The following is a 144,179-nucleotide window of genomic DNA, read 5'->3' as shown; positions in this document are numbered from 1 at the left end:
CTACCCCCACCACAGGAAAGGCTTCAGGCTGCACGCTTTCATAATGGCACAGTGGCAAGGTGGAGGCGGTGAAGGAGGCGCCGCGCAGGGCGTGGGTGGCAGCGTGTAGCACTGTTCGCCTGGATTGCACGGCTTCAGGCAGCCCTCGGTGGTGCAGCAATTCTGTGCCGTGCTGCAATGGCCTCCGATGCCACAATCAGCGTCGGTGCTGCAGGGGGCGATCGCTTGCTTCAGCGTCAGCACGGCCACCGACAGCAGCAGTGCAAGCTTGGCCGGCATCTTCGCGATGTCACTGGAGTCGCTGTCACTTGATCACTGCGGGGACTGCCTGTGGCGAACGTGTGCCGAGGTTTCGTGTGGGCCGCCGTCTAAAGGTGGACAAGGTCCACCGTTGCACAACACGGTTGATGGAGGCCGTCACAGCACGGACATGCCGACACCTGACAGAGGCGAGCCCAAGAGGCGGGGCAGGGGCGGGAACAAACACTGGGCGAAGGAAATGCCAGAACGTACCACGGTTGATGTCTGCTGGTCTCATGTGCATTGTGCATAAACAGAAGCCACCAAAGCCGCTCTTCCGTCTCTCAGTTTCACGCGCCAGATGGCGAGTTTCCAAGCCCGGCACATTTCCGTGTTACATGCCGCTAATCTAATTCACCATCCTGTCATCTGGGGCAGGGGCGCACCCAGAGCCTTAGCAAGGGGCACAAAGTTGACAAAGGGTCCCCATGATAGTAAAAGGCACCCCAAAAAACGCCAGATATGACCTATTTGTTATTAGAGACATGTTTCTGTTTATATATATATATATATATATATATATATATATATATATATATACACATATATTACACATTTTCACTTCCTATGACTGGAATATATCCCAGACGCTACCGAGAGATCAATTCTGCCTTAAGTTTATAGTAAATAAACTGACAAAGCCACGTGTTAAGTGACGGCATGAAATTAAACGCCTTTCATTTTGGAACAAGCCAGTGGACTCTGTTTAAACCGATAGAACTGCGAAACGTCGTCAGAATTTTTATCTGGGTTGCACAGAAATAGCAAGGATTCCGCGAATGTAGGCTGATGATTGAAACCGATCAAAAATTTGCATTAACATAGCCAGGTCATGCTTGTCTGGATATCTTCCACATTCAGTCAAAATTGGTTAGTGGTACAAATCATACAACATAGTTTTGAGCATACGCGCTCGCATATCTTAGAAACAAAAGACTCGCCGCCATGCGTGCAGGCTCCGTACACTCATCAGAAGTTCTTGTTTCCTTCAATTGTCAGAGGGCCCGACCAATGCAAGACACCCTCTGCAATTCAGGCTCCCGTCCCCGTCCCTGTCGAACAAGTCTCTCCTGACCAATGCGATGCCCGTTCTTGGCAAAGAATGCCCTGCTATACACCGTGAGCTCCTGAACGATACAGGAGCCCGACTAATGTAAATCGCGGGACTGGCCTTGTCCCTGCTTGGGATATGGGTCCCTAGAGCCCATAGCAAAACGAAGCTGATCGTTCTTTCTTCGTGATCTCTGGCCGAAATAGAGGAACGCTCTGTCTCAGAGGCCCCTATCCGTGCAAGAGATCATCCTACTGACACTTGAGATCACAGCCCTGGACGGAGGTCCTTAATGGGACCTACAGCTATTTTGGGACCCTTTGGACCCTTCAGCCATTCTATCAGTTCCTTGATCTTTGGTCTCGAGATACCCTTCGGCCCCTCTTCGGGCCCTCTCAAACGCCGCTCCGACTCGCGCTACTTGACGCCACAGGACCCCTGCTCGGTACTGTTACCCCTAACCGAGAAAGGAGTCCCTCGTTGTGTCAGGGATCCCGAACGTTGCAAATCGCTGGTCCCGGCCTCGTTTCTGCTTAGGAAATGGGTTTCGAGGGCTCAGACCGGCGTAGACCCGACTGTTCGGTGTTCGTGGTCTCTGAACGACTTAGACACCCGCATTGTCTCGGGGGTTCCTAAAACGGTGCAAGAAGACCTCTGACTGATGTTTCAGGTCTCGACTCTACGGGCCGCGACGCTTTGTGTGACCTACAGCCAGTCCTTCGGCCCTTATGCTGCCCAGCTGGGCTTTTAATAGTCGATTCCGATGACCTCCCGGGGCCACCAGAACCGACTTCGAGCCTCATCAAGCACTTCCTTGGTCGGCTCTGGACCATTGGGAGAGCAAAGCCCTCTGTTAGGTGCTGTGGGCCCCTGACAGAAACAAGGCCCCCGACCGATGTAAATCACTGGCCCCAGCTTTATAGATGATTGGGAAGTGGTCCTCAGGCTCATACTGACACGAAGCCAACTATGTGGTACGGTGGTATCTGACCGACATATAGGCCCACATCGACCCAGGGGGTCTCCGATCGGCGGAAAGGGCCCTCTGACCGTTATTTGAGCGTTCATCTTCCCAGGTCTGGGGCCCTGAATAAGGCTCCGACCAGCCCTTTATGTCCTTAAACCCTTCAATCAGGCCCTTGGTCGTCGGAACAATTGCGCCCTCTATGCTCTTCGGGCCTACTCAAACACCGCCTCTGGTCAACTCCGGGCCCCTTGATAACACAAGGCCCCTGTTTGGCGCTGTGGGGCCCCAAACAATGTAAATCGCTGGCTCCGGCTTTGTCCCTGCTTGGGAAATGGGCACCTTGGCCCCACATCGTCACGGAACCGACTGTACGTTACTGGTGGCGTCTGACCCAAATTTAGGCCCTTGTTGACTCAGTAGGCCCATGATCAGCGTGCAGGGCCCTCTGGGTGGCATTGGCGTGTCCGGCCCTGCTGGCCGGGGGCCCTGAATGAGACATCTAGCTGGCTTTTCGGGCCCTTCGGACACTCAAATCGGGCCCTTAAACCTAGGCTCCCGAGGGACCCAAAGGGCCCCTTGGAACCCAATGGGGCACGTGCCCCCTGTACCCTGCCTGCACTACTGACCTGGGGCACGCCACGCACGTGCTACTGTGCAAACCGCCAGCCTCGGCCCGCCAAAATTTAACCGTAACTGTCGAAAAAAGCTCAATCAAATTAAACTTGCGCAAACGTGACAAACTAAATCAAAACAAACACCACAAGTTCCCGGATGCTACCTAAAACACTCCCAGACCTAAGAAACCCGATTACTAAATAAAAAAAACCTCAAAATGCTCACTGGCGACCTCTTAGCAAGGCTCTGTATTCGGTTGGACGATGTGTTAGCTGTTCAGTTTTAGCACGACCCTGTTGGGTACGCCACTGAGACTGAAGGATGACGCCCTGAAGCCTGGAAATGATCAGGGGTACGGCGTGTTGCTGGGAATGTCGGCAGCCGGGCTTCAATGATGACAGCTGGACGCACACAGATCGTTACACAGGCATTGTTTGTGAAGTGCACAAGATATAAAATAAATGCAGCTGTTCGAGAAGCAATACTTTCTAGGAAGTGATTCCACTCATAGCTATAATTGCGACCCTTCTCTAGAGGATCTGTAACACTTGCAATAGATGTGAAATGCTGATCTATGTCTGAAAGTTGACATTGGATGTAACCACTGCGGAGCATGGCACACACGCCTCTTTGACGTTTGCATTGCCGCCCACTGCGACTTAGAAGCAATGAATGCATAGGATTGCGGAAGAGGACGGTAGTCCGAACAATCGTTCAATCCATGACACTTGTGCCTCGTCTTAATCTTTCCGCATAAATATAACCTCACGTCTGTTGCACATTTTCTTACGCAGCCAAAGACGTCTTACTGATTGATATTTCTTGAGACTTTTTCTTTGCGCTGTTGTGTTTCAAGTCATCCACTCATCCACACAATTAGGAGAATCCGGTAATCCAAACTCGCAGAAAAAGATTGTCGTTCCTCGAAGGTTGCATGTCGCTCTACATCCTTTATCATACGTATCGAGCTCAACCTGAACAACTCAGCTTCGACCAGTCGTAAGATTCATACTTTACAATGTACCTCCACGGACAACTGCGCGTCGCGACACCGAACATACGCATCGGTCATCGGCCATCGTCTTGTAACCGCCCTCCAACCTCCGTCCATCACCCCCAAGGCTCGTGATTGCAGGCTTTCGTGGTGGGGCAGTAGCAGGGCGGAGGTGTTGGGGGAGACGCCGCGCAGGATCTGGGCAATTCCGTGAAGCACCACTCGCCCCAACTGCACGGCGTCAGGCAGCCCTCGGTGGTGCAGCAATTCTGCGTCGTGTCGCAGCGGCCTCCGGAACCGCAGTCGGTGTCGCCTCCGCAGGTGATAAAGGCGGTCGCCGACTGCAGCGTCAGCAGGACCGCCGACACCAGCAGCACGAGCTTGACCAGCATCTTTGCGATGTCACTGGATTCACTGTCACTTGATCGCTGCGGGAGACTGACTGTGCCGGAGGTGTGCCAAGGGTTCGTGTCCGCCGCCAACTGGGGGCGGACAGGGCCGGCCGCTTACACAAAACGGCTGACAGCAGTACGAACAAGCCGATACCTGACAGGGGCGGTGCAAGGGTCGGACAGGGGAGGGCTCAGGCGCTGAACGGACGGGCGCAGAGCGCTGGGCAGAGGCGGCTCAGGCGCCGGGTAATACATGGTCGAGAACATTGAGCGCAGATCAATTCAGAACGTAGCCATGACCACTGACTGCCTTGCTTATGGTCTGCTCTAAAAACGGTTATAATTTTAGGAAATGTCCAGCCTGGACAGGGGGATCGGAGGTCCTTAATGGGACCTACAGCTACTTTGGGACCCTTTGGACCCTTCAGCCATTCCATCGGTTCCTTGATCTTTGGTCTCGAGATACCCTTCGGCCCCTCTGCGGGCCCTATCAAACGCCGCTCCGACTCGGGCCACTTGACGCTACAGGACTCCTGCTCGGCACTGTGGCCCCTAACAGATACAGGAGCCCCTCATTGCGTCAGGGACGCCAAACATTCCAAATCGCGGGTCCCGGCCACGTTTCTGCTTGGGAAATGGGTCTCAAGGGCACAGACCGGCGTGGAACCGACTGTTCGGTGTTCGTGGTCTCTGACCGACTTAGACACCCACATTGTCTCGGGGTTCCTAAAACGGCGCAAGAAGACCTCTGACTTGTATTTCAGGTCGCGACCCTACGGGCCGCGATTCTTTGTGTGACCTACAGCCAGTCCCTTGGGCCCTTATGCCCTCCAGCTGGGCTTTTAATAGTCTGTTTCGATGGCCTCACAGGGCGTCCAGAACCGACTTCGAGCCTCATCAAGACTTTCCTTGGTCGGCTCGGGGCCATTGGGAGAACAGGGCCCTCTATGCTAAATGCTATGGGCCCCTGACAAATAAAATGCCCCCGACCGGTGCAGATCACTGGCCAAGGCTTTATACCTGATTGGGAAGTTGGTCTTCAGGCCCATACCGTCACGAAGCTATGTTGTACGGTGGTACCTGATCGACATATACGCCCATATCGACTCAGGGGGTCTCCGATCGGCGGAAAAGGCCCTCTGGCCGTTATTTGAGTGTCCGCCTTCGCAGGTCTGTGGTCTTGAATACGACCACGACCAGCCCTTTATGTCCTTAAACCCTTCAATCAGGCCTTTGATCGTCAGACCAGCTGGGCCCTCTAGGCTCTTCGGGCCTACTGGAACACTGCCTCTGGTCAACTTCAGAGCCTGTTGACAACACAAGGCCCCTGTTTGGCGCTGTGGGGTCCAGAACAATGTAAATCGCTGGCTCCGGCTTTGTCCCTGCTTGGGAAATGGGCCCTTAGGCCCACATCGCCACGGAACCGACTGTACGTTACTGGTGGCATCTGACCAAAATATAGGCCCTTATTGACTCAGTGGACTCCTGATCATCGCGCAGGGGCCCTTTGGGCGGCTTTGGAGTGTCCGGCGCTGCCGGCCGGGGACCTTGAATGAGACCTCTGGCTGGCTTTTCGGGCCCTTCAGACACTCAAATCGGGCCCTTAAACCTAGGTTCCCGAGGGACCCGAAGGGCCCCTCGGAGCCTAAGGACGGCACGTGCCCCCTGCACCCCTCCCCCTGCCTGCGCTACTGACCCGGGGACACGGCCGCGCACGCGCTGCTATGCAAGCCGCCCGCCTCGGCTTGCCAAATTTAACCGTAACTCTTAGAAAAACTCAGTTAAATGAAACTTGCGCACACGAGACAAACTAAATCAAAACAATCGCCAAAGTTCCCCGATACTACCTAAAACACTGCCAAACATAAACCTGGACCTGGTTACTAAATAAAACCCCAACAATACTCACTGGCGACCTCTTAGCAAGGCTCGGTATTCGGTTGGATGATGTTGTAGCTGTTCAGTTCTAGCACGACCCTGCTGGGTACGCCACTGAGATTGAAGGATGACGCCCTGAAGCCTGAAAATGGTCAGGGGTACGGCGTGTTGCTGGGAATATCGACAGCCGGTCTTCAGTGATGATGGTTGGTCGCGCACAGATCGTTGCACAGGTATTATTTGTGAAGTACACAAGAAATAAAATAAATGCAGCTGCTCGAGAAGCAATATTTTCTAGGAAGTGATTCCACTCACAGCTATAATTTTGACCCCTCTTTAGAGGATCTGTAACACTTGCAATAGATGTAAAATGCTGATCTATGTCTGAAAATTGACATTGGATGTAACCACTGCGGAGCATGGCACACACGCCTCTTTGATGTTTGCATTGCTGCCCACTGCGACTTAGAAGCAGTGAATGCATAAGATTGCGGAAGAGGACGGTAGTCCGAACAATCGTTCAATCCATGACACTTATGCCTCGTCTTATTTTTTCCGTAAAAATATAACCTCGCGTCTGCTACACTTTTCTTTTCTTACGCAGCCAAAAGACTGGTACTGACTGATATTTCTTGAGACTTTTTCTTTGCGGTGTTGTATTTCAAGTCATCCACTCATCCACACAATTATGACAATCCAGTAATTCAAACTCGCAGAAAAAGATTGTCGTTCCTCGAAAGTTGTATGTCGCTCTACATCCTTTATCATACATATCGAGCTCAACCTGAACAACTCAGCTTCGACCAGTCGTAAGATTCATACTTTACAATGTACCTCCACGGACAACTGCGCGTCGCGACACCGAACATACGCATCGGTCATCGGCCATCGTCTTGTAACCGCCCTCCAACCTCCGTCCATCACCCCAAAGGCCTGTGATTGCAGGCTTTCGTGGTGGGACAGTAGCAAGGCGGAGGCATCAAGGGAGGCGCCGCGCAGAACGTGGGTGGCAGCGTGTAGCACTGTTCGCCTGGACTGCACTGCTTCAGCCAGCCCTCGGTGGTGCAGCACTTCTGCGTCGTGTCACAGCGGCCTCCGAAGCCACAGTCAGCGTCGCCTCTGCAGGGGATATAAGCAATCGCTGGCAGCAGCGTCAGCAGGACTGCCGACACCAGCAGTACGAGCCTGACCAGCATCTTCGCGATGTCACTGGATTCACTGTCACTTGATCACTGCGGGAGACTGACTGTGCCGGAGGTGTGCCAAGGGTTCGTGGCCGCCGCCAACTGGGGGCGGACAGGGCCGGCCGCTTACACAAAACGGCTGACAGCAGTACGAACAAGCCGTAGACGGTCGAGAACATTGAGCGCAGACCAATGCAGAACGTAGCCATGGCCGCTGGCTGCCTTGTTTATGGTCTGCTCTGAAACCGGCTATAATTCTACGAAATGCCCAGCCCGACTACTGTCCGTCATCTCTCAGCAAATATCCGTTTTGATTGCTGGCAACTGATTTCGTGGGAAGACTTTCTGTGTCCTTTCAGGTGGTATCCTAGCTGCGCAGTTCTGGGTGGACCCTGCTGCCAGCGGCCAGCGGAGCCTGCACTTTGTTCCTCAGCTCGCAGTCGCTGAGATCTCGCAGTGGAGGCTGTGTGCCTGATCCGTGCCAGGGGATCAGTCGGTGTATCCCACGGCCTCGAAGTTTATCGCTGGGATGGCGAAGACCCTGCGCTGAAGAAGGCCCTCGGTTTGATGTTCACGAGCCGCGCGACGATCGGAGCCACCTGTTTGCGGACCATGAGATTCTCATCCCACGCCAAGTCCAGCAGCAGCTGTTCCGGACGAACCTTGTACCGGTGCGCTGGAGGACTGGCTGCGCCGTGACCTGTGTGTGCTGCGGCAGCTTGCGGAGCAGCGCGATGCTCCGGAACAAGTTGCGTAAGCCAAAGTCGCAGCTGCTGTTCTGCCGAATGGCAGACTATACCGGCCCGTAGTGGCCGACCACGCACTGGACGAGATCCTTGAGAGCGCTGCTGGAGGTCTCGGTGGATACGTAAGCCAGGCGCAGGCGAGCGGCAAGTGCTATTCATTTGAAAACAAAGACGAATGTATCAGAACAATTCGCTGCAAACTGAGGATTAGGTCAACAGCGATGATGTCGTTTTTACGTCCCTCCTGGTGCTTCTTTTTTTGCAAGAACAAATCAAACATTTTAAAAAATAGCATAGTGTCACTGACACGTAAATCTAGCCAAAATGAAGATGTCTACAGGCACCCGCCACCGCTTGTACAGGCATCCGCTACTGCCGCTGCCAACCACCGCCGACCATGCCATTATGTGCTACGAATGCGTACAATCAAGTGATGCTACGTGCGGTGTGTCCCTATTTTGGGGTTCGCTGTGTGGCGCCAGAAATAGCGAAATGTGCTGTAGTACCCAGATTTTGGCCATTGACAGCGCGCACACTCGCCGGTTCGGTCCAAGGATACAGGAACATAAGGTGCGTTATCATGGGAACAAAGGAACATAAGGTGCATTATCATGGGAGCAAAGGAACATAAGGTGCATTATCATGGGAACAAAGGAACATAAGGTGCATTATCATGGGAACAAAGGAACATAAGGTGCATTATCATGGGAGCAAAGGAACATAGGGTACGTTATGATGGGAGCAAAACTTCAGTTCGCAACATCGCTTTTTATGATGTGGTTGCACGATGGTCACTATTGCGACGCAGTTGCGCGATGGTTATCATTACGGTGCGCAATAATAACAGCGAATGTGGCGCGCAAAAAAAAGAGTGAAATATGCTGCACCGCATCCCGTACAGCTATGAATAATAGTATTCATAGCTGTATGGGGTGCGGTGCGGTGCGAGATGCTAGAGATGAAGGTAATGCTTTAAGATGAAGATTATTTTTGACTCGTGTATTCAAGAACACCGCAATCTATATGCAAGGATCGTATGAATGAGGCAGGAAATACAGTCCGAAAGCTTGATTTGCACTCACTGAGCGTATCTAGGCAATTAACAATGCAACGGCTAAGGTCATGAACGTTAATATTCTGTGGTGTACAACCAGCAATGTATTAGAGAAAACCTGCTCCCGAAATACTCTAATACTCTAATATATATATATATATATATATATATATATATATATATATATACGCCGCCGAGCTACCATACACTCATACCGGCCGAGCTGCCCGTGGCCGCGCGCCGATTCCCCGACCACCGCGGCCAAGGAGGGGCGCGGCAATGTCACCCAGCTCCTGGCCGGCCCGTGACCACCGTACCGCGTCTGCGCCTCCGCCCTCGACCTGCGCTTGGCAACCTTGTCCGAGCTGACCGCAACCATCGGCCGTCTGAGCTCGTTCAGAGCTCTCGACGCCGATGGTCTCATGTACTTTTCCCGATGTTTGGAAATTTGTTCGTGTCACTCCCGTGATCAAATCAGATGACCTGGCAGATTTCAACAGCTTTCAGTGAATCGCCATCCTCTGTGTGCTATCAAGAATTACCGAAAAAGTCGTATGTGCTCAACTTACCTCATATCTGCTCAAATATCACTTGGTTTCTTCGTCGCCGTACGTGTACAAGACGTGTTATTCTACGGGGGAGGCCGTGCTCGACGCTGTCATATGGTCCACAGAGGCCGTAGACAACGGTCGTGTCGCGTCGCTCGCGACGATCGACCTCAGAAAGGCCTTCGACAGTGTCCTGATCAAGCTGGAATGGTGTGACATGACCTCCGGATGGTCCCGGATTTATTTGCACGATCGGGGGCAGGTGGCTAGCGACTCTGAGCCGTCACCGCTGTCACACGGTGTGCTTCAGGGATCCCAGGTCGGGCCAATCCTGTTCCTGATCTTTATTAACGACTTCTCGAGCTTCCTCCCTAAGGCCGCTGCCTATTTTACGCTGATGAAACCCAGCTCCTCGATAGTTCCACACCCGACGTCATCGGCCTGTCCCACCTCAAATCCCGCGTCGATGAGTCCATGCAGTGCTTCTAAGTTTGGTTTCAATGTAGCTGTCTGAAACTGAACCCCGAGAAGACCAACTTCACTCTGATCGGCACACAATTTTGCATTCAAAAGAGCGGCAACTTTAACGTAAGCATTTCTGGTCGACCTATCCGGCCCTTAACAGCAGTAAAGAAAATTGGGTGTACTTCTTGGCCAACACCTGACCTGGCAGAAACACATCGCCGCGGTCGTTCGGCGTTGCAACGCCATACTTGCATCGTCAAGATTCGGCAACACCTCACTCGATGTTCTGACGCTTTTCATAGGTGCGCATGTTTTCTCACACATGCAGCACTGTCTGTCCGTGTGGGTAGGCGCTGCAGACTGCCATCTGAGCTGGGCCCAAATGTTATTTGCTTACCGCTAGCATTGCTGATCCGCGATTTTGAAAAGTGGGCCAGGAGACGTGACCCCCTGGTCCCTTTTTCCAACACCCATGCATCATCGTCAGCCTGCTTGCCTCACTTCAGCTGTCGGAAGTCTGAGAGCCTCCCCTGCTGGCGCTGGGTGGCGCCGCTCACACGGCGGCCGCCTTGCTATTAGTATTATTGCGAACCTTGGCGAAATCCAGCGACTGGCTATTCTAACGCTGCGTCAGTACATGCTACATAGATAAACACAGAACAAGCAATACATGCAAATGAGACGCAACGCCAGCGATACACATACGATGTTATAAAACATAAGTGACTTATGATACAATCAGCGCCTGCACGTCATGGCCAGTTGGTCAAATAAGGTAAGCTCTTTGATGAAATGCATTGCTTTGCCCTTGAACTCATTAAAGTTTCGTTCTGGCGCGTGGCAGCAGGGAGGCGATTCCATGCCGCTACGGCTCGATGTGCCATTTTCACGCACTCTACGCGTGGGTGTTTTTTAGCGCTCGTCTGCAGTACACTTTCGTCATCGGTGGTCCTAGTGTGCCGCTGAGATACTTTAGATCGGCGCCTGATCAGATTACTGAAAGCCTGTGGCCCGTCAGGCACGTTAATGGCGCGATGCAAACGTAAGCAGTCGCGGTGGGTGACAGCCTCGTCACCTGTTCACTGTTCGGACACCGGCGGTGGCTGGCGCGGTCCGCCGTGACATTTCGGCGCGTGAGTGTGCGGGCACGAGCTGGTGATGGGTGCCAGTGGGTGACACGGCACGGATATATCGACGCCCGGTGGGGCTGGTGACGGGCGCTCGCACGGATATATCGACGCCCGGTGGGGCTGGTGACGGGTGACACGGCACGGATATATCGACGCCCGGTGGGGCTGGTGACGGGCGACACGGCACGGATATATCGACGCCCGGCGGGGCTGGTGACGGGCGCTCGCACGGATATATCGACGCCCGGTGGGGCTGGTGACGGGCGCTCGCACGGATATATCGACGCCCGGTGGGGCTGGTGACGGGCGCTCGCACGGATATATCGACGCCCGGTGGGGCTGGTGACGGGCGACACGGCACGGATATATCGACGCCCGGTGGGGCTGGTGACGGGCGCTCGCACGGATATATCGACGCCCGGTGGGGCTGGTGACGGGCGCTCGCACGGATATATCGACGCCCGGCGGGGCTGGTGACGGGCGCTCGCACGGATATATCGACGCCCGGCGGGGCTGGTGACGGGCGCTCGCACGGATATATCGACGCCCGGCGGGGCTGGTGACGGGCGCTCGCACGGATATATCGACGCCCGGCGGGGCTGGTGACGGGCGACACGGCACGGATGTATCGACGCCCGGTGGGGCTGGTGACGGGCGACACGGCACGGATATATCGACGCCCGGTGGGGCTGGTGACGGGCGCTCGCACGGATATATCGACGCCCGGTGGGGCTGGTGACGGGCGCTCGCACGGATATATCGACGCCCGGCGGGGCTGGTGACGGGCGCTCGCACGGATATATCGACGCCCGGTGGGGCTGGTGACGGGCGCTCGCACGGATATATCGACGCCCGGTGGGGCTGGTGACGGGCGACACGGCACGGATATATCGACGCCCGGTGGGGCTGGTGACGGGCGACACGGCACGGATGTATCGACGCCCGGTGGGGCTGGTGACGGGCGACACGGCACGGATGTATCGACGCCCGGCGGGGCTGGTGACGGGTGACACGGCACGGATATATCGACGCCCGGTGGGGCTGGTGACGGGCGCTCGCCAGGCGAGCCGACGCCGAGTCAAATGTCAAATGTGAGTCGAGGCGGCAACCAGAGCTGGGCTTGGACACCGCTTAGAGATGAGTCAATACACCTAGGAGAGGTGAACCGAGACACCTGGGAGAGTTGAGGCGATGTTCTTATTAGAGGCGCGCCAAGGCACATATTAGAGGTGGGCCGGGACACCTGGGAGAGGTGGACCGAGACACCTGGGAGAAGTGGGCCGAGGCACCTGGGAGAGGTGGACGAGACACCTGGGAGAGGTGGGCTGGGGCACCTGAGAAGGGTTGACAGACGCGCCCGAGAGAGGTGGGCCGGGGCACCTGCGATATGTGAGTCCATCTACCTGTTAGACGCGAGCCAATGCACCTATTAGAGACGAGCCCGAGCCACATGGGAGGGAGGAGCCAAGGCTACTATTAGATGTGAAACAAGGTACCTGTTTCAGATGAGTACAGTGACATGTCAGAGGCGAGCTGAGGTTTGTATCGTCGCATTCTCGGTGTCGGGCGATGTGTCAGCCGCGCGCCTGTGCGGCCGGCGAGCTGTATCTCGCTGGGTGCGCCACTGTAAGCCCGACAGCTCAGCTTGCAGGCGGTAGCGACTTCAGCGAACAGCTGAGAGGCCCTGCAGCGCGTTTCGGGTGAAGCCGTGCAGGTCCGGCTCTGGCGCAGTCAGCGGAGGCAGTGGCCGGGAAAAACCTGTCCACAACAGGCCCAGACTGTCGCACAACCACAGTCCATCGCACCGTCCCAACGTAGGAGCATCTTGCAACAGTTTTCGACATCTGTGTGCTCCTGAAGTATGCTCCTGATACTTTCAGAAGCTTGTGGCTAAAGCATCGAATTCTTTCGTCTTCTGGAACAAATATAACTGCATTATTTGGCACAGGATGCAAGCTACGAAAACGCTACTAGTGCTGTTCATTGTTACCAACATCTTCTCAGATTACATTGTCTTTCCCGGTGACACCTCAGATACAAACGCTAAGAGATTAAAAGTGATCAGCGTGCATCAACGCATTTGTCACGCCTAGCCAGACCAATGACCGCCAGCTCTCAAACAATATGACCTGGGAATCAGCGCACGAACGGGGTGCTATCTCCGTGAATCCCCTTGCCTGGGTTACTAGTTGACGTTGACAGACAAAACGTGGCGTGGCAAAAGTTTGCATCGCATTAATTCGTAACGCATTTCTTCGTACGCAAAACTTAGTACGCTAGGTATTTGTATCACGTTTCCTTTTGTGCAAATATTCGTGACAGAGCCCTCGTGCACCAATCTTCGTATGTAAATCTTCGGATCCGAAAAGCATGCATCCGCAACTTTGGTGTCCGCGAAGCTTCCATGTGCAATTCGTAGCATGACATTTCTCCGTACGCGCGGTTGTTCCGATTGCATTCCTCCTGATTGCTTTTTTTTGTCGCGCCCGCGGCTCTATCCACATCGCATTTGTTTCGCGTGAGAGTCGTTGGTTTGAAACATGGAATAGCGACAGTAGAAACAGCTGTAGGTGACACCAGTTACTTTGTTTACATTGAAGTTGAAGCTGAAGTTGATCAACGAGTTTACGCACGTGCCGTCGCGTTGTACACGCGCGCAATATTATTAAAAGGACTCATCGGCCTCTTGAAAAAGAAAACACGCGTCATGTTGGTACATGCATATCTACCTACGTCTTCCCCTCCACGGTGCGTAGAGGACGATAGCTTCTTAATTTTATTATCAATGTCTTTATTTCAAAGAGCTGATAAAACATCGGGGCAAGGCTTCACAATGTATAAACCCAGTCCAATAATACGAAGGCCCGGCCACTATTGCGGGCCCCATCCCAACATTGGGGTGGGTTAGGGTGGGGTGTGTGGGTGAGAACTCAGCACTAAAAGGCCTGCCCCCCTCCCGAAGAAATGAAAAGTCCCAGCCCTGTTTGAAGATCTTTAGTTCCCTTAAAAGCGTGTTTTAAACTTCAATGATATTTATCACACAAACACTTTTACAAATGAATATTTAATTACAGCAAAGAACGCAAAGGTTGGAAAAAGTGAGACAATTGAAAAGTGCTGCTTTCATGATGGTGAGCAGGGAGCCCAATAATCTCTGTCTCCCGTAGGACCGGTTACTTCAATCGAAATCATGAGCTATTCAGAATTTGGAGAAAACTGGCATTACCGATGGGATTGTACGCGTCTGATCTAACAATAAATCGAAAGTACTAAAATCTGGGATACTCCCTTTAAACAATACGATACGAAGCATTACTGATGCGAAGAATGCGATACGAGGAATTATGTGTGCTAAAAATGCAATGCAAACAATTGCATACTTGAAGGAATGCGAAAACGAACTAATGCAATACCATGGGTTGCGCGTTCAAAGAGAAGCGATCCGAATGATTCCGCGTGCGTAGTTTGGTGGATGGTAAGTTTTGTGTGTAGGAATATTTCTCCCGGCAAAATTTAACGTGTACGAAAATGTTATGTTGCAAAAATTTGCGCGCGAAGATTCGCAAAGAAGAAGAATGAGATTCTCGAACTATCTACGCGTTATCGTTACCTGCGCACAACTTACACTTCCTAACATGATCCTAATCGTTTAGAGCAAAGCCCATGCAATATTGGCATCAATGTGTGCAAACGACATTTTTGGACATCTCTACCAGCTTCACTCAGCTTTATATGCAAGGTGATAGAAATTAAAAGCGTTTTATCTCACGTCTGTCAACCGATGAGCAAGCTAAGCCAGAGGTGTAACGGGCAATGTGAGAGGCCTACAACGGTGACGCTCAGTCTCTCAGCCTCAAAGCCGCTATTCCTCTCAGCAGCAAAGAGCCCCGGATGAATCTTTGACATGTGTCGCTCCAACGTCCTCCGTTTACCTCTGGAGCCACAGCTTAGGTATCCACAAACATCGATCCTCCCAGATCGGCACGGCTTTTTATCGTTATTAAATTGAAAAGCTGACGATTAGCTACGTTCTTCTAGCCAGTCAGCTTCTCACGACATGAACACAACTAACTGCACCCCAGAGCCTTGCGCTGAAACCAAAGCACCACCGCGCGGCGAGCGTTCGAGCCCATCTGTCTCAAATGACACGACGCTTTAAAACGCCCCGCGTAGCACACTGATCACGTTCGTCGCAAGATGCTGCGGCCAGCCACGATGCTTACGGCTAGTAATAAACCTAGTTATTTGATATTTCATACTGTTCAGTATGTGAAGTGAACCTTGGCTAAAAAGCAATGATGTAGCATAGTTTTTAGTATATTCCTGGCACCTGCTAAGAACTGTCCTGATTAAAGCTTCTATGTTTGGCAGCATCTCATGGCTCAATTTGCACATACAGCGAAACGTCCACATTTCGACATGTGTTCCACACCTGCCCTTGCTGCAAGTATTAACGAGCACAGACCAATACTAAGTTTTGAGTATCGTTTAGCTGGAATAGTAAGTTATGATATGGTCGCCTATTACAATTTGTTTGCATTTTCACCATTCTGTGACCAATCGATTCCCAAAAGTGTAAGTTCTTGTCACCGATCATACCCGGTAAATCAGAAGTTTTGTTCTCCCCTGGCTCTTGCGTCCGCTTCAATCCGTCTTCCAACGATGTAAAATGCATCTTTCAAGCTGATATTTTTGAAGATTTTCATATCATGTACTCGATGACGACAATTTAGTGGTCCATGCTGTCGACAGCCGATAGCCGTTTCTTGAAAGAGAGGTCAACCACATTACTTTTTCAACTTAATGCATTTATCCTATCCATCTATCCTATCTATCTTTCGTATTTACCTCGGTACGGAGAAGGACAAAGTAGTGATCACTGTTTATTCGTGCAGTGGACCCCACCATGCAAATGATAATCAAACAAGTCTGATCATCACTGGTCGACTGCCTACTGGGCTGTTTACCACCACCACCCGAAAGGCTTCTGGCTGCAGGTTTTCTTAGTGGGACAGTAGCAAGGCGGAGGCGGTGAAGGAGGTGCCGCGCAGGGCGTGGGTGGCAGCGTGTAGCACTGTTCGCCTGGATTGCACGGCTTCAGGCAGCCCTCGGTGGTGCAGCAATTCTGTGCCGTGCTGCAATGGCCTCCGATGCCACAGTCAGCGTCGGTGCTGCAGGGGATAGTCGCGATCACTTGCTGCAGCGTCAGCACGGCCACCGACAGCAGCAGTGCAAGCTTGGCCGGCATCTTCGCGATGTCACTGGAGTCGCTGTCACTTGATCACTGCGGGGACTGCCTGTGGCGAACGTGTGCCGAGGTTTCGTGTGGGCCGCCGTCTAAAGGTGGACAAGGTCGACCGTTGCACAACACGGTTGATGGAGGCCGTCACAGCACGGACATGCCGACACCTGACAGAGGCGAACCCAGGAGGCGGGGCAGGGGCGGGGACAAACACCGGGCGGAGGAAATGCCAGAACGTACCACGGTTGCTGTCTGCTGGTCAAATGTGCATTGTGCATAAACAGAAGCCACCAAAACCGCTCTTCCGTCTCTCAGTTCCACGCGCCAGATGGCGAGTTTCCAAGTCCGACACATCTCCGTGTTACATGCCGCTAATCTAATTCACCATCCTGTCATCTGGGGCAGGGGCGCAGCCAGAACATTAGCAAGGGGCACAGAGTTGACAAAGGGCCCCCATGATAGTAAAAACGATCCCTCAAAATCGCCGGATATGGCGTATTTGTTATTAAATACATGTTTCTATTCACATATGTATATATATATATATATATATATATATATATATATATATATATATATATATATGTGTGTGTGTATTCGTATAAATATGCATATTTATATAAATATATACATATAAATGTCTGTAAATATATATTACACATTTTTACCTTCTATAGCTGGAATATAGCCCAGACGCTCCCCCGAGATCAATTCTGCCTTAAGTTCATAGTAAACAAACTGATAAAACCACGTGTTAAATGACGGCATGAAATAAAACGCCTTTCATTTTGCGACAGTCTAGTGCATAGGCGTAGGAACGTTTCAAAAAGTGTGTTTGTGGGGGGGGGGGGGGCAGCTCAGGGTGCACTTCAGGAACTCTTTTTGGAAAACGAGCCCGAAGACCGGGGGGGGGGGGGTGTAGGGGGGGCGAGTGTTATCGCTCTTTATTGAAATGTCATGGCTGCTATGCTAGCTCTGCATCTAAAGCTGTTTATCACTGGTGCACAATCTTGCTTATTCGACTACGTGGCAAATAAGGCTATACAGCTTCCCTAGATTATTCTTCCATTTTAACATTGCCTTTCCGGGGAACACAAAATTCCACGAGCGGGTAGGTATTTTGGGTAATTAAGGAAGTAATTGCCTCCACAGTGTAGATGCCAAAGTGCGGCATGGATATAGGCTGGTGAGAATTTTGAAAGTGGATCGATGACTCGCAGTGCGCCAGGTTTTTCATGCGCCTTCATTTCGCTGGCTGCTTTTCAAGAAATAAGACTTGTCGCAACATTTTAGGCGGAAACCAATTCGGGAGCTTGAAACTGCTAGAAACAATGTGACAAAATCCGGAAAACTGAAGATTCTCTTTTAAGAATCAAGCCACATAATAAGGCCCATCTTTCATATACTCCTTATCTGGGCCCTGTTCCTGTCCGCCGTCGGTGGTCACCGCCCTGGCCTGGATGTCTCCCGCATGACTGACTGCGAGCTGATCTTTTGGCTATTTTGTTGCATACTTTTGGATCAGCGATACTTCTACATGGTGTACGAAACACGTGTTGGACACCTGCAACAGTATTTTTCCCGAATTATCTTCCCTTATACCACACCATCGCAGAAAAATAGCCTCCGGGAAGCTGTTTACCTTAGGTATGGATTGGCCCAACGGACACTTCATCGCCCATCATGCAACGTAATGCGACTTGATCTGCTTTTGTGTGCAGGCAGGGGCGTAGCCAGAGCCTTGTCAAGGGGGAACACTGTGTTGACAAAACCCCATCTTGTGGTGACCCCCAAAAATCACTGGATATGGCTTACTTGTTAACAAGTTACACGGTTTTCTTCGTTTTATTGTTATTTTCACCTTGTAACAAGAACAGAAACCAGGGGCCACCGTGAGCTCAATTCTGTTTGCATTTCGAGGTCAATAAGCTGCAGTAATCAGGCGTTGAACGACTGCATGGAAGAAATCACCGGTGCTCTTAATGTACAATGGTTAGCTGACTCTTCCTAAGCCGATGGAATTCAGAAGCTTTGTCAACTTTTTTCATCTGGGTTCTATAGACATTGAGGACATCGCGAAGGTAGATTGTAGATCGATATGTTTGATCCAAATTTGAAGACGAAAATTTGATTCCAAATCGAGTGGTCAATAATGTGCATTAACATGGCCAAGTCATGCTAGTTTGAAAATGTCCACCATTCAGTCATAATCGATTGGTGATACAATTCATGTAACGTATTTTTTAACCTGCTCGCTAGCAAATCTTAGCAACAAAAACATCAACACCAGGCGTTGTAGTCTCCATAGTCGGCGAAGCACATTTAGCCGTGGCCCACCGGTGGACGAAAATGGATGACGCTTCTGAAATGATTACCTTTAAACACTTCAATCAACTAGTTATAAAAGTTATGTGGCGTAATTTTGAGCATGCGTACTCGAAAATTTTAGAAACACAAGCCCGCCCCCAGGCGTTGCAGTCTCCGTGGCTTCACAACGTCGGCCTAGCAGTTAACATCAAGTTGTGGCCAACGGGTGGACGAAAATGACGACGCTTCTGAGAAAGCATCCTTGGACGCTTCATGACATCAGATTTTGTATTTAAAAGGCCGTCTGAGGGCATCTTTCATGCGTGCAATTTTTAGATTGATGAAAAGAACGGATTGGCCCCTAAAGCACCGCGAAGTGGGGCTGGAATCTGTTGGTTGAATTAGAAGAGTGAAGGTAAAATCTCTAGTTTTCGTGTTTCCGCAGCTATTTATCTGTCCAGAAGACAGATTAACACGGCGCCCGCCGTCTGGTCGCACTTGCAGTGGCCGAAACTTATCGGTTTTACGGAAGTTGCAACCCAGACCATCCTTGTCCTTGCTCTCGAGGTTGCGGACGGACATATTCGAGCATTTTGATGTAACTTGTTTCAATAATACATTCTGAAAGGAATGAACGTGCTCAGGCAAACATGGCACGACTTTGCCCGTTTTTAAATTCATTTCGACCCGTGCTTTTCAACAATAATGAGAGCCCCATTCTGCTCAACAATAATGACACCCCTTATTCCTTTCCGCGAAAGGAGCATCTTGAGTAGAACACCAGGGGTACATTACCGTTTCCGGTCAAGGGGTGAGGACCCATTCCGTCCCATCGCGAAGTGCCTTCTGGCTATCATTCTGGTGGCACGGGGCAGGATCTCCTGGTCGATCCGGAGGTCACTAGAAAGATACATATATATATATAGTCAAATTGTTCCCATCCCTGACACGGGAGGCCTTCTGATCCGTGCAGTTAGCCCCGGATCAGCACAGGGACCCTCATTGACGACACCATCCCTGATCACTGCAGGCAGTCCGATAGTTTTCACATAGACTCCAGTTCCATGTTTTTCTGTGCTCTCTAGAGATATTGAGTTCTCCATGACTGTAGATTGGAGATGAAATGGGGTTCATAATTTGTATTAACATGGCTAGCTCATGTTCGTCTTATAAATCTCAAGATCCTGTCAGAGCTGATTACTGATGAGAAAACTACGTAATATGGTGCTGAACATGCGTGCTCGCAAGTCATTGCAAAAACAGCCTCGACGCCCGGCGTTGCAGTCTCCAGGCCGTGCGGCGTCGGCCTTGCGGCTGTAACACTAAGTGATGGCCAATGAGCAAACGAAAAAGATGACACACCTCAGGGGAGATGGCTGGTGAACTAGGTAAATCGGCATGCATGTTTAGTGCTGTGCAAAGGAAAGCCAAATGCAACATTAATCTGAAAGGTGTGGGTGTGGGTGGGGTGGGGGGGGGGGCAGTTAACATTGCTGGCGCCTCACCTTGAAAAGTGGGGGGGGGGGCATGGCCCCCCTGGCCCCCCCCCCCTGTTCCTACGCCCATGGTCCAGTGGACTCTGTTTAAACCGACAGAACTGCCAAACGTGGCCAGAATTTGTATCTGGATTGTATAGAAATAGCAAGGATTCCGCGAATGAAGACTGACGATCGAAACCGATCAAAAATTTGCATTAACATAGCCAGGTCATGCTTGTCTGGATATCTTCCACATTCAGTCAAAATTGGTTAGTGGTACAAGTCATGACATAGTTTTGAGCATACATGCTCGCATATCTTAGAAACAAACAAAAAACTCGCCGCCAGGCGTTGCATTCTCCTTAGGCCGCGCAGCATCAGCCCAAGGCTTATATTAGACCGTGGCCAACAGGTGGACGAAAGTGGTGATGTGTTTAAGATAAGGATCTTTCAACGTATTTGGATACCAAATCGTACATTTAGAGATATTCCGGGCGTGCATTCCACCTGTGCGGTTTTTAGATTGATGACAATAACGTATTGGTCTTTACAGCAGCGCAAAATGGTGCTGGAGTCTGATTGTTTAATGGGAAGCGGAAAGGTAACATTTCTGTTGGTCGTGCCGCTGAAGAAATTTTAAAAGACATGCAGAAACATGATTTTACTATGGTCATTGTTGCACGCTCGGCGCCCGCCCCTTCGCGTTACTTGCGGTGGCCAACACCGTTCGGTTGTACTAAAACTACGACGCAAGCCATCGGTATCCATCCTCCCCGAGATTACGGCCGTGTCATTGGGGATTTATGACGCACTCAGCTCCTGGGGCTAGATGGCGCCGCCAGCCTCTCACCCTGGCGGGAAAGGTGGGCACCGCGGGAATAGATGGGATGACCTTGTACGTTTTGAAGTCATTTCTATACACTCCGTTCCGGTAAAGGGCCCCTGAGTATAACGGTATGGGGCACATTGTTGCTCCCGGTCAAAAGCTGAAGGACCGCTGTGTGTTCTCCGGCCGTCATTCCGGCAACGCGAGCGGCATTCCCTGGCCGATCCGGAGGCTCTTAGAGGGATATATCATATCACATTGGTCAGCTCCCTGACGCGGGAGGCCATCTGACCCTCGCAGTCGACACCGGACCGACGCATAGACCGTCATTAGCGCAACAACATCCTTGCTCACCGCAGGTGGCCAAATACTTGGCACATAGACTCAAGTTGGTCTCAACGGGCCCACGCGGGAAAAGGATTGTAGAGCCCACCGTTCGGTGCTGGGGGCCTTGGCTGGTTCAGGATTCTTCTATTACTTCAATGTGAACACTCATTATGAGCTCTCGTTTCCTTCAATTGCCAGAGGGCCCCGACCAATGTACAAGACCCTCTGCCATTCAGGCTCCCGTCCCCGTCCCTGCTGAACAAATCTTTCCCTGACCAGTTCGATGTCCCTTGTTGACACAGAGTCCCGCTAGGCACTGTGAGCTCCTGAACGATACAGGAGCCCGACCAATGTAAATCGTGGGACTGGCCTTGTCTCTGCTTGGGATATAGGTCCCCAGAGCCCACACCAAAGACGAGCTGATTGTTCTTTGTTCGTGATCTCTGGCTGAAATAGAGGAACGCTCTGCCTCAGAGGCCCCTATCGGTGCAAGAGATCATCCTACTGACATTTGAGATCACATCCCTATGGACGGAGGTCCTTAATGGGACCTACAGCTACTTTGGGACCCTTTGGACCCTTCAGCCATTCCATCGGTTCCTTGATCTTTGGTCTCGAGATACCCTTCGGCCCCTCTGCGGGCCATATCAAACGCCGCTCCGACTCGGGCCACTTGACGCTACAGGACTCCTGCTCGGCACTGTGGCCCCTAACAGATACAGGAGCCCCTCATTGCGTCAGGGACGCCAAACATTCCAAATCGCGGGTCCCGGACACGTTTCTGCTTAGGAAATGGGTCTCAAGGGCACAGACCGGCGTGGAACCAACTGTTCGGTGTTCGTGGTCTCTGACCGACTTAGACACCCACATTGTCTCGGGGTTCCTAAAACGGCGCAAGAAGACCTCTGACTTGTATTTCAGGTCGCGACCCTACGGGCCGCGATTCTTTGTGTGACCTACAGCCAGTCCCTTGGGCCCTTATGCCCTCCAGCTGGGCTTTTAATAGTCTGTTTCGATGGCCTCACAGGGCGTCCAGAACCGACTTCGAGCCTCATCAAGACTTTCCTTGGTCGGCTCGGGGCCATTGGGAGAACAGGGCCCTCTATGCTAAATGCTATGGGCCCCTGACAAATAAAATGCCCCCGACCGGTGCAAATCACTGGCCAAGGCTTTATACCTGATTGGGAAGTTGGTCTTCAGGCCCATACCGTCACGAAGCTATGTGGTACGGTGGTACCTGATCGACATACACGCCCATATCGACTCAGGGGGTCTCCGATCGGCGGAAAAGTTATTTGAGTGTCTGCCTTCACAGGTCTGTGGCCTTGAATACAACCACGACCAGCCCTTTATGTCCTTAAACCCTTCAATCAGGCCTTTCATCGTCGGACCAGCTGGGCCCTCTAGGCTCTTCGGGCCTACTGGAACACTGCCTCTGGTCAACTTCAGAGCCTGTTGACAACACAAGGCCCCTGTTTGGCGCTGTGGGGTCCAGAACAATGTAAATCGCTGGCTCCGGCTTTGTCCCTGCTTGGGAAATGGGCCCTTAGGCCCACATCGCCACGGAACCGACTGTACGTTACTGGTGGCATCTGACCAAAATATAGGCCCTTATTGACTCAGTGGGCTCCTGATCATCGCGCAGGGGCCCTTTGGGCGGCTTTGGAGTGTCCGGCGCTGCCGGCCGGGGACCTTGAATGAGACCTCTGGCTGGCTTTTCGGGCCCTTCAGACACTCAAATCGGGCCCTTAAACCCTAGGTTCCCGAGGGACCCGAAGGGCCCCTCGGAGCCTAAGGACGGCACGTGCCCCCTGCACCCCTCCCCCTGCCTGCGCTACTGACCCGGGGACACGGCCGCGCACGCGCTGCTATGCAAGCCGCCCGCCTCCGCTTGCCAAATTTAGCCTTAACTCTTAGAAAAACTCAGTTAAATGAAACTTGCGCACACGAGACAAACTAAATCAAAACAATCGCCAAAGTTCCCGGATGCTACCTAAAACACTGCCAAACATAAGGACCTGGTTACTAAATAAGACCACAACAATACTCACTGGCGACCTCTTAGCAAGGCTCGATATTCGGTTGGATGATGTTGTAGCTGTTCAGTTCAAGCACGACCCTGCTGGGTACGCCACTGAGACTGAAGGATGACGTCCTGAAGCCTGGAAATGGTCAGGGGTACGGCGTGTTGTTGGGAATGTCGACAGCCGGTCTTCAATGATGATGGTTGGTTGCGCACAGATCGTTGCGCAGGTATTATTTGTGAAGGTACACAAGATATAAAATAAGTGCAGCTGTTCGAGAAGCAATATTTTCTAGGAAGTGATTCCACTCACTAGCTATAATTGTGACCCTTCTCTAGAGGATCTGTAACATTTGCAATAGATGTAAAATGCTGATCTATGTCTGAAAATTGACATTGGATGTAACCACTGCGGAGCATGGCACACACGCCTCTTTGATGTCTGCATTGCTGCCCACTGCGACTTAGAAGCAATGAATGTATAGGATTGCGGAAGAGGACGGTAGTCCGAACAATCGTTCAATCCATGACACTTATGCATCGCCTTAATCTTTCCGCATAAATGTAACCTCACGTCCGTTGCGCCTTTTCTTACGCAGCCAAAGACGTCTTACTGATTGATATTTCTTGAGACTTTTTCTTTGCGGTGTTGTATTGCAAGTCATGCACTCATCCACACAATTAGGACAATCCAATAATCAAAACTCATAGAAAAGATTGTCGTTCCTCGAAAGTTGCACGTCGCTCTACATCCTTTATCATGCATATCGAGCTCAACCTGAACAACTCAGCTTCGACCAGTCGTAAGAGGCATACTTTACAATGTACCTCCACGGACAACTACGCGTCGCGACACCGAGCATACGCATCGGTCATCGGCCATCGTCTTGTAACCGCCCTCCATCTTCCGTCCATCACCCCCAAGGCTCGTGATTGCAGGCTTTCGTGGTGGGACAGTAGCAGGGCGGAGGTGTTGGGGGAGGCGCCGCGCAGGGTCTGGGCAATTCCGTGAAGCACCACTTGCCCCAACTGCACGGCGTCAGGCAGCCCTCGGTGGTGCAGCACTTCTGCGTCGTGTCGCAGCGGCCTCCGGAACCGCAGTCGGCGTCGCCTCTGCAGGGGATAAAGGCAGTCGCCGACTGCAGCGTCAGCAGGACCGCCGACACCAGCAGCACTAGCTTGACCAGCATCTTCGCGATGTCACTGGATTCACTGTCACTTGATCGCTGCGGGAGACTGACTGTGCCGGAGGTGTGCCGAGGGTTCGTGTCCGCCACCAACTGGGGGCGGACAGGGCCGGCCGCTTACACAAAACGGCTGACAGCAGTACGAACAAGCCGATACCTGACAGGGGCGGTGCAAGGGTCGGACAGGGGAGGGCTCAGGCGCTGAACAGGCAGGCTGCAGAGCGCTGGGCAGAGGCGGCTCAGGCGCCGGGTAATACATGGTCGAGAACATTGAGCGCAGACCGATTCCGAACGTAGCCCGCTGACTGCCCTGGCTTATGCCTTGCCTGCTCTGAAACCGGCTGTAATTCTAGGAAATGGCCAGCCTGACCGCCGCCCGTCAGCTCCCAGCAAATACCGGTTTTGATCGCTGGCAACTGATTTCGTGGGAAGACTTTATGTATCCTTTCAGGTGGTGTTCTAGCTGCGCAGTTCTGGGTGGACCCTGCTGGATTCGCTACTGAGACTGAGCGGAGGTGTGATATGAATGCAGGTGTTCTGAAGTCTGCTCGGAAACGGTCAAGCATGCCGCGTGCGCTGGTTATTTCAACAGCCTCAATAGTAGTTTAAATACCCACCGGTTACCCTCCAACCATAAGGGAGATCACAGGCGTAGTTTTGAAGAAAAAAAACGAATTGCGAGAGGGCGGGGCTCAATAGTTAAATGACGAAACCTATCCCCAAATTATACCAGCCAACTGGCTTATCCCCGAATTTGGCCTACTTTCTTATCAAAGTTGAGGGAGGAGGGGAGGGCGAGGGGCAGGCCTGAACCCAAGCTGGAGTTCAGGAAGAAGGAAGTTCAGGAAGACAAAATCAGGAAATGTGACCGGGAGGCATTTATTTTGTCCAAGGTACAGAATGCCCAAACGTGCAGCATGTTCAAAGTACAGAATGTCCAATGCACAGACTGTCTAAAGCCTATGATGTCCAACGTAGAAAATGTCCAAAACGAGGAATAGCTTCCGAAATGGCTCAGTGTGGAGGTGTTCGTAATGTGCAAAGTGCACAATGTTTGAAGTTCAGAATGCCCAGTGTACAGAATGTCCCAAGTACTGAATGTCCAATGCACGTATTGTCCAAGTTACAGAATGTCCAAAGTAAAATGTCCGAAATAGTTTATTGAGTACCCGCCAGCGTGTGGCTCATCGTCCTTACTGACAGGCAGCGGCGTCCTTCCCGCGCCGGCAGCGCGCGTACAGTCGACGCCAGTGTGAACACGGCGCGCACGTGGTCGGCGGGCCGCGTAGCAACGGATTTACTTCCAACGCCGGGGCAAACCGGAGTTAGGAGGGAAATGAGCTTGCAATTACTGAAGCTCACTTTGCAATGAAGCAATCTGGGGCCGGTTCCATGCATCGCTGGTTCGCATTTCCCGTCGCCCCTTCCATCGGTTTTGGCCACGTTTGCAAAGGCCAATGTGAGTGTAAGGTTTTGTGAAGTCTATTTCTCGTTGCCCTCATTTTATTTTACGAATTTATATCAAACATTTTTGAGACGAATAGATATTGTGTTCCCGCGCCGTATGTTTTACTTTTCCACTGATACCCGCGTTGGGTGAAATGCCAGAGATCGCGTATAAATGATCCGTTAAATTTCTTTTAGTTTTTGAACAGTTTGAAGTCCTCCCCAGGGGCGGCTGCAGGGAGGGGAGGGCAACTAGACCATGCCACTCAAAATGGCGTGTAATATGATACGAAATGACACATTGTTGGATTTTGCACGCAATTTGATTAACTTTGACGTAGAAAAGGTTGTCTCGGATGCTCCTTGACGTTCATGTGTGTCAGAAACTGCACCTGCACGTGCACGCGGTGCTCGTGCGTTGCCGGCGGCGTGCCTTCGATTTGGCAGGAGTGCGGTTCGCGTCAACGTGGTGGCGTGGTGCGTTTGCTGAGTGTTTCGAACGTTCAATTACCCGGCCGTGGAAACCTGTGCGGGGAAGAGATGCTGCCGGCTGCTGGTGGCTGGCGAGGACGCGTCCGGCCCGGATGATCGATCCGGTAGCTGGTGTGCGGGGACCGTCTCTCGCGTCCGACGGGTTGCGATTCGGTCGGGGACAGTGTGGAAGGTGTGTTGCAGAGCTCGTGCACTGAATTGTCGCGCCACGGGACGGTGACTGGCCTGGTGACGCGCGAAGTTGTTAAGGTGGACGGTGTACCGTAACGTGCTAGAAATGCCTCGGCATGCAATGAGCAACCACGACCTCAACAGAGACGGTGGAGCAGACTAGCCGCTGCCGTTGTATGTTGAGTGTTGACCGGCCGGGGGAGAGGGAAGTGGTGTCGCGGCCGAGCGAGCCGAGGAGGCCCCGCTGGGCAGTAGCACTCGCACACGAAAAATGCCAACTGTTTTTGATGTGTTGCTCAACTTGATCGATTCATAAGAATGAGAGGGTGGTTTGTATCACAGACTTACGTGCTCGTGCCTTGCCGGCGTCGGTGCGAAGGCGTTTCTGTGGAAGTGCAGATTGCGTGCGCATAGTGGAAAAGCTCAATTACATTCAGACTGAACGAAGTTCAAATATACTTTTCTAAAATGACATCTTTTTTGGAATTTAGTTCTCAAAGGCAGCCCTTTGCACCCTCCACATTCTAAATTATATGCTGCAAAATTAGTATACAACGGCTATTTGGTTTCCCCGTCGGGGTGTAAGAGAGAAATGGATCCGAGCGAATGAAAATGTGAGGATGCATTGCGGACAGGGGGATCTCATGCCTTCATCTGGTGTATATCGTAGATAATGCCAGCGTGCTCGTTGTATCGGCCGCATTGTCTACAGCTGCATGGCGATTCGTGAGAAAGCTCCTTTTTCTATACGTAGGGTGGGTGGTTTTGGAGATGACTGCTTGGTCTGTCAGGCAATAATATGCTTGCAATGCCAATTTTTTAAATTCATTGTCAAATTTGGATATTCCTGTTAATTTGGTTGATCTGCTCCCCCTTTGATCGTAACTTAAGTCTTCATCGTGTGATTTTTTGTCAGTGTACGAAGACAACCAGGTGCAAAAAGGTATGTCGAACATTATGTGCGCATGACGGCCTTAGTGGCGTAGCCAAAGGGGCGGGGGGGGGGGATTCTCTGGAGGCAGTAAGGACCACCCTAGGATCGAATGCCCCAGTAATGTTTGGCAGCATAAAACGTCCGTGTGACTTATAAAACAAAATTTCGATGTTCGAGGCATCAGAATGGGACACTGAGCCCAAAAAAACCGGGATCCAGTAACAGAGCCCTTGATGTGACAGCTGTTCTTATCATGCCGATGACATCATGGCTTTTCACGTTGCCAATGACCTCTTTAAGTTACCGATGCTTTGAGGGTTTTTTTTTCTCTTGACTCGCTATTTTAGGACCTCCATAGATAAGCATTAAGGGTGGTCGGACCCAGAGAGTAACCTGGACCCAAGTTGTCCGGCTTTCAGCTGATGACGCGCTCTCCAAAGAGGTCTTCCAGCTCTCGGTGGATACAGGCTTCCTTCCAAATGCGTACAAATTGGTTCCAAAAAACGCTCGAAAGCTCCACTTTCCAATACGTGATTGTTTTCGCCCGCCCGTTGACCACCATCAGGTGTTAGGTGCAAGACCGACCCCGCGCGGCCTGTGGAAACTGCAGCGCAGCTGTCGGTGTTCTTTCTTCTTGACTGGAAGCGCATGTGTTTGAAATTAGCGTATTTATACTTTCGCTTTTGGATTCTAAAAAAGACAAATTCCCGAAGACTGATGAAAAGCGCTTGGACACATCAGAACAAATTCTTTATCGCGCTTCGATTGACGCTGGCGTCCAATCCATGGGTCTCTCAATACCCTTGTAAAATCTAGAAAAAAAAACTCTAGCAAAGCCTCTGTCTGTTGCGGTTTCAGTCAAAGGGCTGAGTGAACTATTGTGACACGAATAGTGTCCACGACTTATTTGATTCACTTCATTCAAGGCCATGACAATTCAAAGTTTGTGTACAAGCTATTGCATTTCGCCTATTCATTTATTGCAATATCATTGACCTACAAACTGCAACCCACTTTTTGCTGATTTTGTTGCACAGAATTAACGATAAATGAGTTGCGTTGTCGTGCCTGACTTGGATCGCATTAAGAATTACTTAAACTTGTTTCGCCACATCTTCTCCGAAATACTTAGCCCAGAATGGTGGGACACACCAGCCTCTGGAAAAAATGAGCACACGCCATGTACGCATCTACGTACTATGCCCAGCCCTCCACAATGTGCCGAGGAAGATAGCTGCCTGATAAAAAGAATCTGAAAATAAAAAAGCCGAAATCCGGGCACATTTTTGCGACGGGAGGGGGGAGGGGGGAAGGAGAGGCACCAGTTTCCAGTGGGCACTACAATGAAGTAGGGCCCCTCCCTTGACGAAATTTCAGATCCGCCACTTGGAAGGTACCCGCAAGTTTGATGACTATGTGTGGGGCAGTTTGTATGGGGGGGGGGGTTAAGTGTGGAGAGCTGGACAACGGTTGAAAAGATGGTGTGGAAAACCCCTGCCAACCTCTAGATGCAAGTTGTATTTATTTTAAAAGACATCTGCTATGTTTTCACTACAATTAGCTCATAATATCCAACGGAGCAAAAGTTGCAAGAAGGGTGAAAGTACAAGTATCAATAACTTTTTTCACCCCATCGGGCAACTAGCCTGTTCTATAACAGATACCCTTAACACCGGATGCCGGGTGCCGCTATTCATATCCTGACGACCACTCTGAAAGCTATTTTAAATGATCTGGTCATTCGACATTCTGTACCTTGGACAATGCGCACATTGGATATCCTGTGTTTAAGTCATTCTGTCCCGTGGACATTCTGCACATTGGGCATTATGGCACGGACCCCTTCCATTCTACACGACTTTGGAGGTGTTGCGCGTCCTCGATGTAATTCCCCTTCACGTCCAAAACAAGCCGTAGAAAAATGAACCACATTCTGCATATGTGGAATACGCTGAAATCGCTGCACGAAACCGTCGACTTTGTGCGAGGCGAAAGAGGGGTGTTTTCATGTAAAGTACTTCTTGAAATGACGCTTTATTCATCGCCTTAAACATTGATGCTCTTTGAATAATCCTCTTTATCTAATACTTGAAACCGGTCATAAATGACGTCAAATCTAACAGTCTGCGTTTCGGTCAGCTCTGTTGGGTATGGGGGTGTTTATTTCATACTAATTGAAAAATAATCAATTCATTCATTCAACTTTACTGGTGACCACAAACCATTTCTGAAGTTACCTTGGCATTGCCGAAAATCATCCAATCGTAACCAGGATGCTGGTGTATGATACCGGAATGTGTTAATTAACATTCCCCTAACTTATAGCTGTATGGGGCTGACAATCAACAGTTAGGATCAGCGGCTTAAGTTGCTCAATGCCACTATCGACTTCGACGATACTTTCGGACGTGACGGGGTTATCATTCCATTCCGTATTCCGCCTACTCTCAATGTTCGTTAGTCGCGCAAATACAGGGACCCGATACCGGGCTCAACTGTAACAAATAATGACTAGTGCTCGGCGCGGCACTCCCAACCAGCTCTATTGTCTCGAGGAGCAGCATATAAGTTTGTTCCTATACTAGCAATCCGGCCGACCAGCCTCACGCGATCAGTCTTTGTAATGGTGTCGACTGTATGCGCGCGGCCGCTGTGCATGCGGGCGGGGCAACATTGCCTGCCACGGGGCGATTATTCATACCCTGACGACCACTCTAAAACCTATTTTAAATGACCTGGTCATTCGACATTCTGTACCTTGGACAATACGTCCATTGGACATTCTGTGCTTTAGTCATTTTGTACTGTGGACATTCTGCACATTGGGCATTATGGCACGGACCCCTTCCGCTCTATACCACTTTGGAAGATAATTCTCATTTGGAATAGTATGTACTTCGGACATGATAAACAGCTCCACTCTGGGCTTTTTTGGAATTCATTTTTCATCTTGGACGTTCCGTGATTTGGATATCACGAGCTTTGGACACTCTGTACATCGGACATTCTATACTTTGAACATTCTGTACGTCTCGACGTTCTGTACTTGGGATAATATGATAGGGGGGCAATGGTCTACCTTCCAAAATTTGTTTTCTAGATTTCAACCGCCGCTGAAGCATTGTTGCGTATTCCAAAAGGAATTGCACCTGCTGCTACTGCAAATGCCAGATCTCCCTAATTTCACCATTGCCATTAGCCAATGCGACTACGATGCTTCTGTGTTATCAGACTCTCTAGTGACTCCAAATAACCGCGAAGACAGTGATAGTGCAGTTTAACCGTAACAGTGAGCTTCAGTGAAAATATCGCCGCAACGAATGAAGGAATATACCAGTAAATCAATCAATCAATGATGGCAGATGAACGCCGGCAACACACAGCGAGTGCACGTTTTGCCGGTTAATTTGAAATGCCCGCCACCAGTGACTGAGCAATCAGCCCGTGGCATTTTGGCGACGCGAAAATGGGAAACTGCAATCCTTTAGACCAAGCTGATGTATGAACGGGACAACGACAGCACGGCGAATAAATGGGTGGTTAATAGAGGCAATGAATCGACAGCAATCGATGATTCAGTTGATACGTGGATGGGACGGCGCACAGCACGATGCATAAATGAGTGGCAAATTCGGGGAATCAATCGGTGCGCACATATCGTACTATGATGAAATCAGCTCCCTTATGACTATTGGCATGCTTACAGGAGGGAAGGGCCGCACTGGGACAACACAGTTTTCTATTTAGTAAATATGCTCCCCAATGCGTTATTATTTGATTGTGCCATCGCATCTTCTACAAAATTGACTAAGGGCCAATCGACGGTCGTTATATCTGGAAACCGTCTTCACGAACGCCAAATATGAACGGCCGTACAATAATATTTTTGGGCTCGGTCGCCGCATGATCAACGGAATAACAAGATGTAAATGGCGTTATCATAGCGTCATGGATGCCTGAGTGACCTTGACATTGTCTCCCCGAAATAATCCGCACATCTTCACAGGCATTTAGCTAATGCTAAAGCTTAGGTCTTGAGAAAGGCACAAAATAATCAAGATAGCTATTTCAGTTCAAATCAAACGCAAATGTGAAACACTCTTTTCAGAAAATAACACAAGAACGCGTTGGATCTGATTTTCTTTTACCTATACCAGCGTTTTAAGCCAAACTTTTTTTAGTATGTGCTGACATTGTCCTCAGAGTTCAGAAATGTGTTGTGTCGCTGGAAAATGTTCATGCCCGACTCCGCCCATCTTGGAAGAGACATGAGCCGCTGTCCCCTCCCCTCCTGGCTGCCTAAATCCGCCTTCGCGCTTCTGTACCTGATAAATTGCAAAAACATAAACATAGACAAAGAAGGGTCAAAAGTGAATAGACGGAGACAACCGGTACTGGTATGTATCTGAATCTATCCTGCACCTTGCTTAGACATTTTCGGTGATCCGGATATGGGCCGGGCACAAGGTACATTACGCATGGAGGGGGTGAAGGTTTTTGGTGGAGCGTAGCTGAAACGGGAGATGGCCTTGCACAGTGCCAATTTGCGCCTTGGTTTGGTTGAAGCCCACAAATTCAAAAATGCTAAAACTATTCAAACCTTGAAGCCGGATACCGTTGGTATCCTTTCACGCCAAGGAGCACCCCGTTATGTCTTGCAGCTCTAGGTCGACGAGGTGTGAAACGAACGTTTTGGGGGACGCTACGCTTTACACGGTGTAGCCAGTGGTTGGGCCTGGCAGAGCAAAAGGGGAATCAAGGCGGGGTTAAATATTTCCAAAAATACATAAGGTTATCTATGAGCGGCCCGTTATATCACACTGGACATCGTTTGTTTAGCTTTCGCTTGGTGATCCTGTCGAGCGAATTTTAGCACCACCTACAATAATTGGCTTCTAGTACCAGCCTCTGCACACAGATGTCAGGAGCTTCCGCCAATGCGGATTGCCTCGTCCGGTCGTGGCTGTGATGGCGACTGATCATGTGCGTAGGAACTGGGGGGCCAGAGGGGCCATGACCCCCCACTTTTCAAGGTAGGGGCACCAGCAATGTTAATGCCCCCCCCCCCCCACTTTTCAGATTAATGTTGCATTTGGCTTACTTCTGCACAGCATTAAACATCCATGCCGATTTACCTAGTTCACCAGACATCTCTCTTGAGGTGCGTCATCTTTTTCGTTTGCTCATTGGCCATCACTTAGTGTTACAACCTCGAGGCCGACGCTGCACGGCCTGAAGACTGTAACGCCAGGTGTCGAGGCTGTTATGCTATGACTTGCGAGCACGCATGTTCAGCACCATATTACGTAGTTTTCTCATCAGTTATCAGCTCTGACAGGATCTTGAGCATTGTAAGACGAACATGGGCTAGCCATGTTAATACAAATTATGAACCCCATTTCATCTCCAATCTACAGTCATGGAGAACTCCATATCTCTAGAGAACACAGAAAAACATGGAACTGGAGTCTATGTGAAAACTATCGGACTGCCTGCAGTGATCAGGGATGGTGTTGTGTCAATGAGGGTCCCTGTGCTGATCCGGGGCCAACTGCACGGATCAGAAGGCCTCCCGTGTCAGGGATGGGAACAATTTGACATTATATATATCCTTCTAGTGACCTCCAGATCGACCAGGAGATCCCGCCCCGTGCCACTAGAATGATAGCCAGAAGGCACTTCGCGATGGAACGGAACGGCCCTTCGGCCCTTGACCGGAAACGGCAATGAACCCCTGGTGTTCTACTCAAGAGGCCCATTGCCCGGAATAAAATAAGAGGTCTCATTATTGTTGAGCAGAGTGGGGCTCTCATTGTCGTTGACAAGCACGGGTCGAAATGAATTAAGAAAACGGGCAAGGTCATGCTGTTTTCCTGAGAGCGTTCATTGCTTTCAGAATGTATTATTGAAACAAATTACATCAAAAGGCTTGAATATGCCCGTCCCGCAACCTCGAGAGCAAGGACAGGGGATGGTCTGGGTTGCAACTTCCGTAAAACCGATAAGTTTCGGCCACTGCAAGTGCGACCAGACGGCGGGCGCCGTATTAATCTGTCTTCTGGACAGATGAATAGCTGCGGAAACACGAAAAATAGAGATTTTACCTTCACTCTTCTAGTTCGACCACCAGATTCTAGCCCCACTTCGCGTTGCTTTAGGGGCCAATCCGTTCTGTTCATCAATCTAAAAATTGCACGCTTGAAATATGCCCTCAGATTGCCTTCTAAATACGAGATCTGATGTCATGAAGCGTCCAAGGATGCTTTCTCAGAAGCGTCGTCATTTTCGTCCACCCGTTAGCCAAAGCTTGATATTGACTGCTGGGCCGACGTTGTGCGGCCACGAAGACTGCAACGCCTGGGGCGGGCTTGTATTTCTAAAATTTTCGAGTACGCATGCTCAAAATTACGCCACAAAACTTTTATAACTAGTTGATTGAAGTGTTTAAAGGTAATAATTTCAGAAGCGTCATCATTGTCGTCCACCGACGGGCCACGGCTAAATATCAGCGATTGGGGTAACGCTCCGCGGACTATGGAGACTGCAACGCCTGGTGTTGAGTTTTTTTTTGCTAAAATTTACTAGCGAGCATGTTAAAACCACGTCATATGAATTGTATCACTAATCGATTCTGACTGAATGGTGAACTTTTTTAGACAAACATGGCTTGGCCATGTTAATACACATTGTTGACCATTCGATTTGCAATCAAATTTTCGTCTTCAGATTTGGATCAAACATATCGATCTACAATCTACCTTCGCGATGTCCTCAATGTGTGTAGAAACCAGATAACATTTTGACAAAGTTTCTGGATTCTATCGGCTTAGAAAGAGTCAGCTAACCATTGTAAATTAAGAGCACCGGTGATTTCTTCCATGCAATCGTTCAACGCCTGATTTCTGCAGCTTATTGACCCCGAAATGCAAACGGAATTGAGCCCACGGTAGCCTCTGGTTTCTGTTCTGGTTACAAGGTAAAAATAACAATAAAACGAAGAAAAGTGTGTAACTTGTTAACAAGTAAGCCATATCCAGTGATTTTTCGGGGGGTAACCATAAGATGGGCTTTTGTCCACCCTGCGTTCCCTCTTGGCAAGGCTCTGGCTACGCCCCTGCCTGCACACAAAAGCAAGTCAAGTCGCGTACGTTGCAAGATGGGCAATAAAGTGTCCGTTGAGCCAATCCGTACCTAAGGCAGACAGCTTCCCGGAGGCTATTTTTCTGCGATGGAGTGGTATAAGGGAAGATAATTCGGGAAAAATACTGTTGCAGGTGTCCAGCGCACGCTTCATACACCACGTAGAAGAAACGCTGATCCAAAAGTGTGCAACACAGTAGCCACACCATCAGCTCGCGGTCAGACATGCGGAAGACATCCTGGCCAGGGCAGTGACCACCGACGGCAGACTGGAACAGGGCCCGGATAAGGAACATATGACAGATGGGCCTTATCATGTGGCTTGATTCTTAAAAGAGAATCTTCAGTTTTCCGGATTTTGTCATATTGTTTCTAGCAGTTTCAAGCTCCCGAATTGGTTTCCGCCTAAAATGTTGCGACAAGTCTTATTTCTCGAAAAGCAGCCAGCGAAATGAAGGCGCATGAAAAACCTGGCGCACCATGAGCCAGCGATCCACTTTCAAAACTCTCACCGGCCTATATCCATGCCGCACTTTGGCATCTACACGGTGGAGGCAAATGCTTCCTTAATGACCCAAAATACCTACTCGCTCCTGGAATTTCGTCTCCCTAGGAAAGGCAATGTTAAAATGAACGAATAATCTAGGGAAGCTGAATAGCCTTATTTGCCAAATAACAGATGAGTCGAATTGGCAAGATTGTGCGCCAGTGATAAACAGCTCTAGATACATAACTAGCATAGCAGCCATGACATTTGAATAAAGAGCGATAACAATCTCCATCCCTACCCCCCGGCCCCCGGTCACCGGGCTCGCTTTCCAGAAAAAGTTCCTGAAGTACACCCTGAGTTTGGCCCCCCACTTTTTGAAACGTTCCCATGTCTATGCGGGTGGTTGCTGAAAATTGTCCTTTCCGCTAGGTACGAAGGACGGCGAAAGTTTGCTGGCGAAATTTTGTGGCCATCAACTACTGAACATGGAACACGGGAACACGGGATTTACCTTCGGGAACACGCATGGACAGGGACTTGAGGCTACGCGTGACCGTGTTGTCATACCATTCCTTATATTGTACTGCTGGTTTAACGTATGACACCAGCATGGGTTATGATGCAGAGGGGAGAGGAATCCCCACCCCCGACCACTGTCCTTGACGCTTTTTCTCTATGCTTGCTGCACTCATCTAAGTTCGTGGCAGTGCATGAATGCAATGACACGCGAAATTAGTTTTCCAAATAGTTGTGACGCACGACTTACACGTTGGTTTTAAGTGACCATGGCTAGTCAGTGCTAGGGGCAGACACCTAAAAGTATGCAAATTTGCATCTGCTTCTTTGCGAAAGTTTCTCACACAATTTAGATTATTGAATTTATGGTTACGACTTATTTCACTGACGTTTGGCCAGAACGAGGTCAAAACCAAGCTGCTGTTTTCAGTGGACAAGTTACGCTATTACTTGCGCGCTTGGGCAGTTTTTGACACTCGTTTCGGATTTCTCGATCATAGGTACGTCAAAAGGCACATTATTTGGGCATCATGAAGGCCACCTAAAATATTTCAATCAAATTTTTTAAAGAGTATACCACTTTGCGTAACCCTTGATGCTCATTCAAGATGAACAGTCGAACAAGCCCGAAGGTTTTGATCGCGGTGACCTTCTGAATCTCAAATGATGCCTTTAATATGAAATATACACCAGTTACCTTTTGCCAAGAACAGACCTCTATGTTAAACATGACGGCACGAGGAGATCTGAGGAGACTTTGGGAACCCGTCAAGAGTTTGGCCTTGTTTGACCTTATTTTATCCAAATGTCATCACCTAGGGACCTCAAAATCTCACACAGGTGATTACATACATGGTTACCTACCCAGTGAATTTGGTGTCTCGAACTCTCTTAGTTTTTTAGAGATTTTGGAAAGAGTTAAACTCTCCCCCTCCCCCCACCCACCCACCTGAGCGCGTCGCAATCAACCGGTCACCCGGGCGCGTATTAAGTGGGTGCCTCAAGTGCATAGAGCCACCCAAACAACTTATCAATCAACTGCTAAAGTAGAGCAACATTTCGAATTGCGCATGTAAGGTCGAAGGGTGTCTAACTGGGTTCTACGACATGAGTGCTACAACAAAAATTTCTAACCACAGGTCTCTTGCGACATTGCTTCTACTGCCAATACTTCTACACAACGTCAGTGCTACGTGGCAAATTTATGATACAAAAACTTATACTCATCATTACTTCTACTCGGAACACTTCTACAGCCATTTCTTACAGATGACATTCCTTCTATTACCAAAAATTATTTGCGACATTGGTTCTACACGACAAAACGCATATTTTAAAATCTTGAAGTATGAAATATGCTCGTCATTACTTCTGCTGCAATAACATGAACAGTCATTGCTCATACACGACTTTACTACTACTGCAAATACTTATGCGCGATATTAGTGCCAGGCGACAAAATTTTAACCTAAAAATTATGCCCGTCATTACCTGTACTGCAAAAACTTATAGTGCAACTAGGGTCTCAGAAAAGGCTGATCAAGTCTTGAATTTTGTTGAATTTTTGGTGGTCAAGTATGAATTTTGTTATACAGCACGTATGCTGTGCTTAAGTCTTTGCAGTAGAAGTAATGTCGCGCATAACTACACTTGGTGTAAGATTTTTGCAGTACAATCAATGTCGCGTATAACCAATGTAGCACTCCTGTCGGTGGGAATTTTTGCCGTAGGACTAATGTAATTATAACATTTAGTTGTGAGAAGCTTCGATTTCGGGAACAAGCTTCATATACAGGAAAGTCTGCCGGTTTGCTAGCAACGGTAAAGGTACGCGTGCTTCTCCCATGATCAACATAGACGGACTGAATGCATAACTTTATGCAGTGCCACTGCTTGCAGTACGTGGATTTACTGAGCGAGGAGCGGTGCCTCAGAAAGTGCATCTGTAGACAGCCCTGAACCGGCTAGCGTGGTTTTTCTGCCACGGTCGTTAATTATGCGTTCCTTAGTGTGATCCGCGCGCGGCGCCTTATATCAGCATGCGGTGGGGATGTTTTGCGTATGTTTCGTTTTAACGTAATCGCTGTGCTTCTGCTGAACATCACCAACGCCGCCTTAGCGACAGCGACTGCACAGATGTCTGCAATTCCTCCATCTTGCGTCTCCTATCTAAGAGTTTGGTCTCTTTTTCCATCCCGCAGGCTCAGGCGCACCTTCAGGAGTTCGGTCCATCTGCCAGCCGGCAGACTCAGACCAATCTCCAAGAGTTCGGTCCATCTTCCAGTCCGCAGGCTCAGGAGCATCTCTCTAGAACCCATTGCAGCCGATATCGCCTGGCAGGCCAGTCAGCGTCAATTTACCGTTTATCTTCCGTGAAGTCAGCATTCCTAACGTGCGCGGCACGATTTTAGGCTTTGCGGCAGGAAAGAAACAGCCCCAATCAGTGTGCTCGGCTGTATCTTCTGAAACATAATTAATCCGTGTTTGACCGATTTAAACAGCTGTCTTGATCTAATTAACCCTTCTGGATTGTAAACCACATTTCCTTTGCATGGCGCAGATGCCAAACCGTTCTTCTCTCTCACTGCCCACATCCAGAGCATCACCAGCCTTTCATAACGAGCAACCATCCTCTCTGGCCTGCTGTAGATCAGGCTGGCGTCTTTTGGTATCATCTGGGGTGGTACAGCGGGTTTTCTAGGCACGGCTGCCGCTAGGTCGTCTAGTTCCATGCAACCTCGCTTCTGTAGTTTCACCTTTTTTCGACTTTGAGAGGCTCGGATGTCGCATTACGTCAGCGTTAGATTTGGGCACAAACGAACTGGTCTTCCATCACCTATGTTGATGTTCGAATCGGAGATTGTCCCGCACATCACGAAATCAGCAAGTGCAAAATTTCAACCAGCACAGAAACCTGCGCAAAGAAGTGCTCCTGCTTTCAAAGGAAACCCGACGACAGGTCGGGGCGTTGGAGTCCCAAAAGGACTTCACCGGTCATCGCCAGCGTCTAACGCCAACCTCGCGCTGGTCACGTTTCCAAAGTCAGAAAGTGTTCGTCACTCACCAGCCATGGTCCGTGATCGGTGACCCCCTCGGCCGGTCACGGCTTAGCCGCCGACGTGTTCTCAGTCGGCTCTGCAGCATGCCGACCCTGACCCTGATCCTGACCTACGCCATGGTGGCTGGCGGCCCGACCGAACGGCTGAACAACACGGTCGCCATTTTGCTATCCGCACATTGTTTTTGACCGTGTCCGTGACACGAGGGCGCACCCGTGTGTTTCTGTGTTCGTTTCAGCTGTGATTATCTCATTGAGTTTACATCACGCGAGAAGAGATAGGCGTGCTTGATATCACTAGCAATTGCAGTGGTAAGCATGACAAGCATGACATTAACATTCGAGGGTGTCTGGAATGATTATGAATAAAAAACAACTGCATTCTGCATGGCGAACATGGCCTGGAATCCAGTATATATATATATATATATATATATATATATATATATATATATATATATATATATATATATATATATACTCGTGTACTTAGACAGTGTGTTTTCAGCAGTGCAAATTTTGTTACATGCCATGGCAAATGTTCACTCTTGCTTCATTCTTGCTTGTTAACTTGATTATTCGAATTACATGCTTCATTGTTTTCGTTGTCATAAATCAGTTCGCCTATCTTCATTCATATTAGTTAAGGATAGCTAACGGTCAAGGGCATTTGTCCCCCATTCTCAAAGCGAGGTAAAATAATCGGACGGAAAACATTCGAATATACGAAATACGTGCCACGCTCTACGAGACATGATCAAAAGTGAACTATCATTTAGCAGATGACGCATCCAAATATCGGTTCGAATTACAAAACGCATAGCAGCACAATCATATCACTCTTCCAGCCAGCTTGACACCATGGCAAGTTTAAGACATTAAATTAGCCAGCTGTCATTGGGTGACCGAACAGGTCCAAAGTGATGCATGGCCTAAGCTGTTTGCTCGAGTCAGGCATTCTTTTTGCTGATGAGGGTAGCTTCGAAAGCTCGGAACGGTGCTTGTTTGGACATGATTTAAGAATCAGCGTGTTTCTAGCAAGGCCAGAGCGTAGATGATTTTGATTGTGGGTTTTGCGCATATACTGATCTAGCGCTTCCTTCTGCAGGTGCACTTCATGCGTCACGGTAGATATGCCGTAGTCATTCTAATATAGGATGAACTGCGGAGCCGGCAGTCCTCCTTACGGGCGTTTAGATTCATACACTTTTTGGAGCACTTAAATTGTAACGCACGCGCAACGAATGATCCAGAGGTTACTGAGAATTTGGGTGCAATTACACGAAACACCAGTGAAATATCCCCAGAAACCCTTGCACAGTCGTATTCACCGCCCCCATCCGTACAAAGGGTAAATCATGCAATTATCTTTTTGAGTTGTGGAACCGAGAGACTAATCCCTCTGTCATGACGAACACGCTTTGATGGGACCCACAGAAGGCGACCGAAATAACACTGTTTTGGCTGAGTATGACAAAATGATGCATCATATTCATAATAATACCGAAAACAAAGCATGTACGTGCTAAGAACTCTGGAGCAGCGGTGACAAAACAAGGATTTCAATACAGTGACCAATCCGGTCTAAGCGCCCTTGAAGTCTTGGCGCGCTGACCTGACCTTGGGTGACCCCGTGCTATCCCTTTGCCTAATTGCTGAAACACACCATCGAAAAGAAGTATCGAAGTGAGGAACATGGAAACAAGTGATTGCAATTTTTCAGGCAACCATAAAATTAAAGCAGTTTAATTTGTGCGGTTCTGCGCTGTTTTAATGGCACTTGACTGTGCAAATGGTCTAACATGGTTTCGCTCCAACATAAATTTAACATAACTCCAACATAAATCCAACAACACAACCCCGCAGAAATTCTTCCTGCCGTTCCACGTGAGCAGGCTGTCAGGGTCGACTGACGTGAGCAGGCTGTCAGTGTGAGCTTACGTGACCAGGCTGTCAGTGTGAGCTTACGTGACCAGGCTGTCAGTGTGAGCTTACGTGAGCAGGCTGTCAGTGTGAGCTTACGTGAGCAGGCTGTCAGTGTGAGCTTACGTGAGCAGGCTGTCAGTGTGAGCTTACGTGAGCAGGCTGTCAGTGTGAGCTTACGTGACCAGGCTGTCAGGGTCAACTACGTGAGCAGGCTGTCAGTGTGAGCTTACGTGAGCAGGCTGTCAGTTTGAGCTTACGTGAGCAGGCTGTCAGTGTGAGCTTACGTGACCAGGCTGTCAGGGTCATCTGACGTGAGCAGGCTGTCAGTGTGAGCTTACGTGAGCAGGCTGTCAGGGTCAACTGACGTGAGCAGGCTGTCAGTGTGAGCTTACGTGAGCAGGCTGTCAGTGTGAGCTTACGTGAGCAGGCTGTCAGTGTGAGCTTACGTGAGCAGGCTGTCAGTGTGAGCTTACGTGAGCAGGCTGTCAGTGTGAGCTTACGTGAGCAGGCTGTCAGGGTCATCTGACGTGAGCAGGCTGTCAGTGTGAGCTTACGTGAGCAGGCTGTCAGTGTGAGCTTACGTGACCAGGCTGTCAGGGTCATCTGACGTGAGCAGGCTGTCAGTGTGAGCTTACGTGAGCAGGCTGTCAGTGTGAGCTTACGTGAGCAGGCTGTCAGTGTGAGCTTACGTGAGCAGGCTGTCAGTGTGAGCTTACGTGAGCAGGCTGTCAGTGTGAGCTTACGTGAGCAGGCTGTCAGGGTCAACTGACGTGAGCAGGCTGTCAGTGTGAGCTTACGTGACCAGGCTGTCAGGGTCAACTGACGTGAGCAGGCTGTCAGTGTGAGCTTACGTGAGCAGGCTGTCAGTGTGAGCTTACGTGACCAGGCTGTCAGGGTCAACTGACGTGAGCAGGCTGTCAGTGTGAGCTTACGTGAGCAGGCTGTCAGGGTCAACTGACGTGAGCAGGCTGTCAGGGTCGACTGACGTGAGCAGGCTGTCAGTGTGAGCTTACGTGAGCAGGCTGTCAGGGTCGACTGACGTGAGCAGGCTGTCAGTGTGAGCTTACGTGAGCAGGCTGTCAGGGTCAACTGACGTGAGCAGGCTGTCAGGGTCGACTGACGTGAGCAGGCTGTCAGTGTGAGCTTACGTGAGCAGGCTGTCAGTGTGAGCTTACGTGAGCAGGCTGTCAGTGTGAGCTTACGTGACCAGGCTGTCAGTGTGAGCTTACGTGAGCAGGCTGTCAGGGTCAACTGACGTGAGCAGGCTGTCAGGGTCAACTGACGTGAGCAGGCTGTCAGTGTGAGCTTACGTGAGCAGGCTGTCAGTGTGAGCTTACGTGAGCAGGCTGTCAGTGTGAGCTTACGTGAGCAGGCTGTCAGGGTCAACTGACGTGAGCAGGCTGTCAGGGTCGACTGACGTGAGCAGGCTGTCAGTGTGAGCTTACGTGACCAGGCTGTCAGGGTCAACTGACGTGAGCAGGCTGTCAGGGTCGACTGACGTGAGCAGGCTGTCAGTGTGAGCTTACGTGAGCAGGCTGTCAGGTCGACTGACGTGAGCAGGCTGTCAGTGTGAGCTTACGTGAGCAGGCTGTCAGGGTCAACTGACGTGAGCAGGCTGTCAGGGTCGACTGACGTGAGCAGGCTGTCAGTGTGAGCTTACGTGAGCAGGCTGTCAGTGTGAGCTTACGTGAGCAGGCTGTCAGTGTGAGCTTACGTGACCAGGCTGTCAGTGTGAGCTTACGTGAGCAGGCTGTCAGTGTGAGCTTACGTGAGCAGGCTGTCAGTGTGAGCTTACGTGAGCAGGCTGTCAGTGTGAGCTTACGTGAGCAGGCTGTCAGTGTGAGCTTACGTGAGCAGGCTGTCAGTGTGAGCTTACGTGAGCAGGCTGTCAGTGTGAGCTTACGTGAGCAGGCTGTCAGTGTGAGCTTGATCAGCAGCCGGTAAGCGCCCCTAACACGTCAGACAACGCCGTTGATATGGCCAGGGCCTCTGTCATGCCTGAGTTGTGTCCTCTCATCCATTGCAACGGGGCTACAAGTGCAACGCGTGGTGTTTAATGCTTGCAAAAGCACCAACAAATACTCGTCCCGTTCTCGACTGGTTTGCGTGTGCGTTGCTGTAACATCTTACATAACTTGTTTTCTGGCTCTTTGATGTATGCAGCGGTCCGGTTGTGGCATGCACCCACTGAAGTAAGCGGATTTAAGGGCTGATTCAAACACTTTCAACACTATTGACACCTTTCATGTTTTTTTTTCATTTTTGGCAATCGCTTCTGCGAATCAAGGAAGATTACCTGGAACATGTCATTGTCGAACAGCAAGAATGGCCTAAACGTGTCATTATTTTTTCGAAGTCATCATAAGGCATTTTGATGGTCATTCATCTGTTATGTTCGTGTTGATGGTTGCGTTCGCATCGCATCGTTGAGATGCTCATAATTTACTCGTGTTTAAATATCCGCACGCTGGAGTGGGGCCGCCGCGAATATCACATCGCCCTCCAGCTTGGAAGCGCTGGCTTATCATGCGTATGGGCATAAACAGCAGCGATCCGCAACACAGCGCTCGGAAACGGAGTTGTCGGGAATTGTCCTGTCCTATCCCATGAACAGAGAACACCATCGAGGACGAAAACTTTCTTTGATTTGGCCACTGAAGAGCCTGCCGGCAGAGTGCCAGTCTGCAACAAAATATTTCACACCAGACACAGGCGAGAGCAATCTTTAACTCCTTTGTTTTCGGTACTGTGAGTTTGCGTTCGTATTCTGGCAATAATGGACATTCAATGTACCACAATATACTGGTTAAACCATGTTTCCAAGCGAGCAATGGTTATGTTGAAAAATCTACGCTTTAAGCTGCGCCCGTGGTCACGAGGTAAGGCATCTCACATGCACTTCCACACGTGATACGAGGTTGCATTCGCGATCCATGCTGATCCCGCAACTTGACAAATACCCGGCAATGCTGCCGATCGTTACGAATGCGCACATAGACAGCGGCTGGTTCGTCCCAGACAGGGACGTGCACCTGTAAAGCCGCCTGTATGCACCCCTGCCGGACCCCAGCACGTGTGCGTGACGGCCGCTGTCAGGCCGGAGAGGCGCGGGGGGAGCAGCGCTGCCGGCCGCCCCCGGACACCTTCTGAGGAGCGGCCTCCGCTCTGACCGCAGCCGCTGTACCGGCGCGCCCTCTCAGGATGACTAGGCGTTAGTGCGCTGCGGGCCGGGCTCTCCGTGCCACAGACGCGTGAGGTGACCGCATGACGAGGCGGGATTCGGCCGGTGCGCCCGAGCCGCGCCCTCGCTCGGGGCCCCCTGCATGGTCAGCGGTAGCCCCCTGACTTCGGCTGACTTTGTGCCCATGCAAGCACGATGAATGGTCTGTAAACGAGGGACGTTGCCGGCATAAGTGACGGAAGCTAAGGAAGGGGTCAACAAGTGGGAAAAGTCAGGCTCTTTTGGCTGTAATTGGTTAATTTCCATGCACGAACAAAGCGGTTAATGTTTAATTTACACAAAGAGTGAGAAGGCCATGCTCTCGCTTGCTCCCACATTCCCACATATATGGTGACTGGCATTGCGAATGTAGGTGAACAGGAAACAACCCGGTAATGTTGTTTTTTGGTTTGAGTTCCTCGGGTGGCGTGGCTATTAGTGCAGCCGCATGGTTCGACTACACCATAGCACTGCACATCACGAAGCTACAGCAACGCTTCACTGTGAAAAGGTCAGGCAGATCTGTCGTCATTTTCATTGCTTACCTCTTAAACCTCTTATCAAAATCAATCAGGGACCAGAAGCGAGATGTAATGAAGAAGTGCGCACCACATGGCCTTCTGTTATGCCGCGAGGTCCTGGGATCTTTACAATTGCTGGTCTTGCATATGAAAAGAAACCGACGGGTTTTGAACCACTGTGCAGTTCAGGCCGCGCAGTATGCAGCGAATTTTTTTCTGAAGTCCTGTGAGGTTAAGTTTGTGAGGTTGTGAGGTAAGTGTTTCAATAAATTCGCCACTCGACAGCGAACTTGCAGCGCAGGAAGCCTGATGAAGGATAGTATTGCGCAAATCAGGCTGAGATCTGCATTCTTACATGCGTGGTTCATTACGAAACTTGCAATTCAACTGCAGCAAAAACGCTTTAATTGATTATGCTCCTAATACCAAAGCGCACGCCTAATGAGAACAAATATCTAAACTTTCTCTTCAAGCAAAACTGGGCGGGTAAGAAATCGGCTCATAAAGCTTCGGAGATTCGAACGCTGAAAGAGGCTGGCCGCGTTTGATATTTTGACTTTTGGACGCTCCATGCCTTGAGTAAGCTCGTTATAATGCATTACAAAGTGCCGTAGGGTGCAGTGACTGGCGCAAAACGTCACATGCTGTTAAGTGTATCCCCGGGGCAAATCACTACGCTTTCATTTGGCTAATTTGTCTTGAGCGATGGAAATAAACACAACGAACAGCGAATGCAACTCAGAGAACGTGATGAAATATGCTGCGTCTGAGTTCTAATTTCTAGAGCCCCAACTTGATCGTTGTGTTCGTTTAACGAAGGTGCATTGGGCATGCTTCCTAGGATGAGACACAAAGCAAAGGCGAGATAAGTTATAACTCCTGAGGTTTCCTTACACGGACACAACACAAAGGCAAGAGAACTTTTAACTCCTGATGTTGAATAATTACACGCACAGTACAACGGGCTTCAATTTATGCAAATACCGTCAGCTTTGTTTAAAGCTCGTGATTAAGCGTGCACGCCACCTGAACGTGATTAGTAGGCATAAAACACCGTATAAGCCATGAGGAAACCGTGGATGGATCAGAAGGTACTTTCCTGTTCAGTTGTTTGGGTCTGAGGCCACTCAGCACGCGGCCGAATGCGTGAGAGCGGAAGCACTAGGCGGGGCGAGGCCCACCTTCCTTTCGCGGAGGCGAAAAGATTGACGTTATGACGACGAATGAAAGCCATTCACTTGGAAAAGTACTTGGTCGACATAATTTTTTGGTCATCCCCACTACCCACTGCTCAGCTCTCCAGCTGACAAGCTTTTGCGGGCTGTTCGCACTGCGTGGTTAGTTTATTTCAATAAACGCCTGAACCCATCTCACACGAGCCTTTATACATAAACACACTTATATCTAAGCTTCTCTCTCTCCCTTTCTCTCTCTCTCGCTCTCTCTCTATCTCTCTCTCTCTCCTTTTCTCTCTCCCTCTCTTTCCCTTCCTCCCTTTCTCCCCCTCTCTCTCCCTCTCTTCCTCTCTCTCTCTCTCTCCCTCTCTCTCTCTCTCTCTTTCAGGACCTAGCATGTGCCTTTGTGTGCGTGCGTGTGTGTGTCTGTGTGGGCAGATTCGTCTGCAGTCAGCGTCACAATCCCATACTAATGTTTAATCCTTATTGTATTTGGGGATATCAAGCCCTAACTATGATATAATACCCATGTGTGCCCACTTCTCGTGAAGTTTGCTTCAAGTTTTAAGGCGTTCGAGAAGCGCCCAACTGTTTGCCTGCAGTTGTTAAGCCTTGCGTTGCGGGTGGTCGGTCTGGATATTGTGATCCCCAGTATTTTGGAACGTTCTTAAGTTGTGAAAACTATGTTTCCCTCTTAGTCTCACATGCTACACTGAGAAAGGAGGTTGCGTTTTCTGTTACTTTCGTTACAACATGTTGCGCAAATAGGAAGTCTCGAAACATTGTTTCGGTTGAGAGAAGTTTCGTTGAAAACAGTTTAGGTTTAAGAGAACAGGAAGAGCACATTCAGCCTTCTAATCAATCACTGATGTCAAAGAATATATTGTTGAGGCAATATTGAGACTATTTATTCAACAAAACATGACAACTTTGAATGCATGTGATTATGATGTCAGGTAAATGCATGCATTCTCGTAACATGAGATACCCCTACGTCGCGAATCAGTCTGTGCTCTAGCTTAAGCTGTGTTCCTTCATATTGTTCTCTGAAAGACAATGCTGCTCCTCTATATGCCGTTCGTGGCAGTATTCTGCTTGCATTTGAAGGATTGGTCTTACGAGGCAGCAATGGAAATGTAACTGGCGATTTATAAGTTGATCTCTTATTGCGTTACGTAGATTTCTGGTAGAAAACTTTCACCGACATCAAGTCCTACCTACGCCACATTCGTTGTTGCCTCTACCCGATTACACAAAATCTCCATGAAGTCCAAATAATCCCCTCCAGAAGTTATTCGGCACGTAATTCGTGACAGTTTTGTGTCATTGGTCTATACGTTAACCGGTCTTTAATAGGAGGGAGGTAAAATTTTGTCAGCCCCGACCAACCGCAGTTCCGCCAGTCTAATCTTGAACACCATGATGTCTTCATACTTTGAAGAATTCCATTTATATCATTCCTTTCCAACCCATGAATCCTGTCTTGTTCCAACCGACGCACTTGATAGCGAGCTTTACCAGCTCTGAATATGCTGGAGATCAGGGCCATAAAGTCTCCAACTTTTGCCTCCTTGCTGGGGGGCGTGGGAAGGGGGAGAGGGGTTGCTCCATCGCGAACAGCAATCTCGGGCGGTTAAGTGAAGCCACACCCCTGCAATCCGGGATATCTACATGTCTGGACTACTACGTTATTGTTGTAGTTGGCCAGGTGGAATGAAGGACACGTGGCGACTGATGCGATCTTACGAGGCCCCACAGGCGTCGCCCTGAGCTACCTCATGGAAGCGGCCTCCCAGCGAGCGGCCTCCGACTGCCCCACAGGCGTCGCCCTGAGCTACCTCATGGAAGCGGCCTCCCAGCGAGCGGCCCCCGACTGTCAATCGTATAAATGCCACCTGTGCAAGGTTCGTAACTGTGATCAGTGGTACGCCAGTGGGCTGTGCAAGGAGAAAGGGAGGAGTGGCGAGACGCCAGGAAGCGTGGAGCCCAGCAGTGGTCTGATGCATTTACTTTAAACCGGTCTTTCCATTGATGGTACTGAAAAGAAGGTCAGATCCAAACAGACCCAATGAGCTACGATGGAGTGCTTGGTGCTCACATCTCCCGGTCAACACGTCAATCAGACATCGCAATCAAACCCGCTTTAAATAAGCGATATTTACGAACTGCGAGGGCTACGCCGATCTCCGAGCGAGCAGCGAGCACTGAGAACGCCACGGCGTCCGTCCTCCCTCCGAAGTTCACACTGAAGGTCTTGGCGAGGGCGAATGCTGGGAGCATGACACGGCCTCTTGCAGGGCCAACTGATTGGCTGATTATGCTCGAGACTTGCGGTACTGGGTCGGAGTTGGAACCATGGCGGTACGGACGTGACTGGCGTGTCGCGTTTGAGGCCTCCAGTCGGCGCGACACACTGAGCTTATCTGCTGGATCTGCTCGGTGCAGAATAGTAGACTTTGAAGTTGAACGCATTGTTATCACAAAGGCGCTTTGCAGTAACTCCTTGAACAAACACAGGCATTGTCGCCATATGCTGCGTTGGATTAAAGAGGTCCTACGTATTTAATTCCAAAATAGGCGTGAATCGGAACAGGAAAATGTGTTATGTAATTCCCAGCTTCCCTGCATGGCATGGCTATGCATTTCTTGCAGGATAGCAATGACTCAACTCTCCAACACGGCTACGTCATATTCTAAAATCGGCATGGCGTGCGACAGACCCGGCTGAAAGAGTGCGGTGGGAGGTCGGACCCTCGCTTCCGTCCCCCTGGACCCACGCCGCGCCACGTACGCAGCGCCAACGCGGAGCACGCCACCACCCACGGGCGTGGCGTGTGCGACGCAAGACGGCGAGCGGCGGACGCACGCCAGGACTCGTGAGTCTTGAGTCTGAGTCAACAGACTGACCCTCACGAGCCATGGTTACGCCCGGCCGCCCCTCACAGGCAAGGGGTACTCCCGGCCGCCGCTCACAGGCAAGGGGTACTCCCGGCCGCCCCTCACAGGCAAGGGGTACGCCCGGCCGCCCCTCACAGGCAAGGGATACTCCCGGCCGCCCCTCACAGGCAAGGGGTACGCCCGGCCGCCCCTCACTCCCGGCCGCCGCTCACTAGTCCCGCGTACGGCCGGACGACCCCATAAGATACCGGCGCGGCCAGATGACCCTCAGCACACCGAACGGGTACACAAGCGCACGCGTCAACGGTGCACCCAGCCGATCCCAAGCGTCATGGACACGTCCGCCACCGCCTTTTGAATCCCCAGGCCTCGCTTGTCACGTGTGTCGTGACCTCTCCTGCCCACAAATCACGAGACACGTCCGACCTACACCAAAAGTCACGGCCACGCCTGGGATTACAGCCGGAATGGATGTGTGACCTAGTTCAGCTAAGCAACAAGACGAGGTCTCGGCACGGCACGCCCCTCCCCAATGTAAAGCCCTTCCCTCCCACCCACCCCCGGCCCCGGCGCTGCCGTGGCACACCGCCTACCCCTCACTCCACGTCCGCCCGTGGCCTCCTCGTCGCCGCCGGTTCCCGGCTCATTGGGGGTGGGGGCGCCGTCGGAGTTCATGGGCTGCTTCCCCGTTCTGCCACCGACCGGGGCGCTTTGCCGCATGAGGTGGCACGAGTGAAGGCTGGCGCACCGTTGGACCCCGTCTGTTTGGACAACACGACATGGGCGAGGCCGGTTGGGGTTTGTGAGAGATTGCTGACAAGGAAGTGTAGAGGCGGCACTCCATCTCATAAATGAGCTGAGAGAATATGGGGCGCTTAGGATATGGGGCGCTACCTCGCCCTCGTCATTTTTCGCACAACTTACAGCTGCTTCTCTCCATTTCTTATGACAAGCGCTGGCATCTTCGCCGCAGCTTTCAAAGGCACGCAATTTGCTTGATTTAGTGGTATGCGAACAACAATTCTGCGTGAGTTGCGCATTAGCATGCCGAGTTATCTGCCACAGCCGGCTTGTAACTCGATTTTCTGTGCCGGTATGTGGGCCGCGCGCTGCCGGCCGACATCGCTGACATACCCACGTGCCACGTCCGCCAGAATCATACATCAGCGCTGACTCGTCGAGCGGACCGGCCGCCTGCATTCGGCGGGAGCAAGGTAACGGAAACACAGTCACGAGCCCGGGGAGGTGGACGGCTGGCGATCTTCGCCGGTTTGGGAGCGGGTCTGGAGCGAGTCGGGGTGGCGCCGCCCTGGCGCAGCCGCGGCGGAACCTGACGGTGTCGGTTGCTGGGTGCCGTCCATTCCTGCAGGCCGACGATACAAAGATCAACATGAGGTAACCTTTGTATGGGCGTTGTGCGAAATCCTGGCCGTTTGCAGGATTTCGCAAGGAAAGGTGGGCACAAATCAAAATTGTTAACTGAAGACCTCATTTTGGCTCACTGCAAGTGCTTCTTAAGTTTATAAAACGGGGACACGTGCGTCCGGTGGGCTATTTGAATACATTCATCGATGGGGTCAAGCGATCAAAGGCTAGACAGAGAGGCAATGGCGGCGTATGACACTGCCCATTCTCGCAAGCCAGTAATATGACCGTCCTCTTGTGACCAGTATACGGTGGAGAGGGCTATGTATAAGGTGTTTATGGACTCAATGCAGCGAAGTCACACTCAAGCATGACAATACCATGGGTGAGTAGGATTTTACTCGACCTGTGTGCTGCAGTCAGAGGCGCAGGCCCTTGTCTGTGTGCTGCAGTCAGAGGCGCAGGCCGTTGCCTGTGTCCGGCAGCCAGAGGTGCAGGGGGCCTGCCTGTGTGCTGTAGTCAGAGTTGAAGACCCCTGCATGTGTGCTGCAGGTCACAGGTTAACAGGTGTAGTTCAAATGTGGAACAATACTTTTGAAAGGGGTGCTCCACATTTATATGGGGTTTTAAACTGAAAGAACGACCTTGAAAATCATTCGGCACAGTTAACAGCCATGACCTTCGCAACACCTAAGCCCCGCTATCTGAGCTGGAAGTCCTCAAAGATAGAAGAGAAGTCCGCAGACTATTTCATGCAGACTATTTCAAGGTCACTCAAGCATTCACGACGCAATAGTAGCATCATTCAAATTGCGGCATCCCACTGGCCAAGCAACGATCAAGGTCAAGAAATAAAATTATCGAGTCGAGTCATTACTGGCGTTCGTGAGAACGATTTCCGGATACACAGGGCGGCTTTCAACAAAAGTGCAAAACTCGATGACGTGATCAAATACGTATTAAGAAACAGTTTGGTTTCGTCCGGAATAGTTTTTTTTAACTTAAAAAGGTTCCATTAGCTATAAATCAGCTAATTCATGATGCTTGTTTTAATATTTCATACGTGGGCATTCTCTTGAGCGTGACAGTGTTGGCCCGCCGCACACGGTCCGGAGACCAGTCAGTTGCCGCCCGCCGCTCGCCCAGCTGTGAATTTTCATGCAGTGTTCCTAGAAAGCGTCGTTTCTCGGCAAGCAAAAATGCTAGAAACAATTTATGTGTGAAAGACATGCAGTGAATGCCCTATAGGATACCGAAAATCTGGCCGCAATTGCACGACATGCTTAGGACATAGCCTCAGAAAATCTAGAGAAGAGGGGTTAGGGGGCGTATCGACTCCTCTTTATCAGAGCGAGACTTACCAGGCGAGTCTGAAAAGCAAGATCATTTTTCAGCTGGAGCTGTCTTGGTCGGCCGATTGTTGATCTGAGGCCACCCATTGGGATCTCAGCACCATCTCCAATGTCGTATACGGCACTTCCACGTATATTTTGACAGTCATCTCTTGAATGCACAAGCAGATGTGTCTGCCACTCACACATAACATAACTCGTTTTTCGAACCACACGGAAGTCAATCTCGGCTCTCCCCAACAACGCATGCGCCGGGCGAATAATTGTGTATGCGAGTTGCCTACATGTATTCGACCTTGAAATATTCGGCTGTTACATGTCTGCATGGTTTTCGAACTTGTCGCACAAGTTCCAGTTGACCCACATCATTTCCTTCAATGACGCAATTCGCCAGCGACCGTCTATCAACATAGACCGGCGGCTGACCTTGTAACAGCTTGATTCGATATCAAGGTTGCAGACCGCCCAGACCACTGACTGAGCGGCATTACGCATTCTACAGCGCTTCGACTCCGATGTTTTCGGCGGGACTGTTTCCGGAGAAGAGGCGGCTTGGAAAAACCCGGATCCTTACTCAGTTGCGATACTTGTAGTTCTAAGGCCAAGCTCTCTAGACGCGATAAGATTGCGCAAAGTCATCAGTAAACGCCATAACAGTGCCTGTAATCCTTTAAGCCTGGGATAATTAGATTTATTGGACACTGAATACAAAGCCACTAAGGGCCTTCCAAAGTTTGTCTTTCCTATGTATCACTTACAGGGAGTGTTCCATATTTGAATGGGGTTTTGAACCGAAGCAGCCATTTTGAAGATTATTTGATGCAGTTCACAGCCAAGCCCTTCTGACAGCCCAAAACCCTTTGGTTTCTGAGCTATACGTCTGCGAAGATGTGCAGATTGTTTCCTACAGACTATTTCAAAGCTACTCAGTCATACACGACAACATAGCAAATTCATTGAAACACTTCCACTCCATCGGGCATAAGACGTTCGAGGCCAGTAAGAGTATAATCATCAAGACGTCCAGATCTGGCGTACGTAAGCGCGATTTCCATTTATAGTGAACGTCCATTCGCTCTCAATCAGTATTGAACAAGCTGTGCAAGTCTCAGTCGCGAATCATGCTGTACGCCACATAAGATAAAAAGTTCGACAAAATTACTTCTTTCTACGGAAACATGACTTGTAATAGAAAACATTAAGAAAGCTCACGAAAAATATCCCAAAAACACCACGTGAAAGGGCCAAAATACCAGCATCTCAGAATTATTGGCTGACCAAACGCTTCCAACTCCAACTCTGCTATCTTCAGCGAGTTTGAGGTATTGAGAGTGCTATGATGGAAATTTCGCACGGCTAGTTTGGCAGCATCTCAACATCATGCAAACGTGCCAGGATGCAATCAAACAATGACGTATGAAGGAGAATGTTTACTAGATAGAATTTTTTTTACTACAGCAGTCTTTTCCACTTAAGAGTATACTGATAGTTAAAAGTTTGCCTTTTCTTTTTATTTAATTTTTTAATAAGTTTATTTTTTCCTTATTTTTTGTATTTTCTACAAATAATTATCTCTTTCTTTTTTACTTTTTGTGCTTTTTTATCCTTTTATTTAAAATATAGTAAAAAAGTCGTTAATCATATCTAATGCTCGCTTACGTCCGTCAAGTTGGCACCACATTCACATTCAGATTCAGGTCCATATTCGGGATTCATTGGACTCCTCAAATTGTCCTCAAACTTTGCACACAGATGCAGTTTAGCCTCCTGAACACAATGAGCACACAACATCGGACCGGTACGCCCTTATACCGGAGATATATCAACATCAAAGATTGAGTCAAGGATGAAGAAAATGTGATACATGCCCCATATACGCCATACCTAAGCAGCTTCGGCATTTGAAAAGCTACAACTTTTTTAATACAGCGTACCGGTCCAAAATTTTGTGTTTATCGTTATCAGAGGGCTAATATCGGAAATGATTGAAGGAGTCAACATTTTTTATCGTGATCTTTCATATTGTGATATCTCCGGTAATAGGGCGCACCGGTCCGATATTTTGTGCTCACTGCGCTCAAGAGATCCAACTGCATCTGTGTGCAAGGTTTCAGGCCGATTTGAGGAGTCCGCTGAATTTCGAATATGAAACTGAGTTAAGCATGATCAAATGCAGTACGTGCTGCATTCGCGACCTTGACATTATAGCAGCTACAGCTTTTTTGATACAGCGTACAGGTCCAATATTTTGTATTTATCGTAATCAGAAGGTCAATATCTACCAGCACGCGAAGTTTAGAAAGAATTGAAGGGGTCCGCCTTTTTCATTGTGATCTTTGATATTGATATATCACCGGTGATATGGCGTACCGGTCCCATATTTTGTGCTCATTGTGTTCAGGAGGCTAAACTGCATCTGTGCGCAAAGTTTTAGGGCAATTTGAGGAGTCCGCTAAATCCCGAATATGGACCTGAATCCGAACGTGAATGTGGTGCCAACTTGACGGACGTTGCTCGCTTCATTATCTTCAAATGTGAAACATTTCCTTTACATGGATTGCGTTCACGGGAACTAATCTGCGAGTGAAATGTATAGAGTTCCGTGATCTTCTACCAGGAGAAATCTACCAATATCCCGTCCTGACTGATTCGCATAGAAATTAATCAGTTGGTTCTTATGAACATTTTTTTGTGAGGTGCTTACTCTTTACGCTGTACCAATTCTGTAATGTTCTTGCTGTGCCCCGGAACGCTATATAAAAATGGTGGTGTTTCCAAATATGGCGACACGCATAGCGGCACTACAGTGCTGACAGTGTAGTGGTTAACGCGCCTGCATTAACCGCTGCCCTTTGGGAAGCCAGAGGCACGGGCCTCGACCCGCCGTCGTGCTCGCCCTTGCCGCCTGGGCAAGACGCGGCGACGCTATACAGGCCCAGCAGCTGAATGGGTTTTAAGACCCACTGATGCCGCTAAGCGGTGATCCAAGTATGATATGACCATTGCACGTAGCGCAATAGATACGACAACCGGACAAAATACTGCAAGTGGCAGCACTGCTTGGGTATGAAACCATAATTCTTAGAACCAGCCTGTCGTTTCTGTCCATGACAAGTATATTCCAGAAACACTTTTTCTGAGATCAAGACTTAAAACCGCTTTAAGACGCTGCCCAGGAAATATAGACCTGTACGCCATCACAATCCTGTCTTTACCGTTATCGCCCGAAACCCACTTCATGAATATGTATCGCAAAGTTGTTTTTATCTCATTTGGTTCTACATATCCTGGTACGTTGCGAGGCAGGTAACGTTCTGCCTGCAGATGCTTACTTTCACTGCCTGGACTGCACTGCGCATGCCCGCGTTGGCTGACCAGTGCAACAGCACAAATATGTATCGAAGCAACCAAAAGCCAACGAACCGAAACACGACTGCTTGCCTCAGGTTGTATAACATCTTCATTTTGCTTTTTCCGCATGAGCTCGTTATCAAAGCTATTTTATAAAGCAAATAAATGACGGAATAGATCACAAGTTGGGTCAGATACCGTCGTTATTTGATGTGCATTGGCACGTGCTCTCTCTTCCTGTTGCTAAGATGCTGTCATGGATGCATGCATTTTTGCTTGATGCTTTGCATTTGCTAAGATGCATTTTTCAATTTCCCGAGAGATGACAGCACGGGCTGGAGGTGTTCGCTGAGCTAAATAGCGTTATGTGTCTGTGCTTTGGTACTTTCTCATTGTGTTCTTTGATATTCATCCACGCGTTTGCGCTGTTTAATTATATTGACGTACTCGGCTATGGCGTTATTCATAAGTTTTTCGATTGCAAATATCATTTCCGCAAAACTTCTTGTACTATGTAGCGCACAAGGTAAGTCGGTTTAAAACGCTTGCAAAGCCTGCGCAACATTTGTTGAGAAGTCATTGACGGACGTTGTATCTGGAAATTGCGCCCTCGAACGTCAGCAATTCCAACGTCAACGATTCGACACCTTAGACCTTCACCGTCTCATGGCCAGTAGAGTGGGACGATTTAGATGACATTGCTATGGGGTCATGGATGTCTTCGTCACATTGAAAAAGTCGGACGAAATAGTCCGTTCATCTCCGCAGGGTTTAGCTAAAAAACTAGAGGGTTTTGGGTCTTGAACGGAATGTTCCACATTTGAAGACACTGAAGCAATCATGAGATATGATAACTAAGCTCAATTATAGCTGTTGGGACACTTTTAAGCGGAAAAGATTGCTGTAGAAAACATGAAGTCTCTATTAAGTGCATATGCTCCTTAAAACGTCATAGTTTGGTTGTGTCATCGTGCCTTGCACAACATTGATTGAGAGGCAATTGACGGCCGTTTTATCGGGAAATCGTGCTCACGAACGCCAGATATGCACGGCTCAACGATAATATTGTTCTTGGCCATCATCGCCGCATGGCCAATGAAATGGCACGAGTTGAATGACGTTATTGTGGCGTCATGGACGCCTCCGTGATCTCGAAAGAGTTTGCACGAAAAAGTCTGGACATATTCGCGGGCGTGCAGCCCACAAACTAGAGGGCTTTAGGTCTTAAAAAGTGTAGGGCTGTGAACTGCACCGAATGATCTTCAAGATGGCTATTTCACTTCAAAACTCCATACCAATGTGGAACGCTCCCTTTAATACACCTTGTTTCCATTCATTTGTACAAACTTTAAGGAACACCAGAGCTCAGGTTTCATATGGTTGGATCCCATCAAGCTTCCCAGGTCTAAGACCAAAAAGTGGGATTTGTTTGGTCATTTTCCCTGCTCAGACTCTCAACGCATTCTGAGAGACTGTGCCCCTGGGTAATACCTTCCTGAATACCAAAATTTAAGGCTGACAAGGGTCTCGGATAATATTCTGGTTCTTACTGCCTACATTGGCATCACGCAACACTAGAGATTGGTTCCTGCTGAAACTCAGCTTAATCCTGATCTGTATCTTAATTTTGCTGGATCTCTGCATGTTCCATGCTGGATCTCAGTTCTTACTGGATCTTTCGGATCATTGTCAGGATGAATCTCGGTTTTTGCTAGATATTTTGAGCTGATATGAGACTGGCTCCTGGTTCATGCTGGATCTTTCAACTCAACATGAGTCTGGATCTTGGTTCCTGCTGGACCCCTCGACCTATGTCAGGCCGGCTCCTATCTTCTTCCTTGTTCCGGAACCAGGACTAGGGAACCGGTTCCCGGCAAGAAATCTCGTGAACTAGGCACGTGTCCAGTTGGAATATACATGTACATATATACATCCAGTCAAAATAAATGTACACAGTGATCAGTGCTCCAGGACCATTATTGTGAGCAGTGTGCACTGCGCTATGCACAGTTCGTATGACACGACCATTTGATGACCAGTCTTCATTCAGACATTGCTTAAAAGAGGAAGGTCTCCATTTGTACCCCACTTTACACTGCAGTGCAGCATGCGAGACTTATATAACCAGCTGCAACGGAAAGCCGGCACGCACGAATTTGATCACGCAAGGCACGCTCGCCAACTGTGCATATCAGCCTACTGCGCGGATGTTGGTTTACTCTGTCGTACCAGGCAGAAAGCCAGTGGGGTTGCGCTTGATAGCTCATAAGAGCGCCAGTGCCGCCAATTGTGCATATCAGCCTACTGCGTGGATGCTGGTTTATTCTGTCGCACCAGGCAGAACGCCAGTGTGGTGCTCGAAGCAACCACACCTGAATCGCGTGACACACAACTGGGCGGCTATTTACAATGGCATTATGCACATGTGAGATGCCATTGGAGCGCGCCATAATGAAGGCTTTGAAACAGTGACTTGCATTTTGCAACGCGAGCTCGAGGTGGGCTTGGTAGCAGGCACTAGTCGAAAAGACATTGAACTGAGCATGGCGTATGCGAGGGTGGGCGGGAAGGGGGACCGTAGGTGGGAGAGGTGAAGGTGCGGTTATGAGTAGGTTGGGGAGGGTACAGTGAAATAACAGCGTCTGTCAAGCACAGACACTCCCATGCCAGACCTCTGTCTCGGCCGGCGCAGCACGCGAGCTTTCGTGACCTGACGTGACCACGGGCGTGCGAAGACTGTGTTTCCGGCCGGCGCGAACAAACCAATCTCATGAGCTATCAAGCGCGTACTTGGGTGTGGAAGTACGGCCTGCACGGCTCCCACCCTCTTGTTTTCCGCATGGCGCAAACGTGAGCAGTGCGGTGCGTCGCACCTGATAGCAGACCAGGGCTCTGCACGTGACGGGTCACGATGTGAATGACGGTGTCTCCGGTCACGAAAATTCGCAAGTTGTGCCGCGGTTATTTTCCCTGGCCTTGAATGCTCGCCATTATGTTTATCCGGGGATCTTTCGTTAGAATGCTCACACGACGCTCCTGACTGCAAACGAGCCCAATCTGAGCGGGGCGTGGCCCCGTTTGCTGCCCGCGCTGGAATGTTTGGCAAAGTCAGCAGCGAGGACCGGCCACGGGACACAAGCGAAGCGCTCACGTCTGCCGGCGCTGGGCGGGTGAAGCCAGTTCTCAGGCGTTTCTGTCCCTGCGTAAAACAGAATTGATCCGATATTGCATCATTGCGGAATTTCCGCCCACAGCAAACTGGTTTCTGCGTGGTGCTCTCGATTATTACCGATCACAAGCTGCGACACCAGTTGTGTGGCAACTGTGACCGGTTCATGAAGAAAGATTTGCTTTAAGAACGTTACAGTACAGCCGTCCGTGAAATTGGTCCGGTGATAGATCGATGAGTTAATGCAAGACCGTCGAAATGGAGTCTGTCCAGTGATCGTTTAGATACCCTTACACTCATTTTGTTTTCAGTAAGCGTATCACTTCAAAGTCATGAGCTTCAGTTAAATCCCGGGGCGTCCAACAGGTATAGATGGCGACACTGGCATAGCTGGCTGTCCCTGCGGCATTTGCGTGCTATTCATAACTCATATCGTTCAACGCGTCGTTTAAATTAAACATGGGTACGTAAATTAAGCTAAGCATAAGCTTAAGGCGAACTTGTGGTTTCATCGGTGGGATAATTTGATTACCACCCTAATGAAAAACATAATTTTTGCGCGCGGGGTATCTTTTATTTTCAAAGTGCGTGTCTATCTCCGCAACTTACATTAACTTCAGCTAACTGGCCTTTAACTTTCGACTTTAAATTTCATCTGAAGCTTAAAATTTCAACTTCAACTTTACCTTTAACTTTATAATAACTCTTAGCTATAAGTAATGTGTTTAGGGGAAAATACAAGTATGGACATTTAAGCATACGAATTTGCCCCTTACTGCGCATTTATTTTCCATTCATTAGAATACACGTGTGCCTTGCCAGGCTCGTGCTCCACGCCAACTTTCAGTCAAAGCCAGTTTCAGTTTTCAGAGTACTACAAACCCCGGATTTGGATAGGTAAATAAGGATTCTATTTTACTAAAACTTCTAGATCAGAGTCAGGCTTCAGTCAACTATGGCACCCCGAGTCAGAGTGGAGTGGACCTTCATTGTGAAACATATGGTCAACGTTTCAGCAGTCAACAAAGAGTTTCACTGTGACTCAACAGGGAGCGCGTGGCTATCGTTACGCCTACATCAATTGCAATAATGACTATGATCGCGCTGGGACGGTTATGTACCCTTCAATGCTTTCCCGACCTACGTATCACCGGATTTCCGAATGATTAACGGCTAGTTGACAGTTTGTAGCAATCAGTTGATGTGCCGTGCTTTTCACGTGTGTTGTAGACAGAAGTGACAGCAGGCAGAGCTCTGATGCGCGACGTCAGTTCAGTAACCACACAGGTATGGTGGTCGCCGCGCAGTTTTCATCAACAAAAACTCTGAAAGTATAGGCTAGACATGCTAATGGTGATGATGTGCTTATTCCTATTGATTACTGGTGGCCAGGTGTTTGATTTATATCAGGGATGTGGCCAGGGAAGAGGGCTGGGTGGGGGCACGGGGGTACGGGCACTGGGTGCCCCCCCCCCCCCCTCCCCTGAGCCAAGTAGTTTACACTAGATACTGGGCGATTTCGCAGGAATTCCTGTTTCCACAATGTAGCACGGATCCATGTACGAAGACCCTCTCTACGTTAGGATGTGGGTTATTGTGGTGGGGTGCGTGCGCGGGCGGCTGTCGCCGGTGTTTTACCCGCAGGCTGCCACTGTCACGCCTCCCGCAAGAGCAAACTTATAATAAGGCGCTCATTGGTGAGTGCACGGGGCGAACGATGTTACGCGTGTGACTCGGCACGTATAGACTGCGATACATCTGACATCAACACACGCATATGAGTCACAGGGCTGGGATGAAGCGGGTGACCGGGGTATTGGCGGTGCGGTAGGTCAGGTCATGCACTATGAACGACTGCCTCCCGTGGATGGTTGTACGCCCTTAACTGCGGTATCCTACCTCACTGTTTGGCTGGTCATAATAGTCAAACGGGGCAAAACGAAACTAGATGTGTTGATACAACTTAACCGCATCTAACCGCATAACCGCTGTACGGCATCGTACGCCCAAATTGGCAGGGATCCCACGCAGCCGGTGACTTGCATTGGCAGGTGTTTGCATTGGCAACCCTAGGATCTCCCTCATTCTTAACTAATCCACGCAGACTTAATGCAGTCGGCGCCCCACCACACTCACTCCCAGTATACACATCCGCTGGCGTCCAGGTCATCCCACTCAGTCTTGACTCATACAGCGGTATGACGCCCCGTCCCCCCCCCCCCTTTCCAGCGCGTTGACATTATGATTGTTACGTCTGCGCGAACTCTCGTTAGGCTAAATCGAATTTTATTTAATGCGCTGCAGTCATTAATTGAAGTGACGTTTATGCCCTATTGAAAACATATCAGGTCAATTCGTGATCAGCCTGGAACCGACCCAGCTATTGGGCCGGCCTAAGGTGCACCACAGCTGTACGACGAACTCTTCCTCGCCTGAACTCCTGGGTGACGGCTCCCTATTTGGGTGACGCTCCCTTGCGACTCGTCCACGATGGGCCGGCCCACCGCTCCTCCGGCCACGCCCTGCACTCGCAGCTTCCTACTGTTGCGCACACGCCTTCGGTGACACCCCTTGCTGTACGGAGACGTCGCCTCCGGCGCTTCTGCACCATCCTCTCCGTCCGCAGGAGTGAACTTTGCAAGGCACCGCCCTATGGCGCGTCCCTCAGAGTCATGGGGGTAGACAACACACCTGATGAGACGGTGGAGCCCCTCGGCAGACAGCGAACGTCCGGCGTAACCTGCGTTTACGCCTTACGGTCTCTACGGTCGGACGCCCTCTAGAGACTCGGCCTGGCAGGTCCGTCCAACGACTTAGTCCCTTCTCGCCCTTCATATAAATGTCCGTGACGCGATCTCTATCTGTCCCGAACAACGCGCCAGCAAGGGCTCATGAGGCTTGGCGTACATTACGTGGGGAAAGAGCGGGCGGTGTCCCAGACTCTCCCGAGGCGATGAACACCAACGGATACACCAAGTTACTGCCGTGCATAACCCCGCATCAAGGGCGGTCTGAAGTGATCCGGGCCATGTCATATGACCTACGCCTCCTCATGCCGTCAAGCCTAAGGTCAAGCGAGGAACAAACGGAGTGAGTCAACCGTCTCCTAGTTCAGAGTGAACAAGACTGTGCTTTCGCTTCGCGCTCCCGTCAAGCATTTATTCGAGTAAGAGCAGGATTGCCGTTGCCGGTCTCTTCCTCACCCGTGACCATAGACGAGTACCAAGTACATTAAAGCAAGCCTGAGTTAAGGTTCGGTCATTGCCATCATTGGCCTTGAAAATTATCCGGCCGATCTGTGGTCCACGGTCCTTGATCACTGCAGCGCCAAACGCGTCTCCTTGCGGTGGCCTAATTGCTCATTGATTTAGTGCTAAGCAATTAAATCGCGCCTCTCCTGCGTTTCCATCGATTCAGAGATACTGACATACCATGCTGTTTGTCAGACTTCGTTCTTGGACCTATCCACGCCCACGCGTAACATATCACGCTCTCCGTCCTTAACTATGGGATCATATCACCACGCCTCTCGCCCCGACGCGCAATGCCAAGCCGGGGGTGTCGCACGGCTAGTGCCCCCCCCCCCCCCTCTCTCCCACCACCTTTCCCCAATTATAGAGGAGGAAACGAGCTGTTGAGGTCCGTGCCCGCCACGTGAAGAGGGGTCAACGGACATATGACATATATGGTCAACGGACTGATGACTGCAAAGCGGACCGTATGAGTCCTCCATCATCTTCCGTTCTGTTCCACTGTGGTATTCTCGCTCCGTTCCTTTACCAGTGACCGCCTTTTGGTCCTTTCACCATGTTTTATTTTTTCGTTGCTTTTTTGCAACTGGCTGGGCCCCCCTCGTTTTCCGCACGATCCAGTCGTGTGCACGGAATGTCCCTTGACTCAGTGCATTACCGGGCCAGCCTGCCACAATCCCATGGATCGGCTTTCGACATGTCCCGGGGCCAGAGCTCGGGCGTCACGTCGCCGCTGGTGTAAGGCCCGCCCGCCCTCTTCCTTCTTCGCGTCGGTTCGACACTTCCCCATCTGATTCTGTGGCACGGTGCTCCTAGCACCTTCATCTCGTCAATCCGGTGAACAGCAGGGGCCTTTCCATTGTCGCGGTTCGATGGGCTGTACGTTGCGGCGGCTCCGCATCCCCTGCCTGGGCACAAGTCGGCCTCATAGTTTTGTTTAGTACGGGGGGGGGGGGGGGGTCCTTGACCACTGCCGGCTTGTATGATGTTCGATGCCCCGCCTGGAAGCTTCACCGATCCCGGACGGGCATTGTTCAAAATGAAAAGTATCGGAATCTATGCCCACACAAGGTAAGCGATATTCAGGCTTCGAGCCATTCTCAGATTGGCTGGTAATAGTCTGATAGCCAGGGGCGTAGGTATAGTGCGGTAGTGCAGTATAGTGCAGATATAGTGCACTATACGTACCTATATATAGTGCACTATATATATATATATATATATATATATATATATATATATATATATATATATATATAGTACACTATATATAGTGCACTATACGTACCCTATAGTGCAGAAAGAAAACGCGGAGTAGGGGGGGGAGGTCATATCTGCGCCCCTGTTTTAGCGATGCTTTCCTACTTTTGATGTGGTTTTGAGTGTTCACGTAAGAACATGCAGGTCCAATGCGATTCTTTTCCTGGATATCAGCGGTGGTTGACAACGCGGCCACAACCTTTGTTACGCGAACCACGTTGCTATCCATTGCATCAGCTGTGCATGATTATCTGCATGTGGTATGAACAGCTGCTGTTCTAATCGGACTCAAACTTTTTTTGTTATTAAAAGAATGGTGCATCGAATCACGAAGATTTAATATGATTTAATGAACTGATACATGCTAAGAAGTATGCATGATGAATTATGGAGCATCCAGGTGGAAATTATGCTACCCATAAAACGAGTTTTCAGGCTCAGCAACCTTCAGACATGATGAATAGGCCCACTTGTAGGTATTAGTTTGCTTATCAGTGTAAAAGTCTGCTCCAGAAACGACATTTCACCATTTAGAAAATCTGCTCCTCACTACGTCGTTATAGTTCATTCATACACACCTCTATGACGTCAGAGTCCCTACCATACCGATCATGTCAGGATGGGTACTCATCGGACAGGGTGACTAACCTGTGGCACATCAACTTCAGGAGAGGTGGGGGTGTTTTCTGGTGCGTGTTCGCTGACCGATGATGTTCTCGCGTTTTGGCTCTTTGTCGTGGTGTTCTACAGATTTTTTCGTGATTTCTGTGTTTTACTGACATTCACATGCTCGGTTACGGCACTGTCTCAGCGTAATTGATTTCCAGTCTGCGCGTATTCGCGTGTGTAAAGTTCAGAAATGGGAGTGCTTGAAGATTTAAGAAGGGCATGGCTGTGAATTGCGCTGAATGATCTTCAGAATGACTATCTCACTTAGAAACACCAAGCTAATGTGGAGCGCTAGCTTTCACTGATTCAACAGGACCTTGCATTGGGCGTTGGTTACATGTTTGGCTGTATGTGGCTTAGCTAAATCATCTCCTTTTGGGCATCTTCGTGCTCTTTCAATGTTGCGGCATTAGGACGGCCTATCGCGTCAGCTTTATGACATTTACAACGCGTGCATTTGTTGTGAATACTGCAAAGTAACGGGACATTGACGACTGATGCCGCGTGCTGCATTCTCCTGGCGGGCTACTCTTTCAGCAACCTTCGGCACGTGATCTTTCAGTTCCACGCACAGCTTGTCTCGCAAGTTGATGCCAGGTAAGTGGGCTCCAATAGGGACAGGACGCTGGGAAATGGGGGAGGGGTAGGAGATAGGATCAACTCTGGATTCTTGCTAACTTCAAAATAAAAGCCGAAGTGAATGGTCAGACGCCATCAAGTCCAACTAGAGAAGCATGTCACAGCAGTAATTTTAAGTGCGACGCCTCCTGCATGGCCGATACTGGCCGTGCATTACTAGACGATGTAAAGAACACGACCCACTATTGAAGGATCGTCTGAGAACACGGATCTAACGTGTCGCAAACACCTGTCACAACATCTGGTGAGATGCATTCAAAAACATCCTATGGGAAGGCAATCACCGAAAAAGAGGGCCACAAGGAGTGCGCATCACACAAAGAAGAAACGCCGCTGATTACAGGTCAGGGGCCTGGATTCGTCGGCGTTTCACAGCTGTCTAAATTAAAAGCAGACAAATATGCGTTCCACATTTGTATGTGGTTTCAAAATAAGCTAGCTCCCATGAAGATAATTTGGTGCAGTTCAGCAGCCCTGCTGCTTTGAAGACCCAAACCCCCATAGTTTCTGAGCTGCACACCCGCGAAGATGCGCAGACTTTTGCTGTAGGACTATTTCAAGATCACCCAGACATCCATGACACTATAATAACACCATTGAATTCCTGCTTCTTCATTGGCCCTGCAGCAATCAACGCCAAGACAATGTAATTGCCGAGTGGTTCATATCCAACGTTCGTGGACATAATTTCCAGATTTAACGGCCGCCTTGTGCAGGCTACGATGACGCAATCAAATAATGACGTACTGAGGAACATATTTGTCCGCCCTGGACAACACAATTTCCTTATTTAGTTAATATGCTCTTCAATGCGTCATCATTTGATTGCGTCATTGTACCCTGCACAACATTGATTGTAAGGCATCTGATGGCCATTATAGCTGGTAGTAGCGCTCACGAACGCTAGATATGAACGACGTGACAATGATGTTTTCTGGACGCATGGGCTATGGTTATAGCGTCATGGATTGCTGGGTGACCTTGAAAAAGTATGATGCTCGTCCGTCTGTCTGTTAGCTGTCGGATGGTCTGATTATCTGCTAATGATAATAATAGTCTGACAGTCTGAAAGGCTTACAATAGTCTGATCATATCTGGTGCTTGCTTCAATATCTTCAAACCCGAAACATTGTTTTTTTAAAGATCGCTTCTGCAAGCACTCAAATTCGACTCGAATAACATAGCCCTATCCATTCAATGCTGCACTCCGATAACGTTTTGAAAATTCGTTTTCTGTAATTGCTTGGAAGTGTGAATCCGTGCGTGTCGATCATTTGTCTGTTATATGGTGCTCAAATGCATGACAACATGTTCATTTCACTGATGACCGTGAGCGCAGTTTGAAACGTCAAATTTTAACAATATAAGCAGTATTTGCTTGATATCGTTTGACTAACAGCTCCTGGTACATTCGAAGTTAACTGCTGTCACCATAAGAACTCTGAACTCATAATGTCGAAAACAGGAGCTCAAGACCCTTCCTGTCTTTATGAGATAGTTCGATTGACTGCAAAATTGACTGCACAGGGAAGCATTTTAACAATCCTTTCTCTGTGTCATTGAAATCTGAAATGCTCGTTCGTCCTTCTTGTGTGCGATAACTACCTTTATCTGTCTCGCCTTCATAAATTAGCACCGCGGGGGATTCATGCTCTGAGTGTTGAATCCACAAATTGACTTAATTTGTTAAGGTAGCACCGAGATGCTCCAACATCCAAATATCACGAACTTCGAGCATGGCCCATGGCGCTCAAGCTAATCATTAAGCAAACAGCTGTCCGCGCTAGTCCGGTGCGTGATATATTTGTGATAACTAAAGTGACAACTTTGTGAGGACTTGAAAACTTAAGGTAATGCTGTCTGTTGCAGTCTCAGTGCGGATTAGACCAGTTCAAACGTGACGAGAGGAGAAAATCAGGTAAGCGCGTGCAGGCACAAAGATAGAAAAATTCCACTCCGTTTTATCATACAAAGGTAGGCTGCCTGTGATGTGTGTACCTGGTTTGACTGGTGATCTCGCGACTACCGCCGGTGCTACACGCAACATGTCACATGCCTCCTTCGCAGCCTTCAAGCCGACGGGCCGCTTGCTCCACTGCGTGACAAAGGCCGCTGCTCCGTTTTTCAACAGCCCTTCTCATCATACAAATGTAATCCTTGATCCCGGTCTCGCCACATTGCTATTGAAACGGCGAACTCGTGTGACTCTGTCGAATGGTCGTGCCTTGCCGCTGGTGCGGCCCGGACCACATCGCGTGACGCCACTCAAAGGGCGACACCCCATGCGTGACGCGAAGGCATGTGTCGGCGGCGTGCAGGCTGCTCTAGGCACTCACGGGAAAACGGCCTCGCTCATTACATAAGCACAGTAATGATGCAGGCGAGCTACCAATTACAAGCGGGAGATTATGATTCTTGGGTGTGCTTTCCTTCCTTGCAGTTCAATCCTTGAGTGTTGCAAAGTGGCCAGGGACATTTCCACATCAACATCAACAAACCTTGCTTATGCAGCAGAGTTTTGTGGAAAGAACCTGTTGATGCAGGGAAAGCGACGAGCAAGCTCACCAAGACTGTCCTAATCAGCGGGTGAACTCAAGCCCACACCAGTGACGCGGCGTACTTCCCTTGGCGGGGTGAGATGCAAATGATAGTGTCCGCGCGGCTGTGATGTGATCGCCATTCGGATGCTTTTTGCTCGAGTTGGTATAACAAGTGGGCTCAACAATGCCGCTTATGACCACGTGTTGATATATGTGTGTGCATACCAAGGGCATGCGCTGACAAACTGCACCCAACTGCCCGGCGAAAACTGGGCAAGGGCGTTTGTACAGGGGTATACAACCTACGTAGCAGGTTTGTGCACCGACAGAGGAAGAAGATCCATCCTCGATAATGCTGACCAGCAAAAATTAGCAGGGAAACCAGAAGGAAGGGCGGCGGTTCTGGGGTGGGGTGCGCGAGCACTGCGCTGCTGGCGGGCTGTCGCTGATTTTCGCGCGCCCCCGATTGCCGCTGTCACGCCTCGCCAAAGGAGCGAATTCATAATAAGGAGCCCATTGGTTAGCATGCGAGCCAAGTGATGTTACTCCGCTCCGTCAATGACTGTCCGGCTCCGTCAATGACTGTCTTCCCGTACATGGTTATGCGCGCTCACATCGGTAACTCACGGTACTCTCTCATCGGTAACTCACGGTACTCACGGTACTCACGGTACTCACGGTAACTCGGTAACTACGGTAACTCACATCCACCGTATGAGTAGCGGTAATATTAAAAAGGGCAAAAACGGAGCCAGATGTCTTGGAAGCATTGCTGGTCTTGCTACGCCAAAATTGGCAGCGATTCCACACAACCGGCGAATTGCATTGACAAAAGGTCGCTGGGTATCACCATATCACCATAGCTCGTCTTTAACTCAGTCACACAGACTTCATGCCATCGGCGCCCACCACATTCATTCCAAGTATAAACATCCGTTGGCTCCCACGTCACACTACTCATTCTTCCATTCGCACATGGATAAGACCCCCTTTCATTTGCCCACCTTCCCTTACCCAGCGTCTTGTGATTTTAATTAGCACGTTTGCGCGAGTCGTCGTTAAGCTAAATCGAATTTTGTTAGCGCATTTTAAGCCTCCAGTAACGCCACGTGTATGCCCTATTTAAACCATACCAGATAAATTTGTTATCAGCTTGGCCCCTGGTCCAGCTCCTGGTCCGGCATCAGATGTTCTAAAGCTTGACGACGGCTCGTTCCCTCACCTGACCTCCAGGGCGAAGGCTCTCTATTCGGACGCGTTCTTTGCGTCTCGTCAACGATGGGACGGCCCACCGCTTCTTCGACCACGCCCACCGCCCGCAGGTTCCCAATGCTGCGCACGCGCCTCAGGGAACACCTCATCCATTACGAAGACATCGCCTCTGGCGCTTCTGCGCCCTCGTCTCCACCCGCCGAAGTGAACTTTGCAAAATGCCGCCCTGCCGCACGTCCCTCAGAGGCTTGGGGGTGGACAGCGCACCTGATGAGACGGTGGAGCCCATCGGCAGATAGCGAGCGCTCGGCATGGCCTGCGTTTACATCGGAAGGCCTCCACGGCTGGCGTACTCTGGAGACCAGGCCTGACTGGCCCGTCCGACGACTTGTTCCCGTGTCGCCCTCCCTACAAGCGTCGATGACGCGATCTCTATCCGTCCCGAACAACCCGCCATCAAGGACGGGTTCATAAGGCCTGGCGTACACCACGTCGGAAGAGAACGGGCTGTGTCTTGGACTCTCCGAGGCGATGTACGCCAACGGAAACGCCGAGTTACCACCATGCGTAACCCTGTTTCAAAGGCGGTCCGAACTGGTCATGTCCACATCATATGACCTATGCCTCCTCATGCCGTCAAGCCTAAGGTCAAGTGAGGAACAAACGGAATGAGTCAACCGCCTTCTAGTCCAAAATAAACAAAACTGTGCTTTCGTTTCAAGCTGCCCATCAAACATTAATCTGCATGAGAAAAGGACTGCAGTCTCCTGGCTCCTCCCGACTTGTGACCATAGACAAGTACTATGTGAATTACGGCAAGACTAACGTTCGGCTTTTGCCATCACTGGCCTTGGAAATTATCTGGCCATCTGGGCCCACGATAATCGATCAGTGCAACGCCAAACATTTCACTTTGCCACGGCCTAATCACTCATCGTTTCAGTGCTTAACAGCTAAATCAGCAAGCCCTCCTAGTGCCGAGCCGCGAGGGTCGCATGGCTAGTGTCCCCTCCCTCTTTCCCCAATTACACAGGAGGAAACAGACTGTTGTAGCCCGTGCCCGCCCGTTCGGGAGTGGTCAACGGACAGCTTCGGAGTGTTCGGCCGCCCACGGCCCGGTTAGGGAAGGGGACGACAGCCTGTGCACTCACATCGTGCGTATTGTCGCCAGAGGTACTCGCCGCCACCCTCTTCCTCTGCCTCAGAGACCCTCAAGAGACTCCCTGGAGGCTATCATGCAAGAGTTCCCCTGGCTACTCCGCCGAGACACCTTTAGACTTGAATTGAGACCTCTTTCTCGATGTGTATTCGAGAGAGAGAGAGGATAGAGGAGAAAGAGAGAGGGGGAGAGAGGGAGAGAGAGAGCGAGACAGAGAGAGAAAGAGAAAGAGAAAGAGAGAGAGAGAGAGAGAGAGAGAGAGAGAGAGAGAGAGAGAGAGAGAGAGAGAGAGAGAGAGAGAGAGAGAGAGAGAGAGAGAGAGAGAGAGAGAGAGAGAGAGAGAGAGAGAGAGAGAGAGAGGAGAGAGAGAGAGAGAGAGAGAGAGAGAGAGAGAAGAGAGAAGAGAGAGAGAGAGAGAGAGATGAGAGAGAGAGAGAGAGAGAGAGAGAGAGAGAGAGAGAGAGAGAGTAGAGAGAGAGAGAGAGAGAAGAGAGATAGAAGGAGGGAGAGAGAGAGAAGGAGAGTCAGGCGACGAGCGAGAGACATGTTACAGAAACTCTCGCTCTTGACTTGTTCTCTCTGTCTGCCCTATGGTAATAGTGAGATCTAGCTCGCAGTCTATATAGAGGAAAGGATCGATTTCTTATTTTACTTCCTCTAGAAGGGCTGTGGTGAAAAGGAGAGAGAGAGAGCGAGACGGCTGCAGCCAAACTGCGACGCGGGCTCATGGCTGACGGTCGTATCTTGCCCGGTGGGACGGGGCGTTGCGAGGCTGTATTTCCAAGGCCAAGGTGATGTGAACGCCAGACCGGCTCGGGACGCAGCACACCATGGTATCTTAACTCTGCAAGCGTTGTCTTCTCAGGCTAGTATCAGCAGAGAGAGCAAGAGGTCGGAATGAAGTAGGATGTGCGCAAACCTGTAATTTGAATAAGATTATGGCTAAAACATAATTATCGTTTTCAGTAGGTTTGATCCTCATTATGACTTGGGTGTGCGTGGCCTCGGGGAACGTGACTGCCACACCCAGTTTAAGCGGCAATTACTTACGTATTCAGCCAGCACTTAAGGTGAGGTAAACCGCCACTTTGCGTGCGTTTTTCAACCTCTACCCGACGAAGGCGTCACAGTAGACCCCACAGCGAGCTAAAGGATCGTTAAACACTGCGTTGGAAGCCTCTCATGGAGTGAAATCACAGACATACGACAGAACAATGGAGGAATTCTGTCTTTTACAGGTCAAATCAGATCGTATGGGTCAAGTTAGCTCGTTCAAGCCGCCCCTGTTATCTAAAAATTACGTTTGCTATGGCTATGCAAAACACGGCATTGAACAGTACTCGAAAACTTATCCAATGATGGATATTGACACGTGTGACCAGAGCTATGTCATGTCATGTCAAAGATGTTGTCAGTAATTTGTGCTATGCCAGGCGTTGTTGTATCGGGCCGTCCTGTTACATCAATACAAGTCGGATGGGCTTAAAAAAATCAGATGGGGTCACGAACAGGTCTGAGTCTGACCCAGCTTGACCCCGGATGACACTATTAGACTGTCAGCAATGCATTTCAGAGCGAGGTGCACAAGGAAAGCCGCCTAGAGAGCATTTTGTGTACATTTCTTGCGAGAAATAAGCGTTATGACGTTTGAGCAGCACGTCGCCGACGTGACCCAGAGAAACAAGTATGTCATGAAATACGATGGTCAGAAACTTCAAGTTGTCACAAGGCACCACAACTTTCAAGTAACTCCGCCTCTCAAAGTTTACATGGTTACGTGGTTACTCGTTTAAAAAACTTGGTTAACGCATTTGAGGAGTAATTCCAGCAAACCATCGGTGGCGTTTGATAGCCCCTGAAGGGCGACGGATAAGAGGGCCTTGACATTACAGTTCTTCACCACCTGTCAGCATCAAATGATAAAATGCTTGATCTTCAACATGTCATAAGGAGGTAACTCAGTTGAAATAAAAAGCTTTTCATTTATTTCAATTTCTACTGGACATCTATAAGATACGCGAAGCTTTATACATAGACTGCTTTGCCTGAGGCCTCCAGGCTTATTGAAAGTTAAGGGCCTTTTCTACCCTACGCGCTACTCGTTACATACTTGCTATATGCACATGGTATACCTTAAAAATCATATATGCATATATATATATATATATATATATATATATATATATATATATATATATGCATGTGTATAACGTTTACTACGGTCTAGCTGTCGTACTGTGCCTTGGCACGAGCTATTAGCACATGAGTGAGCTGTACAGCGCACAGACTGCTATCATGGCGATCGTGACTGGACTGTCGCCGGCACTGAATGCCGCGTCTGGCTGGCGGTCGCATACGCTGCACGAAAGCCAGCAAATCGTCACGAAATCAGTGGACGGCTGCATTATGTGGGTGCGACAAATGGTGTTGCATCGGTCGGGATGTTGGATCTTCATCCGTCGCCAGCGCGCCGTTGACGCACGCAATTCACGTGTTGGGGCGATGGCAGATAACTGGTGGACAATGCTGAGAACCGAGTGTGTCATAACTCAAACTCCGTTTCCAGGCGTTTTCTGGTGAATGTAAGGCGCCACGCTGCTGAATACTGACGGAAGTCTGCTCCATGAAATGGAAAATCCACCGTGCCGAATATTTCCTTGAAAAACTGCACTTGATTAGGATGCATTTGCTCCATCGCCATACCTATTGTCCTCTCAACTTGCTGCCGCAAAACACCCAAGAAACCATCATAAAAATTCACGACTGTCCGCAACACGCACTCCACTGCATTGCAACGTCTCCACTGCCGTGATTGCGGGTGTAATCTGACAAACCATCTCGGCTGACTGGAGCCGGCGGCCGGCGCGCGCCAGCTCAGACCGCCGAAAAGCCCCGGACTCACGCGGCTTCTCCGCAGTGCCGGCAGTTTACCTGGTCTGCTGTGCGGCTCCCGGCCCGTAACGCCACAGCGCGCAGCGCTGCATAGCTTTGATGGGGGGTCAATGGCTGTCCAGACATTTTCCGTCGCGACTCATGGCCCAATGATTATGGTCATGGCGACTCATGCCGTGATTTCTACCGCTCTTATATAATAATATTCGCATGACAGGCATCATGTGCAACACATTTGTGCCTTTGGCTCAAAGACAGCCCACGACATTGTTCTCCTAAAGCCTCAACGCCCATTAGGAAGCACTTTGGTTGGCACGGCTCTACCCGCTGACCCAGGTTGATACGGTTCACGGCTGTCAGCCCAGTATTCCGTGCAGAGTTGGCAGCCTTGTTGATCACGCGGCAGTCCCGCGCAAGGCCAACTCGCGTGCCGAGCGACAGAGCCTTGGTATGGTAGCACTGCCCTGAGCGATAGAGCGCTGGGTCCTCCTAGGTTTTGCCTGGTAGGTATCAAAACATACTACAAGTATACCAGGATAGTGGTTAAGACCAAATTTGGAACGTTGTACCGAAAGTTGGCAGTGCTGAGCTAGCGGCACCTTTTGCGTGGTTGTGGCGGGCGGGTTTATCAATTTATCAGATAATCACGTTTATCAGTCGTCGGAAGCTTAAAGTTCGATACAGTAGTAGGACTAGGGCTGTGGGATCATATTGTTAAAAAATTCACATGTACCTCGGTTAAACTGATATGTCTTGGCCCGCATCCACTTAAATTATGGATCAGTTCATGTCTCTCAATGGCAGTGCAAGATAACGGAGACATCTCCTATGTTATGTTTTTCCACGCACCTATTACGAAATTTAACTAACGGAATCTATCAGCCCGCACTGCTTAGAGAAGGTCATCTGGTATCACAACTTGGCTGAGTCTTCTGACATACTTCACCCTACTTGAAACTGTGAAGTTCTGTTTTTAAATGTCAAATCGGTATTATTAGTTTGTGTAAATAACTGGTGTGCCGCGCTGGGAGCCCGCTCACCGAATGCCCCCTCCAGCGTCCAGTGTTTCTCACCTGGGTCTGGAACCTTAGCTTTTGAAGGACCTTTTACATTAGTTTTTGTAATCCAGCAACGACATTGAAAGGACAAGCTGACGTTTACTGGCACATATCAACATTGCGGGTGGGGGGGGGGGGGGAGGCAAAAAACATCATAAATGCAATTGCTTCATACAATTGCCTGCAATCCAAATCGTGTATTGCACAATGCCTTGTGTTTGATAACTGTACCCAATGTCAGCAGCAAAGGTTAAAGTTGCTGGGAGCAATGGTTCGTGTTGTTCTCGTCGACTGTAATTTATCGTTGGAAAGCAGGATAAAACGGGTTTGTGATTTATGCTTGATATTATGCTTAAACAATCAAAACGCTTATAACAAAGTGCTGACAGTTTCATACTGGTGGTACTGGAATGTTGATTATCCCAGGTGTGATTTCACCATGGAAACATTGGTAGAATTTACAGCTTGGGTCAATTAATGCAAGGTTCTGTTTCTGAATGTTCACCTATGACCCGTATCATCAGCATTATCTTCTTACACATCATACTATAGTTTTATAACAAAACAATCTCCCAGCAATTGCGGTGAATGCGTAGTGAAAAATAGTGATGTTTAAATGGTGTATCAAAAATTCATGCTTCATTTTTATTAACAATGCGCATAGTTGGGGAATGGTCCAGGGCAGTCAAAGGTCTAGTCAGCATTCCCACTGTCTCGGAGAGCCAATACTGCATATGTTTCTGGCAATGATGTGCCCTTTAAATCTACCTTAGCTGCCCATTCCACCCCTGCTGCTTTGGTCTTTCTTTCCTACCGTGGAACCAATGGATGGAACTGTGGGTTATATATTACAAGGCTTGGCGAAGAAAAGGAAAATATGTCTCGTTATGTTTAGCTCATCATTATCCATTGTCCAGATTTTCTTATTTAAAAGGTAGCTTTTGGGGCTCAGTTATTTAGCGTGTCCCATTTTAAAACACATGTATTCTCCTGATGTCAAGAACGATTCTTGAAGTGTTGTTGGGGGGCAGTCACATGGGCGACAATTCTTTCAGGTGTTTCAGGTGTTTCAGGTCACTCAGATAAGTCTTTCAAATCTTTGCATCTTCGGGCAACTATGCAGTACCAGCCCGCCGTCATTGCACTTATCGTTATAATGTCAATCGTCCTGCCTTCAAGCAGAACTGCTTCCCAAGCAGGGGTGCAATTTACTATTCACCAGTGATGAAGTGGATCTATTCGGAGAGCCGAAGAACCATGTGCACTTATTAAGCACATTTTGCCATTTTTCTTGTTAAGCCCCAACCCCGTCCCCCGAACTTATTTTCAGGAGCTACGCCTGTGAACTAGGCCTGTGAAAGTGGACCGTGAACCTTTTGATGCTGGCAAATGTATGAACACAGCTATGGCTATATAGTACGGAACACAGCTATACAACGCATTAGGCGGATGCCCAACGCGTTACTGCACGGCCGCCATCCGTTCCTTTGCACGACGTGCTCAAAAATATTGCCCCAGCTGGTCCACCACGCACTAGGAACTTGAACGGTCAATACAAATGCGCGTTAACGACGGCTGTTCCAACGGTACAATTGCCCAAGCGATTGGGTCCACCTTGAACCGACGAAATCTTAAACCACTCCACAAGACACTGGCCCATCAACTTTTTAATCGAACATGTCTCTGCCATATAAGGATGATAAAACAGTTTTGCAGAACACCATCGGAAAAAATATCACGACTAAAGAAGGCACTGAAATGAGACTTATCCTTTAGTTCAATAGCAGGACAACTAGAAGTCATACGGTGAAAAAACCTGACAGCAAACCAGAACCAAGTGAAGGGTATCAATATAGTGTGTGCATTGTGATTAAATGCATGTGATGTGATGAAAGATAGTGTGTGCACACTTGTGAGTGCCCGCAATGCGATTACCGGCTCTGTGACCCGACCTATGGTGTAATGACCACATCTCTAGCACGACGCATGACAATGCATTTGCAAGCGCCAGACCAGCACATGCACAAAACCCACAAACAAAAGCTTCCACGCTCTGAACTAGCTGAAAACACAGTGCAGTTGAAATCATGTCCGAGTACAAGCCGTTTACAAGCTCTGGAAGTCATCTTCACCAGGGAATGAACGTTTCACCTAAACAGGTAGCTTAAAATAAATATCCTCCTTTTTGTACTTTTCACTTATTGCTATATCAGTCGCGTATGATTTGATCGGCAATGCCAGTTTTCCAGAAGTCCTTCTGAATAGCTCAAAATTTCTGTTTGAAGTAGCCGACCCGGAGTTGTCCCGGAGTTGAGAAAACTCATTTGATTCCCTGCTCACCACTACAGAAGTAAAGCATTTGCCTTGCTTTTCCAACGAGTACATTCTGTAATGTTTACAACACACTAATGTATCAATATGTTAGTTTAGCAAATGCTACGAGGGCTTGAAACGCCCTGTTTGGACAAAAACATATGCGAACATTAATCAATTATCCCGCGAACTCAACGAAACGCTATACCGTGATTTTGATTTTTCCCTTATGATGTATACCACAGTAACTTTTTCCTCTGCGCACTTTGGCTTTGGGAACGGGCAGCACACGATCCACTCGACGCACCGGTTCCTACTTTAGCCAATTTGTTCCTCGGTAACTGGTCATGGTCCACCTGACCAATCGCAGCCGTTCTTTTATATGTATAAGTAGAGATGCGCGCGGTGCTAGTCATGACGACTGTGGTCACTGCTGCAGGGAAAAGTGTAGTGCTGTTACGAAGCGTTGGCAGCATAAATTGGATTTGAAAACAATTAAGTGAATGCCCTTAGTATACATTGTGAATGCTGCAGTGGCACTATTATTATATGTAACTAGTCCTGAGGTTTCCCTAGAGCATATCTTTAAAATATAAATCCAAAGGTGGAACACTCCCTTCAACTTCATGCATAACTTTGGACCTGTTCAATGTATTCAATTCAATGTCTTGAATTACCCAGTGACAGTATGGTGATTCAATGCATTGAATTTGTTATGGTGCCAGATAATCTGGAAAGGTGATATCCGTGTGCAGTTATGCGTTTTGTAATTCAACCTGATATTCGGATCAATGATGTTAACTGATGGCTCACCTTTAATTTTGTTTGTTAGAGCATGCCTCGTACCCTCGCCATCTTCGAATATTTTCTGTATGACTGTGTTGCATTGCTTTGAGAATGACGAACGAATGTTCCTGAAACGATAGCAAGCTCTAACTAATATAAACGACTACAGGTGAATTGATTTACGACTCACCTTGAAATACCGAACGATTTATGTCGAGCGATCGAGCAAACGCACAATAATTTGATAAAATAGATATTTACTACTGCATATGACTAAGCTTTATATATATATATATATATATATATATATATATATATATATATATATGCATGATTTACTATAAGGTCTTTCAAAATCAATGTTTCAAGCGCCGTAAGTAACCACATTCACTCTGTTTCCCTTCTTAATCTGCTGAAAAGAGATGGAGACCACAGGATTCCAACTCTTGCCTGGACATCACGGCGTTTACATGGGTCTACGGTTTGCTTGCTAGTCCAACAGGGAGTGCCACGGTGCACACTCCCGGATCCCGGCTACTGGAAGACAATTGTTCAAGCTTCACTCCCATGTACGTGTCATGCACACGTATATCCAAGACTTGCCACGAAAGACATTCGATGAATTAAAAGAAAATTTTTTACAACACATCAAAGAACCTTCAACTTTTTTAGGAGCAACAACCTATTTTTACTGCTGTTTATCAGCAGTCAACTAATTGGCTGTGTCAGTGATGTAACCGTCTTCGGGCTCGCTCCGAGTCACTTGCGCGAGGCAGCCCCATCAGCTTTGCATTGGCTTACAAGACAGATGCGCAGGCAGCGTGAAGGAAGCCACGTAGCGAATTTTGCTGACGTGTTTCAAACGCAGCGCACAAAACGTTTAAAAACCTAATCAGCCGGCCTGGCAAAAAGGCTTTGAGCCTTGCCACGCTGTCAGCTTGCCATGAGGTGTTAGGGTCGTATTGTACTGTATATTGCATTGCTTCAGCTTTATCGATAGCAAAACAAGTTTGGAGTCTGCAACCGCGTGGATGGTTTTTCCATTATGGTATGCATGCAGGCCTGCAGGCATGCAGAATGTGGCTATACAGGTTGCAAGTTTCGAGGTGTACTTCGGAACTATAAACGGCATCAGATATCTGTACATGGTGGTGGAACCGTGGCCTTACTGAATGTTGCTTTTGGAGTTGGTGGCAGGTGGCGCACTTGAGTGCGATCAACTAATACTGAGTCATGAATTATTAATCCTTTTATTTACGCTGACATTAATTCAGAAAGCGGCGCCGGTCTGTGTGATCTGTCGTTGCTGAGCGGCGTGGTTGGACATTTCATGTTGCCTTGTTTGCTAAGAGTACATAAACAGATATTTCAACACCGAATATCTTGTGCTTCAATGAACGTGGCGTGTGGGCCTAACCAGCATCGTTATATTTCGTATGTTATACTTCAACAGAGCCAGTCAGCATTTTCAACAAATGCTATGATTTGGAACATAACATAGGTTTAGAAGATATCATATATTTATAATGTATCGAATTATTCCGCTGCGCTGGCACCATCGCGTCATTCAAGATCTCAGATAAAATTCAGACAAGCTGAAGTGATGAATGCGTACACATATAAATGTGTTTATGGTAGTATCGATATCAATGGTTCGAAGAAAATGTGCCACTATTTTGAGTAGTTCGTATCTATCTGTGCTGCATTCGTCCTTTGCATTGAGATCATCAGATCGCTAAAATATACGCCCGCGTTGTTGACTGTTCTCAGAAATGAGAAAAGAGACACGAAACGCACGAAAACAAGCGGTGATTAGCATTTAACAATGACTTTGAATGACACAAATGGTGACGAGACAGATGGCTTCAGGTGGGTATCTCGTAGGAGACAGTTCGGGGAGTTTGTGCACCTCTGCTCTGGACCCGCGGCACCGCTCCAGGCGCCGGCCACTCCGCGGGCACAACGGCAGACGGTCGCCAGCCGCGCGAAACTCCGGAGCTTCCGAGCCCCATCCTTACTTAGGTTGAAGTTTCAGGTTCCTTGGTCATGACCTTTGGGTTAAATAAGGTCATAAAATGTCAAATCCCAGGTTGGTTTCCAAAGTCCCCCCAGAACCTAGGTAACAATTTGTAGGCAAAAGGCCACATGCTCATTTAACGTCAGTGACCTCGTTTGACTTTTTGAAGGTAATGGCGATCAAAGTAATTCAAGATTGCTCTGAGTTTTGCATTTAAATAAGCAACAAAGAATACGATAGGCAGTATGTCCCTAGCAACAAAGCGTTGACCTGGGGCATTCGAGGCCAATGACTTATTCTGACCCCTAAAAAGTTCATGGAAGATGTATAATGCGGTTCTTGCCATCAATAAATTCGAAATGAGCACCAGAAACTTTCCCATACAGCGAGCCCTAGAGCAACAAAACAGGATGGTTTTGACCTTGGTCTGACATTCCTACCTGACCTTAGGCCAATGTATATTTGCTCATGAAACTGTTGTGTTGCCTAAAAAAGCATCTCAGAGATGCATGGCTTCGTCTAACACTCCGTTGTTGGATCAGATTGAAGGATTCCCTAGAAATTGCCTTCGCTGAAACTGGCCTGACTTTGACCTGCCATAGGTCAACAACCTTACCGAGTACAACTAAATTTTTCATGCCGAACGATCTGCTATTCAATTGTCTACAGCTAGGCAAAATTTGGGCCGGTTACGCCGCGCCGTTCGGAAACCATTCTGGAAAAACATTCAGGGAGGGTCAATTTGACCCCACCCGAGCGCGTGTTAAACGCCATTACGATGCGGTGTTAAGATGCTGTGCCATTACAGTTGAAAACGAAATTGTCACGCCAAAATTTTGAAGCGGGTTGCGGGGGGATCGTCTTAACTGAGCACCAGGTACACCGATGGCTTCTGTGTATCCGAGTGCTTTGTCACGCATTACTCAGCCCATGGCCGGCATTGTTACGTCAGTCTTGGTCGAACCAGACGTTTAGTCGGCAAGCATGGGCCCAGACAGCAACAATGTATGATCATGTAAGTGAGAAGCGAACAGACTTTGCCAAGATCGCTGGCCCCGTCTACTCCAGCAGTGAGTGCGATTTGTCGTTGCGGAGGCAGGTAATGATGGATAGTCTGATATTAATAGGGGGGGGGGGGGGGGGGGGGCACGACTTCAGTTTGGAGTGAGGGGAAGGGGCGCGGCTGCCGCCTCTTCCGGTGCCTCTGCATGGAAACACGCTGCCAGCAGTGTCGGTGTTGATGTGCCTACACGCCCGCGCTGTTGCTATCCAGACGTGCAAACTGCGCCGTAGCACGTCATTCCCTCGCCTGAGCGCTGCCTCCTCCCCCTGCCGCCGGCGCGGCGGCCCCCTCCGGCTGGGCAGTGGTGCGGCGCAATCTCCCACCATAACTCTCCACCCTCTCCGTGGACCATGTGAGCAGCTGCCGACCACCCCCGGCCGCTGGTGCAGGACCACACCCACCCGCCCCTCGGACCAAACTGGCGGCTAATGGTATCTGAGGCGGTCGGCCTCCGCCTCCACACGGCAGATGCCCTGGGTGCAGGGAAGGGGGGGCACTTCACGGATTGAATCAATCCGCGTGCCGGATTGGACCGGATCAGAAATTGGCAACACACGGATAAGGTCCATACCGGATTTCTGCACTCTCCTGGTTACACAGATTAAACGAATTTAGAATTCAAAAGATATTACCGGAATTAAGAACACCTATTCCAACATTCCCATGAAAGATGATTTAATCTGATAAGGATGTTAATTACAATTATCAGGTAATGAAAGGTAACTGAAAATATTGAAGTCAATATGCTACTGATTGGAGCATTTTATCAAGCGTGGCGACAAACAAAAAATAACAGCAGTTTGAGAGGTGGCTTCTAAGTCATCGCACGTGTCAATTTCCATGTGGCGTGTCAGACTATGGCTCATTCTTGGCAACAGTGTTAAAACATTGTTAACATCACATAAAGCTATATATTTACCAATTTTCTAAATGAGAATTAAGTACTCTTGCATACTCTACATTTCCAGTAGTCACCCAGTGTTGCAAAAAAGAAAGCATTGGGGGCCTGCACCCATTCTAGTAATTTGCTGTCGGTGCTTTTAAATAAATGTCAGGGAATCTTGCATGATAATTCAAGATGAATACTACAATTGATGACATCTTCGCAAGCTGGCCGGCTTTCTGTACCACGTTCAGGTGCATTTTCAGTGGTCGGCTCATATTTAGCTGCTAAGTGTGGCCCGCTGAACTTGCTTGGGTGGATTAAAGCAAATGTTGCGTATTTGAAGACATCCAAGCACGCATCAGGAAGATGAAAAGAACTCACTTGTAACCATTGGCATACTTTTGCCATATTGGAAAAACTGTTCCAGACAACACAATTTCTTAATCTTGTTAATATGGTCCCCAATATGTCGTTGACTGTGTCATAGTACCTTGCACAACATTGATTAGGAGCCAGTTGATAGCTGTTATATCTGGAGGTCTCATTCACGAACGCCAGACATGAACGACTCCACAATGATTCCTATGTGGGCCCTGATGGTCTCATGGGCAATGGCATGACATGATTTGAAGTGGCGCTATTATTGCTTCATTGATGCCTGGGTGACCGTGAAATGGTCTTCCCGACATTGTCTACCATCTTCACGGGCGTGTAGTTCAGAAAGTAGAAGAGTTTAGTTTTAAGAGGGGTAGGGCTGTAAACTGCACCGAATGATCCCCAAGATGGCTAGTTCCGTTCAGAGCCCCATACAAATGTGGACTACCCGCTTTAAGAATAATCGGACTGTGCGCTTGGTTTGCATTTGCGGAAATCGGCAAGTTCGGCGGCTGTCCTTCGCTGGCTCAGGTTCTGTGCCGTGCAATGTAGTTTTCGCGTATCAGCGCTCTTCTCAAGCTCATATTCACAAAGCAAATCACATATATCAAAAAGGAAAATCCGTCGTTTGGTCTGTAATAAGTGGAAATCGTCGTTCTTACACCTTCAATACCCTAGTATGTGCTGAATCGGAATGGAGCAAGGAAGGTTGGTTCACACTGCAGTTTAGATGGGATTACCGTGGTTGGTGCGGCGAGAGTAAGCCTAACGCGTAAGTATTGCTGGTATTACACAGGATCAATATCTCACAGGATTAGACCGCTATTGGTGACGGTCGGCCGCACACCATTTGTAACTTATCAGAGCAACGAAGAATATGAGCTGCCGTGTGCTGTTGGATTTCGTACTTGCTGGCTGCGAGGAGACGAACAGGGACATCAGAATAAAACGACTAATAGAACCCACAAATACGAGTGACGGTTCGGAAATGATCCGCCTGCGTGGCCGTTTACTCATGGCATGGCATGAAATACAGCGCGGCAAATAGCACGTGACGACTGGAGCGTTACTGAGCATCTCATCGCCGCCGTATGCCCACTTGTCCGGCGGCAAACAGCAGAGGGGCTCGCCAACCATCTCCTAGCAGTTGGTCACGGCCAGAACCGGAACCAAGACGGCCGAATCAAGCCTCCCTCGGTGAACGCGAATGATTTGCCGATGTCCTCTTGGCTAAGGTCTTCCTGAGGCTGCGAATTACCCATTGGAGCTTCTCAGCACCCTGTGGCAGTCAGGACTGCCGTGACAAAATTTGGTGTTCAAGCCAAGCACGCCCGTCATGCTCCTATGAAAACTGGATCTCCGAAGCTCTGCAGTGGCGACCGCCATGACAGGCACGATCAAGTGAGCGAACGTTTTCATCCTAAGAATCCGCTCATCCCATCTGGCATGCACTTCGGGAGTTCCTCGAAGAAGCGCATTACTCCACCGACTGGTCGTGACTCACTGACTTCGCTGACTGGTCGTTGATGAAACAACGATTAAGCAGGACGGGACGGTCTGTTTCGTGTCAAAGACACTTTGGGTCAATGACCCTTGGTTTCCGTGAAGTTGAGCGTCTGGTGGTGTGGTAGATTTGAGATTGTAATGACTGTTTTGCTCCAGTAAATGAGTTGTAACCGGCAATTTTTTTCGAAAATGTCCCACAATTAAATACAAGTACCAATATGAATAATACCCACGACACAAGCCAGATCAATTTTCGATAATAAAATGCCACTATCTCAAATCCTTTCATCGCAGGATACCTTCTTCATTACCCAGGCATCGCCGGGCATCTCAGCAAGAGATAAGTAACTATAAAACTGGAAGCGAACTTAGAAAAGTTCGACCAGCTTACCAACACAATGATAAGCTCAATCAACTACCGTGTGCTTAAAGTTTATTATATATTTTAACGCGGTTTTTATGAAAATCATTCTAGAAATACCCAACGCAGAATGCTGAATTTTTTAATAAAGTTGCTGCTCTACTAAAAATTTACTCCATATTCTTTTAAAATCTACGTATACTCAGAAGTTAACGGCCGGACCCATTGCCGTGTCCATTGCTACGTACCCTGGATAACGACTGGTGACCATTTTGTCCGGCCTAAGTGAGTATTTTGCGCCTTTTCAGTGCTTTGGGCAGCGGGGCTATATCAACCTTCAACCTACAAGAGTTTGTTTCTTATCCGCCTGGGAGAGCGAGCCTCAGAGTGTCCATGAGGTCTCTAAAACCAAGCGAGCTGGAGCCAACGCGGAGAACAGCAATGTAACGCTGTGATCAAACTGCGTCTGATAAGCGTGCCTGAACAATTTTGAATGTGGCCTTTGAAAGCTTGAGCGAAGTCCAATATCTAAAATCAACACTTCATAATAGTCGAGTTGTCATCCCTCTGCTTCCTAGATGAGACCCCGCAATGTCGACTACTGCGAACGTTTTCACGGAAATATGTTTATGCAGGTAGTAGATCCACACTTACTTGGTAGCTATTTGCGGAACTTTGGGCATTTCTCAGAAAAGGGTCAAATTCAAATTCAAGGTCAAATCGAGGTTAAAGACCAAAGAAGATAAAGGGCAAGGAAATGACCTCTTGATCGATGCATGTCGTTCACTAGTCTTCTTGTGCTCATTGCAAGATGCCACTCACAGAATCACTTGATTGGGTACGTGTAGCCCAGTCGCCATCCTTACACTTCTTATTTGAGACCTTGCAGTTTTAGCTACCGCAAAGTTCTGACGGAGATGTTCTAAAGAGAGCCAACCTAGTTTGTTTCGCCACTTGCGCAGCTTTGTACATTTCTCAGAATCCAGGACGGCGGCCGTTGCCATCTTAAATGGCGGCGGCCGACACCCAGCTTCAAAATCTTGGCTCGACGACTTGGAGGGTCGTTTGATACCGCTTATATGTACATGTGACTCAGGGATTACGACGGCACAGAGCCCATTTATACAATTATTTTTAACTGTATGAGGTCAGCATTAGGGTCAAATCGAAAGTCAACGGTCAAACTTTATTACACACCACGAAAACCTCTCCCGGTGGTCGATATATGCCGTTTGTTTTATTCATTGTGCCCTTTGTAAGGACACATCTCGCAGCGGCTGGATGCGTTATATATCATAAGAACATGAACAATGCGTTAAATACAAGACGCATGCCTAAAGGAAAACATAATACATACACTTCCATGCACTTTTGGATGTACTCCGGTGTTCGTCTAGAAACCCGTCACTGCGAAGCGACACCCTACGAGTGGCATACAACTCTACCAGGACGCTGATACCTTCGCTCACAAAACAGTGATGCCGTAGCCATCGAGGAGCAGAAGCAATTAACCTAAAACTTGCTTAAGTTCCATTACAGTAATTTTGATATGAAACGAGACTGTCTGCTGTCCGGGAGGTGGTGTAAGCCTGAAGACAGTCAGGCCCACGCAGCTGGGTACAGGTCAGACGGTGTAAAACCGTAAATAAACGTAGTACAACCACGTTCAAGTAATACTTGGAGAACCTCTGAGGCTAGAATGACAGCGGTTATGCTCAGCGGGTTGACTGATCCACCTCCTGCTGACGCTCAATGTCATGCCCCTTGGTACAACCGTCTGTGGACTGTTCCCGTGCACCGCCTCGCACCGCCAAGGAGCCTGCCCACATCTTCCTGTTCGAGTGCCCTCGGACTGGCTCCAGGCAGACGCTCAGCTCCTGGTATGAGTTGTTGCCATTGAGCAGAATAAGTGCAGCAGCACGGCGATTATGAGGCGGCATGCCCTCAGGGCGTTATTCCAGGCCCTCCCGTTTACCCTGCTGGTGATGCACATAGTTACGCCCACGACGGATCGCCTCATCAGTATCCTTTCATAGCTCAGGACCCTCATGGGTGTGTGCATCATGTCTGCGCGAAGTTTGTCCGTGCATCATGCTCGTGCGAGTAAAGCATGAGTTAGGTTCAGCGCTGGGGGTCGTTGAATTCGACCAGGCATGCAGTCTGATACAAGTGGAGGTCGGCTGTCATCTGGGTTAGCTGCACTCCGAGAGCACCTTTCGAGACACGCAAGTGTAGACAGAAGGGCGTCTGGCTATCAGGCGACGAGTAAACACGCGCCCGGGTGGTCGGCTAGATACCCTTCGCTCGGGATGGGGGTCAATTTGACCCCTCTAAGATCTCGGGAACTAAGAGAGCTAGAGACACCAAATTTACAGTGTCTTGACCTGTACGTGAACCCATTTAGGTCAAATTTGGAGCTTCCTAGATCATAACCTTCAGGTCAGAACTTAACACAATGTCAAATTCCATGTTGGTCTCTTAAGTGCCCCCAGAACCTAGGCAACTGTTTCTAAGCAAAAGGATCACAATACTATTTTAGGCTAGTGACCTTGTTCGACCTTTTAAAGATCATGGTGACCAAAATAACACCAGATTGCTCTGAGTTTTGCATTTGAATAAGCGACAAAGACTACGCTAGACAGTATGTTCCTAAAATGAAATGTCGACCTGGGTCATCTTAGGTCAATAACCTGTTCTGACCTCTAAGAAGTCAATGGAAGATGTAAAATGCGATTCGTGCTGTCAATAAATTCGAAATGAGCACCACAAACTATCCCATACAGCAAGTCCTAGAGAAATAAATCAGGTTGGCTTTGACCTTGGTCTGACCTTTATGCCTGGACCTTAGGTCAACACAATTTGCTCATTCAATATTTTTGGTGCCTTAGAAAGCATCGCCGTCAAACACACTTCATCTCGTCAAACATGAAGGCTTCGTCAAACACTGTTATTGTATCAGATTGGACGATTCCCTAGAAATTGCCTTCGCTGAAACCATGGCCTGAATTTGACCTGCCATAGGTCAGCGACCTTACAAGGTACACCTAGATTTTTGATCTCAAACGATGCGCTATTCAATTGTTTATAGCTGTGCAAAATTTGGCGCGGCTATGCCGCGCTGTCCGGAAACCAATCAGGAAAAATCTTCGGGGGTCCCTGTGACCCCCACCCCAGCGCTTGTTAACCATCGGGCCAGAACACCACGAGTGTCGCGGACTTCATGGCAGAGCCGGCCACCAGCCGGTCTTGCTGTGCTTTATTAAAACCCGCCCACTCGGCCGGCTTTTCTGTCTTCTGGACTTCCGTGAGTCATGCCGCGTTACACTACTGACTGAACTGGACGGCAGGGCACTGAATTCCTTATTCCTAAGCGGACAGAGTCTTTGTCGGGAGCGAAGGTGCGTTCAGATTGAAAGGCCCCTCGCAGCGCTGCAACTGAATAGCCTGGCTGGCGAGTCGCAAAGAGGACACTTAACTTTCGTCGCTCTAGGTTGCAGAGGTTGCACACGAAAGGACCAAGGCATACCAGGGGCTGAGGGACTGCCTGGAAACAGCCAAAGAACACTTGACCAGAAACATATCAGTGAAATGCCTCTTCAAGCCTGCACTTCTGGTGCTCATAATCATGCGCGGAGGGCGGTACGATAACTTCCTCTTCCAGCAGTACTGCCTCAAGGCAATGTGACCGTATTTCTTCGTGGAAGGTCACCTCATTTATGCTTGCTAACTGAGCTGATACATGAGACAGGTGAAACACCTCCCTCAGCGTGTCAGAGAGGAGCTACTGGCGGGCATGCACGCCTAGTGACACTCGGACAGCAAGACTGCAGTGCGAGCAGACCAGATTTTAGTTGACCTCGGTCGGCTTCGTGTTTGGTAAGCCGAGGTTGCTTTAGATGTCGTGACACTGTGGGTCAAAGGTGTTCCCTGAGTTTTATTTGAGCTCTGATTTTCCGTTCAATTCGGCCGCGTGACCCAAAAAGAAGCCCAGAAATGGACTCGCCACCCATGATTAGTCTTACTAGGAGATAGTACATGACCACATATGCCATCCAAATCAACATAAGAGAACTGGTGAACACCCGAAATGGCGGCAGCCGCCATCTTTATTTCTGAGAAATGCTTAAGGTTGCACAGATAGTAGCTAAGCTAGCCTGACTTTCCTTATTATATCGAACATATTTCCGTGAAAAGTTTGCGTTAGTCAACAATGCAGGGGCAAAATTTCAGCATCCTTACGATAAACTGCTCCTGTTATCTCCATCTTTAAACATACCATGAAAATGCCGTCGAAGGCACTGAGCAGCTGTTGTAAACCTCCATCAGAGAGACACTCAGGGACCGCGCAGCAAGGGGGAGGGGAAGGGCAGGAAGGATACGTTTTTGCTCCTCAAATTTTTGGAAGACCTCTTTTTCGACATCAAAAGCTTTGTAGCTACCTGTGGAACAACCAAGTTCAGATCAAGGAGGCTCCATGACTTGGCTAGAAATGATAAATCGCATTCAGAAGATCCTCTTCTGAAGCGGCCCGTTTTCTCGATCACAAGATCACCTTTATGCATTGCGTAGCCCATGATCTTGATAAGAAGGCCCACTTCTGCGTGAAGGAAACCCGTATTCTGGCTAGGGAGGCCCGTCACCAATTAAGAGGCCCTGTTCTGGGTTCGGAAGCAAGCTCATATTTTGGAGGCCTCTTTTCTGGAACAGGCAATCCCTTTCATGCATGAGATGGATGCAGTTCCGGAACAGGGTGTCCTAGATTAGGATAGTGGGGCCTTTTACTAGCTTTCGAGGCCTTCTTTGTGGATCGGAAGGGTCATATTCTAAATTAGGAGAAATTGTGTATATGTGTGTGTGTGTATGTGTGTGTGTGTGTGTGTGTGTGTGTGTGTGTGTGTGTGTGTGCGTGTGCGTGTGCGTGTGCGTGTGCGTGTGCGTGTTGCGTGTCTGTGTCTGTGTGTCTGTGTGTCTGTGCGTGAGTACGTGCGTGATAAATGGTAATTTTACAGACGTTGCATGAAATTCCGGTAACACTTGGAACGTCAAATTTTGTCCCAGAGTACCGGCTTACAATAACCGCCTTCAACAGATGGGGGTGCGCAGCCTGCTTAAAAGGGGGTGTATCAGCTTTTGGACAAGTCATTATCTTAGAATGTATCAGGGTCGTGCAATGAAGAACTGCGCGGCCATTGGCTGTGTGATTACATTTTTCGCCAGCTCTTAAAGCCAGCGACTTGCAAAGAAATCGCAATAAGTTTGCTATGCCATTCTGATGACTTAGCACAAAGCATGTGCAAGTTCTCGCGAAGCTGCTGGAGTGTCGACGTCACCACGCCGATGCACCCGTGGATCTCTGAATCGTGCGGCGTAAAGTCATGACCTTTAGACATGCCGTCCGAGTACGAGACGCAATGCTGCAAAATATATTGGCTAACCTTGCCGATGAGACTCCCTACCGTACGAGCCCGGCACACTCGTGCTCCCTCGTGGAACACTAACGGGCTGACAACGACCGCTGTCGCCGTCGGTAACCCCTCACTGCAGGAGGGTTGCTTGCTATCTCCACGAACCAGACTACGGCTCCTGGCGCCCCTGCGCTGTGTCTCTGCGCGCCGCGGATCCCGCGGACACTGGTAGAAGTTCGCGGTCTGCGCGGGGATCCCCGTCCGCTCGCGATCAACACCAGCGCTGGGTCGTGCGCGTCATCGGGCGCCGATCGCATCGTTCCCTGTTCCCCGGGACTGGGACCATCACCGGGCCCCCGGTCGGCTGAACGCCAGGATTTGCCCGCGGCAACTGTGACCGGATCATGCACGGCTCAGCGGGCATTCGCCGGCACCGCGCCATCCCAGCAGGATGTATGTCCTGTGGGTGCGGTGCACAGTTTCGTAACGAGAGGCATTATCATAGCGTGGAATCAACTCCCGGACATGCTGGCGGGTTTTTAGGGCGCTATGTTAAACTTATCCATCAACCTTAAACTTACGGGTAAGTGTTGACACGCGCCCGTATGGCATATTGATTACCCTGCGCTCGCGCGGGCGTTGATTTGACCCCTACGATCTGAAATAATAAGAGAGCTGCACCAATGTACAGGGTGAGTTGGTCTGTATATAAACTCACTTGTGTCGGAATTTGAGGTCTACAGGTTCGACAGTACGGTCGAATTAAGTCGAACAAGGTCAAACTCAAGATTTATATCGAAAGTGCTCCCAAACCTCTTGATGCAACCGCCTTCGCCCTAGATCCCTGTTCTAGGCAAAGTTTACTGGTGTCCATTTTTGGTCAGCGATCTTATTTGACCTTAAAAAGGTCGTGATAACCAACATAATTGCGGAATTGTTTTGATTTCTTAAATTTGAATAAAGACTAAGGATTCCGCTAGGTGGTACGTTTCTAAAATCAAAGGGCTGATCTAGGTCATTTAGGCCGGTGGCCTATTCTGACCTCCAAGAAGTCTATAGCAGATGTCAGCCGCGGTCCCTGTTACCAAGAAATTCGAAGTGGGCACAAGAAACTGCCTAGACAACAAGCTCTCAAGTAAAAACGCCGGTTCGTTTTGGCCTCGGTCTGACTTCCATGCCTGACGCTAGAGGTCAACGAAATTAAATGCAATTCTAAATCAAACTTTTGCATTGCCTAAAAAACTATGTCACAAATGTGTGGCTTCATCTAACACTCCGTTGTTGCATTCGATTGAGCGATTCCCTAGAAAATGAACCACTAGCAGCCACGGCTGGACTTTGACCTGCGAAAGGTCATTTACCTTACAAGGTACATCCAATTTTCACATCAAAAGATCTGATATTCAATTGCCTGCAGCTACGCAAAGTGTGGCGCGGCCAGGCCGTGATGTTCGAAAACTATGTTGCAAAAACCTTCCGGGAGGAGTCAAATTGACCATGTTATTGGGCGTGTTTAAGAGAATGTTCCACATTTGAAGATATTGAAGCTCGCATCAGATATGATGGAATAATTTCGCTTATAAGTATTGGTATATGCCAAGTCAGGGGCAGTCAATTTTTATTCTTTTGTGAGGGCCTTGGCCCCCCCAATATGGAAGTCGGCCCCCCCCAATGTTGGGTTGGGCCCCCCAATTATTTTTCTGGCATTTTAAATAAATACACAGCAAATTACCTGTAATGCAACCCCAACTTTAACCTGTGCATATCTCTATTGGGATTATACAATGAACAAACTACCATTTCATTCAAATAAAGCATGCTAGCATAATAACCATCCCCAAAGCAACTCTGGTTTGAGTATTGGCAACCATGTTCTCATTGAAATCAGATTAAACATGCACACACACACACACACACATGCAAGCACACCAAAACAAAACAAAAAACTACCTCCATCTCAGTCCACAACCAATGCAATTCATTCCTTCTCACATGGTGTCAGGGCAATGACCAGTTATGGTCATTTCTTTCTTGCCAAAGTCTTCAGTACCAATGATAAATTGCTAAAAAAAAACTCAGAAAACAGATGATCAGCCTTGCCTGGCTCTCCTGGCTACCACTAAGTATTCTGCAAGCTCCACTCAGGCCCAAATATTTCAGCATTGTGCCACATACAGCCTTTATTTTGACACATGACCACATCACTGATGACTCCAGCTACTGCAAGCTTCGGTAAGGATTGCATCAATCAGTGCTCTGTCCTCCATTACCATTGATATTATTCACCACTTACCAGCTACTCCTGCTTCTTAATCCGACAAGTGTAAACGCGGGCAGCCATAAACATGCCTGTTTTTTTTGAAGCATCCCAGTAGACCGTTCAAGAGCGGAACGCTCAGCGTGCAAAACACGTGAAGGACCATCTACCACTGTTCCTTTGCTTTCAAAAACATCAAACGCCCGTGACCAAGGTCAAAATCGGTCACAACACAACGGGCGAAACCAAAACAGGGCAGAAGAACCTTGACTACCGCATGCCATGCCGCAGTGCTACGGGCGGTGCGTCCGTCTGACACTGATGCGTCATGAATTGTTACGGTTAAGTCGGAAAATACACTGCAATATTTGTATTTGCTCTCGATATCTATGATTGGCAAGGACGGAAAGCACTTTGTTAGCCTTTCTAGTGACAAAATCCCTATGAGATGCAAAAATGTACAGAAAAACAGCTTTGAAATTGCAAAGTCCCAGAATTACATTAAATCATGACACAGCCCCTGGTGTGTAAGGCATAATATTCTCTACCAACGCAGGAAAAAGGATGCCAATCGTGAGCCACGGAAAGAGGCGTGGGTGTTTCACCGCGCCGGGAGGCCCAGGCGATAGCCTTGGCCCAGGGCGGATCGTGGCATGTGTTGGTAGGAGAGGTCAGCCAGTCCAACTGGATAAGTGGGCTAGCTTGGAGTTAAGCATAATTCATGAGCCTCATGCTGAGTTGTAAAAGAAATACTCACAACCACATATGCTGCATATTTACACACACAAAGCGTCGTCGAACTGGGAAGGGGGAAGAGGAGCAGGGATATATAAGATCATGTGGGCAAATGGTGGTTTCCGTCTAAGCCATAGTCCGATGTGCCCTCACCTTTTGTACCAAAATATCATGAATGGATAGACTATTGCCTGGGCCTCTTTGCCATGTGCATACAAGTGTAGATAAGTACAAGTCAATTTTCTACTAGTTTAGCTTTATAGTTAAAGAAAACATGCTTGTCATGCCCAATGGTGCCCAATGTTGCAGTCATTCCAGAGCATTCTTGATGCATGAAATTTTATTTTAATACATATCTCAGAGATTGTCAATGGGAGTGAAAGGATGAAGAGATCAAAACAGTCCAGCATCAGCTTGTTCTTTGACAAATGGTAAGTAAGATTGCCAAAGAAGTACATATCCCTATATAGTTAAAGCCTACAGCCTTTATTTCTCACATCACTGTAGCATGCTCACTGCAGGTCATGTGCAGATCACACATGCATCATATGTGCATTTGGCATGTCTATAGTCATTGTAGGCATAAACCCCAATGTGGATGGATGAAATTACCTCTTGATTTCATGTTCCCCATATCTTTGTCTTATGCCTATGATGTGCTCCCTATGCTCTCCTATGATAATCAGTTCAAGAGGTTCAAGTTCAAGAGATTTATGACATGTTTGGACAATGACTGGTGCATTATGGGATAAAGGTATCCATTGCTATTTTCTGGAAGGTGTCCTTGGCTCTGGCCATTGCCATGCACCCAACCTCTTTACAGTCCTACTGCCTCCGTTCCGGATCCTGACCAATGTGGAGATCCATCTACTTCCAGTGAGTGTAGCTGATAGTGTCGTTTTTAAAGGTATGTATCTTGTGCCATAGTGCATCATTTGTGCAGAAGTATTGTTATGTTTCAGGGAAACCAACGGAACAGGGTTTGATCCCCTGTGCTCCCGGCCCATTCTGTGAAGGGGAGAGCCAGGCGAATGCCATAAAGTCTCAGTAGCTGAGTAGTGTCATGTGGCTCTAATCACACTCCCTGCCATGGAGTTCATCATTCCTCACCAGTGATGTTCTTGGTAGGATACGGATAGTGAAGGGTAAGCTGCATGCCACCTGCCGGTAGGCATATGAAACTGGCCAGATAGAGAGTGGCTCGTGTTTGAGGTGGCGACTCCTTTGGATTTTTCATTTTTTACCATCTTGGTATCTTTCACTACAATCCACACAGGTTTTAATGATAGCAGGAAGCCTTCTCAACATTGCTGGCGTGGCAAGTATATACATTATAGTTTGTATGATGTTGGCCTCCGTCTTGTGGAAAAAGCACGGTCCAGAGGCTTAAACTATTGGTCTAAGGGTTTAGAGCTGTCCCAATGATGGATGAAATGTGTCAAATCCGGTTTGTTACATGTAACAAAAAAGCAAGCTGTCGTGACGCCGTCGGGCGCACTGGTACTCCGTCGTTCGCAAACAGCATGTTTAGTATACAGTCGAGGCTTCCCCTTGAATTATCTTCATTTTTTATCTTTCGGTGGAGGCAAAATGTTGGAAGCCTCTTCACAGCATGCTGGCACCAGTGGCTTCACCCGCCAAATAGTCAGAGAACTACTTGGTATCAAGATATACACTCATTAGGTTGTAAGCGAAAAGCCTTGGCGATGCGCGGCATCTAGACATTTTCAAAGACCCCAGAAAAGTAAAGTCAAAATATCACCGTTGCCCTTGGCATGGATGACGAGATCAGAGATGGCGCTGAAGACTGTCTCGGTGGAGCGATGTTTTTGAGATCCATCTTGCGTAGAAGTCAATGGTTAGTGTGTCTCCAAGGTGGGGATCAGCTTTGTCTACGTGTCGCTCAACAATATTCACGTTAAGTAAAATGGAGATGGTGCGCGCATCGGTAGGGCTGCTGTTGGCTGCCTTTCTCACTAGCGTGGATATGATAAGGGCGCGCTGTTACGCAGCTCGGACAAATCCAGTGGTCAGCCTATAATTTGCCTTGTTAAGAAGTGCGAGACCGAAGCCCGATAAGAATGCTTTGTCACATTGTCACACTCGCGCCATCTTCTCCGGATGATTTCGACGGCTTTATGCTAAGCAGCTTCCCAGGTTGTAAATGTCTGCCGGCTGGATCTTAGGAGCACTAGCAGTCGCTCGAGGCAAGTCCATCAGATTTTATTGAGTATGAATCAGACACTCGGGTTGCGTCTCGTGCTGCTCGAATTAATTGGCTCGAAAGATTTCGCCGCGTCGTTCGTCGCTGTTTTGTGACTGACGCCGTGCTTTATCAAAAGACACTCATGCCCGAATAAAAAAAAAAATAGGAAGGTAAGTCCGTCGACGTCTGAAAACGTCAGAAAGCCCGTTTTCTGTGCGACATCAGACTCCACAGGCCTACACAGTTTTGTGGATTGCTGTATCACATATACATATTCACTTTGGTATATGTAAAGCTGAACCATCTGGAATCAGCTGTACAGTGCATCTCTGGTTTTAATCGGAGCATCGTATCCTTCCAAAGATCCATTTGATCCTGCCACCGACCGAGCCGAGTCACCTGATTCCTCCGTTGACCGCGCAGAGACGTCTGCCGATGCCACAGCACTGTCCCGACACCGGCGCACCTTCCAACCCGAGTGGCGGCGTCGTTACCCCTGGCTGGAGTACAGCACACATTTGGAGGGCGTCCTTCGCCGAAAATGCGTCGCAGCCGAGAGTCAGGGGCTTCTGGGGAGCGCCACAAAGCGTGATGCCGCCTTCACGGCTCGAGGATTTAGTGCGTGGAAGCGGGCGCTGGAACGCTTTCGAGCCCACGAAGCCAGCGCCTGCCACCAACTGGCTGTACAAAGCCTGGTCACCGCCAGCGAACCAAGTAGCGTGGCAGCGCTCGCCGGCAGTCGGCAAGGCGAGGGAGCAGGAGGCGCGGCACGCTCTGCGGCAGATATTTGACGCTGTCATTTACTGCTCAAAGCAGGGCTTGGCCCTCCGCCGCAAGGACGAGGAGGCCGGAAATGTCATTCGGTTTTTGACGACCGTGGCGCAGCACGATCCCGTACTGAAGCGGTGGCTCGCCCGGCGCAAGGAGAAGCCGGATGCACTTCACCAGCCCAGAGGCACTGGCGGAGGTGCAGGGGCAGCTGGCTCATGCCGTGATCAGGAGGGTGGTGGACGAAGTGGGTGCGGCAGAATCCTTCGCCGTCGTGGTGGACGAGACGGCAGACGTTGCAGGGCGCGAGCACATGGCCATCTGCCTGCGCTTTGTCACAGAGGCGCTGACCGTCAGGGAGACGTTCATTGGATTGTATCAGGCTGACTCCACCACGGCCTGCAGCACTGTTTGGTCTCATCCAGGATGCCCTCACTCGTCTTCAGCTCCCGATGGACCGAATTCGTGGTCAGTGCTGCGACGGTGCTGCCAACATGGCCGGCGCTTTCCGAGGCGTGCAGGCCAGAGTGAAGGCGGTAGGGCCGCGCGCAGTGTTCGTCCACTGCACGGCCCACCGCCTGAACCTGGTCTGTCAGGAGGCACTGAACGGCGTGCGAGAGGTCCAGGACGCCATCCAGGAGGTCGGTCGACTGGTATCTTTTTACCGCGACTCGCCGAAGAGGATGGTTGCGCTAGAGCACGCTGGAGCCCAGATGTCCCTGCGTCCGCTGTGCCCCACCCGATGGACCTGCAGCGAGGCGTGCCTGACCTCCGTGGTCAAGCAGTACGGGCCCCCGGTGACCAGCCTTGATGAGCTCGCGGACGATGCTAAGGTGCGTCCGGAAGTGTCAGCCACTGCTAGCGGCTTTGGCAAAACCCTCAGAGACTTTGAGTTTTTCTTTGGCCTGCGCGCTGCTCTGCTCCTGCTCCAGGCGACCACACCCGCCATGCGCACTATGCAGGGACAGTCTCAGCCGGTGTCTGCCAACCTGGGGGTTGCACGTGCTGCCAGGGATGTCGTCCTGTCCCAGCGTGACCGCTTCGAACGCCTTTGGGCGGAGCTGACGTCCGACGCGGAGTGCCGGGGAGTGGGGTGTCCCAGGCTGCGACGCCCGTTTTGACCACCTCGGCGACTGGACGGGGGCTCCGAGCCGCACCAGCATGCCTGTCCCAAAGGCCGCTACCGCCAGGTGTACTGCGAAGCCGTCGACTGGTTGGCCGGCTCCATCACCGGTCGGTTCGACTCAGATGAGCCCACTCTAGCCATGGCCGAAAAAGCGCTCCTTACGGCGGAAGAGGACGCGCTGGTGGCAACCGCCACCTTCTACAACCTGGACCTGGAGCGACTCCGCCTCCATTGCCAGATGTTGGTGGATGTGGCGTCAAGCCAGAGAAAGGCACCACTGACCTCCCTCGACGACGTGGTGGCCCTACTGAGCGATGAGGGCCTGCGGCAGGTGCCGCCAGCCGCTACCTCGCTGCTGCGTTTGGTCTTGACCGCCCCAGCAACATCGTGCGCGGCAGAGCGGGCGTTCAGTCTTCTTCGTCGGCTGAGGGGATGGCTGCGCTCTACCCTAGGCCAAGAACGGCTAAATCACGCCGCAGTGCTGGCCACATACCCAGACATGGTGGACGCCCTGGATCTACAGGCCGAACTGAAGCAGTTCGCCTCAGCGTCAAGTCAGCGGTGCAACACTTTCGGCCGCTGGTAGGTCATAAAGTGCTTGCACCTACCGCCGCTGTCCAGCGCCTAGCAGCCGCCGTCCAGTGGTATGTCGTCGCCGCTACGACTGCCCAGTGTTGTGCTGTCACCTTCGTAGCTATATGCCACTGTTGAGCCGCCGCCGCCGTTGCCTCTACAGTGCTGCACCAACGCTTACGACAGGTCAAGCGAGGCTGCTTTTAAGTTTGTGAGAGCGCGATGGATATCCTTCCCTGAAGGCAGGAAGAGAGGCTCCATTTTCTTTTATGGGGATTGAAATGTGTTGCTCGAGACTGAAAATATACACCCAAAATCGAAGGAATTTTGTGATTGTAATTAGGAGCTCTGTGATCCCACTCTGTCCATTGGCTGCTTTGGGAGACCGGGGGAAGTGGTATGGTGGTAATGACCTCCCACAACGCGATTTGGAGGTATAAACCTGTTTTTTTTTTCTCGAAAAATGGCAGGTTCTGTCAAATGTGGAGTGCGCCCAACTCGCTAGCATTTCTGACTTTAGTTCATAAGAACTGAAATCTTCTCTATAAAACGGAAAGGATCAAAACGAAAACTAAGTGACCGGAATGCGATTAGTTTTTTGTGGGGGGGGGGGGGGGGAGTGGAGGCTAACCCATGAATCGGGCATTTGTTTTCGCCTATGCCTGGCGGCTGAATCGACCACTGGGTTGGGCCCCCCCAAAGTTTTCAAGAAATCGACACCCCTGCGCCAAGTGAAAAATACTTCTCTAGACATCCCAATTCACCTGTTCAAAGAATCTGTTTCTCAATACCACATTGTTTGATAACGTTGTGCCTTGCACAACATTGATTGTGAGCCACTTGACGGCGGTTATGTTTGGATATTGTGCTCACGAACGCTAGACATGAGCGATTCGACAAATATATTCTTCTCGGCCTTGATCGCCAGCAGAAGCCTATCAACGGAGGGTTGTGTTTACGGGCGTGATTGCACGCACTGTTGTTTTAGGAAAATGCCAAGAAGAAGTCTGCACCATTATGATTTAAATTCTTTCTGTGCCCCGAGAATGTACTATTTCTTGCCGGAGTTCATTAAAAAATTGAATAGTATCACGATAAAGGCCACACAACTTTGCCAACAAAAGCTCTCGTTTGCTTTCTATTCTTACTTTAGTGATAATGTAATAATATATCTCCACTCTCGCTGTCAGTTTTACTGTTCAGAAAATCAAATTGTATTGTATTGGTCAGAATCATTATCCATTTACACACCTCAAAAAATCAACTCCTAATGTACCCTTCCCCCAGGCGTGCCTGAACATGCTCTTCTTCCCTTTCTTACAATACACATCTTGAGGACAATAAATGTGAAGTTAGATTTGCGCAGAAAGCGAAACACTTCTCGTCTCATTTTGTGATCGGCCAATCCGCGGATACTTATCACACAGATCCGTGCGCCACTGATTTGAATGATCAAACACCAGTGCTGTAATATAATTCATCTCGCCCGCTTGCTGCCAAAAGCGACTCCCAGTTACACTCTTGACAGCGAGCGACCAGTAGGCGATTCCAGGCCATTACAACGCTGTCTCCTAAACTGACGAAACAGCTGCCGAGAACAACGTACTGCTGATAAGACATACATAAACACTCCGTGTGTGATAATGAACACGCAAGTCATTCATAGACTCAATAACACATACGCAGAGCCCGCGGCTAAGCACGTCCTTTATCTACTAAACGTCAATGGGTCCGAGACTGCTGAAAGAACCAAGCGCACTATAACACCTGGCAAAAAATCCCTACTTTATCTACTAAACGTCAATGGGTCCGAGGCTGCTGAAAGAACCAAGCACACTATAACACCTGGCAAAAAATCCCTACTTTATCTACTAAACAGTCAATGGGTCCGAGGCTGCTGAAAGAACGAAGCACACCATAACACCTGGCAAAAAATCCCTACTTTATCTACTAAACGTCAATGGGTCCGAGGCTGCTGAAAGAACCAAGCACACTATAACACCTGGCAAAAAATCCCTACTTGGTGACCAAAGCAAAAATATAGTCTCTCCGCAACCTACGGCAAACGCGAATACCGAGAGAATACATATTTTTAAACATCTGACAGGCAATCCGAGAGCGCGCCCCGGGCATGACTTTGCCACTCCTACCCTAAAGCTTCCAAACAACGGTTCACTTCTCCAACCACAAACACGATACAAAATAGCCGATCAATTGGGAGACAACTCCCACGTATGGCATGAGAGGGGAAGAACGGAAATAATTTACACGCGGCGCAAAAGGAATATAATCTGAAAAACCCAACAGGTACCAAACTTCCTCCCGTACAAACACCCACCCCTTGGCAGTCTGCCGCGGAACAAGCTGGATGCCGGGTTCACAACTTCTCGATCGTATTTACACATCTGCCGACACTGTGCTATTCCTTTTCGAAGAACACCTGTCCATTTCGCGTGAAGGTGATTTGAATCATGTTCGATTTCTTCGCGGCCAGAAGACCACGGTAAATCTTCTCGCGCAAGACTGTCAAGCTTTCAGGGGGAGGCGAGAGCGAGGGCTGCGTGAAAATGCAGTATGTGTTTTTGGGTGCCAACATTTTTCTTCGACTGCTCTTGCTTTTTTAAATCATATTGCCCAATGAATAGAACAGCCAGCATGTTTTTGTTCACTCAGGTCATGTCCACTCGTCACGTTTTCCGTGTTCAGCATGGATTCAACTCATAAGAAAAAGCTATGCCCTGCGCGGCCACAGGGCTTTGCCTTTTCCCGACGTTTTCACATATGGCCTTCCTGTTCAAGAGCGTGGGGTTTGCACTGAACAATGCCGTGCTCAGTGACGGTCTTTTCCATAGCTTGCCGGGAGCACGCACCGCCTCATGCGTCATGGTTATTTCCCAGCGAGGTGAGATGAATAAAGGCCAAGCTTGCAACAAGGCCCGTATAAAAACCGGCCGTAACTAAGAGCCGGCGTCCACTCGTTGTGTCTCTCCCAACCCGCACACTTCACAAGACGCAGAGATGAACGTTATGCTGGTGGTAGGTTTTGTATGCTTGTGATGCATTACACTTTTACCCACAAGCATAACGTGGGCTTGGAGCGTATGTAGGTTGCCTGTTCGGAATTGCTTATCAGCTGCTCTTTCTGGATTTGAGATACCGTGATCAATATTAGGTGGAAACTGTGCTTTATACCACAGTGTAAGGACCTTTTTTTCTACGCGAAGTTGGAAGGCACAAGGAGGCGATATCAAATCTCTGACACTGTAATCAGTTATTCGAGGCCTCGATACGAAAGCGCTAGAGCATTTCTGTCTTTAGATTTACCGGGACTTAGACTTACCAGGCTTTGTGGGATCCTGCTTCTACACACTGCCGCACATTCCATGGTAACATATATCAATGGTTCTCTTTTTTTCAGCTTCTGCTCGTCGCCGCAGTTGTGGCTGTCACCTCTGCCAGCTACCGTGGGTACTCTGGCGGCTACGGTGGCTACTCTGGTGGATACGGCGGCTACGGTCGCCGATACGGTGGATACGGCGGCGGATACGGTGGCTACGGCGGTGGATACGGTGGCGGCTATGGTGGTTACAACCGCGGCTACGGTGGTTACAACGGCGGCTACCACGGTTACAATCGTGGCTACGGCCACTAAAGATGTTTTCTGGGTGGCTACGTCAGATGGTACTAGTCACGCAGCAAGGCATGCGGATATGCACCGACCAGATACCGATTCACCTACTACTCAAGCAGCAAGTGACACAGTGAGCACCGCACCAGTCACGTTCGATCCCCTGTCTGAATGAAGGTCTTTGCGTGGTGTGTTCCTTGATTTGTCAGTTGATGGTCGAAGAACATAAATTATACTCCTATATCATTGTACAACCGCACTCGATTTGTGCATTGTAAGGCAGTTAGAAAGAAGTGAAGGTTTCATTGGATTCGGCTGAATGTGTTTGCGCACAAATGGCTGTACGGCGAAGATTGAGCCCGATATATTGGCTTAAAACCCGGAGGCCTTGTTCCATTTAGCACGTTACGTACCTCTTCCTCTGGGAGTACCGACGAACGTATTATTTTAACAACGACAACGCTCAAAAGACAAAAATGCCTTTAAGAAATGATAACGCTGAGTCGGATATCATACTGAAGGTATGAGAACAGGCCAGAGATAATGACATGACAGTTTCTACGGTGCCCAGGCACTGCAGCCACAAGTTGCAACCTCTTGACGCTGGCGTCTTGCCAGCATTGAACTCAATCTGTCATGCTGCTTTGGAAGACTGTGTGGTTTCCAAATCTGGCAAGAAGTGTACACTATGAGGCTGCATAATTGTTTTGGGGGCAAGCGTGCAGCCGACAGACCCCGATTTAAAAGACGGGAGATGCATTCATGGAGTGAACCATATGGCCCCATGCCGAGACCTGTAGAGGAAATATGATATTACTCTTTCAAAGGCTATCATGCTTCAATAGAAGGTGCAGGACAGCCTCTGTACAGAACACGGAACAGGGTGACGATGCGCCGTCTGGCCACCAAGTGAAGCCTGTCGCCAGTCGTCGTCTCGGAGTCGCTGTCAGCGGCTACGAGCTGAGCCAATAGACGCCTGATATCTGCATGAACCCTGCCAGGGACGCGTCAAACCAACAGCCACCCGGCACCTGCACGTACGACGCTAGCAGGTCCACGCCGAACCAGCAGCCGCAAGTCATCTACACGCGCCCCACCAGCAGCACAACGCTGGGCCAAAAGTACAACGCCGCATTCATGACAACAAGACACTATGCCATAGCCAGGTGGCTCTAGCCGAAGAGCCAGATCACCCCGAGAAGAATGCAAAGCCGGGATGATTGGTGGTGTTATGAGATCAGCTTGTTCCCCGTTGCGAACGGAACAGGCTGGCGCGCTGCCAGTCTTAACGCATCATGTCTGAACGTTTGGCTGAGCTCAGGGCATAACCCATAACCCATAAGGTCACCATAACCGGTGGTGGTGCAACGTCCAAAGAGTATGTTAACTGCGATCCTCGAGCGGCATGCAATTAGAATATTTCGATCATTACTGTCACAAATGACGGCATTAACTCAATGCTTTTATTTTTCCCTAAGTGAACAATAAGTTTGGAAATCAGACATCCATACGATAGAGTAATTCATCCGCAAAGATGTCTTAAATATCTCACTGTCAAATTTTCTAGCGCACATAGGCACATCTTAAATTTGGATGGTCGTTGATGTAGGCGATACCTTGCCCAGTGTTGAGAAGAAGCTACAAAACCGCGTTAACTTTTTCTGACGGCTTGGCGCAGCGGGCGGACAAGGTGCAACGGGTTCCTTCTACGTTTATTGGAAGAAGGTGCGGAGGCCAATTGAATGATTTGTTGTAAGTTAACGCAAGCATGGCTAAGGTAAGACTTCCAGAACGTTGTGGGTCTCAGCTCCCGCCTCCATCTCCGGTTCAATTGCTCACGTACATGACAATGGTGTAACGTCAAACACATAAGAAATATGCATACAATTGATAATTTTGACGCTACCTGTAGCCAGTTTCTTAAAACAGAAATTCGTAGATTTTTGGCGCAAATCGTGTATGTTTGGCGCACAATCGTAAAATGCAGTTTCTCAAAGCAAAAATGTACAACTTACAACTACGGTTCACGGCACTCAAAAATGCACAGAAAATGTACAATATACGACACAAATATACGCAAACAATCTTTCATTAGTTTCTCGTAGCCATACACAAATTACGTCACAACGTACATTCGGATGGAGGAAGGCCATATTTGGCAACATAATCAACGACACCCAAGCTTGCGTGTTTCTAACATTCTGTCAGTTCCTTATACAGTACTCAAGAGTTCCTCATTTCCCTGTACATTTCAAGAAGCAGTAAGTAAGTTAAAGTTGAAGTTAAAGCATAAACTAAGTGAAGAATGGAAGAGCAACATCGTGAACCCAGGGGAAGAAGACAAAGGATGTATAGACCAAAGATAAACCTTAGGTGGCAAGTAGCTGAGAGCTTTAGGTAAGTTATGTGTCCTCTATGGTATTTGCAACAAAGACTCAAATCATGTGAAATGACAATGATTGTGAAACAGTCTACTTCATTGGCATGTTGAGCATACGTTACAGAAACCTGAGTTTCTAATTCATTGGCATGTTGAACATTATGTTACAGAAACCTAAGTTATACACTGACACTTGCTACACATGCCTACTTGCATCCAATAGTTTCAAGATATCTGTTTTCCAGGATGAGATTCAGGATATCAGCTAACACGGCTGAAACTATTATTGGTCACATAGGACCACAACTGGCACATTCTACTGGAATGGGCCGAGCTTTGCTCCCTCACCAACAGTTTCTTCTGGCATTGAGGTAAATATGTGGCATATTGGCACTGCATTACGATTCATGAGCACCAAATTCTACCTACCTCCAAGCATTGCTGCCTGAAATCACTATCCTTTGATGCACTTAGTGTTGCGCAATATTTAGATACAAACTGGTTTCAATTTGCTCTTTTAGGTAATAATATCTTGCATCATCCAACAGCTTTGCTATTACCTTGTCGTAAAATGGATCATATTGCTATGCCAACTACACTGCTGTCTTGATTTCCAGATTATTTGCTACAGGAGGCTTCTGTCTACTGATTGGAGATGGGCATGGGCCTTCAAAGGCTACTGTGTGCCGCTGCATTCAAAGTGTAGCATTTGCCTTAGTACATGCATTTGGCAAATCAATTGCCTGGCCGCAGCAGCCCCATCTTCAGATCATGACAGAGAAGTTCTTTCGGACGCATAGGCTGCCCGACGTGATCAGTGAGTAATTCAACGTTTCGAATGTCTGGAATGCACTTTGCTTGGTTCCTTCCCCACAACCCCGGCGGCTGCTTGTGATCATGTGTCGTAAATGGTTCACTGCAGACCGGTTCTCCTTGCCACTGATATCTACGAGCTAAGGTTGGGCGCCAAATAACCTCATTTAGCTGGCACGCCCAAGACCACCACATAGTCGGCACGAAAATGAACTTATTTACGGTTATCTACTCCTCTACACCTTAGACACTTCCTGCAATGTTGTCCTCACCACCCGCCCGACACACCACCGCTGCCATAACTGCTCGGAATTCACAGTAATGGCGTCAGTCTGTTCCCGCTCGTCGATTGGCGTGTCTTTTTATGGTAACGCTAATTGTCCACCTTTCAGTACTTATCAATTGAAAACGCCATGTACTTATCATCCCAATTTATTGCATCACTATCAATTAAATCTAGAGTTAACAATTCAGACATATTTACTATTCTCACCACAACATAGTACTGCCCATTTGCAGGTTTCATCTCAACTATTTTAAAAGGTTGATTAGTTATGGCGGCGTGGGTTCTTTCCGCCACCTCCCTGCTAAAGCGTGGTTGGCGGTGCGCTATATTTGACCTAACTAGCAATAAACTAACAATCATAGCGAATCCGTGATTGTTGTGTAGTGCCATAAGCACAGTATTTATGAACACGCAAATGAAATGGCTCAGCCTGGCGCCCCGATTGCAGCAATTTCAGGCCACAGCCGACAAATGCGCTCTCACAGGCTGCCAGGCGGCCGCGCCGCTGCGAGCAGACGACAGCCGCCGCGGAAGGCAATAAAGTGGGCAAAGTGGCGAAACAGACGAGTGGTGCGAGTGGTGCGGGTCACTCTGCCAGAGGAGCTACCCCACGCTCGGGCGCGGAGCCCTTATTTCAGTGATAGTGTCAGAGCAGTCTTGGCCATGTAGTGAAATCAAGCAATCAGGGCCCAGCTGAACTAATGACCAGATGCAGTTGTCACTTGTATGTGCTAATCAAGGCAAGAGTGACGCGCACATATCCCATGGTAGTTTTTTTTAATTTACGCAGCAAGCAGTTTGTACAGGCCTTACCTCCCTTCGGACCGCAACTGGTTGGCATAGAGCCCGTGGCGGAAGCCACGGGCGTCCATGCTGCCCTTCACTAGGCCTACTTGCTTGGCCAGATCCAGCACGGCATCCCAGCCGGTCTGCCACCTGGCCTGGCCACTGCAGGACTGGAATCGTCCAACAAGTGTCTGCAAGGTATGGGGACACCACGCATTTTTTTAGCAATCCGGGCTAGTAAAACAAATAAAATGGAAAATTAAAGCAGTTAAAACGGGAAATGGCCAAAGCGTAACGTAATTCACGGCCATCACCTTTGGAGTGTGTCATGATGAAAACAGGTTTTTGTTCGATCCTCCCCACCCAGAATTAAAAAGCAATGTTGGATAGCTACAATGCCGATAAAAGTTTGCTTCGGAAGATTTCTGAATGCGCATGCCAATTCGTCCTTGAAAAATGTTCAATGAGAAAGCTACATAACGCACGCATTTCCAGGATATCTATTACTACATGTTTAGAAATACTTATGCGACGAATGCATTTAAGCTAGAATGGCACGGATGCATGTAAGCCTGATTATCTGAAAAAGATACTTACGTCCTTCCTGTCCCGAATTTCTCTAAAAAGCTGGGCCTTCTCCTTGCGTAGAATCACCCGCGAACTCATCTTTAACACACTATACGCTCGGAAGGACTGCGTCGAAAATGGATGAGTCACTATCAAACACCTGGCATTTCATTCATCGCCCGGCGCCGGCGTTGCCATGGCAACAGACATCGTACCCATGGCAACGAACCTCGATATGCAAGGAGGAAAACTACGTCAACTGACAACTTACAAACTACGACAAAGGTCACGTGACAGCTTTGAGAAACTGGCTTAATGTGTAGTTTGTGAATTCGGAAGTACACATTAATACTTGGCGTAAGATTGTACTTTTGCTTTGAGAAACTGGCTACAGCAGGTAACGGACACATAGTTTCTCAAGCATTTTAATGCAATGAAATATTCTTGTCAGGCCTTTTTCCCACTCCCCTATGACAAATGTGTGGCACCGCCTCCGTTTACAAGTCTTTACTATCATAAGTTTCACCACCTTTACAGGTGAAAAGGCTTCTGATTTACCGGATATGATCGGTGACAAAAACTGACACCTTTGCGAACCGATTGGTGAAAAATGCGAAGATGAAAACAAATTTCAACAGACCAGACAACATTACAACAGACCATATCGACTGGGCGAAACTCAAAGGGGAGTATTGGTCTATATTCGCGCACATGTTTAGTAACGTGAGCATGTTTAGAACACGTGTCGAAACGTTGACGTTTTGCTGTATGAGCAAGTTGAGCCATGACATGCCACCAAACATAGAAGCTTTAACGCGCGTCCGGGTGGCCGCTCATATACAAATCTTTCGGATGGGGGGGGGGGGCAATGTGATCCTCTGAGATCTCAGGAACTAAGAGAGCTAGAGACACCAAATTCACAGATGCTGAACTGTACATGAACCCACGTAGGTCAAATTTTGACGTTCATTGGTCTTGACCTTCTGGTCAAACAAGGTCGAGCAAGTCAAATTTTAGGTTCGTCTCCAAAGAGACCTTGGAACATAGTTAAATCTTCTAGGCAAAAAGCCGCACGCTCATTTAAAGTCAGTGACCTTGTTTTACCCTTTTAAGGTCGTGGTGACCAAAATAACGTGACTGCTTTGGGTTTTGCATTTGAATAAGCGACACTTATTACGCTAGGCACTATGTTCCTAAAAACAAAACGGTGACCTGGTCATTTTAAATCAGTGATCTGTTCTGACATTTATGGGTCTATGGAAGCTATATAATGCGGTTCCTGCTATCAATAAATCCAAATAAGCCCTACAAACTGCCCCCCCACAGCCCTACGTAATACAACAGACTTGTTTTGACCGTGGCCTGACTTTTCCATGTGACCCTAGGTCAATGTAATTTTTTCATTCAACTGTTTTGTTGCCTAAGAAAGTATTCCAGAGAAGCATGCCTTCGTCAAACACTCCGTTGTTTGACCACATTGAATGATTCAGTAGAAATTGCCTTCGCTGAAATCATGGCCTGATTTTGACCTGCCATAGGTCAGCAACCTTACAAGATATATCAATTTTTATACCAAATGATTTGCTATCCAATTGTCTACAGCTATGCAAAAGTTGACGCGGCTACGCCGTACCGTTTAAAAACCATTCCGGAAAAACATCCCGGTGGCCAATTTGACCACCACCCAAGCGCGTGTCGATCTGATGGTTTTTAGTATGTGCCAGAAAAATGCAACAAACTATGCTTTATCAGTGGTGACGTCACAGATCAATGGCGACATAGTGCTTTCCAATGCCCCTCAGATCAGGGCTTTTCAGGGACTTTTCACTTCACATACTTGACCAAGATTCCAAGGTACCGAGATTCTAGACTATGCAAAGATTCACTTCACATACTTAACAACACAAAATACCAAATAACTAGGTTCATCGCTAGTCGTGAAAAGCGTGGCTGGTCACAGTATCTCGCGACGAGCGTGATCAGGTCGCTACGCAGCGTCTTAAAGCGTCGTGCCATTTGAGAGAGATGGGCTCGAATGCTCGCCGCGCGGCAGTGCGTTGGGTTCAGTGCAAAGCAATGGGCTGCTGTTAGTTTTGGTCATGTCGTGAGAAGCTGACTGGCTAGAAGAACGCAGCTATCGCCAGCTTTTTATGAAATGGCGTTAAAGAACCCTGCCGATCTAACGAGACCGCTGTTTGAGCAAAACTGAGCTGTAGCTTCAGGGGTAAACAGAGGACGTTGGGGCGACGCATGTCAAACCTTCATCCATGGCTTGCTGCTGCTGTGAGAAACAGTAGCTTTGAGGTAAGAGGGCAGGCATCGCTGCTGTAGGCGTCCCACATCGCCCGTCACACCTCTGACTTAACGTACTGAGCGGTGGACAGGCGTAAAATGCAGCGTTTTTATTGTCATCATATTGCACATAAAACTAAATGAAGGTGCTAGAGGTGTTACGAAACATCGTTTGCATCTGTTGATACGAATATTACATGGGTTCTTCTCTAAATATTTGGGACAATGATAGCAAATGCGAGTTTTGCGCCGGTAATGACTACGCGAGACAGTGAAGGTCGCCAACGATTCCAACTTAATGTACGATAACGTCACAAAGCCAAAAGCGACACTGTTGTTAGGTGTCTCTAGAACCATGTTATCGGTACATGTCGGGCTACAAGTATGAAGTCATGCGCCGAGCCGTCTGGCCTTTGCGAAGGTCTCAATGGATCTCATGCAGTTTCATCGACTTGGACATACACCAGCGAATTAGTGGTGTTGGCGTGCAGCCCGTATTTTCGTTGCAATGAATGGCACGAACAGCATGTTCTGGTTCCGTCGTGCCACATCCATTCATCACGCTTTCCATGCGTTCAGCATGGATGCAACTCAATTACAAATTTACGTCCCGTATGGCCACCAGGTTTGACCTTCTCATGACCTATGTACACATGATCCTCCTGCGCAAGAAAGTGGGGTCTGCACTGTTCAATGCCGTGCTCGGTGTCGGCCTTCTCCACAGTTTGCCGGGAGCATGCACCACCTCATGCGTCATAGCCATTTCCCAGCGGGGTGAGGTGAATGAAGGCCAACCTTCAGGGCCTGCCCGTATAAAAGCGGGCCGTAACTAAGGGCCGGCATCCACTCATTGTGTTTCGCCCAAGCCGCACACTTCACAGGACGCAGAGATGAACGCTAAGCTGGTGGTAGGTTTTTGTGTGCTTGTGAGGCAGTACTCTTACCCGTACGCATAACCTAAGTTTAGAACGCTAAAGTTGCATATTCGAAATTGCATGATCAGCTACTCTTTCTGGGTTTGAAAGATTGTGCCCAACGTCACGTGGAGAACTTTGCTATATACCACAGCGCTAGGTCATCTTCGTACTCAGCTGTGGAGGGTACAAGAAAGGCGAAATCAGATCTCTGCGGCTGTGATCAGTTAGTCGAAACCTCGCTACAAGTTGTTAGAATAGTCCTGTTTTTAGATTAAGCGGGACTTTATCTGATCAGGCTTTGTGGGATCCTGCCTTCACACACTGTACCACAGTCCATACGAACAGATATCAATGGTCCTTTGTTTTTTTTTTTCAGCTTCTGCTCATCGCCGCCGTTGTGGCTCTCGCCTCTGCCGGCTACCGTGGGTACTCTGGCAGTTACGGTGGCCGCTCTGGTGGATACGGCGGCTACGGCCGCCAATACGGTGGCTACGGCGGAGGATACGGTGGCTACGGTGGCGGATACGGTGGCTACGGCGGTGGATACGGTGGCGGCTATGGTGGTTACAGCCGCGGCTATGGTGGTTACAGCGGAGGCTATAATGGTTACAACCGCGGCTACGGCCACTGAAGACGGTGTCTGGGCGACTACGTCAGATCGTTCTAATCACGCAGCAAGGCATACGGATATGCTTTTAGGAGCTACCGATCCACCTATTACTCCAACAGAAAGTGGCACAGTGAGCACCACCCCAGTCACGTTCAGACCCCTGTCTGAATAGAGGTTTTTGCGTGATGTGTTTTCTATTTGTCCGTTGATGGTCGACTATATATTATACTCTTATACCATTTTGCAACCGCACTCATTTTGTGCATTGTGAATCGGTTGGAAAGAAATGAGGGTTTCATCCTTCCTCTGGAAGTATCGATGACCGTACGTTTTCTGCAGGGACAAAGCTCCAAGGACAAAATTACTTTAAGTAGAGATAACGCTGAGTCGAATATCATGCTGGAAGTATGAGAATGAGCTTGAGATAGTGGCGTGACAGTTTCCACACTGCCCAGGCACTGCAGCCACAAGTTGCAGCCTCTTTACGCTGGTGTCCTGCCGTTAGTGACCTCAACCTGTCTTGTTGCTTTGGAAGACTGCGTGGTCTCCAACTCTGGCAAGAAGTGCACACTATGGGGCTGCATAATTTTTGGGGCAAGCGTGCAACCGACAGGCTACGATTTCAAAGGTAGAAAATGCATTCATGTATACAGGCCCCACCAGCATCTCTACCCTGGGCCAAAAGTGCCACACCACGTGCCTGACAGCAAGACACCAAGGTGTATTTGCCGTGCAGCCCCCGTCGAAGCGTCAGATCGCTTCGGGAAGCGTACTTAGCCGGGATGATTGGCGGTGTTATTAGATTAGCTTATTACCCGTTGCCAACGGAACAGGCGGTGTTATTCCAGCCCAAACGCATCACGTCTGTGAATGTTTTTTGCTGTGCTCAATGCATCACGACAACCGGTGGTAGTGCAGGCCTGCACAGAGTGTGTGAACTAAGATCCTCAAGAAGCATACCATTAGGATGCTTTGATCACCACCGTCATAATAACCAAGTTAACTCATTGTAATTACATTATCAAAGTGAACAATAAGGTTGTAAATATCACGCCTGGTATCCCCTCCTGATATTAGATATCAGGCGTGTTAGTAATGACACCATCGAATACTTTGTCACAGGCGCTAATGATACCGTCGAATACTTTGCCTTTAGATATACCTGAGATACTATCTTGCAAAACTGTTTTATGGTACATAGGCACGTCTAAACATTGCATGACCATCGATATAGGCCAAGGCCTGCTTAGCGCTGAGCAGAAGCTACGAAACTGCATTTAATTGTTCTGACGGCACGGCGAAACGGGCGGGCGCAGCGCAACGGATTCGTTCAACGTTAATGGGAAGAGGATATAAAGCCAATCGGATGATTTATTTCGAGTCAACACCAATGGATAACGCTAGACTTCGAGACAGTTGTGGGTCTCGGCACTTGCCCCCATTCCCGGCTCAATTGCTCACGCACGTGTCAATGATATAACGAAAACACATGAGAAGTTTGCATAGCCATGACTATTTTTGGGACCACCGCTAATAAACACATAGTTGCCCATATATTTGTAACTCTTCAACTATTATTGCCATGCCTAGTCTTCCACCCGTCCTATGAACAACTGATTGCGGCGTATCTGCTTACAAATATCTGCCAACACAAATGGTACTAGCTCTACTCACCACTAATTTCTTGTAATCAAAGCCATGTTTAGGAGGGTTTTCATGTATGGGGGACATCAAAAACATCAGTTTCGCACCCATGTATACTAGTAAAACGTCTCAAGTTTTTCTCCACTTCAAGTTCATCTGCCTGAGATCGCCACACTTGTAGCCAGTTTCTCAAAACAGAAATTTGTAGATTTTTGGCATAAATCATATATTTTTGGCGTACAATCGTAAATCCAGTTTCTCAAAGCAAAAATGTACAACTTACAACTACAATCTATGACACTGAAAAAATACACAGATAATGTACAATCTACGACACAAATATGTGCAAACAGTCTTGCATGAGCTTCTCAAAGCCAAGAACAAATGTACGACAGAGCTTAATTTTGATAGGTCCTTGATGAATTTGGCAATGCAATCAATGCAAGCAACAGTGTCATAGATTATAACACTGACCTTAGGACTGTTACTTATTGAAAGACAAATTGCTGCAGTGACAAGCCTAAACAACATGCAACAGCTGCTAAAGGCATAACAGAGCATGAAGCTTGAATGTGAGCACGTAATAGTGAGTGTTCCAGTCTTTCAGGCAAGAAGCCCTAGGTAGGGCATGCCAAGACCAAAAGATAAAGCAAAACTGCATGGTCAAGGAGCTTCCTTAATAAGAGCATCAAAATACATCACAATTGAAAGAAATTTGTGTGGCTGCCACAATACTTGTTATGCACGCCATACATTCCATGCCCATGCAAGTTGTATTCCAGACACTTTCAAAGTGAGACATGGGCAGCAGTGTCACCTGTAGTGCCTACCCTGGTTGGAGACATGATGTGCAATAAATGCATCAAAGTGGCACAGCATGACACAAGGATTACACTCTAAAATTGAGTTCATTTGGATAACATAGCTGCATGCATCTTGTGTACCACTATGCCATACAGCAGCAGCTAGCCTGCATAAAATCATACCATAGAAACATACTCTCAATGATCAGCCATATAGAGGGCCTATTCCCAATGACAAGTACAGCAGGCTGCTTATGATTGGATCCATGAATGGCCCTTTTTCAGTGCTCAATTATAGTTCGTGTTTACTTCACATGTTCCCTTAAGCTCTGAAGGCTAAGGTCTGGCAGTCCCACCTTCAATGCCCAGGATATGCTTAGTAAGCACAGGCATTATGTACTTACTATTCACATGATCTCGTCCACAATCGCTATGCAAAATAAAGCCTCCTTGAATGGAACATTTTAGGATGAACCTGAACAATGAAGGAGCTGATGAATGGAAAAAACTTCCTTCACCGAATTTATCAATTATGGACAACATTGCCACCAAAACCAGCCCTACTTCGGCACGTATCTCCACAAGGCCACACACACCTACAAAACGTGCTGCTCTGTTTATTACGTAGCACGGAGACTTACAAACACAGCGCGTCGATGGCAAGAAAAAAACGCGCAGCGGTCGACGCAACTAAATGGTGTTGCTGAAAAGTGGGTGCGCACCACCATATGCGAGTCGACGAGAAATGGTCACACACAAATTTCTTGCGGACGGGGAGCTGTCTCCACTTCTCTCTCTCTCTCCCTCTCTCTCTCTCTCTCTCTCTCCCTCTCTCCCTCCCTCCCTCCCTCCCTCCCTCCCTCCCTCCCTCCCTCCCTCCCCCCCCTCTCTCTCTCTCTCTCTCTCTCTCTCTCTCTCTCTCTCTCTCTCTCTCTCTCTCTCTCTCTCTCTCTCTCTCTCTCCTTGAACACTGCCAAGCGTACTCTTCCTTTGTTCATGGTCGTCATTGGGGATTTAGAGCGCACTCAGCTGCTTCGATTAGATGGCGTCAACTGCCTCTCATCCTGGCGGAAACGCGGGCACCACGAGTAACCAAACCCCGCACCCAGACGCGTTAGCCACTGCACCACCGCCACATATCCCTTTGCTTTCATATCCTGATAAGCGTTGCATTTCAACCAAAGCGTCATAATTGTAGCTGGAGATAATATCCCCAAAATCGTAAGCTTACGTGGCTGGTTTGATGTCGAACCAGGCAACTGAAAACTTATATATTATTTTGTCTTAATCGATGGCAGTTTGGGTGAAGGCAACACACACTCAAAACATAAGACGTCTGTTTATGGCTGCTAGAATTATTTCGAGTTTGGTGGTCATTGTTTTGGCAACGGGACACACAAATCTACACCACTGCCAAATGTACAACCTACGACAAAGGTCACGTGACGGCTTTGAGTATTTGGCTTAATGTGTAGTTTGTAAAATCGAAAGTACGCATTAATACTTGGCGTAAGATTGTACTTTCGCTTTGAGAAACTGGCTATTGGTGGTGGTATCCCTCTATGCTATAGGGCCCGAATAATTTGATCTCCCAGCTGCAAACACAGTTGCTCTTGTCTTCCTGTGTGTGTTTCCATTTACAGCCATTGTGAGAGCCGCTTATAGGTTTTGTACTAGACGGCAATGATTCTGATACACTCTCCCAACCTGTCCGCCTTTGAAATTCAGATAGACAAAACTGCGTCCCTCTGCAAATAATCCGTAATGCGCTGGATCGCACGTTGAAAATTATTTGCAGGTGATATACTGGTGATTTTGACATCCCGTCAGACCCCGCCTCTTGGCCAATATACCCATTACCCGTCGCCGGTTAACAACCATTCCAGAACCCTTCGTCTGTGCTAAATTGGTGACACCGTCATAAGCAATAAAACGGTTTCGTGACTCTCTGAGCGTATCACCAGTACCAGATATATTTTTCCAAAATAACATATCGTCCTGAGTTTTAATCATAATGGATGCCCTAAGCATTCTAGGCAATATTCCGTTTTGGTGTTACATGAAGAAATGTGCCGAGCCGCCTGGCCTTCGCGAACTCCATGACAGATCTCTTGGACTCCATGGACTTACCACATAAATACGAAAAAAAAATACGAATGGCGAATAAGAATGAAATACGACAGTGATTCAAGGCAGATGGCGTCACCTCGTTTTTCTTCTTTCATGCAACGTGTTGTAACTGATCTTGGAAGAGCGAAGAAGAGCTGCGTAAAAATGTTGCATGCGTTTATTGGTGCCAGCATTTTTCTTGGACTGGTCTTGGCTTTAGGTAATGTTCACCAACGAGTGGAATATACAGCATTATCTATGTTTAATATAGGCAGCACATTTTGCTTGGTCGTGTCATATCCACTCCTCATGCTCTCCATGCGTTCAGCATGAACACAACCCAAAAGCAAAAGTTACGTCCGGTGTAGGCAGCGGGTTTTGCCTTGTCACGACCTTTGCACATATCTATTCACTATGAGGGTGCATAATTTTTGGGGCGAGCGTGCAACCGACAGGCCCCGATTTGAAAGACGGGAAATGCATTCATGGGATGCAACATATGGCCTTTGTAGTCAGAACTGTGGAGAAAAGTTGTGGTCCTCTATAGGCCATCATACCTCAACAGAAGGTGCAATACAGTCTTTGTGCAGAACACAAAACAGGCTGACGATGCGCCGTCTGGTCACCATGTGCAGTCTGTCACCAGTCGCCAACTAGGAGTCGCTGTCGGCGGCTGCGAGCTGAGCCAATAGGCGCCCGCTGTCTGCATGCACTCTCCTAGAAGCACGCCGGGCCAACAGCCACCCGGCACCTGCACGCACGACGCTGGCAGCTCCACGACGAAACAGCAGCTGCAAGCCATCTACACGCGCGATGCCAGCAGCACAACGCTGGGCCAAAAGTATCACACCACGTTCATGACAACAAGGCACTATGGCATGGCCGTGTGGCTTTAGTTGAGAAGCCAGACTACTCCGAGAAGAGTGCAAAGCCGTGATGATTGGTGGTATTATGAGATGAGCTTGTTCCCCCTGGCGAACGGGACAGATTGGCGTATGGCCAGCCTTAACGCATCTTGTCTCGGAACGTTTGGCTTACCTCAGGGCATCACCATAGCCGGTGGTGGTGCAGACCTGCAAGGAGTATGGTAACTACGATCCTCGAGCAGCATGCAATTAGGATATTTTGATCACCACTGTCACAAATAGCGGAACTGATTCAATGTTTTTGGTTTCTCGAAGTGAACAGCATTTCGGAAATCAGGCGTTCATACCATAGAGTACTTCGTCCGCAAAGACGTCTTAAGTATTCCGCTGTCAATATTTGTCTAGTGTTCGTAGGCACGTCTAAACGTTATGCGGTCGTTGACGTAGGCGATAGCGTGTCCAGCGCTGAGAGGAAGCTACGAAGCCCAGATATAAGTGAATAACTTGGTGATTTTCACATCCTGTCAGCCCTTGCATGTTCGTGAATGTACCCATTCTCCGTCGCCGGTTACGAACATTCCTAAGGCCTTCGTCTGCGTTAAATTTGTGACACAGTCAAAGGCATCACAACTGTTTCGGGACTGTCTGAGCGTCTCCACAGCACCCGATCTATATTTGCCAAAATCCGATAATATCGTAAGTTTTGATCATAATGAGTGTCCTAAGCATTCTGAGCAATGCTCCGTCTCGACGTTACATGGAGCCATGTGTCTAGCCGCCTGGCTCTTGTGAGGTTCTTCACGGATCTCTTGAACTCTATGGACTGTGATATACGACAGCGATTCAAGCCTGGCAGCGTGACCTCGTTTTCTTTCTTTCTTTTTATAACGTATTGCAACTGGTCTTGGAACAGCAAAGAGCGACTGCGTCAAAATTATATATGGCTGCCAGCATTTTTCTTTGACTGGCCTTGAGTTTAGATAATGTTCACCCGTGAATGGAACAGACAGCATGCTTCTGTTCGCCCAGGTCATATCCACTCCTTATGTTTTCCATGTGTTCAGCATGGATCGAACCCAAAAAGCGAAAGTTACGTCCTGTGTAGCCACCAGGTTTTGCCTTCTCACGACCTTTGCACATATGGTCCTCCCGCTCAAGAGCGAGGTGTTTGCACTGTGCAATTCCGTGCTCAGTGTCGGCCTTTCCCATAGTTTGCCGGGAGCATGCAACGCCTCACGCGTCATAGCCATTTCCCAGCAGGGTGAGGTGAATGAAGGCCAACCTTCAGGGCCTGTCCGTATAAAAGCGGGCCGTAACTAAGGGCCGGCATCCACTCATTGCGTCTCGCCCAAACCGCACACTTCACAAGGCCCAGAGATGAACGCTAAGCTGGCGGTAGGTTTTTGTGTTTTTGTCAAGCAGTACGCTTTTACCAATACGCATAACGTGAGCTTGCAACACATGTAGGTTGCTAATTCGAAACCGCTGACCAGCTGCTTTTTGTGGATTCAAAAGATTTTGCCCAACATCACGTGGAAACTTTGCTGTGTACCACAGCGTGAGGTCATTTTCGTACGCAACTGTGGAAGGTACAAGAGAGAGGAAACCAGATCTCTGCGACTGTGATGAGTTATTTGAGATATTGATACAAAATTATTAAAACACTGCTGTTTTTAGGTTCAGCGGGACTTAGTCTGACCAACCTTGTGGGATCCTATCTCCGCACACTGCACCACATTGCATAATAACAGATATGAATGGTCCTTCGTTTTTTCAGCTTCTGCTCATCGCCGCCGTCGTGGCTGTCGCCTCTGCCGGCTACCGTCGGTACTCTGGCGGTTACGGTGGCTACTCTGGCGGATACGGCGGCTACGGCCGCCGATACGGTGGCTACGGCGGAGGATACGGGGGCTACGGTGGCGGATACGGTGGCTACGGCGGTGGATACCGTGGCGGCTATGGTGGTTACAGCCGCAGCTTTGGCGGGTACGGGCGCGGCTACAGTGGTTACAGCCGCGGCTACGGTCATTAAAGACGTTCCCTGGGTGGCTACGTCGGATCGTACCAGCCACGCAGCAAGGCAAATATGCATCCAAGAGCTACCGGTGCAGCTATTACTCCAGCAGCAAGTGACACAATGAGCACGACCCTAGTGACGTTGAATCCCCTGTCTGAATAGAGGCTTTTGCGTGATGTGTTCCTATATTTTCCTTTGATAGTGGAAGAAAATAAATTATTCTTGTATGTCATAAAACCACAGCCATTTTGTGTATTGCAAAGCTGCTGGAAAGAAATGAAGGTACTACTTAATGCTATTGAATGCGTTTGTGAGCGAATGACCACGGCTATGACTTAGCCCAATAATGTCTTACTTTGGAACCCGTGAGGCGTTGACCCATTAGGGGGGCTACGTACCTCTACCCTGGAAGAAGTGACGACCCTTCTATTTGAACAGGGACAAAACTCCAAGGAAAAATGACTTTGAAAATAGATGACACTGAGTGCCATATCACGTCCCATATATCAGTCCCATATACACTATAAGGTTCAATAATTCCTTTGGGCGAGTGTGCAACCAACAGACCACGATTTAAAAGACAGAAAATGCATTCAGGAAATATAACATATGGTCCTTATGCCGAGACCTGTGCAGAAAAGACCATACTACTCTTTCAAAGGCCGTCATGCCTTAACAGAAGGTGCAGGACAGCCTCTGTACACCATACAGAAAAGGCTAACGATGCACCGTCTGGACACCATGTGCAGCCTGTCGCCAATCGCCAGCTAGGAGTCGCTGTCGGCGGCCTCGAGCTGAGCCAATAGACGCCTGACAACTGCATGCACCCTGCCAGAGGCACGCCGAACCGACAGCCAATCGGCAACTGCACGTACGACGGTAGCAGGTCCACGCCGAACCACCAGCCGCCAATCATCTACAGGCGCCCCACCAGCAGCTCCGCGCTGGGCCAAAGATACTACATCACATGCATGACAACAAGACACTAAGGTGTAGCCCTGTGACTCTAGTCGAAGAGCCAGATCACTCCGACAAGGGTGCAAAGCCGGGATGATTGGTGGTGTTATGAGATAAGCTTGTACCCCGTTACCAACGGAACAGGCGGTGTTACGCCAGTCTAAACGCATCACGTCTGTGAACGTTTTTTGCTGCGATCAATGCATCACGACAACTGGTGGTGGTGCAGGCATCCAAAGAGTGTGTGGACTACGATCCTGAAGCAGCATGCAGTTAGGATATTTTGATCACCACCGTCATAAAACACAGCATTAACTAATCGTTTTTACCTTATATAAATAGACAGTAACATTGGAAACATCACGCCTGGTATACACGCCTGACATTAGATACCAGGCGTGGATACCATCGAATACTTTGTCCTTAGGCATCACTGAAATACTATCTTGTAAAACGATTTCTTTGCATTGTCGTTTCCATTGTACATAGGTACGTCAAACATTGCATCGCCATCGATATAGGCCAAGGCTTGCTTAGTGCTGAGCAGAAGTTACGGAACTGCGTTAGGTTGTTCTGACGGCACGGCGAAACGGGCGGGTGCAACGCAACGGATTCCTTCTACGTTAATGGGAAGAGGATATGAAAGGTAATCGGACGATTTATTTTGAGTCAACACCAATGGCTAATGCTAGATTTCGAGAAAGTTGTGGGTCTCAGCCCTTGCCCGCATCCCCTGCTCAATTGCTCAGGGACGTGACAATGGTAAAACGTAAAACACGTGAGAAATTTGCATATCGTCGACTATTTTTGAGACCACCAGGCACTGACCGCGTAATTCCTAATACCTGTTTTATCTTCAAATATTCTTGCCATGCCTAGCCTATAAACAATCCTACCCCCCGTCCTATGAGCAATTTGTTGCGGCGCCTCTGCTTAGAAGTATGTATCAATATAAATGGCACCAGCTTTACTCACTCCTAATTTGTTGCAGTCATAGTCATGTCTAAGAGGGTTTTGATGTAAAAAGACTGCAGCTTTACAGTCATGTACACTAGTATAACATCTCAAGTTTTTCTCCACCTCAAGTTTGTCTGCACGAGATCGCCACACTTAGTGGTGGAGGAATGCGTCTGTGCTATAGGGTCCGAACCATTCGATCTCCCAGTTGTAAACACAATTTCTCTTGTCTTTCTACGAATGTTTCCATTTACAGCCATCGTAAGAGTCGCTTGTAGCTTTTGTTATGGCCGGCAATGATTCTGATGCACTCTCCCAAGTAGTCAGTGTTTAAAACTCAGATAGACGAAACTGCGTCCTTCAGTAAATCATCCGTAATGCGCTGGACCGCATGATTCAAATTTCTCGCTTTTGTTATATTGGTGATGTTGACATGCTGTCAGTCCTTGCCTATTGGTCAGTATACTCATTAACCGTCGCTGGTTACCAACCATTGCAAAGCCCTTCGTCTGAGCCAGATTTGTGACACCGTCATAAGCAATACAATGGCTTCGGGACTCTCTGAGCGTCTCCACCATTCCCGATCTAGCTTGCCAAAGTCCAATAAAATTCTGAGTGTTGATCATAATGGATGTCCTAAGCATTCAAGGCAATATTCCGTTTTGATGGTACATGAAGTATGGCTCTTGACGGATTTCCGACAAGGATATAACAGATATAAATAATTCTTTATTTTTTCCAGCTTCTGGTCCTCGCCGCCGTTGTGGCTGTCGCCTCTGCGGGGTACCGTAGGTACTCAAGCGGTTACGGTGGGTACGGCGGTGGATACGGCGGCTACGGAGGCGGATACGGTGGTTACGGCGGAGGATATGGTGGTTACGGAGGTGGATACGGTGGGTACGGCGCTGGATACGGTGGCGGCTATGATAGTTACCGCCGCAGCTTCGGCGGGTACGGACGCGGCTACGGTGGTTACAGCCGCGACTACGGCCATTAAAGACGTTCTCTGGGTGACTACGGCAGATCATATTAGTGACGCAGCGAGGCATGCGGATATGCACCCATGACCTTACGATCCAGCTATAGCTCCAGTAGCAAGGGACACAATGAGCATGACTCCAGTCAGGTTTACTCGTATGACGGAATGGAGGCTTCTGCATGATGTGTTCGTTTCTTTGTCCGTTGGTGGTGGAAGAAAATAAGTTATTCCTGTATATCGTTGTTCAACAACACTCATTTTGTGCATTGTGAAGCGGCTGGAATGTAATAAAAATACTTTTAAATATTTTGGAATGTGCCCAATAGACTTAGCCCAATAACGTCCTGGTTTGAAACCCGGGAAGCCTTGTCCCATTTAGCGTGTTACGGAGGACTTCTTCCGCAAATACCGACGAACTTGCTGTTTCAGCAGAGAGAAATCTTGAAAGACAAAAATGAGTTTAAGAATCCATCACGCTAAGTCCCATATCACGCTGGAGGTATGAAAACGAGCCCGAGATAATGGCTTGACAGTTTCTACACTACCAAAGTTCTGCAGCCACAATCTGTAGTTTACTCACACTGGGGTCTTGCCGTCAGGGAAAAAAGCCTGTCATGTTGTTTTGAAAAACTGGGTGGCTCCCAATCCTGGCAAGAACTGTACACTATGACGTTGCATATTTTGGGGGGCAAACGTACAACGGACAGGACGCGATTTGAAAGACAGCAACTGCGTCCATGTACCGCAACATATTGTCCCTACGCTGCAACCTGTGGAGGAAGGACATGGTCTTTTATAGGCTATTATGCCGCAACAAAACGTGCAGGAGAACACTGAGCAGCACACAAAACAGGGTGCCGACACCCCGTCTGGCCACTATGTGCAGCCTCCCACCAGTCGCCTGCTAGGAGTCGTTGTCGGCGGCTACGAGCTGGGCCAATGGGCGCCCTTCATCTGCATGCACCTTGTCAGAGGCACACCGAACCAACAGCCACCCGGCACCTGCACGCACGACGCTAGCAGGTCCACACCGAACCGGCAGTCGCAAGTCATCTGCACGAGCCTCGCCAGTAGCACCACGCCGGGCCAAACGTACCACACTACATTCATAACAAGACGACAGTATGTGCATGACCATGTGGCTCTAGTTGATGGGCCAGATCACTCCGAGAAGGGCGCGAGGCCGGGATGATTAGTAGTGTTATGAGATGAGCTTGTTCCCCGTTGCGAACCGAACAGGTTGCGTGATGCGAGTCGAAGCACATCATGTCTCCGAACGTTTGGCTGAGCTCAAGGCATCACCATGTCCGGTCGTGGTGCAACCTCCAAGGAGTATGTTAACTACGATGCTCGGGCAGCATGCAGTTAGGATATTTGTATCAACAGTCACATATTATCACGTTAACTCACTGTTAGGATGTTTTGATCACCACCGTCACATATTACCATGTTAACTCATTGCTAGGATGTTTTGATCAATTTTGTCACATATTGCGACGTTAATTCATTGTTTATATTTTCCCTAAATGAACGATAATTTTGGAAATCAGGCGTGCATACCAAATAGCACTCCGTCCGTAAACATGTCTGAAATATTCCACTGTAAAACTTTTCCATGGGATATAGGCACGTCTAAATATTTCATATTCCTTGATATGGGCAATAGCTCAAAGAGGATATGATCGCCAAATGGATGGTTGGTTTCTTTTAAGTCAACGCCGATTTTTAATGCTAGATTTTCAGAAAGTTGTTTGCCTTAACTCCTGCCCCTATCTTCGATTATCATCTACCACCCATGTCTGCCAACAGTTTTCTTGGACTTGTTTTGAGTTTAGATAATGTTTGCAGATGAATGGAATAGACAGCAAATTTCCGTTCCGGAGTTCCGGTTGCCAACAATTCCAGAATCTTTCGTTTGCGTTGGTAATTTTGACATCTCGTCAACTGTTGCCTGTCCGTCAATATACCTATTTCCCATCGCCAGGTACCAACCATTACAGAGCCCCTCGTCGGCGTTAGATTTGTGACACCGTCGAAGGCATCAAAACTGTTTCAGGACTCTCTGAGCGTATCCGCAGTGCCCAACCTATCTTGCCAAACTCCAATAGCATTATGAGTTTTGATCGTGTTGAATGTCCTAAGCATTCTAGGCCAAATTCCGTTTTGGTGTTATATGAAATAATGTGTGGAGGTGCCTGACCCTCGCGAAGTTCTTCGCGGATCTCTCGCACTCCATGGACTGTGATATAAGACAGCGATTGAAGGCTGCCATTGTGACATCGTTTTCCTTGTTCCTTCTTGTAACGTCGTGCAGCTGAATTTGGAAGAGCGAAGAAGAGCTGCGTCAAAATGATATATCGCTTATAAAATTTATCTTTACTGGCCTTGAGTTTAGGTAATGTTCACCAATAAATGGAACAGACAACATGTTTTCGTTCAGTCGTGTCATATCCACTCCTCACGCTTTCCATGTGTTCAGCATGGATCCAACCTTGAAGGAAAAGTTACGTCCTGTGTAGCCAGCAGATGTTGCCTTCCCACGACCTTTGCACATTATGTCCCCCTGCTGAAGAACGTGGGGCTTGCACTGTACAATGCCGCGCTCAGTGTCGGCCTTTACCACAGTTTGCCGGGAGCACGCACCACCTCATGCGCCATAGCCATTTCCCAGCGAGGTGAGGTGAATGAAGGCCAACCTCCAAGGTCAGCCCGTATGAAGGCCAGCCGTAACTAAGAGCCAGCATCCACTCATTTTGTCCCGCCCAAGCCGCACATTACAAGACACGGAGATGAACGCTAAGCTGGTGGTAGGTTTTGTGTATTTGTGAGGCAGTACGCTTTCATCCACACGCATAATGTGAGCTTGGAACGCATGTAGGTTGTCGGTTCGAAATCGCTGATCAGCTGCTCTTTCTGGATTTGAAAGAATGTGCCAACATCACATGGAAACTTTGCTGCATACAATAGTGTTAGGTGATATTCGTATGGCACTGTCCATGGTACAAGAGAGGCGAAACCAGATCTCTGCTACAGTGACAAGTTATCAGAGACCTTGATACAAAATTGTTTCAATGCTTCTGGTTTTAGATATAGCGGGACTTACTCTGATCATGCTTCGTGGGATCCTGCCTCAATGCACTGCACCGCATTTTGTAAGGACGGATATAAATGGTCCTCTGTTTTTCATTCAGCTTCTGGTCCTCGCCGCCGTTGTGGCTGTCGCCTCTGCTGGCTACCGTAGGTACTCACGCGGTTACGGTGGCTACGGCGGTGGATACGGCGGCTGCGGAGGCGCATACGGTGGCAACGGCGGAGGATACGGGGGCTACGGCGGGGGATATAGTGGCTACGGCGGTGGATACGGTGGCGGCTACGGTGGTTACCGCCGCAGCTTTGGCGGGTACGGGCGCGGCAACAGTGGTTACGGCCGCGGCTACGGCCGCTAAACACGTTCTCTGGGTGGCGACGTCAGATGGTACCAGTCACACAGCAAGACATACGGATATACACCCAGGAGCTACCGATTCAGCTATTACTTACGGGACAAAGTGAGCACGCCTCCGGTGAGGTCTAACCACTGAACGGAGGCTTCTGCGTGATGTTTTTGCTTGTTTGTCCGTTGATGGCGGATGAAAATACATTTGTCTTGTACATCGTTGTTCAACCACACTCATTTTGTGCATTGCGAAGTTGCTGGAAAGAAATGAAGATGCTACTAAATGCTATTGAAGGCGTTTGCGAGCGAATGACTGTGCGGTGATGACATAGCCCAGTAATGTCATCGTTTGCAACCCGGGAAGCGTTGTTCCAGTTAGGGCGCTACATATCCTTTTACTATAGAAGAAGTAGCAACCATGCTATTTGAACTGGGACAAAACTCCAAGGACAAAACTGACTTTAAAAATCGAAAACGCTGGGTCCCATATCAAGCTGGAGATATGGTAACGAGCCGTACATAAGGGCATAGCGGTTTCTACACTGCCCAGGCATTGGAGCTACCATCCTGAAGTCTCCTGGTGCTGGTGTCGTACCGTCAATGGATGAAACCTGTCATGCCGTTTTGTAAGTCTGGGTGGCTCCCAATCCTAGCAATACGTGTACACTATGGGGTTGAATAATTTTTTCGGCGATTATACAACCGACAGACCACGACTTGAAAGACCGTAAATGCATTCAGGAAGTGTAACATATGGTCTTTATGCCGAGACCCGTGCAGAAAAGACGATATTGCTCTTTCAAGTACCATCATGCCTGAACAGAAGGTGCAGGAGAGCCCTGAGCACAACACAAACAGGCCGACAGTGCTCCGTCTGGCCATCACATGCAGCCTGTCGCCAGTCGCCAGCTCGGAGTCGCTGTCGGGGGCTACGAGCTGAGCTAATAGGCGCCCGTCATCTGCATGCGCCCTGCCAGAAGCACGCCGAACAAACAGCCACCCGGCACCTGCACGCACTACGCTAGGCGGCTGATTGGCGGTGTTATTAGATAACCTTGCTATCCGTTGCCAACGGAACAGGAGGTATTATGCCAGACTAAACCCATCACCTCTGTGAACAGTTGGATGCGCTCAGGACATCACAATAACCGGTGGTGGTGTGGGCCTCCAAATATTATAAAAAACTACGATCTCCAAGTAACATGTACTTGGGATATTTTGATCACCACCGTCACAGATTTTCACCTGAACTCATCGTTTTTAGTTTCCCTAGGTGAACAATAATTTTAGAAATCAGGCGTGCATGCCATATAGTACTTCGTCCGCACAGATTCCTGAGATATTGTCGTGTTGACATTTTTCTCCTGTACGTAGGCACGCATTAACATTGCATGGTCATTGCTATAGGTAAAAGCCTGCCCAGTGCTGAGGAGAAATTACGAAAATGCGCTATTTTTTTTCTGACGGCACAGCGAAACGGCCGGGTGCATCGCAACGGATTCCTTCTACGTTGATGGAAAGGGGACATGACAGCCAATTGGGTGATTTATTTTTGGGTCAACACCAATGGCTAATGCTAGATTTCGAGAAAGCTGTGAGTCTCAGCCGCTGCCCTCATCTCCGGCTCAATTGCCCAGACACGCGACAATGACATAGCGCAAAATTCATGAGAAATTTGCATAGCGTTGACTTTTTTGAGACCATCGGGTAGTGAACGCATAGATTCTCATACCTCATTTCTCTTCAAGTATTTTTGGCATGCATGCCCTTCCCTCGTTCCTTCTGTTAACCATTGGTGGCACCGCCTCTGCTTACAAGTACCTGCCAAAACAAATGACACTAGCTCTTCTCACCACCAATGTATTGTAATCATAGCCATGCTTAAGAGGGTTTTTATATACGGAAGACTGCAGTTTGTAGCCATGCACACTAATAAAAAGTCTCAAGTTTTTCTCCACCTCAAGTTTGCCTGCCTGACATCGCAACACTTGGTGGTGGAGGTTGGCCTCTGTGCTATGGAGCCCAAATCATTCCATCTCTTAGTTGTAAACACAGTTTGTCTTGTCTTTCTATGACCGTTTTCATTTGCAGCCATTGTAAGAGCCACTTATAGCTTTTGTAATAGTCGGCAATGATTCTGGGGCACTCTCCCAACTCGTCGACCTTGAAAATTCAAATTATGCGTGCTGTCCTGGAACGCATGTTCAAAATCTTTCGCATGTGTCTGTCAAGGCAATTTTCTGGGTATTGATAGATATATGTGAATATAATGGTGATTTTGACATCCTGTCAGTCGTTGCCTGTTGGTCAATATACCCATTACCCCTCGTCGGTTACCAGTTATTCCAGAACCTGCCGTCAGTGCTAGATTTGTGACACTGTCATAGGCATTACAGCTGTTTTGGGACTGTCTGAGCGTCACCACTGTGCCCGATCTATCTTGCCACAATCCTATAGTATCCTGAGTTTTGAGCACAGTGGATGCCCAAGCGGTCTAGACAACATTCTGTTTCGGTGTTACATGGAGCCATGTGTCGAGCCGCCTGGCCTTCGCGAAGTTATTGATGGATCTCTTGCACCCTATGGACTGTGATATACGACAGCGATGCAAGGCTGGCAGCATGACATCGTCCTCCTTGTTCCTTCTTGTAACGTATTGCAACTGATCTTGAAAGAGCGAAGAAGAGCTGTGTCAAAATGCTATATGGCTGGCAGCATTTTTCCTTGACTGGCCTTGAGTTTCGGTAATGTTCACCAATGAACGGAACAGACAGCATATTTTCGTTCAGTCGTGTCATATCCACTCTTCACGCTTTCTATGTGTTCAGCATGGATCCAACTCTGAAGGAAAAGTTACGTCCTGTGCAGCCATCAGGTTTTGCATTCTTACGAACTTTGCACATATGGTCCTCCCGCTCAAGAACGTGGGGCTTGCACTGTGCAATGCCGTGCTCAGTGTCGGCCTTTACCACAGTTTGCCGGGAGCACGCACCGTCCCATGCGTCATAGCCATTTCCCAGCGAGGTGAGGTGAATGAAGGCCAACCTTCAGGGCCTCTCCGTATAAAAGCCAGCCGTAACTAAGAGCCGGCATCCACTCATGGTGTCTCGCCCAAGCCGCACAGTGCACAGGACGCAGAGATGAACGCTAAGCTGGTGGTAGGTTTTTGCCTGTTTGTGAGGCAGTATGCCTTTACCCATAAGCATAACGTGAGCTTGGAACGCATGTAGGTTGCCAGTCAAAAACACTGACCACCTTCTCTTTCTGAATTTGAAAGATTGTGTCCAACATCACGTGAAAAACTTTGCCATTTACCAAAGTGTGAGGTCATTTTCGTACGCAACTGGTCTTCCGTACGCAATGAGAAGGTCCAAGAGAAGCGAAATCAGATCTCTGCGACTGTGATCACTTATTTCAGACTTTGATACGAAATTGCTAGCATTGTTATGCTTTTAGATTTAACGGGGTTTAGTCCGATCAGGCTTTGTGGGATCCTGCTTCCACACACACTGCACCACATTCCATTAGAACAGATATCAATAGTCCGCCGTCTTTTTCAGTTGCTGCTCATCGCCGCCGTCGTGGCTGTCGCCTCTGCCGGCTACCAGAGGTACTCTGGCGGTTACGGTGGCTATTCTAGTGGATACGGCGGCTACGGCCGCCGATACGGTGGCTACGGCGGAGGATATGGTGGTTACGGCGGTGGATACAGCGGCTACGGCGGTGGATATGGTGGTGGCTATAGCAGCTACAACCGTGGCTATGGTGGTTACAGCGGCAGCTATAGTGGTTACAACCGCGTCTACGGCCACTAAAGACGTTCTCTGGGTGACTACGTCAGATCGTCCTAGTCACGCAGCAAGGCATGCGGATATGCACCCACGAGATACCGATCCATCTGTTACCGCAGCAGCAAAGGACAGAGTAAGCACCACTCCAGTTATGTCTAGCCACCTGTCTGCATGGATATTTTTTGCGTGATGCGTTCCTTTATTTGTCCGTTGATGGTGGAAAAATAAATTATTCTTCTATATTGTCGTGGAACTGCACGCATTGTTTTGTGTATTGTTAAGCGGCTGGAAAGAAATGAAAATACTTAATATATGTATATATATATATATATATATATATATATATGCATATATATATAATATATTTATTATCATATATATAATAAATACCCTCCCTCTCCTGTGACAAATTTGTGGCACCGCACATGTTCACAAGTATCTACCATCATAAGCCTCACAACCTCTACAGGTAAAAAAACCTGATTTACCGGATATGCTCGGTGAAAAAACTAACACTTTTGCGAATCGATTGGTGAAAAATGCCAACATGAAAACAAATTTCAACAGACCAGATAACACTACAGCAGGCCATCTCAGCTGAACGAAACTCAAAGGGTAGTATTGGTGTATACAAGTGCACACTTGCAGCGTAAGCATGTTTAGAACACGTGTCGAAACGTCGACGTTTTGCTGTATGAGCAAGTTGAGCCATGAGATGCTACCAAACATAGAAGCTTCAACACGTGCCCGGATGGCCGCTCGTATACATATCGTTCGGGTGGGGGCAGTATCATTCTCTGAGATCTCAGGAACTAAGAGAACTGGAGACACCAAATTCACAGATTGTCCTGAACTGAACATAAACTGACGTGGGTCCAGTTTTGACTTTCATAGGTCATGATCTTCGGGTCAATTGGAGTCAAACTAGGTCAAGTTATAGGGTAATCTTAAAAAAAAACATGGAACATAGATAAATATTCTAGACAAAAAGTCGCATGCTCATTAAAGGCCAGTAACCTTGTTTAACCGTTTGAAGGTCGTGGTGACCAAAATCAAACCGGACTGCTTGGAGTTTTGCATTTGAATAGGCGACAAATAGTACACTAGGTAGCATGTTTCTAAAAAAAAAACGCTGACCTGGACCATTTTAGGTCCGTGACTTGTTCTGACGTTTAGGAAGGTGTATAATGCAATATAGTACATACCGTGAGCTGACAACGCATGTAGGTTGACAGTTCGAAATCGGTGATCAGCTGCGACGTCTGGCTTTGAAAGATTGTGGCGAACATCACGTAGAAATGTTGATATGTTCAACAGTGTGAGGTCATTTTCGTACCCAATCACGGAAGGTAAAATGGAGGCGAAATCAGATCTCTGCGACTGTGATCAGTTATTCGAAATCTTGATGCGAAATCAATAAAACTTTTCTGTGTTTAGATTCCGCGGGACTTAGTCCGATCATGCATTGTGGGATCCTGTCTTCATACACTGTACCACATTCCATAAGAACATATAAAAGAAGTCCTCTGTTTGTTTTCAGTTGCTGCTCATCGCCGCCGTGGTAGCTGTCGCCTCTGCCGGCTACCAGAGGTACTTTGGCGGTTACGGTGGCCACTCTGGTGGATACAGCAGCTACGGCCGCCGATACGGTGGTAACGGCGGTGGATACGGTGGCGGCTATGGTGGTTACAACCGCCGTTATGGTGGTTACAGCGGCGGCTACAGCGGTTCCAACCGCGGCTACGGCAATTCAAGACGTTCTCTGGGTGGCCACGTCAGATCGTACCAGTCACACAGCAAGGCATACGGTATGCTCCCAGAATCCACCGACCCAGCTATTACTCCAGCAGCAAGTGACACAGTGAGCACCACCCCAGTGACGTCTGATCGCCTGTCTGAACGGCGCCTTCGGCATGATGTGGTCGTTTGTTTATCCGTTGATGGTCGAAGAAAATAAAGTACACTTGCATACTGTTGCGCAGCCACATTCATTTTGTGCACTGCAAACTTGCTAGAAAGAAATGAAGGTACTATTAAATGTCGTTGAACGTGTTGGCGCGCGAATGACTGTACGGCGACGACTTAACCCAATAATGTCTTCGCTTTGAACACTGGAAGCCCTATCCCATTTTGCGTGTTACGAATCCGTTTCCCTGGAACAAGTGACGACCCTGCTATTTCAGTAAGGACAAAACTCCAAGGCAAGGACGATTTTAAGAATCGCTAATCCTGAGTCCCATATCACGCTGGAGGTATGAGAACGAGCCCGAGATAATGACATGACAGTTTCTACACTGCCCAGGCATTGCAGCTGCAACTCGAAGTCGCTTGCTGCTGGTGCCTTGCCGTCAATGAATGAAATCTGGCATGCTACCTTGTAAATCTGGGTGGTTCCCAACCCTGGCAATAAGTGTAGACTATGCGGTTGAATAATTTCTTTGGGCGAGGATACAACCGTCAGACCACGGATTAAAAGACGGTAAATGCATCCATAAAATGTAGCATATTGTCCCTATCTCGATGTCTGTGTAGGAAAAACGACATTGCTCTTTCAGAGGCCATCCTGCCTTAACAGAAGGTGCAGGAGGCCCTGAACAGCACACAGAAGAGAGTGACGATGCGCCGTCTGGCCACCATGTGCAGCCTGTCGCCAGTCGCCAGCTCGGTGCCGCGGACGGCGGCTTCGAGCTGAGGCAATAGGAGCCAGACATCTGCATGCATCTTTCCAGAGGCACGCCGAACCATCAGCCACCCGGCACCTGCACGCACGACGCTAGCAGGTCCACACCGAACCATCAGCCACAAGATATCTAAACGTGCCCCACCAGCAGCACCACGCTGGGCCAAAATACCCCGCCACATTCATGAAAATAAGGCATTATTGTGTAGCCGTGTGGCCTCAGGCGAAGGGCCAGCTCACACGTAGAAGAGCGCAAAGCCGGGATGATTGGCGATGTTGTTATATAGGCTTGCTGCCCGTTGCTAACGAAACAGGCGGTGTTAGGCCAGGCTAAACGCATAAAATCTGTGAACGTTTGTGTAGCGGTACATTTGTACGTGCATACCTCCAAATGTGTATTACTACGATACTCAAGCAGCACGCATTCAGGATATTCTGATTATAACTGTCACAAATCACCCTCTTAACTCACTGCTTTTATTTTCCCTGAGTGAGCAATAATTTTGGAAATAAGGCGTGCATACTATAAAGTACCTCGTCTGCACATATGCCTGATATCCTTTCTCGTCAAAATTTTCTCCTGTACATAGGAGACAGGTTTAAACATTGCATTGTCATTGATATAGGCAACAGCTTGCCCAGTGCTGAGCTGAAGCTACGAAACTGCGTAAATTTTTCTGACGGCACGGCAAAACAGGCGGGACCGGACAAAATTTTCCTTCTACGTTGATGGGAAGAGGATATGGTAGCCAACTGAATGAGTTCAAGTTCAAGTCAACACCATTTTTCTAAAAATGCTAGATTTCCAGAAAGCTGCGGGCCTCAGCCCCTGCCCTCATCCACGAGAACATCGCCCACAGACGCAATAATGGTATAACGTAAAACACATGGAAAATTTGCATGGCGTTAATTTTTTTTGAGGCCGCCAGGTACCGAACGCATAACTTTTCATGTCATTTTGTACTCCGATATTCTTGCCAGGCCTCCTTTTCCTTCATCTATGAAACATTTGTGATGCCGCCTTTTCTTTCGAGTATTTATGAACAAAAATATTTCTAGCTCTACCCATCCCTAAAATGTTAGCCACATAATGAGAGCTACGATTAAGAGGGTTTTGGTAACGGGAGACTGCAGTTTTGCAGGCAGGTACCATAGTAAAACTTCTCAAGGTTTTCTCCACTTCAAGTTTGCCTGCATGAGATCGCCATAGTTGGCGGTGGAGGCATGATCCTGTGCTATGGAGGCCGAATCATTTGATCTCCCAACTGTAACCACACCTTCTCTTGTCTTTCCACACATGTTTTCATTTACAGCCATTGTAAGAGCCACTTACAGCTTTTGCCATAGCTGGCAGTAATTATGATACACTCTCCCAATTCGTCAACCGTTATAATTAAGATAGACGAAACTACCTCCTTCAGTAAATCATCCCTAATGCCCTAGAGAGAACGATGAAAATTTTTCGCACGTGTCTACCCAGACGACTTTCTGGTTATGGCTAGATATAAGTGAATATGTTGGTGATTTTGGCATTCTGTCCGTCCTTGTCATTTGGTCAATACACCCATTACCCGTTGCCCGTTACCAGCCATTCCCAAGCCCTTCGTCTGTGTTACATTTCTGACACCGTAAGAGACACCACAATGGTTTTGAGACTCTCTGAGGGTCTCAACAGTACCCGATCTATCTTGCCGAAATCTCATATTGTCCTGAGTTTTGATCATAATTGTCATGCTAAGCATTCTGGGCAACCTTTCATCTTTGCGTTACATTAAGTAATGTGTGAAGCCGCCCGGCCTTCGCGAAGTTCTTCACCGATCTCCTGAACTCCATAGACTTGGATATACGACAGCGATTGAAGGCTGCAATCGTGACCTCGTTTTCTTGTTCCTTCTTGAAACGTATTGCAAGTGAATTTGGAAGAGCAAAGGAGAGCTGCGTTACAATGCTGTATGCGTTTATTAATGCCGGATTTTTACGTTGATTGGTCTTGTATTTTAGACGATGCTCACCAGTTAATGGAACAGACAGCAAGATTTCGTTCAGTCGTGTCATATTCCCTCGTTCCGTTCTCCATGTGCTTAGCACATATACAACAAAAAAAGAAAATTTGACGTCTTGCGTGGCAATCAGGTTTTGCCTTCTCACGACGATTGCACATTTGGTGCTCATGCCAGAGAACGTAAGGTTTAAACTGTGCAATTCCGTGCTCAGTGTCGGCCTTTACCACAGTTTGCCAGGAGCACACACCGCCTCATGCGTCATAGCCATTTCCCAGCGAGGTGAGGTGAATGAAGGCCAACCTTCAGGGCCTCTCCGTATAAAAGCCAGCCGTAACTAAGAGCCGGCATCCACTCACTGTGTCTCGCCTAAGCCACACCTTTCACAAGACGCAGAGATGAACGCTAAGCTGGTGGTAGGTTTTTGTATGATTGTGAGGCAGTACGCTTTTACGCACGCGCATAATGTGAGCTTGGAACACATGTAGGTTGCCAGTTCAAAATCGCTGATAAGCTGCTCGTTCTGGATTTAAAAGATTGTGCCCAACATCACGTGGAACCTTTGCTATATACCACAGTGTGAAGTCATTTTGCTACGGCATTGCGGATGGTACAAGAGAATTGAAACCATATCTCTGCAGCTGTGGTGACTTATTCGAGACCTTGATGCGAACTTATTTGAATACTTCTGTTTTTATATATAGCGGAACTTACTCGGATTAGGCTTCGCGGGATCCTGCCGCCGCACACTGCACCGTATTCCATAAGAACAGATAGAAATGGACCTCTGTGTTTTTCCAGCTTCTCCTCATCGCTGCCGTTGTGGCTGTCGCCTCTGCCGGTTACCGTGGGTACTCTGGCAGTTACGGTGGCCACTCTGGTGGATATGGCGGCTACGGTCGCCGATACGGTGGCTACGGCGGAGGATATGGTGGCTACGGAGGCGGATACGGTAGCTACGGCGGTGGAAATGGCGGCTACGGCGGTGGATACGGCGGCGGCTATGCTGGTTACAACCGCGGCTACGGTGGATACAGCGGCGGCTATGGTGTTTACAGCCGTGGCTATGGCCACTAAAGACGTCCTCTGGGTGGCTACGTCAGATGGTGCTAGTCACGCAGCAAGGCATACGGATATGCTTCTAGGAGCTACCGATCCACCTATTACTCCAGGAGCAAGTGACACAGTGAGTATCATTCCATTCACGTGCAATTCCTTGTGTGAATAGAGGCTTTTGCATGATGCGTTCCTTTTTTGTCGGTTGATGGTTGAAGAAAATAAAATGTACTCCTATATCATTGTGCAACCGCACACATTTTATGCATTGTGAAGCGGCTGGAAAGAAATGAAGGTTTCATTACATTCTATTGAATGCGTTTGCACGCGAATGACTGTACGGCGAAGCCTTAGCCCAGTGATATCTTGGTCTGAAACCCGGGAAGCCTTGTACCATTTAGCGAGTAACGTACCCATTCCTCTGAAAATACCGACAAACGTACTATTTCAACAGGGACAAAGCTCCAAGGACAAAAATGAGTTAAACAAAAGACAACGCTGAGCCGCTGGAGGTATCACGCTGGAGGTATGGGAACAAGCCCGACATAATGGCATGCATGCCAGTTTCTACCCTGGCAGGCCCTTCAGCCATAAGCTGTAGCCTCTTTACGCTGGTATCTTTCCGTTGGTGATCTCAACCTGTCATGCTGCTTTGGAAGACTGCGTGGTTTTCAAGCTTGGCAAGAGGTGTGCACTATGAGGTTGCCTAAGTTTTGGGCGAGCGTGCAACTGACAGGCACGCATTTAAAAGACGGGAAATACATTCATAAGATGTAACGTGTGGCCCTCATGCCGAGACCTGTGGAGGAAATACGACATTACTCTTTCAAAGGCTATCATGCCCCAACAGAAGGTGCAGTGCAGCCTCTGTACAGAACACAGAAGAGCGTGACGTCCACCGTCTGGCCACCATGTGCAGCCTGTCGCCAGTCGCCGCACGTCATCTACACACACCCCACCAGCAGCACCACGCTGGGCCAAAAGTACCACACCACGTTCATGACCACAAGACACTAAGGTATAGGCGTGTAGCCCTCGTCGAAGAGCCAGATCACTTCGGGAAGAGGGCAAGGCCGGGATGATTGGCGGTGTTATTAGATAAGCTTGCTACCCGCTGGCAACGGAACAGGCAGATGTTGTCGTTGATGTAGGCGATAGCGTGTCCAGTGCTGAGAAGAAGCTACAAAACCGCGTTGACTTTTTCTGACGGCGTGGTGCACCGGGCGGACACGGTGACACGGGTTCTGGTTCTGGTTCTGGTATGGTTCTGACGGCGTGGTGCACCGGGCGGACACGGTGACACGGGTTCTGGTTCTGGTTCTGGTATGGTTCTGACGGCGTGGCGCACCGGGCGGACACGGTGACACGGGTTCTGGTTCTGGTTCTGGTATGGTTCTGACGGCGTGGCGCACCGGGCGGACACGGTGACACGGGTTCTGGTTCTGGTTCTGGTATGGTTCTGACGGCGTGGTGTACCGGGCGGACACGGTGACACGGGTTCTGGTTCTGGTTCTGGTATGGTTCTGACGGCGTGGTGCACCGGGCGGACACGGTGACACGGGTTCTGGTTCTGGTTCTGGTATGGTTCTGACGGCGTGGTGCACCGGGCGGACACGGTGACACGGGTTCCTTCCACGCTGATTGGAAGAGCGTGTGGCAGACAATTAAATGGTTTATTGCAAGCCAACGCAAACATAGCTAGTGCAAGATTTCCAAAACGTTGTGGATCTCAGTCCCTGCCCACATCCCCGGTCCAAACAGATTGGCGTCTAAACACATCATGTCTGTGATCGTTTGGCTGAGCTCAGGGCATCACAATAAGCGGTGGTGGTGCAGCCTCCAGGCATTATGTTAACTGCGATGCTCGAGCAGCATGCAAGTAGGACATTTTGATCACCACGGTCAGCATGGTAGAATTTTTTGCACATGTCTGTGAAAACGGTTTTCTGGGCATCGCTAGATAAAAGTGAATATATCGGCGATTTTGACATCCTGTCAGTCCTTGCCTGTTGGTCAATATACCCATTACCCGTCGCCAGTTGCAAACCATTCCAGAGCCCTTCGTTTGCGTTAGATTTGTGACATCGTCAAAGGCATCACAACTGTTTCGGGACTCTGTGAGCGTATCCACAGTACCCGATCTATCTTGCTAAAATCGAATAGTATCCTGAGTTTTGATCATGTTGGATGTCCTTAGCATTCCAGGGAACATTCCGTTTTGGTGCTCCATGAAGTAATGTGTCGAGGCGCCTGGACCTCGCTAAGTTATTGACGGATCTCTTAGACTTCATGGACTTGGATATACTACATGGATTCAAGGCTGCTAGTGTGACATCGTTTCCTTTGTTCCCTCTTGTAATGTATTGCAACTGATCTTGGAAGAGCGACGAAAAACTGCGTGTAAACGCTACATCACTGCCAGCATCCATTTTAACTGACCTTGAGTTTAGGTAATGTTCATCAATGAATGGAACAGACAGCATATTTTCGTTCAAGCGTGTCGTATCCACTCCTTATGCTTTCCATGCGTTCAGCATGGATACAACTCAAAAGCAAAAGTTTGGTCCTGTGTAGCCAGCAGATTTTGCCTTCTCACGACCTTTGCACACATTGCCTCTGTACGTTCCTGTCTTGCCGTCAGTGATCTCAACCTGCCATGCTGCTTTGGAAGACTGCGTGGTTTCCAAGCCTGGCAAGAAGTATACACTATGAGGTTGCATAATTTTTTGGGCGAGCGCGCAACCAACAGGTCACGATTTAAAGGACGGGAAATGCATTCATGAAATGTAGCATATAGTCCCTATGCTCAGAACTGTGGAGGAAAGGCGTGGTCTTCTAAAGGCTACCTGAACATAAGGTGCAGGAGAGCTCTGTACAGAACACAAAACAGGCTTACGATGCGCCGTCTGGCCACCATGCTGTTGTGGCCACCAAGTGCAGCATGTCGCCAGTCGCCTGCTAGGAGTCGCTGTCGGCGGCAACGAGCTGAGCCAATAGACGCCTGACATCTGCATGCACCCTGCCAGATGTACGCCGAACCGACAGCCAATCAACAACTGCACGTACGACGCTGGCAGGTCCACGCCGAACCAGCAGCGCCAATCATCTACAGGCGCCCCACCAGCAGCTCCGCGCTGGGCCAAAAGCACCACATCACATTCATGACAACAAGACACTAAGGTATAGCCGTGTGACTCTAGTCGAAGAGCCAGATCACTCCGACAAGAGTGCAAAGCCGGGATGATTGGTGGTGTTATGAGATCAGCTTGTACCCCGCTGCGAACGGAGCAGGTTCCGTAAGGCAGGCCTTAACGCACCTTGTTTCCGAACAGTTGGCTGAGCTCAGGACATCACCATAGTCTGCGGGGGTGCGACCTACGAGTATGTTAATTACGTTCCTCGAGCAGGATGCAATTAGGATATTTTGATCACCACCGTCACAAATTACAACGTTAACTGAGTTCGGTGAATGTGCTAATGGGCACTCACGCTTTTTTCAGTTTCTGCCACATCTCAATTTCATACAGATGGACAGCGGGCTTTTAAACAAGTTACAGGTTCAAAGATGTTCGTTTTTTTGTCATTTTCATAAGTGCATATAAGACATTGGCAAAGTACCGATTATTCAGATTCATAAGAACATCTATATATTCTTGTGTCCGATTGGGTCCCTTCCTGAAAGTTGTTGCTACTTTCAAGGTGCATATGTTTGTCGAACTGAAGCGGTTTAGACAAAATCTCGCTACCGCATGGCTTCTAAACGCGGCTTACTTTGCATTAGGCGGCTACTACCTCGCAGCAAAGCTTATCTTCGCACAACTCACGCATCACAGAGAGGTCCCTATCACGGTGAAAATTGTGATGTCGTTATCGACAAATAATTTGGTTCGCACCATGGCTTTCCACTTGTTTCTACATCCCGTGTCCAGTGCTCTTCTTACCCACGTTAGAATAATGCTGCCCGCCTTTGAATAGAGATTGGAGAGTCTGCATGAAACGTTTAATTATCAATAGTGGCATTGGTAATCAAGAAGCAAACACGAGCATTTTAAGTCCGTAGCGATTGACCTGACTTGATAAAGCCATGTGCCACAGCTTAGACTGCGCCAAAGGTATTCGCACCATCTAACACAATCCACAAGATGGCGTTATTTCTCTGTCGTGGAAGCCCAAGGGGCTTAGTTAGCATTCGTCATGTCACAACACCTAGAATAGCCGCAGACGCACAGTCATGCGTTTCTCTCGTCACCCAGCGGAGCTAGAAGAGTCGGGATAACCAACATATATTTTGATATCATGTTCACCACCTCCGTACGTAAAAACCCACGCAGCCTAGTCAACAGCCCCACGCACCAAACCCGTTTTCCTGAAACCAGTTCCGGCTCTGGAGCCTGGGTGCCTCAACCGCAACCACGACCTCTGTCCGCGTCAGTGTCCCGCCACCAAAAATGACAGCGAAATCCGTCTCACTCAGCGCAAGCTGCGTGGCGCCTGTAACAGAGCAGTGTCCTAGAATCGCCGACTTTGGGTGTAAAGCAGCACCCTATGAGGAGAAATTTTTCACTCCTTTTCCCCTATTTTATGTGAATTTTCCGCTCCTGCCTGACATTGTCTAATCACACATGCCAAACCCCTATTTCCTCTTCTGATGTTTCCAGATGCCACCGAAAACCGAGCCCACTTAAAACCACCAAGCATAAAGGAGGCTCCACAGAACCTGGATATCTATGGCTATGTCCTGCCTCTACCAGGCCTGGTAGAAAATTTTACTCCACGTACGTCTTTTTTCCCGAGGAAACTTGACTACTAAATCGCATCACTCCCGAAATGCAGGAGTGAAAAATTCAACAAATGTCTTTTAAATTAAATCTACTCGATGAATATCACCATTTGAACACTCATGTCAACAAATTTTAAGTGAAATCAGCTGATAACAATTTTGCCAGAAAAGTGTCAGTCTTTATCAGTCTTTTTAGATTTAACTAATTTTGTCTTTCTTAGTATCATGCGAGTTTTTATAACCACTTTATTGTTCCTTCCTTTTTGATTGCCTTTAGAGGTGCCATCTGCTGCTTAGAATGTTGACTAATTTCTCTGCAAGATGCTCCAACTACAAACTTATACGCATTTCATGCATAAATTGAATAAATTCGCCAGTCGCCCAAACATGTTTGATATGTACCCAAGAGCGAACAATTCACGGCGAATAAAGGAGACAATTTGAGGCACGGAACTTATTTCTACCGCCATGTTTGCCCTGCTGAACCCTCCGTTAACCGTTTTCTTTGCTCATGGCAGTGCTCAATAAAAAATAAATCTAAGGGTACAAAAATACCAGGCTACCTGGCAAGGCTATCCTAATGCTGCCATACAGAGCTTTGGGACAGACCTGACGCAGCAGACGTGTTTGGTGGCGAAACCCTCTGCCCTCTGGAGATGTTTATCACGCACACCTCTTACTTGTTTCGCATTTTAATCTCGTAGGTTGATGGGCATGATTCATAGTGATATTTGTGGGGTGAGTGGGATGACTGTCTGCCAGCGGAACATGCAAAAGATGCTGACTTTTTGCTGGGGAGAGCAGGAAAAAGCCAGCAAGTCTCCTGTGGACCAAATAATTGCTTGCCTCACCTGCTTTCAACACATGATTGGAAAGCAGTTAGCCATTTTCTGTTTTAATCCATCGAGTTTTACCTAAGATGAATTATGATGACTTGAAGGCGTGCAATTGGCTTATTTTGTTCCATATTCTTTATTATTTGTCCCAAATTTCTTGAAGTGGTCCCTTATGGCTGCTTTAACCCGATGTTTTCCATAGTTGTCGTTAGCCCTACATTTTTAACACTGGGATACTCCAAGCTGCATAGCAATTATAATATGAGGTAAATATCAGCATTAAGCAAATAGTCAGACGATCTCATTTAAAATGTAAAGCCAACATCTCAAACTATGTCATTAAACATGAATTAACGAGCCTAAATAGATGCCTTTGCTGCAGCTGAAAAGGCAATTAGCAATACTGGCATGGTCATCTAAAGTTATATTACTTTTGGATAAGAGCGATTGTTTTGTGGAGCGTACCCATTATTGCCCTTGACAGAGGTTAACCATGACAATCAGAATGAGTCGTTCAAAGTAATTTAAAGTGTTTTGATTTGCGTGTTGTCAACTTTGTCTGATGTGAACAAGCATACACAAATGAGCTGAATAAAAATGCAGGTTAAAACCAGCCAAAATTTAGCTTTATCACGTTTTATCACAAGTGCTGCTGTCAACAGGTAGGTGAGTTGAGGTGATGTTCATCATATGGGCTACTCTAAGTTAGGTTAAGTTGGTTAAGTGCATGGAAAATTGGAATAGGAATTCCGCAAGAGTCAGTAACTCATAACTGCTGCTTGTGATGCAAACAGGTAAGACAGGATGAGGCGAAGTAAGGCCTTTTTAGGTCAGGCATAGTTGGCTACTTTCATGGAAATAAGCATTGGTATTTTGTAAGAAACAGTGACAAAATGTTTGCTTTTCCCTGATCCCATTTTGACAGCAGCCAGAGGTATGTCTATTGTGTTTGACTTGGTGATGGGCTGGTGTGTATGAGTCCAAGGTTTTTTTGTTTGAGTGTTTTATGCTTGTTGAATTTTCTGTTCATACTTTGTTATTGACCTACTGTGCCTTCTTGTGTATTAAAAGTGCTGTGGAAGGCAAGTGTAAAGTGCGGCATCAAATTATTGGTGTTAATAATTTGTTATGCTCATTACACTGCCATGAAATTACTATGTTTTAATGTATTCTGTGTCACTTTAATGGCCTAAGATGTTCAAAAAACCAAATAATTCTGTCAGGATTCTGATATTGCGTCCATGCCAACTTAAAATAGATGTCTTTGTTTGCCGAAGCATCAGTCGCGAGCTGATAAGTTCCCTCTTCTTTTAACCGATTTTTTCACTCCCGCACGGTCTTTTTGCGATGAAATTTTTCACTCCCACCCTCGTTCAAAAGCAATTCTAGCTCCCTGGAACAGGGCCTCCGCAGCCGCGCGCGGGAGGCGCCGCCGCAAAACACCCCGCCGCGGACCCTCAGAGCACCGCGCGTCCGGTTTTCGGCCCCCGGGGCATTCGCGTCCCGCCTCTCTCCGCCGACCAATGGTAGCGCGAGGCGCCCTCTGTAGCCAGCGTGCGTGAAGGTCGCGGAGCGGGTCTCCTCCGTATAAAAGACCGCTTGGAAGAAGGACGGTATCTTCACATCGGTTCCTGCTACAGCCCGTGTCCGTCTCGCAAGCTGCAGTGATGAACTTCAAGTTGCTGGTAAGTGATCTCGCGAGGTGCCGGAGTCTCCCTGTCCTGCTGTGAAAAGCATGCTTCCATTGGGATCAAATGCACATAGTCTTAGCCTTGACGACCTGACATCTTGGACGTCATAGGTAATCGCATTCAGTAAGAAAAACTTGGTGACTCTCGAATTCATGAGGCCTTCTTTGTGGTCTGAAGTATGTCCTGCATAATCTTACCAAGCGGGACTGGTACTCTTACTAAGTGTGCTTGGATGCCTGCCGTAGCCACCTGAAGCGTGTGTTGGGTTTGTTTGTCAGCCAGTAAGACTGCGTTTTGCGCACAATGTGCCTTCTTCCACTTGTACTTCGATAGTTTAAGTCCGTTTTTGCCCGCCCAAAAGCTGTCTCACCTTGGTTGGCGCAGTCGTCGCGAACATCTGGTTTTGAACATGACTTTAGCCCGGCAGACGATTGCACGCAACGGTCACAGCTGAGCGAACGTATACACACAGGGGGCAAAGCTGAGCGGACGACTGCACAGAGGGGCACAGCTTAGCTGATGGCTGCACACAAGGGCCGCAAACCGCAAACAGCAACCAACCTTCAGTCTGTCCTCTGGGCGCTTTCAACTGTGACACATTGACCAAATCGCTTCACGAATAATGATCTCCATTTTAGCGACCAACCACTCAGGACTGTGATAACCAACTTGAGTTTGCGGCCATCTCTGTGACGCTCAGTTCAAACCAGACCAAACTTCATGTGACCGTTGTTGTCATCGGGCTTAACAGTGTACACTGACATGTAATGTATTATATGTAATATATGGATAAATGAGACTCTGCAATGCCAACGCCTGCGTCAAACTGCACCCCGCTCCCTAACTTGCAACTTGCATTAGATCATACGTCAGCGCTCAGACATCACCGTGCTTATCCGGACACCATTCTCACCTCCACCCCCCCCCCCCTCACAAGCGCCAGTAGCGAGGCGCAGAGCTCTGATCACCATTGCGGAGGTTCCGACCATTGCTCAGCCGTCCTCCGCCGCCATGTCACGCGCTCACCCGCGCGTCTGTCCTTTGCAGCTGGTGCTTCTCGTCGCGATGGTAGCAGTCGTCGCGGCCGGCCGCGGATACGGCCGCGGCTTTAGAGGCGGCTATGGCGGATACCGCGGCTACAGTCGTGGCTATGGCGGATACCGCGGCTACAGCCGTGGAGGCTACGGTGGCTACAGGGGCAACTATGGCAGCTACGGCTACGGTCGCTATGGCTAACACGGATAACTGTCCACGCTGCTGAATCGTCTGTACCTGCCTCCGTCAGCGATGTCCTGCAATGCCACACAACGTCCCCGCTCTGGGCTGCAATAAATACCATGTCCGAAACTAGGCTCGATTTGGCTGACACGGCTGTGGGCTGGCTGCGGCCGGCGAGCCTGTGGATGACGACGGCTTTGGGAACCTCTCGCCAAGTGGGGCACCTCTGGGAGGCGTGTGGCCGCAGTCGAAGGGCCAGTGCACTCCGAGAAGAGTGCAAAGGCGGCAAGCTTAGTGGTGTTATCAGACGAGCTTGCTCCCCGTTACCAGAAAGCGAGGTTTAGGAAGGCCAGAAACGGCTTCAATCAGGCCAACGCCACTCAGGGGTTGGTATTGTGTCATTCGTTCAGATGCCGTGATCTCTAAAATGATCACTATAAGGTTCAATAATTCCTTTGGGCTAGCGTACAACCGATAGAGCACGATTTAAAAGACAGAAAACGAATTCAGGAAATATAACATATGGCCCTTATGCCGAGACCTGTGCAGAAAAGACAATACTATTATTTCAAAGGCCGTCATGCCTCAACAGAAGGTGCAGTACGGCCTCTGTACACAGCACAGAAAAGGCTGACGGTGCGCCGTCTGGCCACCATGCTATTGTGGCCACCAAGTGCAGCCTGTCACCAGTCGCCAGCTCGGAGTCGCTGTCAGCGGCTACAAGATGAGCCAAAAGGCGCCTGGCATCTGTATGCACCCTGTCAGAAACACGTCGAGCCAATAGCCCGCCCGGCGCCTGCACACACTACGCTAGCAGTCCCACGCCGAACCAGCAGCCGCAAGTCATCTACACCCGCCCCACAAGCAGACCCACTCTAGGCTTAAAGTGTCACACCACGTTTATGACAAGACACTAAGGTTTAGCCGTGTAGCCCTCTTCAAAGAACCAGGGCACTCCGGGAAGAGTGCGAAGCCTGGATAATTGGCAGTGTCATTAAATAAGCTTGTTACCCGTTGCCAACGGAACAGATGGTGTTACGCCAGTCTAAACGCATCACGTCTGTGAACGTTTTCTGCTGCGATCAATGCATCACGGCAACCGGTGGTGGTGCAGGCATCCAAAGAGTGTGTGGACTATCATCCTGAAGCAGCATGCAGTTAGGATATTTTGATCACCACCGTCATAAAACACAACATTAACTCATTGTTTTTACGTTATATAAGTGGACAGTAATATTGGGAACATCACGCCTGGTATACACGCCTGATGTTAGATATCAGGCGTGGATACCACCGAATACTTTGTCCTTAGTTATCCCTGAAATACCATCTTGTAAAACGTTTTCTTTGCGTTGTCGTTCTCCCTTGTACATAGGTACGTCAAACATTGCATGGTCATTGATATAGGCGAAAGTCTGCTTAGTGCTGAGCAGACGTTACGAAACCGCGTTAAGTTGTTCTGACGGCACGGCGAAACGGGCGGGTGCAGCGCAACGGATTCGTTCTACGTTGATGGGAACAGGATATGGAAGCCAATTGGATGATTTATTTTGAGTCAACACCAATGACTAATGCTAGATTTCGAGAAAGCTGTGAGTTTCGGCCCTTGCCCCCATCCCGTGCTCAATTGCTCAGAGACGTGACAATGGTAAAACGAAAACGCGTGAAAAATTTGCATAGCGTCGACTATTTTTGAGACCACCAGGCACTGACCGCGTAATTCCTAATACCTGTTTTATCTTCAAATATTCTTGCCATGCCTAGCCTAAAAACAATCCTACCTCCCGTCCTATGAGCAATTTGTTGCGGCGCCTCTGCTTAGAAGTATGTATCAATATAAATGGCACCAGCTTTACTCACTCCTAATTTGTTGCAGTCATAGTCATGTCTAAGAGGGTTTTGATGTAAAAAGACTGCAGCTTTACAGTCATGTACACTAGTATAACATCTCAAGTTTTTCTCCACCTCAAGTTTGTCTGCACGAGATCGCCACACTTAGTGGTGGAGGAATGCGTCTGTGCTATAGGGTCCGAACCATTCGATCTCCCAGTTGTAAACACAGTTTCTCTTGTCTTTTTACGAATGTTTCCATTTACAGCCATCGTAAGAGTCGCTTATAGCTTTTGTCATGGTCGGCAATGATTCTGATGCACTCTCCCAACTAGTCAGTGTTTAAAATTCAGATAGACGAAACTGCGTCCTTCAGTAAATCATCCGAAATGCGCTAGACCGCGTGATACAAATTTTTCGCACGTGATATATTGGTGATGATGACATGCTGTCAGTCCTTCCCCATTGGTCAGTACACCCATTAGCCGTCGCCGGTTACCAACCATTGCAAAGCCCTTCGTCTGTGCTAGATTTGTGACACCGTCATAAGCAATACAACGGCTTCGGGACTCTCTGAGCGTCTCCACCATTCCCGATCTAGCTTGCCAAAGTCCAATAAAATTCTGAGTGTTGATCATAATGGATGTCCTAAGCATTCTAGGCAATATTCCGTTTTGATGGTACATGAAGTAATGGCTCTTGACGAATTTCCGGCAAGGATATAACGCATATAAATAATTCTTTGCCTTTCCAGCTTCTGGTCCTCGCCGCCGTTGTGGCTGTCGCCTCTGCGGGGTACCGTAGGTACTCAAGCGGTTACGGTGGGTACGGCGGTGGATACGGCGGCTACGGAGGCGGTTACGGTGGTTACGGCGGAGGATATGGTGGCTACGGAGGTGGATACGGTGGGTACGGCGCTGGATACGGTGGCGGCTATGATAGTTACCGCCGCAGCTTCGGCGGGTACGGACGCGGCTACGGTGGTTACAGCCGCGACTACGGCCATTAAAGACGTTCTCTGGGTGACTACGGCAGATCATATTAGTGACGCAGCGAGGCATGCGGATATGCACCCATGACCTTACGATCCAGCTATAGCTCCAGTAGCAAGGGACACAATGAGCATGACTCCAGTCAGGTTTACTCGTATGACGGAATGGAGGCTTCTGCATGATGTGTTCGTTTCTTTGTCCGTTGGTGGTGGAAGAAAATAAGTTATTCCTGTATATCGTTGTTCAACAACACTCATTTTGTGCATTGTGAAGCGGCTGGAATGTAATAAAAATACTTTTAAATATTTTGGAATGTGCCCAATAGACTTAGCCCAATAACGTCCTGGTTTGAAACCCGGGAAGCCTTGTCCCATTTAGCGTGTTACGGAGGACTTCTTCCGCAAATACCGACGAACTTGCTGTTTCAGCAGAGAGAAATCTTGAAAGACAAAAATGAGTTTAAGAATCCATCACGCTAAGTCCCATATCACGCTGGAGGTATGAAAACGAGCCCGAGATAATGGCTTGACAGTTTCTACACTACCAAAGTTCTGCAGCCACAATCTGTAGTTTACTCACACTGGGGTCTTGCCGTCAGGGAAAAAAGCCTGTCATGTTGTTTTGAAAAACTGGGTGGCTCCCAATCCTGGCAAGAACTGTACACTATGACGTTGCATATTTTGGGGGGCAAACGTACAACGGACAGGACGCGATTTGAAAGACAGCAACTGCGTCCATGTACCGCAACATATTGTCCCTACGCTGCAACCTGTGGAGGAAGGACATGGTCTTTTATAGGCTATTATGCCGCAACAAAACGTGCAGGAGAACACTGAGCAGCACACAAAACAGGGTGCCGACACCCCGTCTGGCCACTATGTGCAGCCTCCCACCAGTCGCCTGCTAGGAGTCGTTGTCGGCGGCTACGAGCTGGGCCAATGGGCGCCCTTCATCTGCATGCACCTTGTCAGAGGCACACCGAACCAACAGCCACCCGGCACCTGCACGCACGACGCTAGCAGGTCCACACCGAACCGGCAGTCGCAAGTCATCTGCACGCGCCCCACCAGTAGCACGACGCTGGGCTAAGGTACCACGCCATATTCATAACAAGACGACAGTATGTGCATGACCATGTGGCTCTAGTTGATGGGCCAGATCACTCCGAGAAGGGCGCGAGGCCGGGATGATTAGTAGTGTTATGAGATGAGCTTGTTCCCTGTTGCGAACCGAACAGGTTGCGTGATGCGAGTCGAAGCGCATCATGTTTCCGAACGTTTGGCTGAGCTCAAGGCATCACCATATCCTGTTGTGGTGCAACCTCCAAGGAGTATGTTAACTACGATGCTCGGGCAGCATGCAGTTAGGATATTTGTATCAACACTGTCACATATTATCACGTTAACTCATTGTTAGGATGTTTTGATCACCACCGTCACATATTACCATGTTAAGTCATTGCTAGGATGTTTTGATCAATTTTGTCACATATTGCGACGTTAATTCATTGTTTATATTTTCCCTAAGTGAACGATAATTTTGGAAATCAGGCGTGCATACCAAATAGCACTCCGTCCGTAAATATGTCTGAAATATTCCACTGTAAAACTTTTCCATGGGATATAGGCACGTCTAAATATTTTGTATTCCTTGATGTGGGCAATAGCTTAAAGAGGATATGATCGCCAAATGGATGGTTTCTTTTGAGCCAACACCAATTTTAATGCTAGATTTTCAGAAAGTTGTCTGCCTTATCATCATCATCATCATTATCATCTACCACTCATGTATGCCAACAGTTTTCTTGGACTTGTCTTGAGTTAAGATAATGTTTGCCGATGAATGGAATAGACAGCATATTTTCGTTCTGGAGTTCCGGTTGCCAACGATTCCAGAATCCTTCGTTTGCGTTGGTAATTTTGACATCTCGTCAACTGTTGCCTGTCCGTCAATATACCTATTTCCCATCGCCAGGTACCAACCATTACAGAGCCCCTCGTCGGCGTTAGATTTGTGACACCGTCAAAGGTATCCAAACTGTTTCAGGACTCTCTGAGCGTCTCCGCAGTGCCCAACCTATCTTGCCAAAATCCAATAATATTATGGGTTTTGATCGTGTTGAATGTCCTAAGCATTCTAGGCCCAATTCCGTTTTGGTGTTATATGAAATAATGTGTGGAGGTGCCTGACCCTCGCGAAGTTCTTCGCGGATCTCTCGCACTCCATGGACTGTGATATAAGACAGCGATTGAAGGCTGCCATT

At 48.7% G+C, this 144,179-nt stretch overlaps 4 protein-coding genes and 2 long non-coding RNA genes across 7 annotated transcripts; 5 read left to right on the top strand and 1 right to left on the bottom strand.

Annotated features, from left to right (window-relative positions):
• Positions 1–24,160: 24,160 nt before the first annotated feature.
• On the bottom strand, positions 24,161–103,571 carry LOC119110853 (uncharacterized). Of its 2 annotated transcripts, XR_005095568.1 has the most exons (4): positions 103,486–103,571; positions 102,916–103,079; positions 50,473–50,612; positions 49,620–50,064 (listed from the first exon to the last, which is right to left on the bottom strand). It is a non-coding gene; the product is annotated as an uncharacterized LOC119110853 (long non-coding RNA). The 2 variants fall into 2 exon arrangements; XR_005095567.1 differs by lacking the exons at positions 49,620–50,064; positions 50,473–50,612 and adding an exon at positions 24,161–24,807.
• Positions 97,984–99,004, top strand: LOC119110841 (neuropeptide-like protein 31). The gene is made up of 2 exons (XM_037234723.1): positions 97,984–98,031; positions 98,414–99,004. Exons 1-2 carry the CDS (start codon positions 98,014–98,016, stop codon positions 98,645–98,647), a joined length of 252 nt encoding a protein of 83 aa, XP_037090618.1. The 5' UTR covers positions 97,984–98,013; the 3' UTR covers positions 98,648–99,004.
• Positions 103,572–106,607: 3,036 nt separating the features above from the next.
• On the top strand, positions 106,608–107,485 carry LOC119112029 (neuropeptide-like protein 31). Its single transcript, XM_037235989.1, has 2 exons — positions 106,608–106,655; positions 107,041–107,485. Exons 1-2 carry the CDS (start codon positions 106,638–106,640, stop codon positions 107,293–107,295), a joined length of 273 nt encoding a protein of 90 aa, XP_037091884.1. The 5' UTR covers positions 106,608–106,637; the 3' UTR covers positions 107,296–107,485.
• A 6,571-nt stretch (positions 107,486–114,056) lies between these two features.
• LOC119112022 (shematrin-like protein 2) lies at positions 114,057–114,945 on the top strand. The gene is made up of 2 exons (XM_037235976.1): positions 114,057–114,091; positions 114,474–114,945. Exons 1-2 carry the CDS (start codon positions 114,074–114,076, stop codon positions 114,726–114,728), a joined length of 273 nt encoding a protein of 90 aa, XP_037091871.1. The 5' UTR covers positions 114,057–114,073; the 3' UTR covers positions 114,729–114,945.
• A 9,237-nt stretch (positions 114,946–124,182) lies between these two features.
• On the top strand, positions 124,183–124,857 carry LOC119098600 (neuropeptide-like protein 31). Its single transcript, XM_037221571.1, has 2 exons — positions 124,183–124,200; positions 124,603–124,857. The coding sequence occupies exons 1-2, from the start codon at positions 124,183–124,185 to the stop codon at positions 124,855–124,857; spliced, it is 273 nt and encodes a 90-aa protein (XP_037077466.1).
• Positions 124,858–137,791: 12,934 nt separating this feature from the next.
• Positions 137,792–139,224, top strand: LOC119113414 (uncharacterized). Its single transcript, XR_005095908.1, has 2 exons — positions 137,792–137,870; positions 138,924–139,224. It is a non-coding gene; the product is annotated as an uncharacterized LOC119113414 (long non-coding RNA).
• The last annotated feature ends 4,955 nt before the right edge of the window (positions 139,225–144,179 follow it).

The sequence above is a fragment of the Pollicipes pollicipes genome, unplaced genomic scaffold, assembly GCF_011947565.3.
Source record: "Pollicipes pollicipes isolate AB1234 unplaced genomic scaffold, Ppol_2.1 Scaffold_2555;HRSCAF=2994_pilon_pilon_pilon, whole genome shotgun sequence".
Classification (NCBI taxonomy): domain Eukaryota; kingdom Metazoa; phylum Arthropoda; class Thecostraca; order Pollicipedomorpha; family Pollicipedidae; genus Pollicipes; species Pollicipes pollicipes.
Note: the sequence above shows the minus strand (reverse complement) of the source record. Positions and strands in the feature narration are given on the sequence as shown.